A 144,179-nucleotide genomic window follows, 5' to 3' on the forward strand; every position below is an offset into this window, starting at 1 on the left:
ACTCATTTGAATGTAGAGTTCAAAGAATAGCAAGGAGAGATAACAAAGCCTTCCTCAGTGATCAATGCAAAGAAATAGAGGGAAACAACAGAATGGGAAAGACTAGAGATCTCTTCAACAAAATTAGAGATCCAAGGGAACATTTCATGCAAAGATGGGCACAATAAAGGACAGATATGGTATGGACCTAACAGAAGCAGAAGATATTAAGAAGAGGTGGTAAGAATACACAGAAGAACTGTACAAAAAAGATCTTCATGACCAAGATAATCACGATGGTGTGATCACTGACCTAGAGCCAGACATCCTGGAATGCGAAGTCAAGTGGGCCTTAGGAAGCATCACTACAAACAAAGCTAGTGGAGGTGATGGAATTCCAGTTGAGCTATTCCAAATCCTGAAAGATGATGCTGTGAAAGTGCTGCACGTAATATGCCAGCAAATTTGGAAAATTCAGCAGTGGCCACAGGACTGGAAAAGGTCAGTTTTCATTCCAATCCCAAAGAAAGGCAATGCCAAAGAATGCTCAAACTACTGCACAATTGCACTCATCTCACATGCTAGCAAAGTAATACTCAAAATTCTCCAAGCCAGGCTTCAACAGTACATGAACCTGAACTTCCAGATGTTCAAGCTGGATTTAGAAAAGGCAGAGGAACCAGAGATCAAATTGCCAACATCACTGGAAAATTGAAAAAGCAAGAGAGTTCCAGAAAAGCATCTATTTCTGCTTTATTGACTATGCCAAAGCCTTAGATATTCTTTAATATTTCAATTCTTTGATATTCTTTAATAATTCAATTCTTCAATATTCTTTATTGACTATGCCAAAGCCTTTAATATTCAAAGTCTGATATTCAGGGAATATCCGACCACCTGACCTGCCTCCTGAGAAATCTGTATGCAGGTCAGGAAGCAACATTTAGAATTGTACATGGAACAACAGACTGGTTCCAAATCGGGAAAGAAGTACGTCAATGTTGTATATTGTCACCCTGCTCATTTAACTTATATGCAGAGTACATCATGAGAAACGCTGGGGTGGATGAAGCACAAGCTGGAATCAAGATCACCAGGAGATATATCAATAACCTCATATATTCAGATAACACTACCCTTATGGCAAAAAGCAAAGAAGAACTAAAGAGTCTCTTGATGAAAGTTAAAGAGGAGAGTGAAAAATTTGGCTTAAAACTCAACATTCAGAAAATGAAGATCATGGCATCTGGTCCCATCACTTCATGGAAAACAGATGGGGAAACAGTGGAAACAGTGTCAGACTTTATTTTTCTGGGCTCCAAAATCACTGCAGATGGTGACTGCAGCCATGAAATTACAAGATGCTTGCTCCTTGAAAGGAAAGTTATGACCAACCTAGACAGCATATTAAAAAGCAGAGACATTACTTTGCCAACAAAGGTCTGTCTAGTCAAAGGTATGGTTTTTCCAGTAGTCATGTATGAATGTGAGTGTTGGACTATAAAGAAGCTGGGAGCCGAAAAATTGATGCTTTTGAACTGTGGTGTTGGAGAAGACTCTTGAGAATCCCTTGGACTGCAAGGAGATCCAACCAATCCATCCTAAAGTAAATCAGTCCTGAATATTCATTAGAAGGACTGATGCTGAAGATGAAACTCCAATCCTTTGTCACCAGATGCAAAGAACTGACTCATTTGAAAAGATCCTGATACTGGGAAAGATTGAAGGCAGGAGGAGAAGGAGACGACAGAGGATGAGATGGTTGGATCGCATCAATGACTCAATGGACATGAGTTTGAGTAAGATCTGAGAGTTGGTGATGGACAGGGAGGCCTGGTGTGCTGCAGTCCATGGGGTTGCAAAGTGTCGGACTCGACTGAGTGACTGAACTGAACTGACCTGAACAATTCTTGAGCACCTCTCCCTTAAAAGAATTAGGCCTAAATTTGTCTCTGGGTTACTGGTTTTCCTTATTTTATTGAAATCAACCCTTCTCCTTGCCCACCTTGTTTGCAGGGTAGAACACTCAGGAATCTGGAGGTGCTTGCAGTGAAAAGAAAATCAGGCCTTTGCATGTTTATACCAGTCCCTGTATTCACTTGTCTCTGATTTGTGGGTTTTTGCATGATTATGCTACAAGATCATCTTCTGAAAGTGAGGGGAGAAGTGAGAAAGTATGGAACTTAGATGTAATAGAAAACAACTTTTGGTTATAGTCATGACTAATCAGCTTGGATTGAACTTACCCTTCTACTAAAAGTAACTACAAAATCTGGAGAAATTACATAAAACAAGCCTTTGAAGGCACTAGAGAGAAGTCCACAGACATCACTTCAGGGGCTATAATTCCAGGGGAGGGAGGAATAAAAAGAGGAGCTCCACATTTACCTTGAGTGTTTCTCCCCCAGGATGATAATCACTGCGTTGGGGAGTAAGGGGACAGGGAGGTATCTGAGAAAGAACAGCGAGAAGGAAGAATTAAGTCTCAGCAGAAAGCAGTAGTTTCATTGAACTAAGAATATAAGGGATTTGGTGTTTGTGGCTGCCAGAGAAACTGGTGTTTGAGAAAAAATACTGGAGACAGGAGGACCACGGAGAAGTGAGGGTCAAAATGTGATGTAGTTTCTTTTCTAGGCATTTTTCGATTTCCCAGTCATTCATGTGCAAGATGAGATTTCAAGAAGTCTAGCAGACAGAAGAAACTGGGAGTTTAAAGAGCTCAGCAGAGGTCTTAGGAGTCATGGGTTTCAGAATATAGGAATAGAAAGTCAGGGCTCTCTAAGGTGGAGGTGTCCTGAAAACAGTTCAGGTGTGCGATTGAAATCTCAGAATGGTCATGTTCCTGACTAAGGATCACGTCCCAGAAATAAGAGCAAAGCTGTTTTAGACTGTTTTTATTACACCTCAAAATAAATACTCCTTAAATGAGATCAAAGTGATCTGCTTTACTCTATCTTCTGGTAAAAGAAACCTTTCTTTACTACATTATTTTAAAAAATTTTAAAAATATAATGTTCATCATTTGGTAAAAAATGAGGTATGTAAGAAACAGGACAAAAAAAAAAAAAAAAAAAAAAGAAAGAAACAGGACAAATGAGCAAGAACCAAGAGAATAATAAGCAACAGATACGTGTTCACAGGTGACTGAAATTTTAGTCAGTATTAGGATGAACGATTATCTGAAAAAAAAAAACACGTTTTTTTTTAAACCTGAAAATGAGGTAAACACAATTTAAGTCTCTAATTGCTCAAGAACTCTTTTGATTAACATTTTTTACAGTCTAAGAAATTTCTGCAGGGCCTTTTTCATATCTTTGTTTCTAAGACTATATATTACGGGGTTAAGAAGTGGTGTCACAACAGAATAAAACAGAGTCACAATCTTCTGCATTCCACCTTCATGCTCAGATGTTGGACTCCCATACATTACAAGGACTGAGCCATAAAACAGTGAAACCACAGCCAGATGAGACCCACAGGTGGAGAAAGCCTTTTTTCGCCCAGCTGCTGAAGGGACTTTCAATACAGCTCTCAGGACCAGAGCATAAGACCCCATGATGAAGAGAAAAGGAATGATGAGGGGCACAGGACTTAAAGTGGAGAAGACAAGCTCTATCACAGGAGGTTTTTCGCAAGTGAGTGCTAGAAGAGGACCTGGGTCACACAGGAAATGGTCAATGATCCCAGATCCACAGAATGACATTTGGGAGATGATGATGATGGGAATCAAGAACCAGAGGAAACCAAGTACCCAGCAGCTGATTATAAGATTGGCACAGAGACATCCAGTCATGAGAGTAGGGTAGTGTAGAGGCCAGCAGATGGCAAGGTATCGATCAAATGCCATAATAGCCAAGAAAAAGCATTCTGTAGAACCCAAGGAGAAGAAAAAGTAGAACTGGAGAAAGCACCCAGAGAAGGAGATGAGCTTGTTGTCAGAGAGGAAGTTGGCCAACATGTTGGGGACAGTGGAGGTGACATACCAGATCTCCAGGAAGGAGAAGTTGGCGAGCAGGATGTACATGGGGGTGTGGAGTCTCTGATCCCAGCACACAGCACAGATGATAGAACCGTTGCCCATGAGGGTCAGGAGGTAGACAGCAGAGAAGAGCACAAAGAGGAGAATCTGCCCCTCCCTGGGGCAAGGGAAGCCCAGGAGGATGAAGCCAGTGATGGTGCTGGAGGTGTTCGGGGTGTTGGAGATTTTCATGGATCTGGGAGCTGTGAAAGGACCAGCAAATATCAAATGAGTTTGTATAGAGATATCAGGACCCAAATTTATATTTAAATCATCTTGGAAAAGTAAATAAGGATTGATATATTAATAGCTATTTTTTCCCTTGTAAACTGGGTTAACTATTCTCGTTCACATTTTCATCATGGATTCAAGAAAATATTTGATCAGAATTGGTAAACTCTTGAAGGAAAGTGTGGTAGAGGTATTTGAACATTAGACTTTGTTCTTAATAGAGAATCTGTCTGACTATCTATCTATCTACCTACTACCTAGCTACCTACCATCCTACCGCCTATCTAGTTTCTCAGAAAAATAGGGACAGAAAAGAATAATTCTGCTGCGAATAAAGGTCCTTTATGGTTTCTAAAAATGATTGTAAGTCCAGTACTAATTCAGAGGAAGGTAGCTTTTTTGATGTTCAATTAAAAACAGTTGTTACTCATAATGCTTAGGTATTTTTGACCAAGGTTGTTCTGCTGGGGTTCCTGAAATTTCATTTAGGGGTAAGCATCTGTTTAATCTAATAAATGACCTTTCAGATTAAATATTTAAGAACTGTTTTTATTTATTTATTTGTGATGAAACATTTCAGTATAGTATTTCTTCCCTTTCCTTTACCCTCACATCTAATTCATCAGCAATTTCTGTTAGTCTGTCTCTAAAATAAGTCTCATGTCCATTCACCTCTCTCTAATTCAAGCCATCATCTTCTTTTCTTCACTGGACCACTGTGATACTGTCCTAACTGGGTTTCTTGTTTCTCATCCGTGTCTCTCTACAATTTGTGATCCATACCATGGCCAGAATGACTCAAAAAAAAAAAAAAAATCAGATCACACAAATTTCAAATAGCTTCCCAATGTACTTAGGATCAAACAAATTTTCAAACTAGGGTCTTTGAATTGACCCTTATTCATATCTCCAACAGAGAAGGCAATGACACTCCACTCCAGTACTCTTGCCTGGAAAATCCCATGGACGGAGGAGCCTGGTAGGCTGCAGTCCATGGGGTCGCTAAGAGTCGGACATGACTTCACTTTCACTTTTCACTTTCATGCATTGGAGAAGGAAATGGCAACCCACTCCAGTATTCTTGCCTGGAGAATCCCAGGGACGGGGAAGCCTGGTGGGCTGCCGTCTATGGGGTCGCACAGAGTCGGACACGACTGAAGCGACTTAGCAGCAGCAGCAGCAGCATATCTCCAAACTCTCCTCATGATTCTGTTAGTCAAATATACTTTTCCTGTGTCTCTCATGCACACGCATACACACAGAAACACACACTATGTAAGGGAGATATACACACCCTATACTAACATAAACATTGCAAATATAAAACAGGTTTCAACAAACAGTGGGGTAGCAGGATGTATTCCATACCATGTGCTCTACTGATCCTACTGCAAACTGCATGTGTTTGGATTATAATACCTACGCTAGGCAGCATAACAGTAGAGAGGGACTCACTTTGTAATACTCTGCACCAGGGGTCAGCAAATATACATTAGTCTTCTATGGATTTTTATTATTATTATTTTTTTTATTTTCCACATAAACTTTATTTTTTATTTTTTTTTTTTACAATTTTTAAAGACTATTTTACTTTCTTATAGATAGGAATCTTTAAATTCACATATGATTTTGGATTTTTTGTTTGTTTGTTTTTCCCAGTGTGCTAATTTTATCTTTTGTTTTTTAAAATTTTATTTTATTTTTATGGGGAGGGAGGAGGGAGGAGGGTTCAGGAGGGGGAGCACATGTATACCTGTGATGGATTCATTTTGATGTTTGGCAAAACTAATACAATTACGTAAAGTTTAAAAATAAAATAAAATTAAAAAAATTTTTTTATTTTATTTTTAAACTTTACAATATTGTATTAGTTTTGCCAAACATCGAAATGAATCCGCCACAGGTATACTTGTGCTCCCCATCCTGAACCCCCTCCCTCCTCCCTCCCCACACCCTCCCTCTGGGTTGTCCCAGTGCACCAGCCCCAAGCATCCAGTATCGTGCATCGAACCTGGACTGGCGACTCATTTCATACATGATATTATACATGTTTCAATGCCATTCTCCCAAATCTCCCCACCCTCTCCCTCTCCCACAGAGTCCATAAGACTGATCTATACATCAGTGTCTCTTTTGCTGTCTCGTACACAGGGTTATTGTTACCATCTTTCTAAATTCCATGTATATGCGTTAGTATACTGTATTGGTGTTTTTCTTTCTGGCTTACTTCACTCTGTATAATAGGCTCCATTTAAATTAAAAAGTAAAAATTCTTAGCTCACTGGCTATACAAAAGCAGGCCATATTTGACCTGTTGCCATAATTTGCTGAGCCCTGGTCAATACATTTATAGAGACAGGAAAGCAAAGACATTCATTTTACTGTAGAACAATGGAAACTCTTTGGTCCATGGTGTGACCTTATCAGAAATGGAGGAGACCTCTAGAGGGCAGCTGGAATCAGCCTGTTCTACTCTCACAGATTTTTTTGGACCAGTTTAAGTATAAAAATTCAGTTTCCAAAGTCATCAGGATTGTCTTTCTCTTTCTGTTTCTTTACACACACACACACACACACACACACACACGCATGCACTGCTTCCTTCCTCCACACAATACTTCAGTGATATAACATTGGCCTTCTTTCAGTTTCTAGAAGCAGCAGTACTTTCCTGACTAAGTGTCTTTCTTCTTGTTGGCCTTCATGGTCACTCTTGATTCCTACTGCTCAACACACTATGAGGAAGAGGGTATGTACTTTGTAAACGTTTTTTTAAAGAAATGAACAATTGTGAACAATGTAGAGAATATAGACAAATACTGTAGAAATATTTACCAATTACTTCATTTGAGCTTCAGATAGCTTGTGAGATGAAATCTTAGGAAATGAATTATACAGGAACAGGCTCCAAGTGATCTGGGTAATGAGAGTGCTGGCCCAGACTTGAGATGAATCCTTTCAAAGAAGTAATGGAAGCTAATGTTCTGTGTGGAAGACCATGCCCCACCACAAGTGGCTTACTCTCTGTTTCTGGAGATAATTATGGTGCCCCAGGTGTGGCTGTTAAAATAGGAGAGGAGGAAGATGGGAGGAAATTCTAGGGTTCAGCCTCATAACAAAGTAGCTTGTTGGCTCTAGTGGAGTCTTCTATTGTCTATAAACTTTGTTTTCTTAATTTTTAAAATTTTTATTCTCTATTTTTAATTGAAGTATAGTTGATTTACAGTGTTGTGCTAATTTCTGCTGTACAGCAAAGTCACTCAGTTATACACATATATACGTTCTCTTTAATATTCTTTTCCATTATGGTTTATCATAAACCACAATGGATATAGTTCCCTGTGCTACACAATAGGACCTTATTGTTTTTCCGTTGCTTGAAAAATTTGTTCCATTTTGTTTACCCATTCTAAATGTAATAGTTTGTATCTACTAACCCCAAACATCCTGCCCATGCCTCTCTCTCCCTCTTCCCCCTTGGCAACCACAACTCTGTTCTTTGTAGCTTTCTTTTCTTTATATGAGAAAGGAATAGTACTGTATGATTTTTAATTACTTTCATTATAGCATGCTTACTCCTATTCCAAGTATACTGCAAGGACACATGATATCAAGGCTGTGAGATCTATAAGATCTAGAAGTGATATTGTAGTTACATCTATCTCTTACATGAGAAAATCAGTTGGATAGATTTTCACTTCTACAAGAAGGGAAAAGATCCAGGCCAGTTCCCTCTCAGGGCAGTTTTACTTTGAGAGTCTGACAATATGCCCTAGAAAATAAGAAAGATGTGAAAAATGATTCTGTGTGTGCCATTATCATTTCATGCTCAACTTAACCAAATTGACTATGGATGAAAAAAATATTTCTAACAAGATTGTATTGTTTGTTACTTACCCTTAATTAATTTCCTCCTCTGTACAGAGTAGCTGTGGTTTCACCTAGCACAAAGGGGATTCTGGAGCTGTCCAGAGAGGCAGGAAGTGTCCCCTGAATTGGTTGTAGAAAGTGCTGTGGCAGAAAGAGTGGGGATATGCAAATAGTGGTGTCAGAGCTGTGTGATGTACACAGGATATTTGGACTGAGTCATTAACAAAGCCAAACAAGAAAAACTACATACTCACCTGCGTTATATCTTGGAAAGGTTGGGTTAAACTCAATCTTGAATAGTCAGGTCATCAGCTATACTATATAAAATGAAGGAAAGATGTTTCTCTGATATTTTACTTTTTCCTCAGGGCTAGTTTAAGAAGGCACAATGGGGTGGAAGCATTATTGGCCTGTTATTGCAATAGCACATCCATCTATTTCATTTAGTTTGGTCAGGAGATAGCACACCTGTCCCATGCAGTGCAGGGGACCTGAGTTTAATCCCTGGATTGGGAAGATACCCTGGAGAAAGGAGTGTGAGCCCACTCCAGTATTCTTGTCTGGAGAATCTCATGGACAGAGGAGCCTGACAGGGTACAATCCATAGGGTCGCAAAGAGTTAGATACAACTGAGTGCACATGTGCACACGCACACACACACACATACACACACACACACGATATACAAGACCTGGATGAACTTTTTGGCCAATCTGCTTCCCTAGTGGCTCAGAGGTTAAAGCATCTGACCGCAATGCGGGATACCTGGATTCGATCCCTGGGTCAGGAAGATTCCCTGGAGAAGGAAATGGCAACCCACTCCAGTATTCTTGCCTGGAGAATCCCATGGACAGAGGAGCTTGGTGGGCTACAGTCCACGGGGTCGCAGAGTCGGACATGACTGAGCGACTTCACTTTCACCTTCACTTTTTTTCAATATCATATATAACTAAAGCAAAGTAAAGGAACTCATATTTAGAGGGTAGTAGGATGGCGGAGCCTGGTGGGCTACAGTCCATGGGGTCGCGAAGAGTCGGACACGACTGAGCGACTTCACTTTCACTTTTCACTTTCATGCATTGGAGAAGAAAATGGCAACCCACTCCAGTGTTCTTGCTTGGAGAATCCCAGGGACGGAGGAGCCTGGTGGGCTGCCGTCTATGGGGTCGCACAGAGTCGGACACGACTGAAGCGACTTAGCAGCAGCAGCAGCAGCAGCAGTTTTTCTTTTTAATATTTACTTTCCCCTCTAAGAAAATGGACAAAGAGGGCAATCCAGACCTGAAGTTTCTCTGAATGTCTGGTCTTTCTGGAGAGGAAGGTTGGTCGTCTCTACAGAAACCACCAAGAAGTGAAGCAGTAGAAATAAGGTGACAATCTTTCTGTATTTGCTGGAGGATGGAGAGATTCTAAGCAGAGGCTCCAGGGAGTGAGGATCCATGAGGATCAATTTACCACTTTCAGAAGAAGATCTGTGTTAGGAGAATGTTCTTTACTAGTTATTCCCTTCCTCTGGGGCCTACCTTCTCTGGAGACTCTGATCCTTCTATTTTACCTTTGACTCCCAGTAGAGTGGAAAATTTTACTTTTTAAAGCCTCCCAATTCTCAGGGATGGCAAGAGATTTCATCCATGTGTAAGACAACTCGGATTGCCTATCGAGTGTTAAAGGAAAGTCTGTAAATATAACACAGTGTAGTGGCCATGATGTAAGAAACTGTTCCTGGTGAATGCTATCAATTATGAGTTTTGGAAACAGAGCCGCCTTTGATTTTCTAGAAAGAAGAGATAGGTGGGCTGAAGGTATGATGTGACCTCAGCCATAGAGGGCTGTGCAGCTAGTTGCCCCAGGAATCCGTCCCCTTCCAGGGCCTCCCTGGATGTTTTATAGATCTTTCCTTTCTCACTTGTACTTGAGCCCTGTGAGTGTCAAGCAGATGTTTTGAGGTCCACTTGTCAGGTCTGAGAGAGGCCAGAGCAGAACATTCCTTAGCTCTACTCAGGGATTGCATCAGGGAGTTGGATCTAAGCTTCCTCATCTTGATGGAGGTACAGATGTCTTAGCATAATCCACTTCTTGCCCCTTTCTCTCCAATTTGTGAAAGATTTTCATGTCAAAGACTTATCAGGTCATTTCACTTCCTTGTTTGAGTAGCTTTGTTGTTTCCCTCTGTCCACAACATGAGATTCAGAATTGCCAAATAAAAACTTTTGCACTGGAGCCTTAACCTATTGCTATTGTTACCACTCTTGTTGTTAAATTTTTATATTTTTACCTTTTCTCTAGTATTTCCTGTAGAAGTCCTTGTGTCAACAGTCACATCAAATTGCTTAGACACATAGTGGAAGCCCATATATTTTTGTTGGGTGAATAATCTTACTCTCTGAAAAGCAGGCAAGAACCCTCGGCATTGATGACTACTAGTGTGAGAGTTAATCCCTGTAAAGTGAGGATTCCAGGAGATTATTTATTAATGCAGAAATAGAGAGCTAACTCACTAAATGTTCTCTTTGCCTTATTTTTTTAAACCTTTCCTGTCATTTTCCCCCTCAGCTCAGTTTCTCACAAAATTATTTTTAAAATTTTTATTTTATATTGAAACATAGTTGGTTAATGATGTTGTTAGTTCAAGTATACAGCAAAGTGATTCAGTTATACAAATACATATATCTGTTCTTTTAAAAATTCTTTTCCCATATAGGTTATTACAGAATATTGAGTTTCCTGTGCTATATAGTAGGTCCTTGCTGGTTATCTATTTTAAATATAGCAGTGTGTACATGTTAATCCTAAACTCCCTGTCTATCCCTGCCTGCCACCCTTCTGCCCTGGTAATCATAAGTTCATTCTCTAGGTCTGTGAATCTATTTCTGTTTTGTAAATAAGTTCATTTGTATCATTTAAAATTTTTTTCACATATAAGCAATATCATGTGACATTTGTCTATCTCTGTAAGATTTACTTCACTTACTATGATAATCTTAGATTTATCCTTGTTGCTTCAGATGGCATTGGTTCCTTCTTTTTAATGGCTAATATTCCATTGTATATGCATATCATGTCTACTTTATCCACTCATTTGTTGATAGACATTTAGGTTGCTTCCATGTCTTGGCTATTGTAAGCAGCACTTTAATGAACATTGGTGTACATGTATCCTTTTGAGCCATATTTTTCTCAGGATATATGCCCAGGAGTGGAATTACTGGATCATATCAAGATTGCCTGGAGAAATATCAATAACATCAGATATGCAAATGATGCCACCCTTATGGCAGAAAGAGAAGAAGAACTAAAAAGCCTCTTGATGAAAGTGAAAGAGGAGAGTGAAAAAGTTGGCTTAAATCTCAAGATTCAGAAAACGAAGATCATGGCATCTGGTCCCATCACTTCATGGCAAATAGATGGGGAAACAGTGGAAATAGCGTCAGACTTTATTTTTTTGGGCTCCAAAATCACTGCAGATGGTTATTGCAGCCATGAAATTAAAAGACGCTTACTCCTTGGAAGGAAAGTTATGACCACTCTAGAGAGCATATTCAAAAGCAGAGACATTACTTTGCCAACAAGGTCCATCTAGTGAAGGCTATGGTTTTTCCTGTGGTCATGTATGGATGTGAGAGTTGGACTGTGAAGAAAGCTGAGCGCCGAAGAATTGATGCTTTTGAACTGTGGTGTTGGAGAAGACTCTAGAGAGTCCCTTGAACTGCAAGGAGATCCAATCACTCCACCCTAAAGGAGATCAGTCCTGGGTGTTCATTGGAAGGACTGATGTTGAAGCTGAAACTCCAATACTTTGGCCACCTCATGTGCAGAGTTGACTCATAGGAAAATACCCTGATGCGGGGAGGGATTGGGGGCAGGAGGAGAAGGGGACGACAGAGGATGAGATGGCATCACTGACTCAATGGACATGAGTTTGGGTAAACTTTGGGAGTTGGTGATGGACAGGGAGGCCTGGCGTGCTGTGATTCATGGGGTTGGAGAGAGTTGGACACAACTGAGCGAATGAACTGAACTGATGGTAGCTCTATTTTTAGTTTTTAAGGAACCTCTGTATTGTTCTCCGTAATGGCTGTATCAATTTACATTCCACCAACAGTGTAGGAGGGTTCGGTTTCCTCCGTACCTCCTTCAGCATATATTGTTTTTGGATTTTTGGTGGTGGTGGCCTACTGACTGATATGAGGTAACATCTCATCATAGTTTTGATTTAAATTTCTCTAATAGCTAGCAATGTTGAATGTCTTTTCATGTGCTTCTTGGCCTTTTGTGTGTCTTTTTTGTATAGATATCTATCCATTTATGTCCTCTGCCCATTTTTTTTTATTGTTTTTTTTTTCATGATATTGAGCTGCATGAGCAGTTTTTAAATTTTGACGACTAATCCTTTGTTGTTGGCATCATTTGCAAATATTTTCTATTCTGTGAGGTTTTTTTTTTTTTTTAGATTGTTTATGGTTTCTGTTGCTGTGCAAAAGCTTTTGAGTTTAATTGGGTCCCATTAGTTTTTTTTTTGTTTTGTTTTCATTCTCATTACTCTGGGAGATGGTGTGAAAAAGATATTTTGCATTTTATGTCAGAGTTCTGCCTATGTTTTCCTGTAAGAGTTTTATAGTATTTGGTCTTACATTTAGGTCTTTAATCCATTTGAATTTATTTTTCTGTATGTTGTTAAAGAATGTTCTAATTGCATTTTTTTTTACATGTAGCTGTCCAGTTTCCTCAGCACCATTTATTGACGAGAATGTCTTTCCTTCACGATATAGTCATTTGTCCTTTGTCTTAGATTAATGACCATAGGTGTGTGGATTTATTTCTGAGCTTTCTATCCTGTTCCGTTGATCTATATTTCTATTTTTGTACCAGCACCATACTGTCTCGGTTACTGTAGCTTTGTACTCCGGTCTGAGGTCAAGAAGTCAGATTCTTCCAGCTCTGTTATTCTTTCTTAAGATTGCTTTGGCTACTCACAGTCTTTTGTGTTTCCATATAAATTTCAAGAATTTTCTTCCTGTATTAAATGTGAAAAAGCAGGATGGTTTATCAGTACAACATGGTTATTTACCCTTATGATTATGTGCCTGATTGGGAGCTCTGATGTGCTGCTGATGCCCAGCATCACAACAGAGTATCTTACCATGTATCACAAGCCTGGGAAAAGATCATAATTAAAAATTCAAAGTATGGTTTCTACTAAATGAATATTGCTTTCATGCAGTTGTAAAGTTGAAAAATCACAGGTCAAACTATCATTAAGTCATGGGCAGTCAATACTTAATATTGCAGCATTTGACAATAAAGCATAAAATTGGGAAAAAAAACCAAAATAGAAAAAGACCTCCACATTACTACTCAAACATTGCCATTTAAAGTATTTTTATACTTTTTTTGTATTGTTTTCTGAAGACTGGATTTAACTTTTCTGCACATGTTGTATTTACAATATTATACTATACTAATTCACTAAGTTCTTATCAGCTATTTCCCATAAATACTTCCTAATTGTGGCTCAGCAGGAAAGAATCAGCCTGCCAATGCAGGAAAATTCCTTGTAGAAGGAAATGGCAACCCACTCCAGTATTCTTGCCTGGGAAATCCCATGGACAAGGAGCCTGGAGGGCTACAGCCCACGGGCTTGCAAAGAGTTGGACACAACTTAGCGACTAAACAACAACTATACTTATTCACTAAGTTCTTATCAGGCTTTTCCCATAAACTCTTCCTAATAGCTGAATATTATTCAGCTGGAGAGGCACAAGGGCAATTTTCCCCACTTCACTCAATAACATATATATAGGTATATATATAAAACTCTGTTACAACAAATTAATAATGATGAAGAATGTGAGTTTTGGACTCAGAGAGACTTGGTTGAATCTCTGCTTTCTGAGTTGTTATTAGACTGCATTACTGGCAAATTGTTATCTGTTCTCTCCAGGCCTTAGTTTTCTATTCTGTAAAACAGGTGAAATAGCAATGGCTCATATAATGTTATAATGAAGGCTAAAAAAGATAGTGTATATAAAATGCTTAACTTGGAAGCTTACATATGAGAACCTAACATCAGGAGACACTATAGCATAACAGTTTATAGTATGGTTTCTGGAGTCATAGTTCTTTAATTCAACCTGGTTCCAACACTCTTAACTGTTTGGTAAACTTACTTAATCAAGGCTTAGTTACCTCATTTATAAAAAGATACTGATGGTGTACTTGAGGCTGTACAATTCTTTTTTTTTTTTTTTTGGAGTTTAAAATTTTTTTAATTTTTTTATTTTGATAAAGGATGTACATGGGTGTACACGTGTGTGGGGAACACATGTACACCCGAGGCTGTACAATTCTTGAATGGCTAAAGTGGAAGTTCATTTCAGGCACATTGCGAGTTAGCTGAATTTAGTAGAAATGCAGACAATAATTTACTTGATTATCATGATACCTATATAAAGACTTTAATCTTAAATTTCGTCAATGAAAACCTTCTCAGTAAGTATATGAAACTTGTTCTCAGTCATGTCTTTTATGGAATTAGTATTAACCAAAACTCATGAATAGTTCTTCCTATAGAAGCGTCCTGTGGAAGACTGGTTTTATTAATTATATATCTCTAGTCTACTGTAGAAAATGAACATATGCGGTATGCTTAATGTTGTTGTTTAGTCACTAAGTCATGTCTGACTACTTTGTGAGCCCATGGACTGTAGCTCACTAGACTCTTCTCTCCTTGGGATTTCCCAGGTAAGGTAATTGGAGTAGGTTGCCATTTCCTTCCCTAGGGAATCTTTCTGACCCAGGTATCAAACTTGGAGATAATTGCATACTATAAGCCTAAAAATAAAAGCACTTTGTATGGAAACCTATATAATAATGATTTGATTTTTGAAAGATAATGAAAAAATCCTTATATATAATTAAATACGTTTATATAATTAGGATCTTGGAGAATAGTATGAAGCACGCTTATTAGGTCGTTATCACTGTTGATCTAGTAGAGATGGGATGTGTGAAAACTAGATTGTGGGTGAAGTGATGGTAGTAGGGAGTGGGAAGGAAAAAAATAAAGGAGTCTGTCATAAAAACAGCATGTACAATATCCGATTGTATAAAACTTATATGAGTGTGTGTATGTGTATAAAATAATACATGAAAGATTGTTCACTTAAATATTAATGGTGTTTACCTGAGGGTGATGGGTTTAGATAACTTTTAATTTTAAATATTTTAATACTTTTTCTCTTGCTTGATAATTATAATAATAAGCATTTATTATATATTGAGAAAAGATCCAGCTACTTTTTTTCTGGTTCTGGCTATGAGAGCCAAGTCATTTTCTTTTTTTTTCCCCTTCACATCCCATTTTTAAAAGTTGATGTACTGTTGATTTATAATATTAGTTTCAGGTGTACAACATCATGATTGGGTATTTTTAATATAATATGCTCCATGTAAAGTTGTTATAAAATATTGGCTATACTCCTTGTGCTGTACAATGTATTCTTGTAGCTTATTTTATACATAGTAGTTTGTACCTATTAATACCCTACCCCTTCCCTCTCCTCACTGGTAACCACTAGTTTGTTCTCCAAATGCATGAATGTATTTCTGTTTTTTTGCATTCATTCAAAATATTCATTCATTTGTTTTAGTTTTGGGATTCCAGATATATATGATAATACTCAGTATTTGTCTTTCTCTGAGTTATTATGCATAATATCCTCCAGGTCCATCTATGTTGTTATAAATGACAAAATTTCATTCTATTTTTAGCTGAATAGTATTCTATTCTATACACACACACACACACCTTCTATCTTCTTTATTCATTCATCTGTACATCATAAACACTTAGGCTACTACCATATCATGGCTCATGTAAATATTGCTGCCAAGAACATTTGGGTGAATTTATGTTTTTGAATTAGTGTTTTCATTTTCTTCAGATAAACACCCAGGAGTAGAATCGCAAGATCATATGGTAGTTCAATTTTTAGTTTTTGAGACTCCCTCCATACTGTTTTCTATAGTGGCTGCACCAGTTTATACTCCTACCAACAGTGTGCAAATGTTCCCATGTCCTGGCCACCATTGATTATCTTTTGGATATTTATCTTTTGGAACAAGTCCATTACATATCCAGTACTAACTGTTGCTTCTGGACCTGCATACGGGTTTTGCAGGAGGCAGGTCAGGTGGTCTGGTATTCCCATCTCTTTAAGAATTTTCCAGAGTTTGTTGCGATCCACACAGTCAAAGGCTTTGGCGTAGTCAATGAAGCAGAAGTAGGTGTTCTTCTGGAATTCTCTTGCTTTTTCTATGATCCAGTGTATGTTGTCAATTTGATCTCTAGTTCCTCTGCCTTTTCTAAGTCCAGCTTGAACATCTGAAAGTTCTTGATTCATGAACCTGTTGAAGCCTGGCTTGAAGAATTTTGAGCATTACTCTGCTAGCATGTGAAGTGAGTGCAGTTGTGCAGTAGTTTGAACAATGAGTGAAATGTGCAGTAGTTTTATAGTGTAATCTGTAAAAATACTGGATTTCTATGCTGTACATCTGAAACTGATATAAGATTGCAAATCAACTATATACCAATGAAAAAATGGCCTAAATCTGTTCTCTGTGGTTTTGCTTTTTCATATCTTACTGTAAGTAAACTCCCCTTCCCCTCCCCCCAACCCTCGCCTCTGCCCCAAGAATCTGGAGCTGCCTGCATTGAAAAAAAGCAGATCTACTTCCTAGATTTGCATTTGTACCAGTCCCTGTGTTCACTGTTCTTTGTTTTGTAGGTTTTTGCATATTTATGGTATAAGATCATCTTCTGAAACTGAGAATAGTAATGAGAATGTCTGGAATTTAACTATAAAAGACAAGAATCTCTGACTGTGGTCATGACTAAACAGCTTGCATTAAACTAATCATTCTACAAAAAATAACTATAAAACCTTGACAAAATATATAAGAAGAACATTCTAAGGCACTAGAAAGCAGTTAACACAGAAAAGACTTCATGGGATACAATTCCAAGAAGGGAGCAACAAGGAGATGAGTTCCACATTCATCTTGGGGGTTTTCCCCTGAGAAATAGCAGTCAGTAGGGCAGGAAAATGTAGATAGGAAGGCATATGGGAAAGATTGGGGTGAAGGAAGAATACTGTCTCAGCAAAAAGCAGTAGATTCTCCTCAGACTGAACTGAGGAAATAAAGGTTTGGTGCTATGGCCAGTAAGGCACTTGGGGTTTGAGAAACAAATTCTGGAAAAGGAGGACCACAGAGAAGGAAGATCAAAGGGTACTAGAATCTCCTTTCAAGGCATTTTTGATTTCTCAGCCAGCCATTTAGATACAAGATGAGATTTAAAAAAATCTAGCAGAAAGCAGAAATTGGGAGTCTAAAGAGCTGAGCAGATGTTTTAGGAGTCCTGATTTTTCAGGGTACAAAAATAGGAATTCAGGGATTGCTAAGGTGGAGGTATCCTAAAAACAGTCCAGGTTTGCAGCTGAGATCTCAGAAAGGTCATATTCCCGAGTAAGAGTCACATCCCAGAAATAAGAGCAAAAGTGGGTTAGGTTATTTTTACAACATGAATCCTTAAATGGGATCAAACTGATCTGTTTTTACTCTATCTGCTACTTGAGGGAAATTTCACCTTTGTTGCATTACTATATCCATTGTCTTTACAATGTCAAAAATATAATGTGCAGCATTCAATTAAAAATATGGAAGCATATGAAGAAACAGGACAAATGATCAGGAACCAAGAGAAGAAAAAATCAACAGACAACATGCTCACAAGATACTGAAATTTTGGTCAATACTCTAATGAAAAATTTTCTGAATATGTTTTTAAGCTGAAAATAAGTTAAATAGAATATTTATAAAAGTTTGCAAATTAGTAAATAAAAATTTGGGCTCTACTTGCTAAAGAGTCTTTTTGGTTAATAGTTTTATAGTCTCAGAAATTTCTTCAGGGCCTTTTTCATATCTTTGTTCCTAAGACTATAGATTATTGGATTAAGAAGTGGGGTAACAACAGAATAAAACGGAGTCACAGTCATCTGCATTCTAGCACCATGCTCAGATGCTGGGCTCCCATACATGACCACTACTGAACCATAGAACAGTGAAACCACAGTCAGATGAGACCCACAGGTGGAGAAAGCCTTCCTTCGTCCAGCTGTTGAAGGAACTTTCAATACAGCTTTTATGACCAAAGCATAAGACCCCATGATGAAGAGAAAAAGAATGATGAGGGGAATAGGACATAGAGTGGAGAAGACAAGCTCCATCACAGGAGCTTTTTTGCAGGTGAGTGCTAGAAGAGGACCTGGGTCACACAGGAAATGGTCAATGATCCCAGATCCACAGAAAGACATTTGGGAGATGATAATGACGGGAATCAAAAACCAGAGAAAACCAAGTACCCAGCAGCTGATCACAAAATTGGTGCAGAGACGTCCAGTCATGATGGTGGGGTACTGTAGAGGTCGGCAGATGGCAAGGTATCGATCAAATGCCATAATAGCTAAGAAAAAGCATTCTGTAGAACCCAAGGAGAAGAAAAAGTAGAACTGGAGAAAGCACCCAGAGAAGGAGATGAGCTTGTCATCAGAGAGGAAGTTGGCCAACATGTTGGGGACAGTGGAGGTGACATACCAGATTTCCAGGAAGGAGAAGTTTGCGAGCAGGATGTACATGGGAGTGTGGAGTCTCTGATCCCAGCACACAGCACAGATGATAGAACCGTTGCCCATGAGGGTCAGGAGGTAGACAGCAGAGAAGAGCACAAAGAGGAGAATCTGCCCCTCCCTGGGGCAAGGGAAGCCCAGGAGGATGAAGCCAGTGATGGTGCTGGAGGTGTTGGGGGTGTTGGAGATTTTCATGGATCTGGGAGCTGTGAAAGGACCAGCAAATATCAAATGAGTTTGTATAGAGACATGAAGACTCAGATTTATACTTAAATCATCTTGGGAAAGATATAAGGACTTGCATGCCTGAGTGCTAAGTCACTTTAGTCATGTCCAACTCTTTGCAACCCTAGGAACTGTAGCCCACCAGGTTCCTCTGTCCACAGAATTCTCTAGGCAAGAATACTAGGATGGGTTGCCATGCTGTCCTCCAGGTGATCTTCCCAACCCAGGGATCGAACCCACATCTTTTATGTCTCCTGCATTGACCGGCAGGTTCTTTACCACTAATGCCACTTGGGAAGCCCATAAGGACTTATATATCAATAATTTTTTTCTTGAAAGATGAAATATTGGCCTGGGTTTCTTTATTCTCATTTATATTTTCATCCTGGATTCCAGAAAATTTCTGGTCAGAATAGATAAACCCTTCTAGCAAAGTGTTGTAGTGGTATTTGAAGATTATATAGACTTGATAGAGAATATACATATAAGTGTATTACCTTTAGGGCTTCCCAGGTGGCGCTATGGTAAAGAACCCATCTGCCCATGCAGGAGACATAAGAGACAAAGGCTCAATCCTAGGGTCAGGAAGATCCCCTGGTGGAGGGCATGGCAATCCACTCCAGTATTCTTGCCTGGAGAATCTTCATGGATAGAGAAGCCTGGTAGGCTACAGTCCATAGGGTCACAAAGAGTCAGACACGACTGAAGTGACTTAGCATGCATTCATATAACTATTACATTTAATAGAGTCTATCTATCAATCTATCTACCAACCAACCTACTGGTCTATTGTCACAAAAATGGAATGAATTTATTCCACTTTTCAAAGAGTTGACATCATTGCATTTGTGCCCATGAACAGTATGAAAAGGCAAAATGATAGGATACTGAAAGAGAAACTCCCCAGGTCAGTAGGTGCCCAATATGCTACTGGAGATCAGTGGAGAAATAACTCTAGAAAGAATGAAGGGATGGAGCCAGAGCAAAAACAATACCCAGCTGTGGATGTGACTGGTGACAGAAGCAAGGTCTGATGCTATAAAGAGCAATATTGCATAGGAATCTGGAATGTCAGGTCCATGAATCAAGGCAAATTGGAAGTGGTCAAACAAGAGATGGCAAGAGTGAATGTTGACATTCTAGGAATCAGCGAACTGAAATGGATTGGAATGGGTGAATTTAACTCAGATGACCATTATATCTACTACTGTGGGCAGGAATCCCTCAGAAGAAATGGAGTAGCCATCATAGTCAACAAAAGAGTCCGAAATGCAGTACTTGGATGCAATCTCAAAAACGACAGAATGATCTCTATTCATTTCCAAGGCAAACCATTCAATATCACAGTAATCCAAGTCTATGCCCCAACCAGTAACGCTGAAGAAGCTGAAGTTGAAGGGTTTTATGAAGACCTACAAGACCTTTAAAACCAACACACAAAAAAGATGTCCTTTTCATTATAGGGGACTGGAACGCAAAAGTAGGAAGTCAAGAAACACCTGAAGTAACAGGCAAATTTGGCCTTGGAATACGGAATGAAGCAGGGCAAAGACTAATAGAGTTTTGCCAAGAAAATGCACTGGTCATAACAAACACCCTCTTCCAACAACACAAGAGAAGACTGTATACATGGACATCACCAGATGGTCAACACCGAAATCAGATTGATTATATTCTTTGCAGCCAAAGATGGAGAAGCTCTATACAGTCAGCAAAAACAAGACCAGGAGCTGACTGTGGCTCAGACCATGAACTCCTTATTGCCAAATTCAGACTGAAATTGAAGAAAGTAGGGAAAACAACTAGACCATTCAGGTATGACCTAAATCAAATCCCTTATGATTATACAGTGGAAGTGAGAAATAGATTTAAGAGCCTAGATCTGATAGACAGAGTGCCTGATGAGCTATGGAATGAGGTTCGTGACATTGTACAGGAGACAGGGATCAAGACCATCCCCATGGAAAAGAAATGCAAAAAAGCAAAATGGCTGTCTGGGGAGGCCTTACAAATAGCTGTGAAGAGAAGCGAAAAGCAAAGGAGAAAAGGAAAGATATAAACATCTGAATGCAGAGTTCCAAAGAATAGCAAGAAGAGATAAGAAAGCCTTCTTCAGCGATCAATGCAAAGAAATAGAGGAAAACAACAGAATGGGAAAGGCTAGAGATCTCTTCAAGAAAATCAAAGATACCAAAGGAACATTTCATGCAAAGATAGGCTCGATAAAGGACAGAAATGTTATGGACCTAACAGAAGCAGAAGATATTAAGAAGAGATGGCAAGAATACACAGAAGAACTGTACAAAAAGATCTTCACAACCCAGATAATCATGATGGTGTTATCACTGACCTAGAGCCAGACATCCTGGAATGTGAAGTCAAGTGTGCCTTAGAAAGCATCACTACGAACAAAGCTAGTGGAGGTGATGGAATTCCAGTTGAGCTATTTGAAATCCTGAAAGACGATGCTGTGAAAGTGCTGAACTCAATATGCCAGCAAATTTGGAAAACTCAGCAGTGGCCACAGGACTGGAAAAGGTCAGTTTCATTCCAATCCCAAAGAAAGGCAATGCCAAAGAATGCTCAAACTACTGCACAATTGCACTCATCTCACATGCTAGTAAAGTAATGCTTAAAATTCTCCAAGCCAGGCTTCAGCAGTATGTGAACCATGAAATTCCTGATGTTCAAGCTGGTTTTAGAAAAGGCAGAGGAACCAGAGATCAAATTGCCAACATCCGCTGGATCATGAAAAAAGCAAGAGAGTTCCAGAAAAACATCTATTTCTGCTTTATTGACTATGCCAAAGCCTTTGACTGTCTGGATCACAATAAACTGTGGAAAATTCTGAAAGAGATGGGAATAGCAGACCACCTGACCTGCTTCTTGAGAAATTTGTATGCAGGTCAGGAAGCAACAGTTAGAACTGGACATGGAACAACAAACTGGTTCCAAATAGGAAAAGGAGTATGTCAAGGCTGTATATTCTCACCCTACTTATTTAACTTACATGCAGAGTACATCATGAGAAACGCTGGACTGGAAGAAACACAAGCTGGAATCAAGATTGCTGGGAGAAATATCAATAACCTCAGATATGCAGATGACACCACCCTTATGGCAGAAAGTGAAGAGGAACTCAAAAGCCTCTTGATGAAGGTGAAAGTGGAGAATGAAAAAGTTGGCTTAAAGCTCAACATTCAGAAAACGAAGATCATGGTATCTGGTCCTATCACTTCATGGGAAATAGATGGGGAAACAGTGGAAACAGTGTCAGACTTTATTTTTTTGGGCTCCAAAATCACTGCAGATGGTGACTGCAGCCATGAAATTAAAAGACGCTTACTCCTTGGAAGGAAATTTATGACCAACCTAGATAGCATATTCAAAAGCAGAGACATTACTTTGCCAACAATGGTCTGTCTAGTCAAGGCTATGGTTTTTCCTGTGGTCATGTATGGATGTGAGAGTTGGACTGTGAAGAAAGCTGAGTGCCGAAGAATTGATGCTTTTGAACTATGGTGTTGGAGAAGACTCTTGAGAGTCCCTTGGACTGCAAGGAGATCCAACCAGTCCATTCTGAAGGAGATCAGCTCTGGGATTTCTTTGGAAGGACTGATGCTAAAGCTGAAACTCCAGTACTTTGGCCACCTCATGCGAAGAGTTGACTCATTGGAAAAGACTCTGATGCTGGGAGGGATTGGGGGCAGGAGGAGAAGGGGATGACAGAGGATGAGATGGCTGGATGGCATCACTGACTCGATGGACATGAGTTTGAGTGAACTCTGGGAGTTGGTGATGGACAGGGAGGCCTGGTGTGCTGTGATTCATGGGGTCACAAAGAGTCGGACATGACTGAGCGACTGATCTGATCTGATCTGATGTTGCACATTTATACATTATCTTACAGGGTTCTGATTGATATCAAGATCAATGTGCAAGATTATTTAACAAAAGTATTCTCATTTAGAACAACAGAAAAAGACATGTTGCAGATATGCAAACTTTAAAAGCTACTCCTCCTTGAGATGCTCCAAGTAGTTACTGGACAGACCTATGTTGCCATGTAACATAAATTAATGGAACTTTTTGAATTACTTTTTCATGTGACTTTTGAAGCAGTCTTTATTTCAAACTAAATGATTTAAATTATTAATTTCATAATGTTTTACACTAATCATCTGTAATCATCAGATAACAATCGTCAGATCAACTAGGGGAAATTAGCCTTGATTTCTATTGTGTTAAAAAGGCAATTCTAGTCATTCACAGTGGACAAGTGTGTAAGAATTATTAACAGAGCATGTAAAACAGGTCTATACTTACCTGGAACAGAGATATGAAAATTTCCAAGCTACAGTTATTGATATATTTCTATCCCAATGATATGAGCTATGAATATTACTGATAACAGGGAATTCTAAATATTCAAAGAGCAGTGGATTTGTAAGGATTCAAAACTAAAATTTTGCTTATCCTCCAGTAACTACTTGGAGCATCTCAAGGCAGAGTAGCTTTTAAAGTTTGCATATCTGCAACATGTCTTTTTCTGTTGTTCTAAGTGAGAATACTTTTGTTAAATAATCTTGCACATTGATCTTGAAATCAATCAGAACCCTGTAAGATAATGTACAAATGTGCAATATAAAGAAAATCTATGTTCCCTACCCCTTGTTCTATTGTAAATCCATATTTTGCATTTTGAAGTTTGACACAGGGACTCAGGAAGTCTAATAATTTCCTACCAGAAATATTCAATTTCTGAGAAACCTCCAGGATCAGGAGCAAAAGGTGGTGGCAGCAAGGTGTCATCCCTTCTCATGTAAAGGTGTGGCTGCTTACATGATGTGTTGGAGGAGGAATACAATTGTGTTTGTTGGAGGCAGGGGAACAAGGCTGTGGCAGAGATTATAATAGAATAAATATTCTTTAAAAACCCTTTCTGGGTCATTTTAAACAGGATTCCCTAATTCCTATCATATGAGGGATGCTTGAGGCCAATAAAATTCTTGCAGATCTGCCAGATTGTCTTTTAGAGCATATAACTGGACTAGAATGATTTAATGGACTTTATTTGGTGAGGGGGAGAGTGTGTAGGTTCTGGTACCTATACCATGCAATTCCATTTACTATCTTTTTCTCTTCGGCTTTTAAAATCATTTTTCTAGGGGTCCAGTAAATTTCTGAGACCACACATTTATTTTTTTATAAAGGAGAGTTGAAGGAAGACAGCAGAAGAGTATAATATCTGAGTGACTTTTAAGTCATTCTGTACCAGTTTCACTCATGATCAATGACAGTAATCATTTACCCTTTTTTTTTGCTTCTTACCCTGGCTTTTGTAGTGTATTTACAAAGTTATATTAGTCGCATGAGCCCATTGATTAGTAAAGAATAAAATTAGGGATGCCAAGGAATAATTCTGCTATGTGAAAGGTCCTTAATGAGTTCTAAGTATTTTAGAATCTAAAGACAAATCTAGATTTGCCAGCCGGGATTAACCCTAACTTTGCCAGAATCCTTTGCTCCACATTAACACTGCAGGCTGATGCTCATTATGAAATGTCCTAACAAAGTCTGTGTCTGTGCAAAAAAAGAGCATGTCTATAATTCTTGTACTGATTCAGAGGAAAGTATTATGATCAATTAAAAACAATAGTTAAGTATTTTTGACCAGGTTTGCTTTGCTGGTATTCCTGAAATTTCATTTTAGGAGTAAGCATCTGCTCAACAATCATATAATTGACCTCTTCAATTGAATGCTGAATAACTTTTTGGGTGACATTTATGTCAGTGTAGTTTTTCTCCATTATGTAACCCTCACATTGATTCCATCAGAAATCATTGTTAGTTTTTCTCGTGTCTAACACTCTCTTATTTAAGCTATCATCTTTCCTTCCCTGGATCACTGTGATACTGTCCTCACCGGCTTCCTGCTTCACCCTTGCCTCTAGATAGTGTGTTATCCCTGTCATGGCCAGAGTGCTCTTTAAAAAAGAAAGTCAGATCAGTCCCTTTTCTTGTGCACATACTTCAGTTAGCTTCCCAATGCACTGAAAATAAAATCTTCAAACCACACTATTAGATGACCCCTTGTAACATTTCCAACCTCATCTCATGACTGTATTAATCAATCATATACATACTGTATCTCTCAAACACATACATACACACACAGAAACACACTTTCTGTTTTGCAAAGGACTCTGAAGTTTGAATTTAATATAACTCTGATGTGTTATATTAGCACAGTTTCTGACTAACAGAAAGTTAGTCTTCTATTGATTTTTTAATTTAAATTCAAAATATAAGAATTCTTTTTTTTAAATTTTATTTTATTTTTAAACTTTATAATATTGTATTGGTTTTGCCAAATTTCAAAATGAGTCCACCACAGGTATACACGTGTTCCCCATCCTGAACCCCCCTCCCTCCTCCCTCCCCATACCCTCCCTCTGGGTCGTCCCAGTGCACCAGCCCCAAGCATCTAGTACCGTGCATCGAACCTGGACTGGCAACTCGTTTCATACATGATATTATACATGTTTCAATGCCATTCTCCCAAATCTTCCTCTTAGCTCACTGTCTATACAAGAATGGGCAGCAGGCCAGATCTGGACCATTGGCCATCATTTGCTGACTCCTGTTCCATGCATTTTTAAGGATAGGAAAGCAACAATCATCACTATACTGTGGAGCAATAGAAGCTCCTTGGTCCAGCAAGAATCTTATTAGATAGAAAGGGAGGAGACCACTAGAGGCAGCTAGAATCAGCCTAGTCTTCTCAGGTAGCACCTTTGGGCCAGCTTTAGCTTAATTAAAAAGATGAGCTTCCAAAGCCATTTGCCTCTTTCTCTCTCTGTCTCTACACACACACACACACACACACACACACACACACACACACACACATACTCATGCATGCACGGCTTCCCTCTTCCCCACAGTACTTCAGTAATATAACACTGGCCTTCTTTCAGTTTCTAGAAATAGCCAAGTACTTTTCTGACCCAGGGTCTTTGTTCTTGTTGTCCTCCATGGTCATTCGTAATTAGTTCTCAGCACAGTATGAAGAAGATAGTATACATTTGTAATTTTTTTTGCAAGAAATGATTGTCCTCACTGTTACCAACATAGAGAATATAGATAGATAATATGGAGATATCTACCAATTACTTTCTTTGAACTTCAAAGAGGCAGTGAGATGAAGTTTTCGGAAATAAATTATATAAGAAACGGCTCCAAATGATCAGAGACTATGAGAGTATTGGCCCAGAGATGAGAGGAATCCATTCAAAGGAAGTAATGGGAGCTAAGGTTCTGTGTGGAACAACATGTCCCACCCTAGGTGGCTTACTCTGTATTGCTAGAGATAATAATGGTCTCCAGCTGTAGATGTTAAAATAGGAGATAGGGAGGGTAGGATGGAAATCCCAGGTTTAGCATCATCACAGAGTTGCTTAGTGGCTCTAGTGGAGTCTTCTACTGTCTATAAACTTTGGTTTCTTTATGTGAAAAGGGAGTAGGGTTATATAATTTTTAATAACCTTTCATTATAACATGCTTACTCCTACTCCAAGTATACTACAAGTACACATGATATGAAGGTTTTATAGATCTAGAGGTGATAATTTATTTACATTTATGTCTCAGATGAGAAAATCCATTAGTTTGTCACGTTTACATGAGGCAAAAATATCCAGGTGATTCCCTCTAGGGCAATTCTACTTTGAGAGTCTGACAAAGCTGCCCTAGAAAATAAGAAAAGTGTGAAAAGATGATTCTCTGTGTTTCATCACCATTTCATGCTCAATATAACTATAAATTGTCACTGGGTGAAAAAAGATATTTTGAATAAAAACATATTGTTTGTTACTCACCTTTTATTACTTCACTCTTTTGTACAGAAGAGCTGTGGTGTTCATCTGACACAAGGGGAAGCTGGAGCTGTCCAGAGAGGCAGGACAGTTCCCCTCAATTAGTTGCAGAAAGCTCTGTGGCAGAGGGAGTGGGAATATGCATACAGTGGTGTCAAAGTTGTGTTATGTATGTAGGATGTTTGGACTGAGTTTATTAACAAAACCAAGCAAGATAAACTACTCCCTGACCTCCATGCTATCTTGGAAAGGTTGGGTTAAACCCAATCTAGATTTGCCAGATTCTCAGATGTAATATATAAGATGAAGGAAAGATATTTCTCTGAAATTTTGCTTTTCCCCCAGGGCTAGGCCACAAAGGCACAATGGGGTAGAAGCATCATGTCCTGCTCTCACAATAGCACAGCCATCTGCTTCATTTGGTTTGGTCAGGAGATGTCACAGCTGTCCCATTTCTGCAATGCTTTTGAAAACAAGAAAAACTCTCATTTCTGAGAAGTGGTAGGCAGTTACAGCATAATAGAAGAGCAAAGGATTTGGAGTAAGGAGTTGAGGGTATGATATACAACATACAGACTATTTCTAGTTCTTCCAACTGTAAAATGGGTACAGCAGCACTTTCACCAAAGTGCTGAGGACTCTGGATGATAAAACATGTGGAACCTTGGCTAGGGCCTGACACGCTGCAATGCATAGGAAGTTTAGCTGTGTAATGCACAGGTGAAGCGAAGTAAAAGGAAGCCTTACTTAGAGGATAGTAGTTTTCTCATTCTTTTGTATTTATTTCTCCTTTCTTGAACAAGAGGACTATCCAGACCTGAAGTTTCTCCTAGTGTCTGGTCTTCCTGGAGAGGAGAGTTGGTCTTCTCTACAGAAACCATCAAGGGGTGAAGGAGTAGAAACTGGGTGAAGGTCTTTCTGTGGCTTGCTGAAGGATGTGAAAATTATAAGCAGAGACTCCAAGAGTGAGAATTCATGAGGATCTATTTACCACTTCCAGAAGGATCTCTGTGTTAGGAGACTGTTCTTACTACTTATTCCCTTCCTCTGGGACCTGTCTTCTCAGGAGACTGTGGTCCTTCTACCTTTGTCTCCCAGTAGAGTAGAAAACATTACTTTTTCCAGCCCCAAACTTGTCAGTGATGGCATGAGAATTCATCAGTCTTTTGCCAATATGAGCCAACTCAGAGTGCCGTTCAAGGGGAAGTCTATTAAAAAAACAGTGTGGTGGCTGTTACGTGGAAGATGTTCCTGGGCCTCTAGTGAGTGCTGTCAATTATGGGTTTGGGGAACAAAGTCTTCTCTGATTCTCCTGAAGGAAGAGATGGGTTGGAGGTATGATGTGACCTCAGCCATAGAGGGCTGTGCAATTACTCCAGGAATCAATCCCCTTCCAGGACCTCCCTGTTTGTTTTATAGATCTACCCTTTCTCATTTGTGGTTGAGCCCTGTGAGTCTCAAGCAGGTGTCTCAAGCAGGTGTCTTGATGGTTAATTCAGGTCCAAGAGAAGCCAGAACAGAACATTCCTTAGCTCTAGGGTTGCATCATGGAGTTGGATCTAAGGCTTCCTCATCTTGACAGAGGTACAGGTGTTTTAGCACAACCCATTTCTTGTCCCTCTGTCCCATTTGTGAAGGAGTTTCAGGTCAATGACTTATCAGGTCGTTTAACTTCCTTGTTTGAACTGCTTTGATGTTTCCCTCTGTTTACAACATGAGATTTGAAATTGGCAAACAAGGACCATTGCAATTCAGCTGTAACTATTGTTACTCTTGTTGTTAAAGTTAATATATATATATATTTATAACTTTTTATTATATTGAAGTATAACCGATTAAAAGTGTTGTGATAGTTTCAGACGCATAGCAAGGGAATCAAGCTATACATATACCCGTATCCATTCTTCCCCAAAGTCCCTTCCTATCCAGGCTGCCACATAATATTGAGCAGAGTTCCCTGTGCTAAACAGTAGGTCCATATTTTATATTTTTCATTTTTCCCCACTATTTCTTGCAGAAGTCCTTGTGTCACAGTCGGATTAGATTGCTTAGACACACAGTGGAATATCATATATTTCGGTGGGGTGAATAATTTTACCCTCTGAAAAGCAGATAAGAACATTGTGAATTGATGACTACCAGTGGGAGAGTTAAGCCCTGTGGGGTGAGGATCCCAGGAGATTAACTTAATCATGCAGAAGGGAGATAACTTATGAAGTGTTCTCTTTGCTTGCTTGCTTTCTTGCTTTCTTTTTCTTTTTTTTTGGTAGCCTCTCCTGTCATTGTTTCCCCCAGCTCAAAATATTTTCTCATAGAATTTCTGAAGGTGGTATTAGTACACTGTAACAGAGCTCATTGGTTGCTGGTCCGTATTCCCTTTGTATTTTTTCCTCCTTTCCACTTCAGTACAACTGCAAGCTTCTACATTTGTTTTCCTGAGAGTTTTTTCATAACTGGGAAACCTGCTTTGGCTGCTCATTTTTCATTCTTTCAGGCTGGAAGTTAATGACCTCCACACTTTCTGAAAGACAAATTGGAATTGGAGTATCAGTATCCCAGCTCCTTTGGCAAAATATTGGGATAAGTCTGGAATGTCTAATTGCCTACCTTGGGATCCTCCAGAGGGATTAACTGCATTTACGTCCATGGGAGTTGGTTTGACTATTTACCCTTTGTCCGAAGACTTCTCTTCCTTATTTGACTTTTCTCTATCAGTCTTCCCTTCATTACCTTAATGAACTCGGCATTGGAATCTTTGTCTCAGGATTTATTTTGGGGGACACCAATAAATACATAGGGGCTGGTATATTTGGTCTAGCCACCATTTGTGACACTTTTTAGATAATCAAGTTTGTATCCAGTTTCAAACAAATTTAAATATTCTTCCATTAAGCTTTTTAACAACTTAAATATTGGTATTGTCAGGTGGGTGCTGTTCGTTATAATGGTTCCTTTAAGAGTACTATCATCAAACAGATTAATTATAAAAAATGTTTAACTCAGTCACAAAAAGGAATGATGTACTGAAATATGCTACAACTTGGGCTACTTTGGGAACTTTATGCTTAGTAAAAGAAGGCAGTCACAAGAAGTCACATATTGTATGATTCCTTCATATGGGCTGTCCAGAATAGGCAAACCCAGAGAGACAGGGAGCAGGTTAGTGGCTGCCAGGTAATGTGGCGGGGTGAGGAGGGGGGAGTGACTTACTGTAACGGATATGAGGTGTTATTCTGGGGTGATGAAATTACAGAAGTGTGGTGGCTGCACCACACTGTGAATGCACTAAATACCACTAAATTGTATACATTAAGATGGCTGATTGTATGCTATATTAATTTTGCCTCAATTAAAAAAATTAAATCCTTAAATTTAATCTAAAAAAAAAAAAAGTACTATCATCAAAACACCACCTATCTGCAGTCAGGCCTTTTTACTGTGGAAGATGGAGCATGCATGTAGATTTTCCAGGTAAAGGAATAATGGATTCATGTGACAGGTCACCGATTTTTTTCTCTTAATTGGTTATTAGTAATAAGCTTTCTTATAAGAGAAGTTTCAAAAGATAATATTCCACTGAGGACACCGCTTGATTAACATGCCACTTGTGAGCATAATGCTGTTGCCTCTTTTCTTAGAGAGCCCAGAAGATTGCTGTATGACTCAGTGGTGGATGTCTGAAGTATAGATCCATTTTCTTGTAGATCATGTGCAGTAGAGATTACTTCATTCTGTAGCCAAGCCAACTGCTTTCTGATAAGCTTTCAAGTCATGTTGTTACAGACCGTTTTCCTAGAATGTCTGTACCACTGGTTAATTCGATACTATAAACAATTACAGAATGATACCACTACTTTTTTTCATACTCCTGTCTGGTGTCAGGTTACCCGTCATCATTTTCTGGTTTTAAATCCCATTATGGTTGGTCAGAGGAGCCTGGTGGGCTATAGTCCATGGGGTTGCAAAGAGTTGGACACTACTGAGCACACACACATGGTTGGTTTGAGTAAATCTTTTCCTCGTTTTCTTCATTCTCTTTCCTCCTTTCTCCTTCCCTTTCCCTTTCTCTGTTTCCCTCCTTCCCCTGTCTTGTTCTCTTCCTCCCTCCCTGTCCCTCTTTCTCTTTGTCCTCACTGCCTCACTTTCTCCCCTCTTTTCGTGCCTTCTTCCATGCTCCGTGGGCTTCCCTTGTGGCTCAACTGGTAAGGAATCTGCCTGCAATGTGGGAGACCTGGGTTCAATCCCTGGGTTGGGAAGATCCCCTGGAGAAGGGAAAGGCTACCCACTCCAGTATCCTGGCCTAGAGAATTTAATGAACTGTATGGTCCATGATGTGGCAAAGAGTTGGACACGACTGAGAGACTTTCACTTTCCATGCTGTGTGCTTAGTTGTTCAGTGCCCTAATCTTTGTGACCCCATAGGCTGAGGCCCCCAGGCTCCTCTGTCCATGGGGATTCTCCAAGCCAGAATACTGGGGTGGGTTGCCATGCCCTCCTCCAGGGGATCCTCCCAATCCAGAGATCGAACCCAGGTCTCCCTCATTGCAGCCAGGTTCTTTACTGTCTGAGCCACCAGGGAAGCCCAAGAATACTGAAGTGGGTAGCTTATCCCTTCTGCAGGGGATCTTCCTGATCCAGGAATTGAAGCGGGGTCTTCTGCATTGCAGGGGGATTCTTTACCAGCTGAGCTACCAGGGAAGCCCTCCTTCTTCCAGACATACATACATAATATATATTTATACATATTTTCTTCATGCACACATCTGTTGATGGACATGTAAGTTGTTTTCATATCTTAGCTATTGAGAATAGAGCTGCAATGAACATGGTAGTGCAGATGTCTCTTCAAGGTGTGATTTCAATTTCTTTGGATAAGTAGTTAGAAGAGGGGTTCTTGGGTCATATGGTACTTGTGGTTTTAATTCTTTGAGGAAGCTTTGGATTGTCTGTTGATAGCCCTATCTTTCGTTTATCACTTTATCTCCATCCAATGATTAAAAGAAAGTTAATTTATAAATAAACTTAATAAGTAAATAAGCTTAATGAGTAAATGAGCTTAATAAATAAAACACTTCCTCTTTAGATTTATTGAATTGTGAGTTAAAGACTGCCCATAAATCCCTCTGGTGTAACTTCTCCATTCCCTGCCTAAGCAAAAATATAGAATAATCTTGATAAAAATAAATGCAAATTGTTTAGGATTTAACAGTAATTAGAACAGCTTGTGGATTTTAGAAATGTTAGATTTAATTTTACCTTATACATAGAGGAGACTGAGGCTCAGAGGATTTTAATCACTTTTTGCAGTGCACAGCTAGTAAATGACAAAACTAGAATTCAAACCTAGGTCATGGGTGTTTGGGTCCAATGCTCTTTGAGCCTGTGTCAATGAGTTGTTGGGGCAATGATTGCATTCTTGTGTGTTGCCTGGACAGTTCACAACATATTTATCAATATTCAATCCAACCCTCTGTCCTTCTCTGGCTTCTTTTCTCACTTCTGCTTCATTTTCCTACACATAACTGAATGGTATTGGCTTTCTCTTTCTCTGCTAATGACTCGTACCTGAACATCTGCTGCACTATCCCAGCATGGGTGGCTCTGTGTATTCCAGTGTTCTTGTGTTTGCTCATTCGTGTCCTTATGTGCTTAATTCTCAGTTCTCCCTAACAGTATTTATCACTTTCTTTGTGACGTGGACCCACTGATTCCCTGTCCTGTACCCTCATTCCAGTCATAAATTACATATTTCATTCCTTGAGTTCTACATCTAGGAGTTCATTTAAAATGCAGACAATAATCACATCATGATATTGGTTTATTCTGTAGTGAAATCAATCTCAAACCCTGTAATCTCTAACCTACTCAACAATAATCTGGATCTTACAGATCTTTGTGGAATGAGAATTAATTAGAGCTCATGAATTGTCTTTGGATAGCCCTGTAGTTAACGCCACCTTTTTCTGGTGTATGGGATTATAAGCTCTTTTGACAATCCAAATTGATTAATTTTTATTCTTTATAAATCTCTAGCTATTAGTACAAGGAAAAAATGTTCAGTATGTGTAATAAAATTTTAGTAAAGATACTATGAGCACAAAATGAAATGGTAGAGAAAAATATTTGTAACACAATTGACAGATAAAGTGTTAATATCTAAAATAAATTAAAAAATTTTTCTTGAGTAAAATATGAAAAATTAAAAATGGATAAGGATGCTAACAAGCAAAAAGTAGAGAAAATCCACTGGCCAACATCATAAGGAAAAAAATGCTCAACTATCACTAGTAAAAGAAGTGGACTGTCTCTTTTAACCCACCAAACTGGCAACATTTAAAGTAATTGTGTTAGCTCCTAAGGGTGAATGCGTACTTATACTAATAGTGGAAACGTGATTGTGCATAGCCTTGAGTGAAAGCAATCTAACAATATCTAAATATTAAGTGTACTGATCTTTGATCCAAAAATATCAATACATTCCTAGAACTCTATCTTATAAAAATAAAGGTATAAGTAATTTAGAATAAGGGCTTCCCTGGTGGCTCAGATGGTAAAGAACCTGAGCACAACGTGGCAGACCTGGATTGGATCCCTGGGTTGGGAAGATCGCCTGGAGGAGGGCATGGTGACCCACTCCAGTATTCTTGCCTGGAGAATCCCCATGGACAGAGGAGCCTGGGAGACTACAGTCCATGGGGCCACAAAGAGTTGTGTGAATGTGTGTATAAGCATACAATTACATGTGCACTAAGATGTGGAAGGATACACATTAGATTATTCATACTGATTATTTAACTAGAGTGTGAGGTAATTGTGGAGAGAAGTGGGGAAAGAATAAAGGTAACAAGAGAGGAAAAGAACAAGTACATGTACACCCACGTACACCCATGGCTGATCCATGTCAATATACAGCAAAAACCTCTACAGTTTTGTAAAGTAATTAGCATCCAATTAAAATAAATAAATAAATTTTAAAAAATTAAAAAAAAAATGAAGATGCTGCACAGAGAGACAACTTGTCTGTTACGACCATATATGTAAAATTATATGTGTGTATGTGTATAATCATATGTATATAAATCATATGCATTAATGTAAATTATATACTCTCTCTATACTATACATATGCACATAACACATCTAAAGAGATGAATAACTAAAATTTAATGATATGGAACTCTGGACAGTGGAATTTAGGTGACTGAAATATATTTATACTTTACTATTTAAAAAAAGTTTAAAATGCCAAAATGCTGGAGAGGATGTGGAGAAAAGGGAATGCTCTTGCACTGTTGGTGGGAATTTAAATTGATACAGCCACTATGGAAGACAGTATGGAGATTCCTTTAAAAACTAGAAATAAAACCACCATATGACCCAGCAATCCTACTCCTAGGCATATATCCTAAGAAAACCAAAATTGAAAAGGACACATGTATCCCATGTGTAGTAAACAGTGCTGCTCATTGCAGCACTATTAACAACAGCTAGAACATGGAAGCAACCTAGATGTCCACTGACAGATGAATGGATGAAGAAATTGTGGTACATACACACAATGGAATATTACTCAGCCATAAAAAGGAACACATTTGAGTCAGTTCTGATGAGGTGGATGAACTTAGAACCTATTATGCAGAGTGAAGTGAGTCAGAAAGAGAAACACCGTATTCTAACACATATATACAGAATCTAGAAAAATGGTACTGAAGAATTTATTTACAGGAGAGTAGTGGAGAAATAGACATAGGGAATAGACTTATGAACATGGGGAGAGGGGAGGAGAGGGTGAGATGCATGGAAAAAGTTAACATGGAAACTTATATTACCATAAGTAAAATAGATAGCCAATGGGAATTTGCTGTATGGCTCAGGAAACTCAAACAGGGGCTCTGTATTAACCTAGAGGTGAGATGGGGCAGGAGGTGGGAGGGAGGTTCAAAAGGGATAGGATATATGTATACCTATGGCTGATTCATGTTGAGGTTTGACAGAAAACAACAAAATTCCATAAAGAAATTATTCAATTAAAAAATAAATTAAAAAATAAATGTTTAAAATAAACAAGTATTATGTAAATAAGAAAGGAAATCAGGATATTTATTATCAAACAATTACTATGTTACAAATGCATTTGAGATAAAATGCTGAATGTAAGCTGCTGTGCAAAGAGCTGAAGCAATTTTCAGTTTTCTTGCTTCCTACCCTCAGGGAAATCATATAATACACTATTATTATATCATATTTATATAATAAAATAATTATTTTGTCATATAATACAGTTAGAAATCTTTTGCTTGTAGTAGCAAATAAACTGTAAACCATGAGACAGGTTTTCTTTAAGAGGCTCAGAGACCCTTTCTATGAATGTCTATCAGGGACACCCCTGATCTTTACCTTTCCCCTGTAGTCTTTGAGCCATAGTTATCTGTGTGAAATACTTCATTCTCCTGCTCTCTCACCACTTACCTCTCCACTGTTTGCATATACTGTTCCCCAGTTGACCCTGTAACAACAAATCTTCTTCTTGGTCATAGCACATCTCACAGTTTAATTTTTTCTCATCCTAGACTGTCCATGAGGGACTGTCCATGAGGGACTGAAATGTGATTTACTGACTTATCTGATTCATTTCCTAGATATATACTTGATATATTACAAGTATTCACTAAATGCTTTTAATGAACTAGTGAATAATAAGGAATGTAAATATAATAGCCCTGACACTAGACCAATTAACACTTTACATGCATGCTAAGTCGTTTCAGTTGTGTCCGACTCTGCGACCCTGTGAACTGTACCCAGCCCAGTGTTTCTCATGATGTTCTCTGCATATAAGTTAAATCAGCAGGGTGACAATACACAGCCTTGATGTACTCCTTTTCCTATTTGGAACCAGTCTGTTGTTCCATGGCCAGTTCTAACTCTTGCTTCCTGACCTGGATATAGGTTTCTCAAGAGGCGGGTCAGGTCGTCTGGTATTCCCATCTCTTTCAGAATTTTCCACAGTTTATTGTGACCCACACAGTCAAAGGCTTTGGCATAGTCAGTAAAGCAGAAATAGATGTTTTTCTGGAACTCTCTTGCTTTTTCCATGATCCAGCGGATGTTGGCAATTTGATCTCTGTTTCCTCTGCCTTTTCTAAAAGCAGCTTGAACATCTGGAAGTTCACAGTTCATATATTGCTGAAGCCTGGCTTGGAGAATTTTGAGCATTACTTTACTAGCGTGTGAGAAGAGTGCAATTGTGCGGTAGTTTGAGCATTCTTTGGCATTCATCATGAGAAATGCTGGGCTGCAAAAAGCACGAGCTGGAATCAAGATTGCCAGGAGAAATATCAATAACCTCAGATATGCAGATGACACCACCCTTATGACAGAAAGTGAAGAGGAACTCAAAAGCCTCTTGATGAAAGTGAAAGAGGAGAGTGAAAAAGTTGGCTTAAAGCTCAACATTCAGAAAACGAAGATCATGGCATCTGGTCCCATCACTTCATGGGAAATAGATGGGGAAACAGTGGAAACAGTGTCAGACTTTATTTTTCTGGGCTCCAATATCACTGCAGATGGTGATTGCAGCCATGAAATTAAAAGATGCTTACTCCTTGGAAGGAAAGTTATGACCAACCTAGATAGCATATTGAAAAGCAGAGACATTACTTTGCCAACAAAGGTTCATCTAGTCAAGGCTATGGTTTTTCCTGTGGTCATGTATGGATGTGAGAGTTGGACTGTGAAGAAAGCTGAGTGCCGAAGAATTGATGCTTTTGAACTGTGGTGTTGGAGAAGACTCTTGAAAGTCCCTTGGACTGCAAGGAGATCCAACCAGTCCATTCTGAAGGAGATCAGCCTTGGGATTTCTTTGGAAGTAATGATGCTAAAGCTGAAACTCCAATACTTTGGCCACCTCATGTAAAGAGTTGACTCATTGGAAAAGACTGATGCTGGGAGAGATTGGGGGCAGGAGGAGAAGGGGACGACAGAGGATGAGATGGCTGGATGGCATCACTGACTCGATGGACGTGAGTCTGAGTGAACTCTGGGAGTTGGTGATGGACAGAGAGGCCTGGCGTGTTGCAATTCATGGGGTCGCAAAGAGTCAGACTCGACTGAGCAACTGAACTGAACTGAACTGAACTGTACCCACCAGGGACAGATTCCTCTGTCCATGGGATTCTCCAGGCAAGAATACTGGAGTGAGTTGTCATGCCCTCCTCCAGAGGATCTTCCACACCCAGGGATTGAATGCAAGTCTCCCAGGTCTCCTACATTGGCAGGTGGGTTCTTTACCGTTAGTGCCACCTGGTGGAACTAGGTGAACACTTTAAAAAACACTTAAACTTTATTTCCTCCCACACATCTTCAGTTGTTGTTCAGCTGCTCAGTTGTGTCCGACTCTGCGACCCCATGGACTGCAGCACGCCCCGCTTTCCTGTCCATCACCATGTCCTGGAGCTTGCTCAGGCTCATGTCCATTGAGTCAGTGATGCCATCCAACCATCTCATCCTCTGTCATCCCCTTGTCCTCCCGCCTTCAATCCTTCCCAGCATCAGGGTCTTTTCCACTGAGTCAGTTCTTTGCATCAGGTGGCCAAAGTATTGGAGCTTCAGCTGCAGCATCAGTCCTTCCAATGAATATTCAGGATTTATTTCCTTTTGAATTGAATGGTTTGATCTCCGTGCAGTCCAAGGGACTCTCAAGAATCTTCTCCAACACCACAGTTCAAAAGAATCAATTCTTTTTCTCTCAGCCTTCCTTATGGTCCAACTCTCGCTTCCATACATGACAACTAGGAAAACCGTAGCCTTGACTAGATGGATCTTTGTTGGTGAAGTAATGTCTCTGCTTTATAATATGCAGCTAGGTTTGTCATAGATTTTCTTCCAAGGAGAAAGTTTCTTTTAATTTCATGGGCTGCAGTCACCATCTGCAGTGATTTTGGAGCCCCCAAAATAAAGTCTGTCACTATTTCCTTTGTTTCCCTATCTATTTGCCATAAAGTGATGGGACCAGATGCCATGATCTTCTTTTTCTGAATGTTGAGTTTTAAGTAATCTATTTCACTTCTGTCTCACTTTCATCAAGAGGCTCTTTAGCTCTTCTTTGCTTTCTGCCATAAGGGTGGTGTTATCTGCCTATCTGAGGTTATTGATATTTCTCCGGGCAATCTTGATTCCAGCTTGTGCTTCATCCAGCCTGGCATTTTGCATGATGTACTCTGCGCATAAGTTATATAAGCAGGGTGACGATAAACAGCCTTGATGTACTCCTTTCCCAATTTTGAAATTGAAAAACATCTTCAGAGAACAAAATAATTTCCCATATTTTCCTTCCAGAACCTAGAAGGCTGAATGAAATGATGTTTGTGGGTTTTTGGGTCCTGGCTCCTTTGTTTGCATTGGAGACAGCCTGTGCCTTGCCATAGATTCCCCAAAAACCCAGGAATTGTGGGAGACTGTTTCTTAGGCTCCAGTTCTCAGAACACTTACCAGTAGAGCTATCATTATTACCTATAAAATTTTGTTTCAAAGATACCAAAGAGTGAAAATAAGTCTTTTTTCCTTCTCTTGAATTTAAGACATCCTCTTGCCAAATGAAACCATGGTTAGGTTTCTTATTTATCTTATGAAAGATATTCCTTTTTTTTAAACCGTGAGGAAAAATTTATAATCTCATCAGTAAATGACAACTTACATGCTATGCATCATTTATTCACTTAATAACAAATATAAGTTGGAGGTATTTCCATATCTGTATATCTAAAATTCTCTCATTTAAGAAATGCTACATCGTATTCCATTGCATGAATGTCATACATATTGATGCTAAGTCGCTTCAGTCGTGTCCGACTCTGTGCGACCCCATAGACAGCAGCCCATTAGGCTCCTCTCTCCCTGGGATTCTCCAGGCAAGAACACTGGAGTGGGTTGCCATTTCCTTCTCCAATGCATGAAAGGGAAAAGTGAAAGTGAAGTCGCTCAGTCGTGTCCGACTCTTAGCGACCCCATGGACTGCAGCCTACCAGGCTCCTCCGTCCATGGATTTTCCAAGGAAGAGTACTGGAGTAGGGTGCCATTGCCTTCTCCGATACATATTGAAATATGCTTCAATAAATAGGCATTTGAGTGGTTTATAAAAATGCATTTTTCACATATGTATGATTATATCTGTAGATTGAGTATCTAGGAGTGATTGCAATTGCTGGGAATGGGTATGTGAATTTTAAATTTTCTGAAATTGTTTGCAATGTCCTAAGTAGAAGTTGTACCAGTTTAGACTTTTATCAGTAATATATGTTTTCCCTTCTTAGATGAAAGAATATTTGATGGCTGTACATCATTGGCCAAACCCTCCAATACTCTCTTATAGTTTATTATGTATTTCTGTCTTTATGAGTAGAATAAGAAGTATAAAGATTTTTCTAAGCATTTTAATGTTATTACCAGAGCAAATCACTCAAATTTTCAGCTTTTTAATCTGCAGAATGAGGAGGTTGGATAAAGTCTCTGAGTCCTTTCTCCTAAAAATTTTGGGAAAAGTACGAATAGCCATGATGAATAGGTTCAATGATAGGATGAACAATTCTCGAAGTGTTCAGTTCAGTTCAGTCACTCAGTCATGTCTGACTCTTTGCAACCCTATGGACTGCAGCACTCCAGGCCTCCCTATTTATCACCAACTCCCAGAGTTTACTCAGACTCATGTACATTGAGTTGGTACTAGCTATTTACTTAAGACTTTTTAACCTGGAAAAGTATAAAGATAGCCCAGTTGCCCAAAGATTTCTCCTTTTGTTTTTTGACCACGTTTCTTATTTTTGTATTTCCAGAAATTTCTGCAGGGCGTATTTTATATCTTTGTTCCTCAGACTGTAGATCACAGGATTAATGAGTGGGGTTCCCACAGAATAAAATAGAGTCACAAGCTTCTGTATTCCACCATCATGCTTAGATGTTGGGCTCAAATACATGACCATCACTGAACCATAGAAGAGTGAGACCACAGCCAGATGAGACCCACAGGTGGAGAAAGCTTTCCTTTGTCCAGCTGCTGAAGGGACTTTCAATACAGCTCTCAAGACCAGAGCATAGGACCCCATGATGCAGAGGAAAGGAATAAATAAGAGGAGAGAACTTATGATTGCCCAAAAAAATTCCATTACTGAGGTTCTAGCACAGGTGAGTGCTAGAAGAGGACCTGGGTCACACAGGAAATGGTCAATAATCCTGGATCCACAGAAGGACATTTGGGAGATGATGATGATTGGGACTGGGAACCAGAGGAAACCAAGTACCCAACAGCTGATCACAAGATTGGTGCAGAGACGTCCAGTCATGAGAGTGGGGTAGTGTAGAGGCCAGCAGATGGCAAGGTATCGATCAAATGCCATAATAGCCAAGAAAAAGCATTCTGTAGAACCCAAGGAGAAGAAAAAGTAGAACTGGAGAAAGCACCCAGAGAAGGAGATGAGCTTGTTATTGGAGAGGAAGTTGGCCAACATGTTGGGGACAGTGGAGGTGACATACCAGATCTCCAGGAAGGAGAAGTTTGCAAGCAGGATGTACATGGGGGTGTGGAGTCTCTGATCCCAGCACACAGCACAGATGATAGAACCGTTGCCCATGAGGGTCAGGAGGTAGAGAGCAGAGAAGAGCACAAAGAGGAGAATCTGCCCCTCCCTGGGGCAAGGGAAGCCCAGGAGGATGAAGCCAGTGATGGTGCTGGAATTGTTGAAGGTGTTGGAGATTTTCATGGGTCTGTGAGCTGTGAAAGGTCATAATTACTGAATATCCCTGGAATAGCAGAGGAGCTTCATTTTCTTTGTCCCAACATGAAACTGAGATTTATTTACTTATTATTAATTCATTATAATTGAGTGTTTACTTTTAGATACTGGGGATGCAGCAATGAACACAAGAGATTAAAACCCATACCTCATGTAGCTTATCCCAGTAGGAGAATGCAATGTGTAATATATCGAGTTATTGTTCTTCTTGGCAAACACCTTCTTAAGGGCAGGCTGAAGTTATTAGTATGTCAAACAGTAGTGTCACGGTGATGACTGGGGACGTATATGATCTTGCATTTAGAAGGGTTTCTGTAATTTCCTTATGAGTGGAAAACTGCATTTCCTATGTACTCCTTGAGATGTCACCTAATGCAGCTGCTTGTAGGCAGGTACTTTGTTGGATCATGTGATTTTGAAGCAGGAAAACATGTGTGACTTTTGATGTCATTTAAAAATTGACATTCGGCTATCTTCCAACCTAACTTGTTGATTCATTCTCTCTAGTACCATTATCTGACAATTTCATAAGTAAGTTAATCAATTTTCATGGGGAAAATTTCCTGAAAAAATAGCACCAAGAAAGAGGCCATCTAAACAGATTTCTTGAATGATAAAATTAATATATCAATAATATGACCATGTTGAAATAGTTCTGTCTATTCTCTGTGATAAGAATGCAGTGCTGTGCTGGGGAACACAGCACTTTGGAACCCATTCTTCTGGGTCAGAATCAATATTACTTGATTCTCAGGTCAAGGGGTACTCATGTGTTCTTACTGAACCCATGATTCTGTCCATTTCTATCTTACTGTGCATTACCACAGTACCTTGCTGGCTTAAGCTAGAGTGAGATTGGGAAGGGGAGAAGATGACTGCATTATGAGTTCCAGCTGCCATATGCTTTACTCAGCTTGTAAATTTATCTGTCAGCTCATGCGGCTCAATTTCAAAAAACATACAACCCAATCAAAACATGGGGAGAAGACTTAAACAGAAATTTCCAAAGAGGACATGCATATGGCCAACCAACACATGAAAAATGCTCAACATTGCTCACTATTACAGAAATTCAAATCAAAACTATAATGAGGTATCCCCTTACACCAGTCAGAATGATCATCATCAAAAAAGTCTACAAACAATAAATTCTGGAGAAGGTGTGGAGAAAAGGGAACCCTCTTACACTGTTGGTGGGAATGTAAATTGATACAGTCATTATCAAGAACAGTATGGAAATTTCTTAAAAACTAAAATTAGAGCTACCATATGACCCAGCAATCCCTCTCTTGGGCATATACTAGGAGAAAACCATAATTCGAAAAGATACATTGCACCTCAATGCTCATTGCTGCACTATTTACAATAGCCAGGACATGGAAGCAACCTAAATGTCCATTGATGGGTGAATGGATAAAGATGTGGTACAATGGAATATTACTCAGCCATAAAAAGGAACAAAATTGTAGCATTTGCAGACACATGGATGGATCTAAAGACTGTCGCACAGAGTGAAGTAAATCCGAAAGAGAAAAACAAATATCAATTTTATGTGAAATCTAAAAAAATGATACCAACGAACTTATTTGCAAAGCAGAAATAGAGATATAGACATAGAAAACAAATGTATGTATACCAAGGGGGGGAAGGAGGAGTTGGGATGAACTGAGAGATTAAGATTGATATATATACACTAATATGTATAAGCTAGATAACTAATAAGAACCTACCGTATAGCGCAGGGGACTCTACTCAGTGCTCTGTGGTGACCTAAGTGGGAAGGAAATCCAGAAAAGGGGATATATGTATATGTATAGCTGATTCACTTTTCTGAATTAAAACTTCCATTATGTTTTAATAGCACATCTCTCTTTCTACTATCCTTTGTACACATTTCAGCTGTAGTTCTCTTTATTTCTAAAATATGCCTTGAGCCCTGATGCATCTGCTTCTCTCTCTTTCCCCTGCACCTTCCTAGTTCATGTTACCCATACCATTTCTCTAAATTACTGCAAAGGTCTCCCAAATGATTTCTCTGCTTCCTGCCTGTGCTTCTATACAATCAATTCTCTACACAGCAGACAGACTGACCTTTTAAAAGTGTAAATAAGATCATGCAATTTCCTTATGCAAAAACATTCCATAACTCAACCTAGAATAAAATCCAAGCTCCCTTTTATGATACATGGGCCCCTGAATGATCTGGCTTCCACCTATTTTACCATTTTCTTCCCTTCTCCCTTTTCCGATCTGTCTTTTCCTATTCCCCCTTCTTCATTTACACGGGCCTTCTTTGTATCCTGGAATATGCAACTTCTTTACTGACTGGGTTCTTTGCTTTAAATGTTCTCTTTGCCTGGAAATGTATCTGGAGCCCATTTTTCACTTTCCAGCCAATTATTCTGTTCTTCTGAACACCCTATGTAAGTATCTGTCATTCTTTTGTTCATAAATTCCTATTTATTTTCTTCCTCATACTTATCAAAGTCTGAAATTATTAGTATTATTTTTTTTACTTGTGTATCTTTGCCAGCCAAATGAGGGCAAGAATCTTGTCTGTTGGTTTCATTGTTTTATTAAAACTGTGGCACAAAATAGTTTTAATAAACTTTTTTTAACTGTTCTCATTTTCAAAATTATTTTTCTGATTATAAAATTTGGTTATTATTGAAACTTTGGAAAATGTATGCATTATAATGAAGAGAATAAAAGCTTCCTTAACAATATCTATACATAGAAGATATTTTGGAAGAAATATATTCCAAACCTGAAAACAATAGAGTTTTGTTTTCCACAGTGGAGTGGAGTCCTGCTATCCTCACTAACTTCTCTCAGCAGCCAGCCTGGATGATTCCCTGTGAGCACAGTCCTTTGCCTTGCTGGCCTGGACAGGCTACTCCATACAGAAGCACAGCTTCCAAAACTGGACCATCCGAGTCTGAATCCTGCCTCCACCACGTTATAGCCATGGATGCTAGACCAAGTATTAACCTCTCTATGCTTTGGTGTCCTTTTCTGTAAGTTGAAGTGAATACAACTACAGAGGGCATTTTGAAGATTACAGAAAGAATAGTTTTAAAATGCCTAGCAATATATATAGGGTATATATCTCCTATTGTTTAAACTTTTTGAAAAGCCCAAAAGCAGTGTATTTATCCACTACTGATGAGTGGCAGGCAATTATGGTATGCTAGAAATAGTACTGAATTTGGATACAAGAGCCCAGGATTTGAATTCCAACACTTAAACATTGCATTGTCATGGCAAATTCTATAAGCCAGTTATTTTCTGACTCTTAGTTTCCTCAAATGTCAGATGGAGATGATAACACCTTCCCCAGAGGGTTGTTATGAAGACTATTGAATGGAATAATAAACTGACAAGGTGGAAGCAACTTCTCAATATCTGACATATGGTAAATACTAGATGTTTGGGTAAAACTGGCAGAGTTAACAGGAGACTTTTTCCCCCCAGAGATGTAGATTCTCCAGCTTTATTTTAATATTTTTCTCCTCTACGAACTGAATTACCTTCTTTTCTGAAGTAAGAAAGGGATTCTCAACTGAAGCTTCTCAGGTTTTAGCAGATTCTTCTGAGTAGAAGCAGTTGTCTTTGTAGTAACCAGCTGGGAGAGAAGGTGTAAAAAGTGGGTTGGATGGGGCTCAGTGAATGTATGTGCTTTGGGATCCATGGATTATAAGCACACCTTGTCATCCTCCTTGAGGAATCATTTACTGCCTCTAGGAGGATTGTGCCAGGAGACAGGTCTGTGCTAGTTATTCCCTCGTTCTCTCCATTTCTCCTCTGGAGACCGTTGTGCCTTCATTGTTGCTTTTATTTCCCCAGTGATGGAGGAAGTAATATCTTTTCCTTAGTTTTAGTCTCTTAGAGATGGCCAGAGATTCAATCGACAGGTTCGTCAGTTACTCACCAAATCTGTTCAGAATACCTCTCATACGATCAGGGGAAATTCTGTCAAACAAAACCCAGGCCAAGACTGTTCATCTTGCTGGAGTTCTTTGGTTTTCTGATAAGTTGTGGTCAATTGTGGGTGCTGGGGACAGATGCTTGTCTTGCTATCAGACAGAGGAGACTGGTTTTAGGGAGTAACGAAGCTGTGCAATCACTCTTTTCCCCAGACCATCATGGCCTTTTTCTGTAGAAAAAAAATCCTTAGAAATCTTGTGTTGAATCTGATAAGCATTTATCATTTAGAATTCAATAGTTCTTATTTCTATTTATTTGCACTACAAAACAGTTACTTACAGTTTCAAATAAGGAAATTTAATTTTGAATAAAAATTTTTTTCCTAAGAATTGACTTTGCTTTCAAAAGTCTGTTTTAGAGCTTTGAGGTTTTCACCAATTTACTAACACAAAAAGGCTCATTTGATTTTGACAGTGAGACATATGGACACAGAGAGGGTAATAGATGGAAAAGGACACGGAGAGACTGTAAGAAATAGTTTTAAAATTTTAATAATTTGAAATCCGGATGAAGGGCATATAGACTTTCTGTAATTTACTATTATTGCAACTTTTCTGCAAAGCTGAAGTTTTGATTGCTAATAAAAACTATAAAAATAATCATCTTACTTTTATTTATCAAATGTGCCTTTTTTTTTCTGGTTCTCAAGATCTTATTTGGAAGCAGTTAGTCTTTTTAAACATTTGTAAACAAAATACAATTTTTCTTATGATTTAGCTGGGTCCTAAAGAAGATAACAAAAAGAAGAAAAATTGCAAAAATATAGAGAAAGGTTTTAGGGAATTATTTCAGCTGTAGTAACATATTAGCAAGTAAAGGTAATTCTTCTTTTTGCTGCATATCTTTTGTGGCTTATGCCTGACTGAATATACGACTTCCAGAAATCCATCACTGAATATTTACTATGTATGTACCACTCCTCTGGATTGTGAATGACTATGAAAATTGGAAAATTAGAGAAATGCAAAGAACATTAAAACTTGTCCTCATTTATCATGGGAATTTAACATGAATATTTCAGAAGAAAAAATATGAAAAAGATGCCACAGATATTTTATACAATTATTAATGAGTAAGAACTTGGAGCTCTAAAGAACATTGACCTTGGGATAGGAAACAAACTATATCCTAGATATAAAGGTCCATTCGTGATCCAAAACATATTTTGTATGACTCTCTCATTGATGTAAAATGTAAAAGCTTCTTCAGTTTATACTTTGTGACATTTCTTTAGAATTATTTTCCATATCTTCTCAAATATGTTTATATGTGTATACTTAAGTATGCATATATCCCTATTTATAAGTAAACAGGGTTATAAATTGTGATTTGTATTAAATTTTGCAGACCTATTTACTATATTCTAGAAATTCATTTGTACTTATGAGAAATATCAATTTAAATAGTAGTGAAATGTAAACTGTTGCCAGCTCAGTAGGGACATATTAATTCAGAACTAGAAAGTATGCAATATGATTGATAACAGTCTTCAGTTTGAAATGTTGCTAGCATGATTTCACCTCCCTTTATACATTATCAGCTGATGTATCAAAGTTGAGAAACTTCCCCTCTTCTGCATGGTACCAGTGAAACTGACTGATGAGAAGCTGGATGGGCTAACAGGCCTTTTCCCTTCTGTCCAATACTAAGGGCTCACTTTTCAATCTTCAAGTCTGGCTCCCATTCCCTCAGGGTACCTAGTGGCTGTCTCTTAATTTAATTCTGAGAAAATTAAGAAAACACAGTTTTGAAGTTACAAATATTAGTTTTGTTAGAAAAAATAAGGGACATTATGGTTACTGAGGTTTTATATAGATGAGCATCCTTAAGGTATGCTAGTTCTTTTAAACTGGGAAGCTGAGCTAGATTTATCATTATTATTATTTACAAAATAACTTACTGGAGAGTCAAAGTATTCTTAATATATTATTACGTATCTTCCTTGACCTGAAATAGGTTTACATCCTAATAAAATCTTTAAAATGGAAAATATGATAAGTAAATAAATGCTTTAAAATTTTTCAATTTTTTAACTGGAGGAAAATTGGTTTACAATGTTGTGTTGGTTTCTGCAGTACAACAACACAAATCAGCCATAATTATACATATATATCCTCCCTCTTGAGCCTTAAAAATGTGTTTATTACATTACTTACCAAATATCATAGTTTAGCCTAGTTTACCTTAAATGTTCTCAGAACATGTATTAGCTTACTTTTGGGCAAAAGTCATCTGACATAAAGCTTATTTCATAATAAAATTGCTGAATTTTCATAATAAATATTACTGTTGATTTATTGAGTACTGTACAGAAAATGATAAACAGAATGGCTGCATGGGTACTGAGTTGTTTAAGTGTATAGGTGTTTACCCTCATGATCAGGTGACTGACTGGAAGCTGTGGCTCAGAGCTGAACCTAGCATCATGAGAGAGTATCATACTACTTATCAACAGGCCAGAAAAATGTAAAAATTCAAAGTATGGTTTTTACCAAATGTGTATTACTTTCTCACAACTGTAAAGTTGAAAACTGGTTAAATAGTAAGTTGGGGACTATCTGTACTTGGTATTGAAACATTTGAAAATAAAGCATACAATTGGAAACCCCCCCCCCAAAAAAAAAGACCTCCAAAACCTCCATATTACTGCCAAAACATTGCCATTTCAAATATTTTGAAGTGCTTCCCTTTGTATTTTTTTTTCTAAAGACCAGATTTTAATTTTTCTGCACGTGTCATATTGTATTTACAATGCTATACTATATTTATTCATAAACTTTTTATCAACCATTTACCCAAACAATAATAGTTGGATATTATTTCAGCTTTAGAGGCACATGGAGAATTTTTCCTGCTTTTAAACAATATATGTAAGTCTGCTATGACAAATTAATAGTGATGATGAATATGAGTTTGGACTCAGAGAGACCTGGTTGAATCCCTGCTTTCCTAGTTACTATTAGACTGTATTACTGGTAAATTATTACCTATTCTCTCCAGGCCTTAGTTTTCTACTCTGTAAAGCATGTAAAATAGTAATGGCTCATATAATATAATGAGGATTAAAAGAGAGATTGTATACAAAATGCTTAGCTTGGGAGTTCACATATAATAATCTAACATTAAGAGATGCCATAGCATAACAATTTATAGTATGGTTTTTGGAGTCATAGCTGGTTCCAACACTAATCAACTGTTTGGGCAACTTGCTTATTCAATCTAGGCTTTAGTTACCTCATCTATAAAATGAAGATATGAATGGTATGCTTGAGGCTGTACATTACTTGAATGGCTAAAGTGGAAGTTCATTTTAGGCACATTGAGAGTTAGCTAGTGTAGCTATTGTGACTTTTAAAATTACTTCACAACTTTTAAGTCCAACATATAGGACAATTTGCTTTCGAAAACCAAGACCATTTCCTATTCTGGTTGCATCACTTGGTTCTACTTTTTTTCCCCCAGCACAACTGCACAGTTCTACTTTGTCATGGAAAATGATCAGCCCTTGGCCATCTGCCACTCACTGGAATACTTCATTCTCATGAAAGATCTGAGGTAGGTTGATATGTCTTTTTTGGCTCATTGATTTACTTAAGCATGCAAGTGCTATTTTCTTTCTAAGTGATATGGTCTTGTAGGTTGAGTTCCCTGGAAACAAATACTAATAATAAATAACAGTAATATTTTTACTGTGATGGCATCTGAAGACTGACTTTTATATTTTAATACCTATATCCCAATGATGTGCCTCTTTATTTCTATTTGTCTTTTTGGGGGGCCTTTTTTGGTTTATTTATTTTTAATTGAAGGATAATTTCTTCATTTTAATTGCTTTATAGTATTGCTTTGGTTTCTACCAAACATCAACATGAATCAGCCATTTTTCTATCTATATCTGTTTGACGAATTGTGAATTATGATTTATATAATTTGACAGAATTATGATAATTTAGGCTAATAAGCAAAGATATGTCTTTTTAACTTTAGGAGGAAAAAGGGATTCTTGCATCCCAAGAGATGGGGTAAAACCTACCTGCATTATACAAGGATAAAGTACTCTATTTTTTAAAAGGTAAATGCAAATCCATAAGGCTTACTAGGCAAATTTATGAAAGAATTAAGTTCAAACAAGAAGATAACAAATAGAAGTTAATTCTTAGAATGATATTCAGATTGCCTAATATTAAAAATGCAAACTAAGCAACTTTGACGTAGTTCATGCAAAAAAATTTTAATTGCATGTATCCTCATACCAGTGGCATTATTATATTCGTTTTTTGAAGAACTATTTAGAAAAATATAATAAGAACCCTATAACCAGTCTGTCTTTTGATAGATCTAATTTACTCTGAGTAGCATATGCCCAGGAAAATATTTTAAAAGAAAAAATGCTATTTGTATAAAGATATTTCTAGTGAGTGCATTTATTTGAATTTCTAAAATAGCCCAGTAATTGGGAACTGGATAAGTAAATTTTCATGTATTGCTATTGCTTTCATAGACTGTTATATAGCCATTAATAGTATTGATATATGTAAAACTGTATGGGAAATGTTTAAATGAGCCTCGAAAGTGTTAAGTTATTGTATTTACTGATTGTGTAAAAATTGAGGTCTCTACGTTAGAAAGAATCAGTATAAAACATTGTAATTAGAGTGTAACATTAAGAGGCCCTTTTCTATAAAATATTGATGTGTGAAATAAAAAATAAAAGATTAATTGATAAAATGAAAAAAAAAAGAATTATATTACATCTTGAAGCTGTATTTATTTTGATTAAGGATGTTCATTAATATATTAATAAGTTTGGCCAATTATAAGTCATGATGGGTAGTAAATGCCACATGGACATCTATTTGAGGAATACTTCTATTCTGTATATTGTAGTATACTAGTAAATAGATAGTGCTCTGGGAATGGTTATATGCATTTTTCAGAAGTTGCCATGATTTCTTACCTCTCATAATCATGGGTTTTTATCTGTGCCTTCCTTTACCTGCTCCTATAGCAACTTATAATTCCCTTGTTTATAGAACATCTTGCTTCATTTACTACTTGTTCATGAGCCCCAGAAGAGAAGGAAATGTGTCTTATTTACTTCTGTATATGGCTTGTCCCTTCCAGCTCAGTGCCTAACATATTGAATGTGTTTGTTTTAGTGAATAAGTGACTATGGAGGAAGATGATACAGCAATTATTTTTAAAAAGCTGCTTTCACTTTTTCATAGTTTATTACTCTCTTAGGTCTGCAGAAGAGGAAGACATTTCTTACTTTGTTCTGGCTGAATGAAAGAATTTTAGTGAGATGACATGAAGACGTCAGTTTTCTTTTTTTTTATTTTCCTCTGAGAAACAGTATTCTTTTTAGTTTCTCAAAGAATCACAGAATTATGAATAAATGTTACCTTTGTTCCAATTTCATAGTAAAATAGTTTTAAATTTTATTTTTAGATGATAATAATAAATGTTGTTTAAATGTGTGTTTAAATGAAATACATGCATATGGAAAAATTTAAAATGTACAAAGGTTTGTATGTACAGTGAAAATGTTTCCTTCTCTCCCTGTCCCTAGATACCCAATTCTGTTTCCCAAAATCATCACTGTTCTTAGTTTCTTCTTTCAGAGATACACAACATGTTTATGAACATAAATATGTAGATATTTATGTAATCTTTCTTCCTATGAAAGATGGCCCAAGACAGATCTCTTTCATCTCGCTTTTTCTTTAACTTTGAGGGTACTTTTATATCAACATGTACAGATCTTAATTTTTAACAGTTATATAGTATATTCCACCCTCAGTTCAGTTCAGTTCAGTCGCTCATTCGTGTCTGACTCTTTGCGACCCCATGAATCGCAGCACATCAGGCCTCCCTGTCCATCACCAACTCCCGGAGTTCTCTCAGACTCATGTCCATTGAGTCGGTGATGCCATCCAGCCATCTCATCCTGTGTTGTCCCCTTCTCCTCCTGCCCCCAATCTCTCCCAGCATCAGTCTTTTCCAATGAGTCAACTCTTCGCATGAGGTGGCCAAAGTACTGGAGTTTCAGCTTTAGCATCAGTCCTTCCAAAGAAATCCCAGGGCTGATCTCCTTCAGAAGGACTGGTTGGATCTCCTTGCAGTCCAAGGGACTCTCAAGAGTCTTCTCCAATACCACAGTTCAAAAGCATCAATTCTTCAGCCCTCAGCTTTCTTCACAGTCCAACTCTCACATCTATACATGACCATTGGAAAAACCATAGCCTTGACTAGATGGACCTTTGTTGAGGGTATATACAATAATTTATCTAATTAGTCATTAATTAATGGGAATTTGGAATGTTCCAATCTTTTACTAGTAGAAACAGTAGTCAATATTCTTGTACACATGTCATTTTTCTTATTTGTGAATATACTCCTCAGATAAATACCTAAGAGTGGAATTGCTGAGTCAGGGAATGCCTTTTAAATTCTGATAGTTTTTTGGCAAAATGTCCTCCATAGATATTGTACCAATTTATGTTCTACCAGTAAGGGAAGAGATTGCTGTTTTTCTCAACATTATTTTTGATCTTTGTCAATTTTGGGGGAAAAGAGATATATTTATTATAGCTTTCTTTGTACTTCTCTAAATTCTGAACCAAATAGAATTGTATTTTTAGATATTTAAAAGCCTTTCATATGCTATTTACTTTTTTTCATATATTTACCACTTTTATTGTGCTGATGCTATTTTTCATATTGACTTGAAGATATATACAACATTAAAATTGATGTTATCACGATAGATGTTTTAGAAGACAGAAATAAAAGCACTACCAGAAAAGTAAAGAGTTTGTTGGTGTTGGAAGAGTAATAGGAGACAAGTTTTGCCCTAGGATTGTACAATTTGTAAGAGCAAATACAAAAAAAAAAGACATGTAAGTATCCATGCTGAAGATAAAGGAAGAGACTTTCCCCTCTTCCTGTTTTCAGAACACTTAGTTTAGAAAACTTGTACTTGTTTATCTGTCATTGAAATGAATGTAAAATTTAAAAGTTTTATATTTTAAGGGATTTGAACACCTTGCCAGATTTATGACCTAGGAATGTCTTTGTCAAGGACCTGGGAAGTCTCTCTGAAACGTAATAATAAAGATAGAAAGGCCCCAATCTTCCATTTCCTGTGGGAAGATAGGAGCCTAACTTTGGTGGCCTAATTTCCAAGTTGAAAGCTACCTCCTGTTATATAGAAATGTCTTTTCTCCCCTGTGTGAAGCCAATTAGCAAACACAGATGGCCAGTCCAATTACTAGGTGAGTCTAGGATGAATTGATTATGTCTGATAAAATGGTCAAGTCTTTTTGAGGATTAGCTTTTTATCTTGAGAACATGTATATAATGGGTTGTATTTGCTTGACTACAAAAGGATGAAATTTCTTTTGGTCTTTGCCCTTTTTCAGTGGGTTGCCTGAGATGCCCATAGTCTCCTACTTTAATGCTTATTCAATAATCAGTCAGTTCAGTTCTGTTGCTCAGTCATGTCCGACTCTTTGTGACCCCAGGGACTGCAGCACGCCAGGCTTCCCTGTCCATCAGCAATTCCCTGAACTAATTCAAACTCATGTCCATCGAGTCAGTGATGCCTTTCAACCATCTCATCCTCTGTCATCCTCTTCTCATCCTGCCTTCAATCTTTCTTAGCATCAGGGTCTTTTCCAGTGGGTCAGTTCTTCACATCAGGTGGCCAAAGTATTGGAGCTTCAGTCCCGCCAATGAATATTCAGGACTGATTTCCTTTAGGATTGACTGGTTTGATCTCTTTGCAGTCCAAGGGACTCTCAAGCGTCTTCTCCAACACCACAGTTCAAAAGCATCAATTCCTCTGCTCTCAGCTTTCTTTATGGTCCAACTCTCACACCCACAGATAATAAATAATAAAACTGCTTTATTCTCTTCCACCATTGTGGAGAGGTTTTCTAGATTGGCAGGAAATTTATATTTAATTATATTTCCCAGCAAACTAAACTCAGTTTTTCAATCTATGGCTCTATCACTTGCAAAATTGGGGATATGCAGTACATCTTTGAGATGTCTTATAGTTCTATAGTCAGTTAGTCTTCTTTTTAACCAAGAAATTAAAAACAGCTTCTGTCCCCCCAAATATTTTAAATCAAAACCCTTACTTTTATGTTCCTAATAATTTCTTCATAGCATGTTTCATATCTTTGTTTCTCAGACTATATATTACAGGATTAATGAGTGGAGTAACTACAGAATAAAACAAAGTCACTATCTTCTGCATTCCAGCATCATGTTCAGATGTTGGGCTCACATACATGACCATCACTGATCCATAAAAAAGAGAAACCACAGTCAGATGGGACCCACAGGTGGAGAAAGCTTTTCTTCATCCAGCAGATGAAGGGAACTTCAGCACAGCTTGTAGGACCAGAGCATAGGACACCATGGTGAAGAGAAAGGGGATAAATAAGAGGAGAGAACTTAAGGTGGAGCTAGTTAACTCTATTACAGGGACTCTAGTACAAGTGAGGGCCAACAAGGGACCTGGGTCACACAGGAAGTGGTCAATGATCCTGGACCCACAGAATGACATTTGGGAGATGATGATTATGGGAATCAAGAACCAGAGGAAACCAAGTACCCAGCAGCTGATCACAAGATTGGCACAGAGACGTCCAGTCATGAGAGTGGGGTAGTGTAGAGGCCAGCAGATGGCAAGGTATTGATCAAATGCCATAATAGCCAAGAAAAAGCATTCTGTAGAACCCAGGGAGAAGAAAAAGTAGAACTGGAGAAAGCACCCAGAGAAGGAGATGAACTTGTTATCAGAGAGGAAGTTGGCCAACATGTTGGGGACAGTGGAGGTGACATACCAGATCTCCAGGAAGGAGAAGTTTGCAAGCAGGATGTACATGGGGGTGTGGAGTCTCTGATCCCAGCACACAGCACAGATGATAGAACCGCTGCCCATGAGGGTCAGGAGGTAGAGAGCAGAGAAGAGCATAAAGAGGAGAATCTGCCCCTCCCTGGGGCAAGGGAAGCCCAGGAGGATGAAGCCAATGATGGTGCTGGAGGTGTTGGGAGTGTTGGAGATTTTCATGAGTCTGCAAGCTGTGAAAACACCATCACATTATTGAATAATTGTAAAGACAAGTGAGAACCCAGATATGAATTGAAGCCACTCTGGGGAATGAAATAAACATTTATGTATCAATAGTTACTATTTTAGTCTAATTCTGAATTACTGTCCTAGTTTAGTAGTTGGATTATAAAAACCCGGTGTACGAGACAGCAAAAGAGACACTGATGTATAGAACAGTCTTATGGACTCTGTGGGAGAGGGAGAGGGTGGGAAGATTTGGGAGAATGACATTGAAACATGTAAAATATCATGTAAGAAACGAGTTGCCAGTCCAGGTTCGATGCACGATACTGGATGGTTGGGGCTAGTGCACTGGGATGGCCCAGAGGGATGGTATGGGGAGGGAGGAGGGAGGAGGGTTCAGGATGGGGAACACATGTATACCTGTGGCGGATTCATTTTGATATTTGGCAAAACTAATACAATTATGTAAAGTTTAAAAATAAAATAAAATTAAAAAAAAAAGAAATAAACATTTGAAATTTGAAAAAAAAACACACAAGTTAAATGAATATCAGTATATATAGAGATATTTACTTATTGTGAAATGTATGGAAACATGTTCAACATTTAAATCTTTATATATAAAACTCTGCAGTAACTATCACTGAAGTTGAGAAATAGAGGATGACTTGTACCCTAGAATCTCCTGTTATGCTCCATCCCAATAAGAGGATGACTATCCTCTGCCTCTTAGTCCCTCCAATTGTTAACACTCTCCTTTCCTAATAGTAATCACCTCCCTATTTTTCTTTAATAACTAAGTATGCATTCTGAAACATTTTTTTTAAAGTTTTGCTTGTTTTTTATTTTACATAATCGAAATCATAGTATATGTAGTATTTGGATGGCTTATTTTGTTCAACAGTAAGGTTTTTTACATTCATGTTGTTACAATCATCTATAGTGTGTCCATTTATACCCCACTGTACTCTATGAATAAACCACCACTTATTAAACCATTGTACTATAGATGACTATTTTGGCTATTTCTAGTTTGGGGCTGTTAGGAGTAATGGTACTATGAATATAGTTCTCTTTTCCTAGTTCACACATGCATGCATTTCTGTAGGCTAGATCATAAGGGCATGTGTATCTTTACCTTCAGTAGATAAGTTCAACAGTGTTCCATCATTATTGCATTATTTATCACTCCTACTGATAGTGTGTGAAAGCTCAAATTGTCAACATTCTTTTCTAATGGTAAGGTCTCTATTTACCAGAGCCTAATGAATGAGATCGGAGGAGGCAATGGCACCCCACTCCAGTACTCTTGCCTGGAAAAATCCCATGGGTAGAGGAGCCTGGTAGGCTGCAGTCCATGGGGTCGCTAAGAGTCAGACACGACTGAGCGACTTCACTTTCACACATTGGAGAAGGAAATGGTAACCCATTCTTGCCTCGAGAATCCCAGGGACGGGGAGCCTGGTGGGCTACTGTCTATGGGGTCGCACAGACTCGGACACGACTGAAGCGACTTAGCAGCAGCAGCAGCAGGGAGTGAGATATATACTGCATTTTAATGACTTCTCTCTCTTTTATTTTTGTAATATAAGACTGCATAGTTGTCTTCCTGGCAGTATTGCTTTTTTCAGAGTAGGAGCTTATATTAGAAATTTTTTACTTTCAAGGGAAAGTATTCTGGAAACTATAAAGAAAACTGTCTTCAAATTTGGTTTAGGAGAACATTTTAATGCATGTAATTTACAGTCATCTTTAATTTTGAGTCTTGTGCTCAGCCTTATGTTTTAAAGAAATAACCTTCTAAAAGGTTATTTTTGTGTGTGTTAATCACTTTATCATCTCAAAATATTTTCAGCACTTTAAATAGCTTAGTTAATGTTGAAGAACTTACTTTTTCTGGTATAGTCTATTTCATTGTTACATCTCTTCTTTTCCCCTCACATCCAATTCATTAGCAGGATTCTTCTGTTTCTAAAGGATGGCTTGTATCATGCACTCCTTTGTCTTAACTGCTGTCTCTCAAGTTTAAATTACCATCCTTTCTTCCTTAGACTTCTGCAGCAGTGTTCTAACACAGCTCCTTGCTTCTACTTTTACCCTTCTACCCTCCATTTTCTAAGCAGCGACTGAGTACTCCTTGAAAAATGGAAAAACTGATCATGTTACACTTTTAAGTAAAACTTTTCCCTCTCAACAATTCTATGCCAAGAAGTCTTACAGAGCTGTTATAGAAAACAGGAACGTGTTCTAGAAAACAGGAATTGCCATCACCATTTTATGCTCAATCTAACATATTTAATTTGCTTGCATCACTATTCACTTTTTATTACTGAGCTCCTCTGTACAGAAGACTGATGACATTACCTGCCTCAAGTCTGAGCTGAAACTGTCAAAAAAAAATTCCCCAAACCAATCAACCAACCAAACAGCAAAAGACCAATAAGCTCACCCTGTGTCAGTTACAGAGGGCACTGGAACATGGGTGCAATGATGTCTGTGTATTTGTACCCTGACCACTTGGACTGAGTTAATTAACAACAATCGCCTTGTTTTCTTTGTTTACTTGTTAAATTAGTCAGCCCTTGAAAAATTGAGATAGAGTATGTCTGAATGAACCAGGCCATGCCATACACAATACAAAGAAGACATTCACCAATATTTAATTTTCCCTCAAAGCTCAGGACAGTCGAATCTTGGTACCCATTTGTTGGCTCTCTCTCTAGAACCCACCCAGAGATGTTTCATATATGTGTGCTCAGTTGCTCAGTCATGCCCAACTCTTTGTGACCCCATGGACTTCACCCTGCCAGGCTCCTCTGTCCATGGCATTTTCCAGGCAAGAATATTGGAGTGGGTTGCCATTTCCTTCTCCAGGAGATCTTCCCAACCATGACAACTCAATTCACTTCCTTAGTTAGTTTTACAGTTTCAGTGAGGGGCTGTAACATTGGATAATCTGTTTCTGGAAGATACTTAAAAAGTAAGAATAATTTTCCAGAGTGGGATGACTGGTAGGGAGCTGTATATGATAGAAAAATTATTGAATTTAGAATTAAAAACTTTTGTTTACTTGTCATAAGAAATTAATACTTAGCTGTAATAAGCAAATAATTATGCCTTCTTTAAAGGGCTGTTACAAAGATAACTGAATGAGATAAATTCCTGTGGAAGTACTTTGACTATTGTGTGACCAGTAAGAGTTTAAGAAATATTGGTGGTATGTATATGACTGTAATAATTCAAAGACAGCTGTGGGTAAAAATCAGTAGATTATGATTTTTTTTGCTCTTCTAAACACTACATAATCTTATTACCTGGATCAGCAAAGGGAATTCTAAGCTGAAGCTTATCAAAAGTTTATTTTTATTCTCTTAGAAGAGATAGTCTTCTTAACAATAACCAGAGAGGAGGAAAGAGCTGGAAATGGTTGTGGTAAAAATTCTTGAATATGTTTGCTGAGGAATGGAGGGGTTATAAGCAGAGACTGCCAGGAATTAAGTCTTATTTTTCCTGATCCTTGAGGATCCATTTATTGCTGCTAAAGGAAAACAACGTCAAGAGACATCACTATGCTTGTTATTCACTTCCCTTGGGATCTTTCTTAATTTCAGTGTTTTTATTGTCTATGTGGTTGAATGATATCTTTTTCCTTCTTTAAAACTCTTACAGACAGAAGGAAATGCTAACAAATCAATTGATTGCTTGATTAATTAATCAACCAGTATATCTAACTCTAATTCCCCTAAGTGTGCATACCATGTGGCCAATGAAGACTTTAAAACACTTGAAGGGGATAAATGCAGCCCCAGATGTCCATAAATGATTTGACTAGACCTCAAAGTTATTACAAGCTGTTCTGACACTCTGAGCTAGGTCATGCTATTCTGTTATTGGACACATACATGAAACAAAACAAAGCTACTTTATAATTTTGTCTAAGGATAAAAAAACAACATCACTGTGCCAGTAATAAAACACCAAATATCCTCCTCTCTTGGCTAAAATGAGTGTCTACTACTTAAAAAAAAAAGCCAATTACAGCTTTAATCTCCTTCTTCTCTGCCCTCTATATAGATAAGATTTGTTGAGATACCTAGTCTTAGAATTGCCCTTGCATTGACAACATACAATCTGGAGCAGACCATCACTTCCTTAGATCCTCCCTCAAATCAGTCAACCAAAGCACCAATCCTATAATAGATTGTTTTTTAATTGAAGTGTAATTGATTTACAATACTGCTATTAGTTTTAGATGTATAACAAAGTGATTCAGTTATATATACATGTATATATATGTACATGTATATACAGATTTTCCCATTTTTTTCATTATTTTTTTCAGATTTTTTTTCCATTATAAGTTATCATAAGATATTGAATATTGTTCTTTATGCTGTACAGTATCCCCTTTGGTAACCATAAGTTTGTTTTCTATGTCTGTGAAGCTATTTATATTTAATAAGTAATTTTCACTGTGTCATTTTTTAGGTTCCATATATAAATGATATATGGTATTTGTCTTTCTCTTTCTTACTTACTTAGTAGGATGAGGTCTAGATCCATCTATGTTGCTGCAAATGGTATTATTTCATTGTTTTTATGTCTGAGTAATATTCCATTGTATATATGTATCACATCTTTATCCAATCATCTGTCAATGGACATTTAGGTTGTTTCCATTGTCTTGGCTGTTGTAAACAGTGCTGCTATGAATATTGGGCTGCATGTATCTTTCCAAGTTAGGGTTTTCTCCAGATATATGCCCAGGAGTGGGATCATTGAATCATATGGCAACTCTATTTTTAGTTTTTTTAAGGACTTTCCATACTGTTCTCCAGAGTGGCTGCACCAATTTAGATTCTCACCAACAGTGTAGGAGGCTTCCTTTTCCCCCCAACTTCTTCAGCATTTATTGTTTGTAGACTTTTTGATGGTGGCCACTCTGACTAGTGTGAGGTGAAAGTCAGAGTTTTGGATTAAGGCAGATTATCAGAAAGCAAATATTTGGACCTCAGTTCTTAGATCTGGAAAGAATTGCTTCCACTGAGTTATATTTCTATATAATGCCTTTGAATCTTATTAAGATATGCTATAAGAAGCAACTGTGTTAAACTATATGTATATATGTCAGATATTTTGGGGAACCACTGTTCACTATATCTCATTCTCCCTCATATGAATCATCTTGAAAGAAATTATAGAACTAGGAGTCAGTAACTTAGCTTTCCTTGTAAACAGATTTGTTTCTTCTTACAGTTATGGAAATCATATGACAGATAATGTTTCTCCATTCTCTACTTCATTTTTTGAATCAAAGAAACATCTTATAGAGAATCATAACAACACTTGAAAGAACTTCAACACTGAAGATCCTTTTTGATGATTTCCCACTTCATTTTAAAGGGAGCTCATAACACTTTTACAGGCTTGACTTAATGTCAGCATTTATCCTATTATCCACAAACCATCATCCTGTTTTTCCTTTTTAAATTCATATTTTTCTTATTCTTTCTTTCAGTGCACTTTCATACTTCAGATTCTTAAAGAAAAAAAGTTGAATATAGTATAATAAAGGAACATATAAATAAACATGTAAGTAAATAAGTAGTTTCACTATAAGAAGAGCTTATGAAGATATGGATTTTTCTAAGGAGAACTTTTTTAGCCTTCCTCTTAGTATATTGTATTGAGCAGGCTTCCCCAGGAGTTCATATAAAAACTTTTTATTGTTGGCTAGAAGTTTCTAAATGATTTGATGCTGCCTACTTTTCCAGCTAGCAAAATCAACTTTTTTTAAAAATTTTATTTTATTTTTAAACTTTACATAATTGTATTAGTTTTGCCAAATATCAAAATGAATCCATCACAGGTATACATGTGCTCCCCATCCTGAACCCTCCTCCCTCCTCCCTCCCCATACCATCACTCTGGGTCGTGCCAGTGCACTAGCCCCAAGCATCCAGTTATCAAGACAGTATGGTACTGGCACAAAGACAGAAATATAGATCAATGGAACAAAATAGAAAGCCCAGAGATAAATCCACGTACATATGGACACCTTATCTTTGACAAAGGAGGCAAGAATATACAATGGATTAAAGACAATCTCTTTAACAAGTGGTGCTGGGAAAACTGGTCAAACACTTGTAAAAGAATGAAACTGAAACACTTTCTAACACCATGCGCAAAAATAAACTCAAAATGGATTAAAGATCTAAACATAAGACCAGAAACTATAAAACTCCTAGAGGAGAACATAGGCAAAACACTCTCTGACATACATCACAGCAGGATCCTCTATGACCCACCTCCTAGAATATCTGAAATAAAAGCAAAAATAAACAGATGGGACCTAATTAACCTTAAAAGCTTCTGCACATCAAAGGAAACTATATGCAAGGTGAAAAGACAGCCTTCAGAATGGGAGAAAATAATAGCAAATGAAGCAACTGACAAACAACTCATCTCAAAAATATACAAGCAACTCCTACAGCTCAACTCCAGAAAAATAAATGACCCAATCAAAAAATGGGCCAAAGAACTAAATAGACATTTCTCCAAAGAAGACATACAGATGGCTAACAAACACATGAAAAGATGCTCAACATCACTCATTATCAGAGAAATGCAAATCAAGACCACTATGAGGTACCATTTCACACCAGTCAGAATGGCTGCGATCCAAAAGTCTGCAAATAATAAATGTTGGAGAGGGTGTGGAGAAAAGGGAACCCTCTTACACTGTTGGTGGGAATGCAAACTAGTTCAACTTTTATTCATTGAAAATCACAAGCTTCTATCTGTACTTACATGGGAGTTTATTGTCCTAGACCTTTGCATGATATATTATCTGAGTTTGAAATGTCACTTCCTAACAAAGACATTCTCTAACCATTTAGATCTAAACTATGCCTTATCGTACCCCAACAATATCTGTATTCATACTCCCATTTATTCCTTTTTTTGGTGTTTCAAGGATAGCATCTTTCTTTTGGTTGGAACATAGTTGATTTACAATGTTGTGTTACTTTCTGCTGTACATCCCAGTGAATCAGTTATGCATATACATATATACACTCTTTTTTAGACTCTTTTTCTATAAAGTCATTAATTAGTACTGAGTAGACTTCCCAGGGACGGGGGATCCTCGTGGGCTGCCGTCTATGGGGTCGCACAGAGTCGGACACGACTGAAGCGACTTAGCAGCAGTAGCAGCAGCAGAGTTCCCTGTGCTGTACAGTAGGTACTTATTAGGTATCTATTTTATATATTGTAGTGTGTATATATCAATCCCAATCTCTCAATTTATCCCTTCCCCTTTTCCTCCCTGGTAATTCTAGGATTGTAATTGTGTTTCTGTTTTGTAAATAAGTTAATTTGTACCGTTTAAAAAAAATTCCACATACAAGTGGTATCCTATGATATTTGTCTTTCTTTGTCTTACTTACTTCACTCAGTATGACTTCACTCTGGGAACATCTATGTTGCTGCAAATGGCAGTATTTAATTTTTTTTTTATGGCTGAGTAACATTCTATTGTGTATGTCAACCACATCTTCTTTATCCACTCACCCATCAATGGACATTTAGGTGGCTCCATGTCCTGGCTATTGTAAAAGTGCTGTAGTGAATATTGGGGTCGATGTATCTTTTCAAATTATGGTTTTCTCTGGATATATGGCCAGGAGTGGGGTTTTTGGATCATATGATAGCTCTATTTTATTATAAAACTTATAGAGGACCACATAGGCAGAATGTCCTCTGACATAAATCACTTTGACCTACCTACTAGAGTAGTGAAAATAAAAATAAACATATGGGACCTAATTAAACTTAAAAGCTCTGTACAGCAAAGCAAACCATAAACAAAACAAAAAGACAGCCCACAGAATGGGAGAAAATGTCTGCAAATGAAGTGGCCGGCAAGGGATTAATCTCCAAAATATACAAGCAAATCATGTAGCTCAATAACAACTACAACAAAAAACCCAACAAATAACCCAATCAAAAAATGGACAGGAGATGTAAATAGATATTTCTCCAAAGAAGACATACAAATGGCCAAAAAGCACATGGAAAGATGCTCAATATCACTAATTATTAGAGAAATTCAAACAAAAACTACAATGAGGCATCACCTCAATAGATCATAATCCTCGTCATCAAAAAATCTATAAACAATAAATGCTGGAGAGGGTTTGGAGAAAAGGGAACCCTTCTACACTGTTGGTGGGAATGTAAACTGGTACAGCTACTCTGGAGAACAGTATGGAGGTTAATTAAAAAACTAAAAGAGTTCTCATTTATTCTTTTTGTTTTATTGAGATATAATTGATATAAAACATTAATTTCTGGGGTACAACATTATTCAATATATGTAAATATGGTGAAACCATTACTTCAAGAAGTCTAATTGTAGATACTTTCCATTACCACATATAGTCACAAATTTTTCAAACTACTGGAATTAGTAGTTATAACTAATGAGATTTATGTGTTCAGCTTCTTATTATCTATCCCCTTCACTATAATGTAAGCTGCACAAAGACAGGGACTTGATCTTCTGCATTCAAATAGAGATAAATGTTCATTGAATGCCTGAATGAAATGCATCAACCCCAGAGGACAACTTGGCTAATTTATTTATGACCAAATAGTTGAGCCAAATCACCTACACCTGTCTCATATCTCAGATTCACTGGCTTTTACTGTCTGCTTTTACTTCTTTTGAGCTGTGTGCTCAACTCAAACTTCCTTCTCTTGAAACTAACCCCAAAGTACTGATATATTGTCACTACATGATAATCTTTTAAAATGTAGACCTATTTCTAGGTATTTTAATTATTTTTCACAGGTAGGAAAAGGTAAGAAGACTGTAATATATTTCTTATTCTATAAATGGAGGATTTGGGAATAGAGGCAGGAGAAGCTTCCACTGCTGCTGTCATGAGTGTTTTCACCACCTGTACTACTCACCATAATTTGTTTCGCTTTCCCAACCAATTATTGTAAGATTTTTATTTCTCACTATATGTCATGTATTTTTCTTAAAATAGTGGCTCCATAAGGTCAGTGTGTGAACTGGTGCTGGTCTAGGTACAACAGAATCACGTTAAAATGGGAATTTCTGGTGTTAATTTTATATTCTGAATTAGGGGATTTGGAGAAAGACCTGGGAATCTGTTCTTTTAAAGAGTTCTCTAAATAACTATGACATAGTGCTTAAGATCATTATTATTTTTTTGGATATTGATTAAATACAAATTTTGGCTCAATTATGATAAAAACCAAATGTAAGAATATGCACACAATAGAGGAGAATGATCTCAGATAAAGGGAAATTAGTTACTGGCAGTCAGGATAGGAGAAGAGTTTAAAGTTCAGATGCAGGTCATTTAATTCAAGTTACTGTCTATCAAGTCCTGTTTTGAAGGTAAGGTTGGATTTAATCGGTTGTACTATTGTCCATATTGTCTAGGCAGAAGTAGATGAATTTGGGTCTGTATTTCTAGAGACAGTAAGTAGAGATCTACTTTTTAAGTTGGAATAGATTTTTTTGATGGTAATCATCAAAAAACTCTGCAAATAAAAAGTGTTGGAGAGGGTGTGAAGAAAAGGAAACCCTTGTACACTGTTGGTGGGAATGTAAACTGGTACAGGCACTATGGAGAAGAGTGTGAAGGAAAAAATAAATATTATGATCTTGGTCCACTCATGAGCTCTTGTTTGCTTTGGCCAGTTTTTGTAAACATTTGAATTTTTCTCAAGGCAGTCTTCATGTCCTTGTTCCGGAGACTGTAGATCAGTGGGTTTACAAGTGGAGTCACTGCTGAGTACAGCAAGGTTACAATCTTGTGTATCCCAGCTGGATTTCCAGAGGTTGGGCTGATGTACATCATCATGATGGTTCCATAGAACAGAGATACCACAGCCAGGTGGGAACCACAGGTGGAGAAGGCCTTACGTCTGCCAGCGGCTGAAGGGACACGCAACACTGCTCTGAGAACCAGGGTGTAGGACCAAAGGATAAAGAAGAAGGTGATAAAAATAATAAGAGAGCTTAATATAGAACAGGAAAGCTCAATTCCAGGGGCAGGGATGCAGGATAGAGCCAGTAAAGGACCAGGATCACAGACAAAATGGTCAATGGTATTGGGGCCACAAAAGGGGAGTTGTGTGATGAAATAGATAGGGACTGGATAGCAGAGGAAGGCTGTTACCCAGCAGAGGCCCGCCAAGTTCATGCAGAGACGGCTGCTCATGATGGTAGGATAGTGGAGAGGTCGGCAGATGGCCAAGTATCGATCAAAAGCCATGAGGGGCAGTAAGAAGGTCTCAGTAATGCCCATGGAGAAGAAGAAGTAGAACTGGAGGAAGCAGGCAGTGAAAGAGATGGTTTTGGTCTCAGACAAGAAGTTCCTTAACATATTGGGAACAGTGGTGTTGATGTAACACATCTCCAGGAATGAGAAGTTGGCCAACAGAGTGTACATGGGAGTGTGGAGTCTGTGATCCAGCTTCACTGCAAAGACAATGGCCCCATTCCCCATCAGTGTCAGGATGTAGGACACAGAGAAGAGCACAAAGAGGAGGACTTGAACCTCTCTAGAGCAGGGAAAACTCAGGAGTATGAATTCAGTCACCGTGTTGACTCTTGACACATTCATGGCTTCCTAAGAGGTGGAGAGGAAAAAATGACAGTGACAAAGATGCCCTTACTCTCCTTTTAGAAATCTGTGAGTCCCTCAGATTCTATTACTGTATTAAGTAAATAATGTAAATGCACTGTTGAAGACTGTCAAACTTTGAGAATGCTAGATATGTTAAGTCTTTGAATTTTGGATTTTCTCATTTCTCTTTCAGTATTTTCTTATACCCAGCAAAACTCCAAAAAAGCAGTTTGGAGAAGATTAATGACAATACTTGCAAATATAAATAGGTATTTTATATTTGTATCTATAGAATAAGATATGTAGACCCTTAATATTAGACATAGAATTTCGATTCTGTGTTTATTTGGAATTAGAGTCATAATACTAGGCATCACAAGAGGAAGAGAAACGTAACAAATAACACCATGACATTCTGTGCATTTCACTTTTATTCTGGATCAATGTTAGAATTATAAATGTCAGCTTCCTAAGGTGTTCTGATAACCCAGACAAGAAATGTCATGTGCCATTGTTTCTTCAGTGTTCATCACGGTTTTTTAACTCACAAAAATATGGAAAGTCTAGACATCTACATAATAGTCCTTTTACTAGATGTTTTAATACTTTTGTAAAATCTTGTTTTAAGTTGAAACCAGAAAAACTATAGAATATCTGGTATATAACAGACTTGAGATTTTGCCTGAGATGTCAGGATTCTTAGAAAACTTGCTATTCTTCTAGTTTATGGTTAGATGCAGAGGATCATAAATATCAGATACCCATAAGCAGATACCTCTAGGAACCAAGAACAGTGATGGGAGTCATAAGTGCCCTCTGGACATGGATTCCTCTGATTTCTACTCTCTCCTCTTGTCCCCATCCAATTACAGATGTGGAAGGTTAGAGCTGTTTTGGTAAATTGATTAATCATCTTTGTTAAAGCTTCTTTCTCTGACTCTGAGTGTGACTTAGTCTTGAACACTGTGTGACTTCTATGGTGAGAGAAGGAAAAACAAAGCCACTGAAATCACCTGAGATTCTGTTGCCAGTCATTTGGTCTTAATTTATTAATTTATTTTCTGGATCCCCTCTATTATTGAGGGACAGTTATCATTTGTATGAAATGACCCAAGTGACATGATTGAATGATGATACTTATTCAGGAAAATAGAAGTGCAGAATACAAACCTAGAAACCTTCAATAACAGTATTCTAGCTAAGAATATTCATTAATGTATTCATGATAAAATGTAATACTTTCCATAACACATAATGTTATAGCTTTAAGGATGATCTTGATGATTGCAACTAGTGACCAGATAAGAGAAAAAATTTTTCGTATCACACTTCACTGCAAGTTTCCTTTTCAGTCTGTAAATAGATCATATACGGCAGAGCAAAACTGTGAATAATTCTTCTGTAGGAGAAATTGAGAGTTACCCAGAAGCCAAAGTAACCATGAGGAAAGAGAAAACCGCAAGAAATATTTGGTACTGATGTATATGGGGATTCCATTGACTTTGTAAACTATATGGGAGTGAACTCACCAATTTGGACTGTTCAGTCATCATCTTGCTCTTCCTCCTTGCAGAGGTAGTGGACCATCATTTTCCCTGTGGCAGATCCAAACACAGCTAAAAATAGGGAAGGCTTAAGTTTTGTGTTGTTTTTTGATTTTTCTGCCCTGTTCCTCATAGATGCTTTGTCAGTTATTTCCAGATATCACATTGCTAACATCTTTGTTCCCCCAAAGACCTGGTTTTGACTGGGTACATCTAACTCCTGGTTAATAAGAACAGAATTTATACACATCGAAGCTCTTACCTTGTACTTATCTCCCTCATTTCTCTGATTCCCAGACTTCTTAGCTGCAGGGATGAATCTGCTTAAATTAATTTATAAGCCTGAGATTCTATTATTTTCATGCCACACAAAAGAAGGCAGAGCTCAAACGAATATCTAAGAGTTGTCTTATATTACCTCTTCTGAACCCCTCTTCTTGTAGAACTCAAGGGTCTGACTTATCTTCTATTTTTGCTGCAGCAAAAGGCATGTAAGATGGAGAGCATGACTTGTCTTGGCAGCCAACAGCCCAGAGAGCTGGTTAACCTTGCTGGACAGTGATACTGGTTTGGAAAGAAACTGGCGTATTTGCTGAAAAACAGAGACTTACTGAAACCTAGGTTTTATTTCTCCTAAGGGATATAGTCTCCTATGAATTCTAAAACTGAGGATTTATGAGGGAAGATTATTAATCGTATCCCAAATGTTCCCTTCCATTGGGAGTCCTTTATTGGCCTTTGGGACCCTGTTTCTCCAACAGTGGATGATCATCTCATGTTATTTTTAGAGCAGATGTTTATTTTGTCCTTTGGTCTGGTTACCTGATTCATGATGGTGCAAACACTCAGCATCATCAGTTTAGTTAAAGTATGACATTTTTGTTTATCTTTTATTCCTTTACATTAAATTTTATTCATTTTTTGAGTCTGTTTGCAAGTTTTGAACTCTCTTATGTGTTAATATCAGAGTTGCCTTATGGTAGTCCTTTCTTTTTCCTATGGATTCACTCTGGCTTGAAAATATTATTTCATTTTGTTCTTTAGTAAAAGGCTTTCTCTTCTGGGTCAAGCTCTGTGCTTCTAGTCTGATAGTAATAAGTAAAATATCATTTCATGGTGAGCAGGGCCCAGGAAACTGTGGTACAAGTGGTTAAATGCCAAACTTCTAGAAGATTCATCTCCATCTAGTCCTTTAAACTATGTCTCTAAAAGTTGACATGACAGTTGAAACTGTCTTGCTTCTTTTAGAGATGACCTAAACTTCTGAACCCCTTTGTTTTTATTACTTGCATGTGTGTGCATATGCACATAGGTATGTATGAATTTAGATCAGATATTTACTTTTTCCCCCTAATATTGGTTTGGAACAATCTCAAATGAGATGGACTCTTGCTAACAATTTACTAATGACTACATAAAATTTACTGACAAAAAGAGGTTTTTCTAGGGGGGTTATTAGTTTACCTTGCTCATTTTCTCAGCATCATTTCTGTAAGGTAGAAGTGCTTTTGTCTTTTAAATGGCAACATCACTTCTTCCATGATAAAATTGATATCTGAGGATGCATGGTCGTCAAGTTTTTCAGAATGATTTATTTATTGAAATGTTTGTAATCAGGGAAGAAAAATAAAAGGAATCCAGATTGGAAAAGAAAAAGTAAAACCCTCACTGTTTGCAGATGACATGATCCTCTACATAGAAAACCCTAAAGACTCCACCAGAAAATTACTAGAGCTAATCAATGATTATAGTAAAGTTGCAGGGTATAAAATTAACACACAGAAATCCCTTGCATTCCTATACATTAACAATGAGAAAACAGAAAGAGAAATTAAGGAAACAATTCCATTCACCATTGCAACAAAAAGAATAAAGTACTTAGGAATGAATCTATAAAGAAACAAAAGACCTATATATAGAAAACTATAAAACACTGATGACAAATCAAAGATGACACTAATAGATGGAGAAATATACCATGTTCATGGATTGGAAGAATCAATATAGTGAAAATGAGTATAATACCCAAAGCAATCTATAGATTCAATGCAATCCTTATCAAGCTACCAATGGTATTTTTCACAGAACTAGAACAAATAATTTCATAATTTGTATGCAAATACAAAAAACCTCGAATAACCAAAGCAATCTTGAGAAAGAAGAATGGAACTGGAGGAATCAACCTGCCTGACTTCAGACTATAGTACAAAGCTATAGTCATCAAGACAGTATGGTGGTAGCACAAAGATAGAAATATAGATCAGTGAAACAAAATAGAAAGCCCAGAGATAAATGCAAGCACCTATGAACACCTTATCTTCGACAAAGGAGGCAAGACTATACAATTGAGAAAAGACAATCTCTTTAACAAGTGGTGCTGGGAAAACTGGTGAACCACTTGTAAAAGAATGAAACTAGAACACTTTCTAACACCATACACAAAAATAAATTCAAAATGGATTAAAGATCTAAATGTAAGACCAGAAACTATAAAACTCTTAGAGGAAAGTATAGGCAAAACACTCTCTGACATAAATCACAGCAGGATCCTCTATGACCCACTTCCCAGAATACTGGAAATAAAAGCAAAAATAAACAAATGGGACCTAATTAAAATTAAAAGCTACAAGGAAACTATAAGCAAAGTGAAAAGACAGCCTTCAGAACTAGAGAAAATAATAACAAATGAAGCAACTGACAAAGAATTAATCTCCAGAATATAGAAGCAGCACATGTAGCTCAATTCCAGAAAAATAAATGACCCAATCAAAAAATGGGCCAAAAAACTAAACAGACATTTCTCCAAAGAAGACATACAGATGGCTAACAAACACATGAAAAAATGCTCAATATCACTCATTATCAGAGAAATGCAAATCAAAACCACAATGAGGTACCATCTCACGCAGGTCAGAATGGCTGCTATCAGAAAGTCTGCAAACAATAAATGCTGGAGAGAGTGAGGAGAAAAAGGAACCTCTTATACTGTTGGTGGGAATGCAAACTAGTACAGTCACTATGGAGCACAGTGTGGAGATTCCTTAAAAAACTGGAAATAGAACTGCCATACAACCCAGAAATCCCACTGCTGGGCATACACACTGAAGAAACCAGAACTGAAAGAGACTCATGTACCCCAGTGTTCATTGCAGCACTGTTTACAATAGCTAGGACATGGAAGCAACCAGATGTCCACTGGCAGACGAACAGCTAAGAAAGCTGTGGTATGTATACACAATGGAATATCACTCAGCTATTAAAAAGAATGCATTTGAATCAATTTTAATGAGGTGGATGAAACTGGAGCCTATTATACAGAGTGAAGTGAGTCAGAAAGAAAAAAACACCAATACAGTATATTAATGCATATATATGAAATTTAGAAAGATGGTAATGATGACTTTATATGTGAGACAGCAAAACAGACACAGATGTAAAGAACAGACTGTTGGACTCTGTGGGAGAAGGAGAAGGTGAGAATGGGATGATTTGAGAGAATAGCATTGAAAGATGTATATTATCATATGTGAAATAGATCACCAGTCCAGGTTCGATGCATGAGACAGGGTGCTCAGGGCTGGTGCACTGGGATGACCCTGAGCGATGGGGAGGGAGGTGGGAGGGGTTTCAGGATGGGGAACACATGTACAGCCATGGCTGATTCGTGTGAATGTATGGCAAAAACCACTATAATATTGTAAAATAATTAGCCTCCAATTAAAATAAATAAATAAATTTTAAAAATGTTTGGTGTTTGAGAGCACAAAGAATTTTCTGACACTAATTTCTGACAAAATTATGATTAGGAACAAATAATTTATTTAACTATCATAAGATGAAATGTGATGTTTCTGATATTTGAACTGAAATTAAATTACAGAATTTAATCGGAATGGGTTGAGGAACACTTTTGCACTTTAATATGTCTATATCTCTAAATATATAGTAAAGTTCTCCCTCCTGTACAATCATGATCTGACCACTAAGCAAACCAAGCAGACTTCATTAACTACACATAACAGGTGATAGAGATTTCACAGAATTAGTTAAAAAAAAAAAGTCTAATAAATAGCAGAAACATGAGCAACAAAAACCATAACCACAACAACACTTGAAAAGTGGGGGGAATTTGATGTTCAGAGTTTTCACTTTATATTATTTAAAACATTCCATTTCAAATAAAAAAGAGAGACACATGCAAGAAATACAAAGAAATCATATGGCCCATATACAGGAAAAAACAGCAGTGTGGGACTTTGTGGTAAGTCCAATGTGGGACTTACCAGGTAAATAATTTAAATGAGCTTTTATAAACAAACTCAAACAATTAAAGAAACTCATCTAAAGAATTAAAGAAAATTATGAGAATCATATCTCACCAAGTAGAAAACATCAAGAAAGATATGTGAATCATAAAAAATGTCAGATGGAAACTATGTTGAAAAGTACAGTAACTGAAATAAAAATTCAATACAGGGGCTCAACCCTGTATTTGAATTGGCAGAAGCAAGATTCAGCAAACTTGAAAATAGGTTAATTGGAGATTATCCAATCTGAAGAATAGAAGCCAAAGAAATGAATAAAAATGATCAGCTAAAGAAAGCTGTAGGACACCATCAAGCATACCAACATATAATGAGAATCCAAGAAGTAGAAAAGAGATAAAAAGATGGTGAAGGAATCTTTGAAGAAATAATGGGTAAATACATGAGAGAGTTAATTCTTAGGTAGGTTGATAAAGAGTCCAGGACCCTCAAGGAGGAAGGGGTCTAGGGACCTGGAGGAGGAGAGTGGGGTATGGAGCTCTCAAGGAGGAGAGAAGTGAAAACTTTTTTTTTTTTTCCTACATTCTTTCTTTTAGTCACATAAAATTTTTCTTTTTTTTTCAGTTCAGTTCAGCTCAGTCACTCAGTCGTGTCTGACTCATTGTGACCCATGAACCGCGGCATGCCAGGCCTCCCTGTGAATCACTAACTCCCGGAGTCCACCCAAACCCATGTCCATTGAGTTGGTGATGCCATCCAACCATCTTCTGTTGTCCCCTTCTCCTTCTGCACCCAATCCATCCAGCATCAGGGTCTTTTCAAATGAGCCAGCTCTTTGCATCAGGTGGCCAAAGTACTGGAGCTTCAGCTTCAGCATCAGTCCTTCCAGTGAACACCTAGGACTGATCTTCTTTAGGATGGACTGGTTGGATCACCTTGCAGTCCAAGGGACTCTCAAGAGTCTGCTCCAACACCACAGTTCAAAAGCATCAGTTCTTCTGTGCTCAGCTTTCTTTATAGTTCAACTCTCACATCCATACATGACCACTAGAAAAACCATAGCCTTGACTAGATGGGCCTTTGTTGACAAAGTAATGTCTCTGCTTTTTAATATGCTGTCTAGGTTGGTCATAGCTTTTCTTCCAAGGAGCAACCATCTTTTAATTTCATGGCTGCAATCACCATCTGCAGTGATTTTGGAGCCCAGAAAAATAAAGTCAGCCACTGTTTCCCCAATTATTTGCCATGATATGCAGATGACATCACCATTATGGCAGAAAGTGAAGAGGAACTAAAAAGCCTCTTTATGAGAGTGATAAAGGAGAGTGAAAAAGGAGAGTGAAAAAGTTGGCTTAAAACTCAACATTCAGAAAACTAAGATCATGGCATCTGGACCCATCATTTCATGGGAAATAGATGGGGAAACAGTGGAAACAGTGTCAGACTTTATTTTTTTGACCTCTAAAATCACTGCAGATGGTGATTGCAGCCATGAAATTAAGACACTTACTCCTTGGAAGGAAAGTTATGACCACCCTAGATAGCATATTAAAAAGCAGAGATATTACTTTACCAACAAAGGTCCATCTAGTCAAGGTTATGTTTTTTTCTGTGGTCATGTATGGTTGAGAGAGTTGGACTGTGAAGAAGGCTGAGCACCAAAGAATTGATGCTTTTGAACTGTGGTGTTGGAGAAGACTCTTGAGAGTCCCTTGGACTGCAAGGAGATCCAACCAGTCCATCCTAAAGGAGATCAGTCCTGGGTGTTCATTGGAAGGACTGATGCTGAGACTGAAACTTCAATACTTTAGCCACCTCATGCAAAGAGTTGACTCATTGGAAAAGATCCTGATGCTGGGATGGAGTGGGGGCAGGAGGGAAAGGGGATGACAGAGGATGAGATGGCTGGATGGCATCATCAACTCGATGCACATGAGTTTGGGTGAACTTCGTGAGTTGATGATGGACAGGGAGGCCTGTCATGCTGCGATTCATGGGGTCGCAAAGAGTTGACATGACTGAGCGACAGAACTGAACTGAATTTATGGGACAGGATGCCATGATTTTAGTTTTCTGAATGTTGAGCCTTAAGCCAACTTCTTTACCCTGCTCTTTCACCGTCATCAAGAGGCTCTTTAGTTCCTCTTCACTTTCTGCCATAAGAGTGGTGTCATCTGCCTATCTGAGGTTATTGATATTTCTCCTGGCAATCTTGATTCCAACTTGTGCTTCCTCCAGCCCAGCGTTTCTCATGATGTACTCTGCATATACATTAAATAAGCAGGGTGACAATATACAGCCTTGATGTACTCGTTTCCCGATTTGGAACCAGTCTGTTCTTCCATGTCCATTTCTAACTGTTTCTTCCTGACCTGCATACAGGTTTCTCAAGAGGCAGGTCAGGTGGTCTGGTATTCCCATCTCTTTCAGAATTTTCCACAGTTTATTGTGATCCACACAGTCAAAGGCTTTGGCATAGTCAATAAAGCAGAAATAGATGTTTTTTTGGAACTCTCTTGCTTTTTCAGTGATCCTGCAGATGTTGGCAATTTGATCTCTGTTTCCTTTGCCTTTTCTAAAACCAGCTTGAACATCAGGAAGTTCACGGTTCATGTATTGCTGAAGCCTGGCTTGGAGGATTTTAAGCATCACTTTACTAGCGTGTGCTGCTGCTGCTAAGTCGCTTCAGTCGTGTCCAACTCTGTGCGACCCCATAGACAGCAGCCCATCAGGCTCCCCCGTCCCTGGGATTCTCCAAGCAAGAACACTGGAGTGGGTTTCCATTTCCTTCTTCAATGTATGAAAGTGAAGAGTGAAAGTGAAGTCACTCAGTCGTCTCCACCTCTTAGCGACCCCATGGACTGCAGCCTACCAGGCTCCTCTGTCCATGGGATTTTCCAGGCAGGAGTACTGGAGTGGGGTGCCATTGCCTTCTCCATTACTAGCATGTGAGATGATAGCAATTGTGTGATAGTTAGAGCATTCTTTGGCATTGTCTTTCTTTGGGATTGGAATGAAAACTGACCTTTTCCAGTCCTGTGGCCACTACTGAGTTTTTCAAATTTGCTGGCATATTGAATGCAGCACTTTCACAGCATCATCTTCCAGGATTTGAAATAGCTCATCTGGAATTCCATCACCTCCACTAGCTTTGTTCATAGTGATGCTTCCTAAGGCCCACTTGACTTCACATTCCAGGATGTCTGGCTCTAGGTGAGTGATCACACCATTGTGATTATGTGGGTCGTGAAGATCTTTTTTCTTCACGAATACACCGTTCTTCTGTGTATTCTTGCCACCTCTTCTTAATATCTTATGCTTCTGTTAGGTCCCTACCATTTCTGTCCTTTATTGAGCCCATCTTTGCATGAAATGTTCCCTTGGTATCTCTAATTTTCTTGCAGAGATCTCTAGTCTTTCCCATTCTGTTGTTTTCCTCTATTTCTTTGCATTGATCACTGAGGAAGGCTTTCTTATCTCTCCTTGCTATTCTTTGAAACTCTGCATTCAAATGGGTATATCTTTCCTTTTCTCCTTTGCTTTTCGCTTCTCTGCTTTTCACAGCTATTTGTAAGGCCTTCTCAGTCAACCATTTTGCTTTTTTGCATTTCTTTTTCTTAGGGGTGGTCTTGATTCCTGTCTCCTCTACGATGCCACAAACCTCTGTCCATAGTTCATAAGTCACACTGTCTATCAGATCTAGTCCCTTAAATCTATTTCTCACTTCCACTGTATAGTCATAAGGGATTTGATTTAGGTCATACCTGAGTGGTCTAGTGGTTTTCTCCACTTTCTTCAATTACAGTCTGAATTTGGCAATAAGGAGTTCATGATCCAAGCCACAGTCAGCTCCCAGTCTTGTTTTTGCTGACTGTTGAGTTTCTCCATCTTTGGCTGCAAAGAATATAATCAGTCTGATTTTGGTGTTGATCATCTGGTGATGTCCATGTGTAGAGTCTTCTCTTGTGTTGTTGGAAGAGGGTGTTTGCTTTGACCAGCGCATTGTCTTGGCAGAATTCTGTTAGCCTTTGCCCTGCTTCATTCTGTACTCCAAGGCCAAATTTGCCTATTACTCCAGGTGTTTCTTGACTTCCTACTTTAGCATTCCAGTCCCCTATAATGAAAAGGACATCTTTTTTGGGTGTTAGTTATAGAAGGTCTTGTAGGTCTTCATAGAACTGTTAATCTTCAGCTTTAGCATTATTGGTCGGGGCATAGACTTGGATTACTGTGATATTGAATGGCTTGCCTTGGAAACGAACAGAGATCATATTGTCATTTTTGAGATTTCATCCAAGTACTGCATTTCGGACTCTTTTGTTGACTATGATGGCTACTCCATTTCTTCTAAGGGATTCCTGCCCACAGTAGTAGATATAATGGTCATCTGAGTTAAATTCACCCATTCCAGTCCATTTCAGTTCGCTGATTCCTAGAATGTCGACATTCACTCTTGCCATCTCCTGTTTGACCACTTTCAATTTGCCTTGATTCATGGACCTATCATTCCATGTTCCTATGCAATATTGCTCTTTACAGCATCAAACCTTGCATCTGTCACCAATCTCATCCACAAATGGGTGTTGTTTTTGCTTTGGCTCCATCCCTTCACTCTTTCTGGAGTTATTTCTCCACTGATCTCCAGTAGCATATTGGGCACCTACTGACCTGGGGAGTTAATCTTTCAGTGTCTTATCTTTTTGCCTTTTCATACTGTTCATGTGGTTCTCAAGGCAAGAATACTGAAATGGTTTACCATTCCCTTCTCCAGTGGACCACATTCTGTCAGACCTCTCCCCAATGACCTGTCCATCTTGGGTGGCCCCACACAGTATGGCTTAGTTTCACTGAGTTAGACAAGGCTGTGGTCCATGTGATAAGAGGAAGGCTGTATATTGTCACCCCGCTTATTTAACTTCTATGCAGAGTACATCATGAGAAACACTGGGCTGGAAGAAGCACAAGCTGGAATCAAGATTGCCAGGAGAAATATCAATAACCTCAGATATGCAGAGGACACCACCCTTATGGCAGAAAGTGAAGAGGAACTAAAAAGCCTCTTGATGAAAGTGAAAGAGGAGAGTGAAAAAATTGGCTTAAAGCTCAACATTCAGAAAACGAAGATCATGGCATCTGGTCCCATCACTTCATGGGAAATAGATGGGGAAACAGTGGAAACAGTGTCAGACTTTATTTTTTTGACCTCCAAAATCACTGCAGTTGGTGACTGCAGCCATGAAATTAAAAGACGCTTATTCCTTGGAAGGAAAGTTATGACCAACCTAGATAGCATATTGAAAAGCAGAGACATTACTTTGCCAACAAAGGTCCGTCTAGTCAAGGCTATGGTTTTTCCTGTGGTCATGTATGAATGTGAGAGTTGGACTGTGAAGAAAGCTGAGCGCCAAAGAATTGATGCTTTTGAACTGTGTTGTTGGAGAAGACTCTTGAGAGTCCCTTGGACTGCAGCGAGATCCAACCAGTCCATTCTGAAGGAGATCAGCCCTGGGATTTCTTTGGAGGGAATGATGCTGAAGCTGAAATTCCAGTACTTTGGCCACCTCATGCGAAGAGTTGACTCATTGGAAAAGATTCTGATGCTGGGAGGGATTGGGGGCAGGAGGAGAAGGGGACGACAGAGGATGAGATGCCTGGATGGTATCACTGACTCGATGGACGTAAGTCTGAGTGAACTCTGGGAGTTGGTGATGGACAGGGAGGCCTCGCGTGCTGTGATTCATGGGGTCGCAAAGAGTCAGACACAACTGAGCGACTGAACTGAACTGATGTGATCAGATTAGCTAGTTGTCTGTGAATGTGGCTTTTTCTTTAAGCCCTGAGCTAATGGCTCAAGGGTATTTTTTTCTCTAAGTTCTGTACAAATGATTATATAACAACAATGTATCTTGCTTGAGGACATCTTTCTCCCTAACAGGGACCTTCTAACTAATCCTGTTTTCTTATGTGGGAGTGGGTCTGGTAAGACCTTCCTACTGTTAGTTTTTTTTTTTTCTTTCTTTTCTTTTTTTCTACTGTTCGTTCTAATCTTGTTATTTTAAGATGTATGTTGTTGGAATGGGTCAGGTAAAGGTATATAAGGCCTTGGTAAGACTATCTATTTGGGGCTCTCTTCATCTCCCTCCTGATGTCTATGTCAGAAGTTTTCTGTGTCCTTTCTTACTGTAATAAAACCTTTGCCACACAAAAGCTTTGAGTAATCAAGCCTGGTCCCTGATCCTGAAGTTAAATTTTCTTCTTCAGAGATCACGAATCTTTCCACTGTAAACTATCATATACACAAATTTGATGACATTAATCAACACATCCAAGAAGCTTAATAAATAACAATATCTCCTCCCATACCTGTTAGCATTTAATTTTTATATTTAATTTCTATGTGTGCCTGCTCAAGTACTTTTAAAAGTCAAACTACATCTATATTAATAAAAAATATTGGCTTGTAGTTTTCTTTTTTTTGTAGTGTTTTTATATGGTTTTGGTGTCAGGGTAATGATGGCCTCATAGGATGAATTTGGGAATGTTAGCTCCTCTTCAATTTTTTTTAGAATAGTTTGAAAGGATAGATATTAGTTCTTCTTTTTAAGTTTTGTAGAATTCCCCAGTGAATCCCTCTGGTCTTGGATTGTTGCTTGCTGGGAAGTTTTTTTTTTTTTCTTTTAACAAATTCAATTTGACTTGTGATCAGTCTGTTCAAATTGTCTGTTTCTTTTTCACTCAGTCTTGTCAGGCTGTGTTTCTAGAAATTTGTCCATTTTCCCCAGGTTTTATATAATTTTTAGCATATAACTGTTCATAGCATTATCTTATGATTTTTTTGTTTCTCTGTGGCATTTGTTGTTATATCTTCTCCTTCATTTCTTATCTTGTTCAGGGCCTCTCTTTTTTCTTCTTGGTGAGCCTGGATAAAGGTTTATAAATTTTGCTTATTAAAAAAAAAAATTCTATGTTTCATTGATATTTTCTATTTTAAAATCTATTTTATTTATTTCCTCTCTGATCTTTATTATTCCCTTCATTCTGCTGACTTTGGGCTTTATGTTCTTTTTTTTCTAATTCTTTTAGGTGGTAGCTTAGATTGTTTACTTGATATTTTTCTTGTTTCTTGAGGAAGGCCTATATTGCTATAAACCCTTTTAGAACTGCTTTTGATATAGCCCATTAATTTTGGAAAGTTGTGTTTCCATTTTCACTTGTCTTGAGGGATTTTCTGATTTCCTCTTTGATTTCAACATTATCCCATTCAATTTTTAGTAGCATTTTGCTTAGGCTACATGTGTTTGTTCTTTTCTGATTTTTCTCCTTGTAGTTAATTTCTAGGTTCATACTGCTGTGGTCAGAAGAAAAAGCTTGATAAAATTCCTATCTTCCTATATTTGTTGAAGATTATTTTGTAACCTAGTATGTGATCTATTCTAGAGAATATTCCATGTGCATTTGAAAAGAATGTGCATTTTGCTGTTTTGGGATGTATTGTTCTGCAGACATTAATTAAGTCCAACTGGCCTGTTGTGTCATTTAAGACCCCTTATTAATTTCTATCTGGAATATCTGTCTATTGATGTCAGTGGGGTGTTAAAGTCCCCTATACTATTATTGTACTATTGTCCATTTCTTCTTTTCTGTCTGTTAGTATTTGATTTATATATTTAGGCACTATTGTACTGGGTATGTATATGTAGCAAGTGTAATATCCTCTTCTTATATTGACCCCTTTATCATTATACTTTTCTTTTTAACATTTTTTTAAACTTAACTTTTAAAAATTGAAGTGTAGGTGACTTACAATGCTGTGCCAATCTCTGCTGTACAGCAAAGTGACTCAGTTATACACAAACAGGATTTTTAACTATTCTTTTTCATTATGGTTTATCCATTATGGTTTATATTGAAGATAGTTCCCTGTGTTACACAGTAAGACCTTATTTTTTATCCATTCTATATATAACAAGTTTATACTTGTTAATTCCAAGTTCTTCCCTCCCTCACCTCTTTCCTCCTTGACAAATACAAATGTATTCTCTATGTCTGTCAGTCTGTTTCTGCTTTGTTAAGTTCATTTTTGCCATATTTTAGATTCCACATATAAGTGATATCATATAGCATTTGTCTTTCTCTTTCTGAATTCTTCACCTAGTATGATAATTTCTAGCTCTATCCATGTTGTTGCAAGTGGTATATAAAGCCCTGCTTTGTCTTTTGTTATAGCCTTCCTTTTAAAGTTTATTTCGTCTGATACAAGTATTGTTACTCTTGCCTTCTCTTCTTTTCTATTTGCATGAAATTTTTTCTTTTCTTTTTTTTTATTATTTTTTAAAATTTTGTTTTATTTTTAAACTTTATAATATTGTAATGGTTTTGCCAAATATTGAAATGAATCCACCACAGATATATATGTGTTCCCCATCCTGAACCCTTCTCCCTCCTCCCTCCCCATACCATCCCTCTGGGTCGTCCCAGTGCACCAGCCCCAAGCATCCAGTATCGTGCATCGAACCTGGACTGGCAACTCGTTTCTTACATGATATTTTACATGTTTCAATGCCATTCACCCAAATCTTCCCACCCTCTCCCTCTCCCACAGAGTCCATAAAACTGTTCTATACGTGAGTGTCTCTTATGCTGTCTCGTATACAGGGTTATCGTTACCATCTTTCTAAATTCCATATATATGCGTTAGTATACTGTATTGGTGTTTTTCTTTCTGGCTTACTTCACTCTGTATAATAGGCTCCAGTTTCATCCACCTCATTAGAACTGATTCAAATGTATTCTTTTTAATGGCTGAGTAATACTCCATTGTGTATATATACCATAGCTTTCTTATCCATTCATCTGCTGATGGACATCTAGGTTGCTTCCATGTCCTGGCTATTATAAACAGTGCTGTGATGAACATTGGGGTACACGTGTCTCTTTCAATTCTGGTTTCCTCAGGGTGTATGCCCAGCAGTGGGATTGCTGGGTCATAAGGCAGTTCTATTTCCAGGTTTTTAAGGAATCTCCACACTGTTCTCCATAGTGGCTGTACTAGTTTGCATTCCCACCAACAGTGTAAGAGGGTTCCCTTTTCTCCATACCCTCTCCAGCATTTATTGCTTGTAGACTTTTGGATCACAGCCATTCTGACTGGCGTGAAATGGTACCTCATAGTGGTTTTGATTTGCATTTCTTTGATAATGAGTGATGTTGAGCATCTTTTCATGTGTTTGTTAGCCCTCTGTATGTCTTCTTTGGAGAAATGTCTATTTAGTTCTTTGGCCCATTTTTTGATTGGGTCATTTATTTTTCTGGAATTGAGCTGTAGGAGTTGCTTGTATATTTTTGAGATGAGTTGTTTGTCAGTTGCTTCATTTGTTATTATATTCTCCCATTCTGAAGGCTGCCTTTTCACCTTGCTTATAGTTTCCTTTGTTGTGCAGAAGCTTTTAAGTTTAATTAGGTCCCATTTGTTTAGTTTTGCTTTTATTTCCAATATTCTGGGAGGTGGGTCATAGAGGATCCCGCTGTGATGTATGTCGGAGAGTGTTTTGCCTATGTTATCCTCTAGGAGTTTTATAGTTTCTGGTCTTATGTTGAGATCTTTAATCCATTTTGAGTTTGTTTTTGTGTATGGTGTTAGAAAGTGTTCTAGTTTCATTCTTTTACAAGTGGTAGACCAGATTTCCCAGCACCACTTGTTAAAGAGATTGTCTTTAATCCATTGTATATTCTTGCCTCCTTTGTCAAAGATAAGGTGTCCATATGTGTGTGGATTTACCTCTGGGCTTTCTATTTTGTTCCATTGATCCATATTTCTGTCTCTGTGCCAGTACCATACTGTCTTGATGACTGTGGCTTTGTAGTAGAGCCTGAAGTCAGGTAGGTTGATTCCTCCAATTCCGTTCTTCTTTCTCAAGATTGCTTTGGCTATTCAAGGTTTTTTTGTATTTCCATACAAATTGTCAAATTATTTGTTCTAGCTCTGTGAAGAATACTGTTGGTAGCTTGATAGGGATTGCATTGAATCTATAAATTGCTTTGGGTAGTATACTCATTTTCACTATATTGATTCTTCCAATCCATGAACATGGTATATTTCTCCATCTATTAGTGTCCTCTTTGATTTCTTTCACCAGTGTTTTATAGTTTTCTATATATAGGTCTTTAGTTTCTTTAGGTAGATATATTCCTAAGTACTTTATTCTTTCCGTTGCAATGGTCAATGGAATTGTTTCCTTAATTTCTCTTTCTGTTTTCTCATTATTAGTGTATAGGAATGCAAGGGATTTCTGGGTGTTGATTTTATATCCTGCAACTTTACTATAATCATTGATTAGTTCTAGTAATTTTCTGGTGGAGTCTTTAGGGTTTTCTATGTAGAGGATCATGTCATCTGCAAATAGTGAGAGTTTCACTTCTTCTTTTCCAATTTGGATTCCTTTTATTTCTTTTTGTGCTCTGATTGCTGTGGCCAAAACTTCCAAAACTATATTGAATAGTAATGGTGAAAATGGGCACCCTTGTTTTGTTTCTGACTTTAGAGGAAATGCTTTCAATTTTTCACCATTGAGGATAATGTTTGCTATGGGTTTGTCATATATAGCTTTTATTATGTTGAGGTATGTTCCTTCTATTCCTGCTTTCTGGAGAGTTTTTATCATAAATGGATGTTGAATTTTGTCAAAGGCTTTCTCTGCATCTATTGAGATAATCATATGGTTTTTATTTTTCATTTTGTTAATGTGGTGTATTACATTGATTGATTTGCGGATATTGAAGAATCCTTACATCCCTGGGTTAAAGCCCACTTGGTCATGGTGTATGATCTTTTTAATGTGTTGTTGGATTCTGATTGCTAGAATTTTGTTAAGGATTTTTGCATCTATGTTCATCAGGGATATTGGCCTGTAGTTTTCTTTTTTTGTGGGATCTTTGTCAGGTTTTGGTATTAGGGTGATGGTGGCCTCATAGAATGAGTTTGGAAGTTTACCTTCCTCTGCAATTTTCTGGAAGAGTTTGAGCAGGATAGGTGTTAGCTCTTCTCTAAATTTTTGGTAGAATTCAGCTGTGAAGCCGTCTGGACCTGGGCTTTTGTTTGGTGGAAGATTTTTGATTACATTTTCAATTTCTGTGCTTATGATGGGTCTGTTAAGATTTTCTATTTCTTCCTGGTCGAGTTTTGGAAAGTTGTACTTTTCTAAGAATTTGTCCATTTCTTCCACATGGTCCATTTTATTGGCATATAATTGTTGATAGTAGTCTCTTATGATCCTTTGTATTTCTGTGTTGTCTGTTGTGATCTCTCCATTTTCATTTCTAATTTTATTGATTTGATTTTTCTCCCTTTGTTTCTTGATGAGTCTGGCTAATGGTTTGTCAATTTTATTTATCCTTTCAAAGAACCAGCTTTTGGCTTTGTTGATTTTTTCTATGGTCTCTTTTGTTTCTTTTGCATTTATTTCTGCCCTAATTTTTAAGATTTCTTTCCTTCTACTAACCCTGGGGTTCTTCATCTCTTCCTTTTCTAGTTACTTTAGGTGTAGAGTTAGGTTATTTATTTGACTTTTTTCTTGTTTCTTGAGGTATGCCTGTATTGCTATGAACTTTCCCCTTAGGACTGCTTTTACTGTGTCCCACAGGTTTTGGGTTGTTGTGTTTTCATTTTCATTCGTTTCCATGCAAATTTTGATTTCTTTTTTGATTTCTTCTGTGATTTGTTGGTTATTCAGCAGTGTGTTGTTCAGCCTCCATATGTTGGAATTTTTAATAGTTTTTCTCCTGTAATTGAGATCTAATCTTACTGCATTGTGGTCAGAAAAGATGCTTGGAATGATTTCCAATTTTTTGAATTTATCAAGGCTAGATTTATGGCCCAGGATGTGATCTATCCTGGAGAAGGTTCCATGTGCGCTTGAGAAAAAGGTGAAATTCATTAATTTGGGTTGAAATGTCCTATAGATATCAATTAGGTCTAACTGGTGTATTGTATCGTTTAAAGTTTGTGTTTCCTTGTTAATTTTCTGTTTAGTTGATCTATTCATAGGTGTGAGTGGGGTATTAAAGTCTCCCACTCTTATTGTGTTATTGTTAATTTCTCCTTTCATACTTGTTAGCATTTGTCTTACATATTGCAGTGCTCCCATGTTGGGTGCATATATATTTATAATTGTTATATCTTCTCCTTGGATTGATCCTTTGATTATTATGTAGTGACTGTCTTTGTCTCTTTTCACAGCCTTTGTTTTAAAGTCTATTTTATCTGATATGAGTATTGCAACTGCTGCTTTCTTTTGGTCCCTATTTGCATGGAAAATCTTTTTCCAGCCCTTCACTTTCAGTCTGGATGTGTCCCCTGTTTTGAGGTGGGTCTCTTGTAGACAACATATGTAGGGGTCTTGTTTTTGTATCCATTCAGCCAGTCTTTGTCTTTTGGTTGGGGCATTCAACCCATTTACGTTTAAGGTAAATTATTGATAATTATGATCCCATTGCCATTTACTTTATTGTTTTGGGTTCAAATTTATACACCGTTTTTGTGTTTGCTGTCTAGAGAATATCCTTTAGTATTTGTTGGAGAGCTGGTTTGGTGGTGCTGAATTCTCTCAGCTTTTGCTTGTCTGAAAAGCTTTTGATTTCTCCTTCATATTTGAATGAGATCCTTGCTGGGTACAATAATCTGAGCTGTAGGTTATTTTCTTTCATCACTTTAAGTATGTCTTGCCATTCCCTCCTGGCTTGAAGAGTTTCTATTGAAAGATCAGCTGTTATCCTTATGGGAATTCCCTTGTGTGTCATTTGTTGTTTTTCTCTTGCTGCTTTTAATATTTGTTCTTTGTGTTTGAGTTTTGTTAATTTGATTAATATGTGTCTTGGGGTGTTTTGCCTTGGATTTATCCTGTTTTGGACTCTCTGGGTTTCTTGGACTTGAGTGATTATTTCCTTCCCCATTTTAGGGAAGTTTTCAACTATTATCTCCTCAAGTATTTTCTCATGGTCCTTCTTTTTGTCTTCTTCTTCTGAGACCCCTATGATTCAAATGTTGTAGCCTTTAATATTGTCCTGGAGGTCTCTGAGATTGTCCTCATTTCTTTTAATTCGTTTTTCTTTTTTCCTCTCTGATTCATTTATTTCTACCATTCTATCTTCTAACTCACTAATCCTATCTTCTGCCTCTGTTATTCTACTATTTGTTGCCTCCAGAGTGTTTTTGATTTCACTTATTGCATTATTCATTATATATTGACTCTTTTTTATTTCTTCTAGGTCCTTGTTAAACCTTTCTTGCATCTTCTCAGTCCTTGTCTCCAGGCTATTTATCTGTGATTCCATTTTGATTTCAAGATTTTGGATCAATTTCACTGTCATTATTCAGAATTCTTTATCAGGTAGATTCCCTATCTCTTCCTCTTTTGTTTGGTTTGGTGGGCATTTATCCTGTTCCTTTATCTGCTGGCTATTCCTCTGTCTCTTCATCTTGTTTAAGTTGCTGAGTTTGGGGTGTCCTTTCTGTATTCTGGCAGTTTGTGGAGTTCTCTTTATTGTGGCGTTTCCTCACTGTTTGTGGGTTTGTACAGGTGGCTTGTCAAGGTTTCTTGGTTAGGGAAGCTTGTGTCAGTGTTCTAGTGGGTGGAGGTGTATTTCTTCTCTCTGGAGTGCAATGAAGTGTCCAGTAATGAGTTATGAGATGTCTATGGTTTGGGGGTGACTTTGGGCAGCCTGTATCTTGGAGCTCAGGGCTGTGTTCCTGTGTTGCTGAAGAATTTGCTTGGTATGTCTTGCCCTGGAACTTGTTGGCCCTTGTGTGGTGCTTGGTTTCAGTGTATGTATGGAGGCATTTGATGAGCTCCTGTCAATTAATGTTCCCTGGAGTCAGGAATTCCCTGGAGTCAGGGTTTGGACTTAAGACTCCTGCTTCCAGTTATTGGTCTTATTTTTACAGTATTTCAAAACTTCTCCTTCTATACAGCACCATTGATAAAATATCTACATTAAAGATGAAAAGTTTCTCCACCGTGAGGGTCACCCAGAGAGGTTCACAGTGTTACATGTAGAAGAGAAGAGGGAGGAGGGAGTTAAAGGTGACCCAAATGAGATGAGGTGGAATCAATAGAGGAGAGAGTGGGCTAGCCAGTAATCACTTCCTTATGTGCACTCCACAACTGGGCCGCTCAGAGATGTTCACGGAGTTATACAGAGAAGAGAAGAAGGAGGAAGGAGACAGAGGTGGCCAGGAGGATAAAAGTGGGGAATGAAAAGGAGGGAGACAGATTCAGCCAGTAGTCAGTTCCCTAAGTATTCTCCACTGTCTGGAACACACAGAAATTCACAGAGTTGAGTAGAGTAGAGAGTGGTTAGGGAGGAAACACAGGCGATCTGGTGGAGAAAAAGGAGAGTCCAAAGGGAGAGAGAGCAGTCAAGCCAGTAATCTCGCTCCCTAGTGAAAAATGGGTACTGAAGATTGGGGTCTTAAAGGTACAAAATTGGTAACAAATACATAAAAGCAAAAGTTAAAAATCTAGAGTAGAGTTTGGAATTTCAAAAATACAATGTTAAAATAAAGAAGAAGAAAAAGAAAGAAAGAAAAACAAAACAAAACAAAACAAAAACAAAGTCAAAAAAATTATAAAGAAAATATAGGTACAAAATTGATAACAAATACCAAAAAGCATAAATTAAAAATCTAGAGTAGAGTTTGGAATTTCAGATATACAATGTTATATAAAAGAAGAAGAGAAAGAAAGAGAGACAGAGAGAAAAAAAGTCACAAACATTATAAAAAATATATATATAGGTACAAAATTGATAACAAATACCAAAAAGCTGAAATTAAAAATCTAGAGTAGAGACTGGAATTTCAAAAATACAATGTTAAGGAAAAGAAGAAGAAGAAAAAAAAACAAGGTCACAAAAATTATAAAATATATATATACGAAGTTTGCTTTAAAAAAAATAGGGTCTTTTTTTTTCTGCAAAGTAATAGTAGGTTATAAAAGTGAAAATTAAAGGAATAATAGAGGACTTAAAATTTTTTTAAAAAATAAAAAAATAAAGAAAGAATGATCGTAAAAATATTAAAAATATATCTAGGACTTTCTCTGGTTTTGCTGTGGATGTTGTGGGTTCAGTTCATTTTTGGCTAGTTCCTTGGTTCGACTTATATTTTTCAAGATGTATAGGCCTCTTCCTATGTATTCGGTACTAACCCCAGGGTTTTAATCTATTGCCTGTAGCTTCCAAGGCGGTTCCCTCTGTTATAGCTTCTTCTGTTTGCTGGTCTCTTCAGTGTCTGGTTTCCGCCCTGACACAAAGGGGACAGTGGTGGACACTTTTTTTTTTTTTTTTTAGACTCACTTGTTCAGTCGCGCTGTGGGGAGGGAGGGATGCTGCAAACAACACTGGTGTGTGCTCGCAGTGCCTCAGCCACACTGGGTCTGTCCCCACTCATGGTGCATGTAGCCTCCCTGCCCACACCGCTCAGGCTCTAGGTTGCTCTGCTGGGAACCATCTGTGGCCGGCCCTGGGTTGCCTGCACCTCCTAGGTCCAAGCTGTTCAGGTTCAGGCACTCGGGTAGTCCTCAGAGGCGCAGACTCGGTTGGGCCTGCGTTTTGTGCCCTTCCCAGGTCCGAGGAGCTCAGGTGACGAGGTGTTTGGCGAGCGCGATTGCTGTGACTTATCGCCTCCCTGCCGCTCAGTTATCTAGGTGTACAACTGGCGCACCTTCTCAGGCAGATGTTGACCGTCCAGACCCCCAAGAAGTTTTAGTTAGCAAAGAAGCCTGCTTACAGTTCTGTAGATAATGTCTATCTAGGCTGCGATTGCCCCCTTCCTGCTCTGGCTGCCTGTCACCAGAGGGGGATGGTCTGCAGCTGGCTATCTCTGTTCAGTCCTTTGTTCCGTGCGCGGGCCTGGCGGTGTCTAAGGTTAGGGCTGGCTTTTCGCGTGGTAGATATCCCACAGTCTGGTTTGCTAGCCCAAATTATTTCGCTCAGATAGCGCTCAGGGTATTCAGGCCAGATCCTTACTCTAAGCGATGCAGCCCGCGCCAGGCCTCCCTGTCCAGCCCCCGCTTGCTAGTGGCGTGTGCAGGCGTCTGCGCTGCTTCTCCGCTGGGGGAGTTACTGTTGGGCTCGTAATCTGTGGGTTTTAATTGTTTATTTATTTTTCCTCCCTGTTATGTTGCCCTCTGTGCTTCCAAGGCTTGGCACAGATTTGGCAGTGAGAAGGTTTCCTGGTGTTTGGAAACTTCTCTCTTTTTAAGACTCCCTTCCCGGGACAGAACTCCATCCCTCCCTCTTTTGTCTCTTTTTTTGTCTTTTATATTTTTTCCTACCTCCTTTCGAAGACTTGGGTTGCTTTTCTGGGTGCCTGATGTCCTCTGCCGGCATTCAGAAGTTGTTCTGTGGAATTTACTTGGCGTCTAAATGTTCTTTGAATGAATTTGTGGGGGAGAAAGTGTTTTTCCCGTCCTACTCCTCTGCCATCTTAGCTCCTCCCCCCGAAATTTTTTCTTATTCCTTCCCTTTCATTCTGTGAGTGTCTTTGGCCCTGAACTGAGTCTCTTATAAGCAGCATATTGAAGGGTCTTGTTTTGTTCCAATCAGCCACTCAATGTCTTTAATCAGAGTATCAAACCAAATGCAACAATGTGTAAAGAGGATCATGCACCATGGTCAAGTTGGGTTTATTCACAAAAGGTTACAGAGATGGTTCAACATATGCAAATCAATGTGATAAAACACATTAACAAAAGGAAGGATAAAAATCACATGATTATCTCAAAAGACACATAAAAACATTGACAAAATTCAGCATCCATTCATGATAAAAACTCTTATCAAAGTGGCTATATATCTCAACATAATAAAGGCCATTTATGACAAACCCACAGCTATATAATATCCAATGGTGAAAAGCTGAGCCTTCTTGCTAAATTCAGGAAAAGACAAGAATGCCCTCTTTCATCACTTCTGTTTGATAATATTGGAAGTCCTAGCTACAGTAAAAAGACAAGAAAAAGAAATAAAACAATATTGTAAAGTAATTAGCCTCCAATTAAAAATAAATAAATAAATTAATTAAAAAAAGAAAAGAAGTAAAACATCCAAATTGGAAATGAAGATATAAAAATGTAACTATTTGTAGATGACATGATACTCCATAAAGAACCCTAAAGACTCTACCCAAAAACTTACAGCTGATAAATGATTTCAGTAAGGTTGCAGGATATAATACACAGGAATCTATTGAATTTCTATATACTAAAAATGAACTATCAGGAATAGAAAGTACAAAACAATCCCATTTAAAATTGCATCAACACTCCCCCCAAACACTAGGAATATATTTAATCAAGGAGATAAAAGGCCTATACTCTGAAAACTGTAAAACATTAGTGAAGGAAACTGAAGATAATACAAATAAATGGAAAGATATCCCATGCTCTTGGATTGGAAGAATTAATACTGTTAAAATGGCCATACTACCCAAATCAATCTACAGATTTAATGCAACTCATATTAAAATACTCATGACATTTTTCATAGAAGTAAAACAAATAATCATAAAATTCATATGGTGCCACAAAAGACCTTGAATTGCCAAAGCAATCTTGAGAAAAAAGAACAAACCTGGAGGTATAACCCTCCCAGACTTCAGTCTATACTATAAAGCTACAGTAATCAAAGTGGTATATTATTGGCAGCATAAAAATAGACACATAGATCAACAGAACAGACCATAAAGCCCCAAAATAAACCTGCACACCAACTGTTAATTAACCTATGACAAAGGAAGCAAGAATATACAATGGACTGTCTGTTTAACAAGTGGTGCTGTTAAACAGCCACCTATAAAAGCGGGAGATTAGAACATTCTCTCATACAATATGCAAAAATAAACTAAAAATAGTTAAAATCTAAAAGCAAGAATGGAAGCCATAAAACTCAAGGAAGAGAACATAGGCAGAATGCTGATGTAAATTGTAGCAGTATTTTCCTGGATCAATCTTTTAAGGCAGAAGAAATAAAAGCAAAAATAAACAAACAGGGGGGTGGGGGAATGGTACTCTGAGGACAGGAAAGAAATATTGCTAACCTGGGTCACTCCAAAGGCCAGTACAATGCCAGAATAGTTTTTCATATTCTTTTTTTTTTCTATGCATTTTTTTGTTGTTGGTTTAGTCATTAAGTCACGTCTGACTCTTGTGACACCATGGACTGTAGTCTGCTAGACTTCTTTGTCCATGGGATTCTCTAGGCAAGAATACTGGAGTGGGTTCCCATCTCCTTCTCCAGGGGATCTTCCTGACCCAGGAATCAAACCCGGGTCTCCTGCATTGCACCAGATTCTTTACTGACTGAGCTATGAGGGAAGCCCCTTTTCTATGCATAATTTCTTCAAAAAAGCATGTACAAATCATTCAAAAGAGATTGCCCTATCTTGGATATAAACAGTTTTTTTTGGCAAAGCAGTGATTATTATATTTGGGTTATAACATGTCTTATTAAAGGTATAACCCTCCCAGACTTCAGTATATACTACCAAGCTACAGTAATCAAAGCAGCATATTATTGGCAGAAGAATAGATACATAGATTAATGGAACAAAATAGAAGACCCAGAAATAAACCCACACACCTTGGTCAATTAACCTATGACAAAGGAGGCAAGAATATACAGTGGATAAAAAAACTGGTTGTTCAACAAATGGTGCTGGTAAAACTGGACAGCCACCTATAAAAGAGTGATTCAGTTTGATTGATTTGCATTAAAGTGGCTTTTGAAAAGAAAAGGGGTGTGTATGTGTGTGGTCTCACTCTGTGTTATCACAGAATTTTGTTGTTGTTGTTATTTAGACACTAAGTCATGTCCAACTCTTGTGACTCCATGGACTGTAGCCATGCTCCTTTGTCCATGGGATTTTCCAGGCAAAAATGGAGTGGGTTGCCCTTTCCTTCTCCAGGGGATCTTCTGAACTCAGAGACTGAACCTGTGTCTCCTGCATTGGCAGGTGAATTCTTTACCACTGAGCCACCTCGGAAGCCCATTAAAGAATTTAGAAATTCCTAAATTTGAGGGTTCTTAACCCTCTCTGTATATTACAGTATCCCAGGGGACTTTTCAAAATACCTGTGCCTTGGTCCTAATACCCCTATTTCAGAGTCAATTAGTTGAGAACCACTGCTCGATTGGAGGTAGATGTCAATAGAAAGTGTTACATGTGGTTGTGATTATTGTGAGCCTTTTCAGAGATCAATGATTTTCCAACTTTAATTTGCATAGTCCCAGTTTTAGGACGGAGAAGGCGATGGCACCCCACTCCAGTACTCTTGCCTGGAAAATCCCATGGATGGAGGGGCCTGGTAGGCTGCAGTCCATGGGGTCGCGAAGAGTCGGACATGACTGAGAGACTTCACTTTCACTTTTCACTTTCATGCACTGGAGAAGGAAATGGCAGCCCACTCCAGTGTTCTTGCCTGGAGAATCCCAGGGACGGGGGAACCTGGTGGGCTGCCATTTATGGGGTCACGCAGAGTTGGACACGACTGAAGCAACTTAGCAGTAGCAGTAGTAGCAGTTTTAGGAACCTCCTACAACTTTCTTCAAAGCATCTTTCATTTCTTTATTCCGGAGGCTATAGATCATGGGGTTGAAGAAGGGGGTGAAAACTGAGTAGAACAAAGTTGTGAACTTCTGCATGCCCTCTGCTTGTCCTGACCCTGGACTCACATATGTCATCATGACAGAACCATAGAATAGAAATACAACAACCATATGTGAGGAGCAGGTGGAGAAGGCCTTCTTCCGGCCAGCCACCGAGGACACCTGCATTACAACCCTCAGCACCAGGGTGTAGGATCCAGCAATGTAGAAAAAGGTGGCAAAGATAAGGAGGGAGCTCATGGTACCACATATGAGAACAGTCCCTGGGACTGGGACACATGCTGAAGCCAGGGCCAACAGAGGACCCAGGTCACACAGAAAGTCATCAATCACATTTGGGCCACAAAACGGTAGCTGAGTAACGAGTACCACTGGGATCAGAAACCAGAGGAAACCGTACACCCAGCAAAAGATGACCAGGCTGCTACAGAACTTAGTAGTCATGACGGTGGGGTAGTGCAGAGGGCGGCAGATTGCCAGGAAACGGTCATAGGCCATGATGGAGAGAAATAAGCATTCCGTTGTGCCCAATGAGAAGAAGAAGTACAACTGGAGGAGACACCAAGCAAAAGAGATGGTTTTGGTTTGGGAGAAGAAGTTGGCCAGCATATTGGGCACATCAGAGTTGACATAGCAGATCTCCAGGAAGGAGAAGTTGGCCAGAAGAATGTACATTGGGGTGTGGAGCCGGCGGTCCCAGCGCACTGCACACATGATGGCCATATTTCCAAGGAGGGTCAGGATGTAAGTTATAAAGAATATGGAAAAGAGGAAGATCTCTATTTCCCAGCGGCAAGGGAAGCCCAAGAGGATGAACTCACTCACAACGTGGGAGATATTACTGACCTTTGACATCATCATTCTGTCCATTCTGTGAGGATTGGAGCAGAAATTACATTTACAGAGAGAATTACGTCTCCTGGTTCCTCTTCAGGAGATGAGCACATTTTCCTGAGGGTAAGGCAGGGGACTAGACCAATAGTTTCTATTTTTGATTGGACAGTCCAACAATACAGTTGTTGAGTGTACTCTTCTATATATCTGACTATTTGCTTTTAAACTATCAACAAACCACTGTCAATAAATATAGTACATATTGGTAAAGATTTTGAAAAAAAAGTTTTCTTAGAATTAAAATAAAAATAGAATTTCAGATATTTTCTTTCTGCATCTCTCATTGGGTTGCTTGATGCACTGAACTTTAGAGAACATTGGTCTAGACAGTACAGATGGGTGTCTGCATGCGTGCTAAGTCGCTTCAGTCGTGTCTGACTCCTTGCGACCCCATGGACTGCAGCCCACCAGGCTCCCCCATCCATGGGATTCTCCAGGCAAGAACATTGGAGTGGGTTGCCATTTTCTTCTCCGGATGGGTGTCTGGCTAAGGCTAAATTAATGTATAAACTTTGACATGGGCAATTTAATTGTAAAAAACTAGAATTGACAGATTTACTGAATAAAAGGGTAATATCAACTAAGTGCCTTAAAGGAGAGAATGTGAGGCTTTACCCCTCATACGTGTGGCTGACACAGAGCACAGTGGTCTTATAATCTCTTTTGCTCTAGGAACTCATGCAGGCTTAAATTCTTTGGCTTTTTTGGGCAGTAACTTTATACTTTTGACTTTTATTGAATTTTCATTCAATAAAGTGCCTAGAGTTTTATTCATAGAACTTAAAACAAGCGTGGCCCCATTTAGTGCTTGTGTCATTGAGTTTTTGAAGTGAGGGAGGTTAATTACTAAATTTTACCAAGTGTTTCATTGAATGAGATCCTAAGACTTTCAAATATTAACTTCCATTTGTATTTTTATTCCCTGTGAATTTGATAAAATTTCTCATGATTTTTCACCTATGTGTTTGGTTAGAATATGTAGAACATTAAAAATTGCCTTTTTAGAGAACTTTAAACTTTTTCTAGGTTAACACATATTATTCTCAACAATTGGGGATAGATGGCTAAGCTATAAACAGATAAACAGCACAAAAATGGTGAAAATGACTTTATATCTGAAAAACTTTCTGGCATACATTAATAAACAAAGGGCTTATTGAAAATTTTAAAAGTAGCTTTTAAAACTGATGCCCTTGTTCAATTTCAGTTTTTAAAACATTTTCTTTCTTTCTTTAGCATTCTTCAGAGACACCAATAGTGATTTTGAAATCACATCTGTAAATTCTTTCTGTACCCAGGGATATAATTTGCTTAGGTCTGAAAATATAAGTTTATTTAAAATTATTAAGTGCTATTTTACTTTATTTTCTTGTCAATTCTCTTTTATACATTTTTCTTCTTTCTTTTGAAAGGAGATCAATCCTTAGAGCTGTCCATATGCTAATTTAGATTGATTGTCCTTGCTGTTTTCTCTCCAGAGGGCAGAAGATAGCCTAGTCTTTTTCTTTCATCTCATAAACTTGCAAGCAAGGAGACCACGATGCTATCAGCTGGTATGGAAAGGTGTTCTCATTTAGGTTTTAGCCCAGTGAAAAGCTCACTAAATTTCTCAGAGAAAAACATTCCTTGTTTTTAATCACTTTATTTCACTTGTTTCTCTGTCTCTCTCTCTGTTTCTTTCTCTCTCTTCATTTCTTTTTTTCTTAGAATTACTTCTAAGATGACTTGAAATTTTTGTTGCTGGAAAATTTAAGAACTGTCTACAATACTGTCTTATATAGTTTCAGTATGTGGATAATAAAGGAAAATATTTCTTAACATATTTTTATTAAAACATTTTAAAATAATAGTATTAACTTTTTGATTGCTATCCATCATGAACCTTAGTTCATTTTCTATCACCTGCCACTTTGTTACCATAAACTGAATATTTATATGCTAGTTACAATCTTTTCAGGCTTAGCTCCTAAATTTAGCTTTATAAGCTCATCACTAAACTAAAGAATTTAAAGAATTCAATAAAAGTTTGCTTAGTGTCTACTGCATTCTTGAATACTAAGCAAGGGGTGTTTTGGAACATATATTTATATTCCTTCATGATGAAATATTATTTTCAGTAAAATTAAGAGGCACTTTAAGTCAATATAAGTTTCAGTGTAAATTGTGGTAGTTAAATCTATAACTCCACATTTCCAGATAAAGGTCACTAATTTAAATATGAATACATAGTTTTGATTTTTCAAATTAACAAAAATGAATAATCATGATACCAGAGTTGATAAAGGTGCAATGAAATGACACTTAGAAAAACTGTTGGAGGGTATATTAACTTGTACATTTTTTTTTCTGGCTGGCAATTTAGAAATACTCAGAGCTTTTAAAGCATTTATACCCATTAAATAAGAATTAGAGGTGTAGAAAAAATTCATACAGTGCATAAGAATTTTTAGGAATCATGTTAAAATACAGATTCTGACTCAGAAGGAGTGGATGAGGTTTGGGATTCTAAATTTCTAATAAGCAATAAGATAATGTTAATTCTTTGAGTAGTAAAAGTTTATGAAGTCCTCCATACTTTAGAGAGTTCTTTGTGTAGCAAGAGTTTATGTAGTTTCTTTATATATACTTCTTTAGAAAAAGTAAATAATATTGAGGAATATAAAAATTCCTGGAAAAAATGAAATTAATAGTGGCAAGTTTTTCAAGATCAGTGATAGGCTGCATACTTTTCTTCTTTATACATGTGTATGTTTCTTAAAATTTCTATAAATAACATATATTACTTTTATAAACTGAAAAGATAAACATTAAAAAATATTATTCTTGAAGGCACGTTTCTGGATCTTCCATTTTCCCTAACCAAAATTTGTAACCTTTGCTTTTTCTGGAATGTTACAAGTTGCTAGGAAGCCCGTTATTTATGTCATATGTGACTTACCATGCAGGATATCATTTCTCACTCACTTGCTACTTGGATTTAAAGTCAATGAAGTAAGTCTCTGTGCCAGGGTTGAGGAGAATGGGAAGATTCCCAGAGGGGCACCCTAAAGGCTGTATTTTACTTATAAGTGGCCAACGCCATTTCATAAACCTAGGACATGGATTAGAAGTTAAGTTTAAAAAAATCAAATGCAACATCATGAGAAATGATAGCCATTAGCTTCTGGAGAGAATTCATGTTATTAGTCTTTTCCCATTGGAAGGAAGCATACCTTATTCTCAATCAATTACCTTGAGAAAGAAAAAAAAACAGGAAAATGATACCATTTTCCATTTTGGGTTTTAATTTTTTTCAGTAAATTTTAAGGAGAATATTGTAATTTAGAATAAAAGTCAAAAAAATCATGATGATATTAGACAGGATTAAATAAAGGCAATACACTTATTTTTCTTTTCTTTTGCCTTTACAGTTGATAAAATTTGAATGTAATGATTTCTCTTTCAACTAGACAGGTAGAAAGATACTTTCTCAAACTCACATTTCCACCGTCAAAATATAACACGTATTTTTCTCTGTCCCGTGTTCATGAATATGCCCTTTGTTGAAGGAGTTGATTCAGGCACTTACTGGAATAGGAAACAGTGTCTGCAGATAAGCCTTTCCTCTGCTCTTCATTTCCCTTGGATCTCAGAGTTCTCTCCCTTGTGCTTTCACTTTCAGAGCATCTGGGGAAATATTTTTCTGTTTTTGGAAGTTGAAAAAGATGTGTTTCCCCTGCTCCCCATCCAGTAGTAGTAAGAATGAAAGCTTGAATTCTCCACTTGTCCCCAGTGAAACTGTTGCTGGGCAAAAGCCAGTTTCCCTAAAGGGACTCTTGCTGAGATTCCCTCAGCTGGATGGTCAATACCCCAGGGACTCATCTTTTGTTAAGGTTATTTCAAACATCCGATACTCTTTTTCTCATAATGGACCAATGATTCCACTCTATCAGTTGATGCTATGCATTTGCCATATAATTTTGAGTTTCTTTCTCTGATTAAAGGGACAGTTATTTTTTTTTAACTTATTTTTAAGTTCATTGTATGGGTTCAAAAGCCTATCCATGCCTGTAGCTACCCTTGTACTTTGGCATACAAATATAGCAGTTAATATTTACTGAAAACTTGTTACATGTCAGGCAGTAAGATGAGTAAATTTATGAGTAATTTCATTTAATCCCCTCCCAATCTTATATGTTAGATATACTATTATTTTTACTTATGGGGAAGCTATTGAAGCTTATGTTAATTAAATAATTTGTAACATTTAATAAATAGGAATGATAATATCGGAATTCAGTTCTCTCTGAGAGTGAAGCCTGAGTTCTTAAATAGTAAACTATTTACCTTCCATCTTACCCGTCAAAGATGGAAAACAATTGCTATTGATATCTTATACTAGATACTGTGACAAATTCTTATATTTAACTTATTTTATTTAATCCTTACAACACCCTGTGTGCTGGGTATCACTGTTGGCAATTTTTAAAAGTTCTGATTATCAAGTTAACTTGTATTTAAACAAAAATTTGGAAGAGTCAGAAAAATTGAGGGAGCTAAAAAATTACTCACAGTTTTTTCAAGCACACATAATTCAAGTAAAAACTTGGCATATTTCCTCTGGTCTTTTTTGTTGTAAAAATTCATACATATAAGGTCATACAGCATTTACAACTTCGTATTCTGCTTACATTTATAGACTGCATTTTCCCATGTAACTAAAACTCTCTTAAATACTATTCAAGCTGCATAATAGTGAGTATTGTTTTAATATCATTTCCCTAGGGTTTTTAGGCTATTTACAATTTTCTGATCTTAAAATAATGCAATAAAAATCACTGGGCTTAAATTTTTGTTTTAAAACATTTCCCTAGAGTAGACTACTTGAAAGAAAATGACTATGTCAAAGAAATATATATATATCCTTCAGATATATTCTCAGAAGTAGACTTGCTAGATTAGATGGTAGTTCTACTTTTAACTTTTTGAGTAACCTCCATACTGTTTTCCATAATGGCTATACCAATTTACAATCTTACCAAGAGTGGACAAAGGTCCCTTTTTCTACATCCTTGATAAGCAATTGTTATCCCTTGTCTTTTTTGATGCTAGCCATTCTAACAGGTGTGAGGTGATATCTCCTTGTGGTTTTGATTTATATTTCTCTATGATTAGTGATTTTGAGTAACTTTTCATGTACCTGTTGGCCATTCATAAATCTTTGGGAAAATGCCTATTCAGGTTCTTTGTCCAGGTTTTAATTGGATTATTTGTTTTTTCCACTTGAGTTCATGAGTTCTTTATACATTCTGGATATTAACCCCTTATGGAGACCCCAGTTCAATTCCTGGGTCAGCAAGATCCGCTGGAGAAGGGATAAGCTATCCACTCCAGTATTCTTGGGCTTCCCTTGTGGCTCAGCTGGTAAAGAATCCACCTGCATTGCAGAAGACCTGGGTTGGGACGATCCCCTGGAGAAGGGAAAGGCTACCCACTCCAGTATTCTGCCCTGGAGAATTCCATGGACTGTATAGTCCATGGGGTAGCAAAGAGTTGGACAAGACTGAGCGACTTTCACTTACTTCACTATCAGATATATAGTTTGCAATTATTTTTTCCCATTCCATACGTTGTCTTTTCATTTTGTTGATTGGTTCTTTTGTTGTGCAGAAACTTTAAGTTTGATATCATACGTCATGTTTATCTTTGATTTTGTTGCTTATACTTTAGGTGTCATAGCCGAAAAATCATTGCCAAGATCCATGTCAAGAAGTTTTGTTTTCTTCTAGGGGTTTTATGGTTTCAGGACTTATGTTTAAATCTTCAATCCATTTTTAGTTAATCTTTATGATTAATGTAGGATAGGGGTCTAGTTTCGTTCTTTTATATGTGACTATCTCTGCAGATGGTGATTGCAGCCATGAAATTAAAAGACACTTACTCCTTGGAAGGAAAGTTATGACCAACCTAGATAGCATATTCAAAAGCAGAGACATTACTTTGCCAACAAAGGTCCGTCTAGTCAAGGCTATAGTTTTTCCAGTAGTCATGTATGGATGTGAGAGTTGGACTGTGAAGAAAGCTGAGCGCTGAAGAATTGATGCTTTTGAACTGTGGTGTTGGAGAAGACTCTTGAGAGTGCCTTGGACTGCAAGGAGATCCAACCAGCCCATTCTGAAGGAGATCAGCCCTGGGTGTTCTTTGGAAGGAATAATGCTAAGGCTGAAACTCCAGTACTTTGGCCACCTTATGCGAAGAGTTGACTCATTGGAAAAGACTCTGATGCTGGGAGGGATTGGGGGCAGGAGGAGAAGGGGACGACAGAGGATGAGATGGCTGGATGGCATCACTGACTCGATGGACGTGAGTCTGAGTGAACTCCGGGAGTTGGTGATGGACAGGGAGACCTGGTGTGCTGCGATTTATGGGGTCTCAAAGAGTCAGACACGACTGAGTGACTGAACTGAACTGATCCAATTTTCTCAAGATTTTTATTGAAGAGATTGCCTTTTTTCCACTGAGCATTCTTGACTCCCTTGTCAAATATTAGTTAATTGTATATGTATGGATTTATTTCTGGACTCTCCATGCTGTTCCGTTGGTCTGTTTGTTTTTAATGCCAATATTATACTATTTTGATTACTATAGCTTTGCAATATAGTTTCAAATCAGGAAGTTTGATGCTTCCAGCTGTGTTCTTCCTTCTTAAGATGCTTTGGTGCCTTTTGTGGTTCCATACAAGTTTTAGGATTGACTTTTCTATTTCTGTGAAAAGTACCATTGAAATTTTGAGAGATTTCATTGAGTTTGCAAATTGGCTGCCCAAGTGGCTCAGTGGTAAAGAACCTACCTGCCAAAGCAGAAGAAGCAGAAGATGCAGGTTTGATCTCTGTGTCAGGAAGATCCCCTGGAGAAGGAAATGGCAGCCCATTCCAGTATTCTTGTCTGGATGATCCCATGGACAGGGGAGCCTATGGTCCATGGGATTGCAAAGAGTCAGACATGACTGAACACACATGCCTTGGTTGAATAGATTGCTTTGGTGAGTATGAACATTTTAACAATATTACTTCTTCTGATCCATGAACATGGACCCATGGAATATTTTTCCATTTACTTGTGCCTTCTTCAATTTCTTTCATCATTATCTTGTATTGACATCAGTCTTTATTATGAAGCCAAAAATAATTGAACAGCTGTGGTACCATGATATTTTTTTACCCTAAAAATCAACAACCAGATGCCAGTCACCAAAAGATCAGAAAAAGGAAGAAAGAAGAAGTGGTGCTGGTTATGGAATATGTGACCCCTTTCCATTGTTCATGTATTTATAATTTATCTGTTCTGATAACAGTTAAAAAACAAGCTACTTTCAAGTTTGTGATGCTCACAGGGAAATTGGTCTGACCAAACTGTATCCATTCTCATTTAAAGCAGTTGTTCTCAGAAAAACTTTACTATGGATAAACTGAAGCTTTTTAGGATCAGAATATGCCTCAACAAGTCTGACATGTCACAGGAATATGCTTCCAGGAAGTAAGAGATTGTGCATCCGAATTGCTTCCTTTTCAAGACTCATTTAAATTTGTGTACCCTAGAGGGCAATCAGGACATCTCCCAGTGTTTCTTTTTTGTGAGTCCTCAGGAGAAAATAAACACATTAAGGGGAGGGGAGACAAAGGAGATGGATTTTCCTTAAATAGCAATTCTGTCAGAGCCAGAAGTGATAGAGTGCTAGAAATGTATGCTTTCTTCTGCAGACAGGACCCTTGAATTCTAGTGGGGGTTGGACATACCTCATCAGAGTGAGTGTGAATGAATCCCTCCTTTTATTCTGTCTTCCACAAAATAGACAGATATTATTTATGTATTAAATGAATGAATAGATGTCTCGAGGTGGTCAGTTAATTGAGAATTTCAGTGCGTGGCATTTTATGTGTGCAAGGTGGCCAGATGGGGCAAGACCCTAGGGTTTTTTCTTTGATAAAATTACCATGAAAATGAGCATTACTCTTTGAAATAATCCCAACATAGAGGGAAATCCATTATGGAAAAAATTTTCAAATGTCTCAACTTCAGGTTTTATTGTCTTCAGTTCAGTTCAGTTCAGTTAGGTCGCTCAGTTGTGTCGGACTCTTTGCAACCCCGTGAATCGCAGCACGCCAGGCCTCCCTGTCCATCATCAACTCCCAGAGTTCACTCAAACTCACGTGCTTCGAGTTGGTGATGCCATCCAGCCATCTCATCCTCTGTCGTCCCCTTATCCTCCTGCCCCCAATCCCTCCCAGCATCAGAGTCTTTTCCAATGAGTCAACTCTTTGCATGAGGTGGCCAAGGTACTGGAGTTTCAGCTTTAGTATTCTTTCCAAAGAAATCCCAGGGCTGATCTCCTTCAGAATGGACTGGTTGGATCTCCTTGCAGTCCAAGGGACTCTCAAGAGTCTTCTCCAACACCACAGTTCAAAAGCATCAATTCTTCGGTGCTCAGCTTTCTTCACAGTCCAACTCTCACATCCATACATGACCACTGGAAAAACCATAGCTGTGACTAGATGGACCTTTGTTGGCAAAGTAATGTCTCTGCTTTTCAATATGCTCTCTAGGTTGGTCATAACTTTCTTTCCAAGGAGTAAGCATCTTTTAATTTCATGGCTGCAGTCACCATCTGCAATGATTTTGGAGCCCATGAAAATTCCTAAACCAGTTTTAATCATTTGCATTATGAATAACTCAGCCATCCTTGAAAGGTCTCATAATTTAATATCTCTCCTGGTTGTATAATTATTCTCCTAGTAGTAGAATTTTCACATGATTACTTTCTATGTCATAGATCCCCTCCAAATTCATTCCATCATTCCAAGTGCTTCCCATCCTTTTGAAATCACTTTGCTGTTTTTACTTGTAATCATATCTGGGCCACAGTCACCTCAGTGACCAGTACTGTATTATTGTAGTGCCATGTCCTGTCTATTGTCACCTTTATTAAAAGTGCTCATTCAAGTGAACGCTGAAAAAGATGAAAAGTTTGATGTTGGAGGAGAGGAGGGTGGTCCATGTTACTAGCTCTTATTCATTCTAGATTGGGAAAGGGAGGCAAGACAAGAGGGAATGAAGGAAGTATCCTATAGCAGGCAGAGGAGGGAACAGACCTCCTGAATACTCTGTACTTCTTTAGCTAGCAATCAATTTGGGTTAGATTGATTATGGACTTTGGAATTATGCAAACCAGGGTCCAAATCTTATCTCTCCCATTTCCTTCTCTATGACATGGGAAAGTATCAAGTATCTTTAAAACCTGGATTATTTGAAGCTATTCTCTGGGTGAAAAAAAGCTTTATCAATCCAGACTAGAGGGATACAACTCCAGTTGTATGCTCCTAGCTTTAACATATGCAAGGCAGTAAAGGATAAAGCTGTGCCTGGACTTGTAAACTTTAACTAAAATGGAAATTTTCCTCATAGTGGTTTTCTTCAGGCAACCCATAAATGTCTATTTAACAAATCTGTAGCTGAACCGCTTTGTGGAAGGTACTAAAAGAAGAATAGAGACCAACAGTTTGTGGATCAGAGAAATAGTAGCATTGTATAGATAATTATCAAAAGAGGTTTAATTCAAAAGGTAAGGAATTATTAAAGTGATTATTTCGGTGAGCAAATTTCATGCGCTAATTGGGAATTTGAGTATATTTTTATTGAGAGATTCACTCTGAGTTATATATGATGCAATTTTAAGACATTTTTTCCATTATAAGTTAACACCATAGAAGTGCATTGAACTCATATCATTCGTGAGATTGAATACTCAGAGATAAGAATGTGTATGGAGGGTATATTTTAGGTTCAAACAGATACTTTTAAAGGAAGAATCAGATCACTTGGCTCATGTTTTGCTTATGGTAACTAGGGCGATAAGTGGGGCTCACACTAAACATTTACTTTATTCTATGCTAGGTGCTTTAAGAATACGTTACATTTAATGTTTCATTAATTTCCATGGTAGATATTGCTACTCTGATTTTTAAAAATTTATTTATTTTTAATTGGAGGATAATTGCATTTCAATATCGTGCTAGTTTCTCCCATGTATCAACATGAATCAGCCATAGGGGACATATGTCCCCTCCCTCCTGAAATTTCCTCCCACCTCCCACCCCATCCCACCCCCTCTAGGTTGTCACAGAGCACCAGGTTTGAGCCCCCTGTGTCATACAACAAATTCCCACTGGCTATCTGTTTTACATATGGTAATGACATGTTTCAGTGCTACTCTCTCAATTTGTCCTACCATCTCCTTCACCCCTTGTGCTCACAAGTCTGTTCTCTATGTCTGTGTCTCCATTGCTGCCCTGAAAATAGGTTCATCAGTACCATCTTTCTAATTCCAAATACATCCATTAATATACGATATTTGCTTTATGATTTACTTCACTCTGTATAATAGGCTCTAGGTTCATCCACTTCATTAGAATTGACTCAAATGCAGTTTATGGCTAACAGTCCATTGTCTATATAGGATTAATCTCCAAAATATACAAAGTAGCTCATGCAGTTCAATACCAGAAAAACAAACAACCCAATCAAAAAGATAGCAGAAGACCTAAACAGACATTTCTCCAAAGAAGATATACAGATGGCTAATAAACATATGAAAAGATGTTCAACATCACTTATTATTAGAGAAATGCACATGGAAACTATAATGAGGTATCACCTCACAGCAGTCAGTTTGGCCATCATTAAAAAATCTACAAACAATAAATCCTGGAGAGAGTGTGGAGAAAAGGGAACTCTCTTACATTGTTAATGGGAGTGTAAATTGATAGATGGAGAACAGTATGGAGATTCTTTAAATAACTAGGAATAAAACTACCATAAGACCCAACAATCCCACCACTGAGCACATACTCTGAGGAAACCGCAACTGAAAAAGACACATGTACCCAGGTGTTCATTGCAGCCCTATTTACAATAGGACATGGAACCAACCTAGATGTTACTCTGATTTTGCAGATGCAGAAATTGAAGCAGAGAGAGAGAAAGAGAGAGTCACTTGTCCTGGGTTATAAATACTGTTTTTAAAAGATCCAGGACTTCATTATAGCCCTCTTGAATTCTGACTCTTTATTCTTTTTTAAAAATTAAATTGTGATAAAACTTATATTGCATTCTTAAACAGTCACTTTGCCTTTGCACTTCAGAGGCATTAAAATGTCGAGTCCTTCCTTTATTTGTTTATTTTTTTAACTTAATCCTATATATTTAAAATGAAAATTGAGGGAAAATAATATAAATTAATAAGGAAAGAAAACTAAATGGATTGAAAATCTACTCTAAGAGCTAAAGTATATGATATGATATGATTTTTAAAAATAGTAAACTAGTAAGCTTTGCAAGTGGGACTGAAAGGGTATAGCAAATGTGAATGAAAGGCACTCCACAGAGGATAATTGGAATTAAATTAAAACAATTTAAATATGTTAAAGCACATGTTATATTCCTTAATTTAGACTGCGAATTGTTGAATTAGTCTCCAGTTATTCATGAGCTCTCTTTCATTTTATATCCTTGTGTTTCCCTGGTAGCTCCGTTGGTAAAGAAACTGTCTGCAGGGGGGAGGAGCCAAGATGGCGGAGGAGTAGGACGGGGAGAACACTTTCTCCCCCACAAATTCATCAAAAGAGCATTTAAACGTCGAGTAAATTCCACAAAACAACTTCTGAATGCCGGCAGAGGACATCAGGCACCCAGAAAAGCAACCCAACTCTTCGAAAGGAGGTAGGAAAAAATATTAAAAACAAAAAAAAAGAGACAAAAGAGGGAGGGACGGAGTTCCGTCCCGGGAAGGGAATCTTAAAAAGAGAGAAGTTTCCAAACATCAGGAAACCTTCTCACTGCCGAATCTGTGCCGAGCTTTGGAAGCACAGAGGGCAACATAACAGGGAGAAAAAATAAATAAACAATTTAAAACTCGCAGATTGCGAGCCCTACAGTAACTCCCCCAGCAGAGAAGCAGCGCAGACGCCTGCATCCGCCATTAGCAAACCGGGGCTGGGCAGGGAAGCGCGGCGTGGGCTGCATCGCTGAGAGTAAGAATCTGGCCTGAATACCCTGAGCGCTATCTGAGCGAAATAATTTGGGCTAGCAAACCAGACTGTGGGATACCTACCACGCGAAAAGCCAGCCCTAACCTAAGACCGCCAGGCCCGCGCACGAAACAAAGGACTGAACAGAGATAGCCGGCTGCAGACCTTCCCCCTCCGGTGACAGGCAGCCAGAGCCGGAAGGGGGCAATCGCAGCCCCAGAGAGACATTATCTATAAAATTGTAAGCAGGCTTCTTTGCTAACTAAAACTTCTTGGGGGTCTGGACGGTCAACATCTGCCTGAGAAGGTGCTCCGGTTTTACATCCAGATAACCGAGTGGCGGGGAGGCGATAAGTCGCAGCATTGGCGCTCGCCTGGGAAGAGCAAATTGGCGCTCGGACCTGGGAAGGGCACAAAACGCAGGCCCAACTGAGTCTGCGCCTCTGAGGACTACCCGAGTGCCTGAACCTGAGCGGCTTGGACCTGGGAGGTGCATGCAGCCCAGGGCCAGCCTCGGATTGTTCCCGGCGGAACAACCTAGAGTCCGAGCAGTGTGGACAGGGAGGCTACACGTGCCGTGAGCGGGGGCAGACCCAGGGTGGCTGAGGCACTGCGAGCCCACGCCAGTGTTATTTGTTTGCAGCATCCCTCCCTCCCTCCCCACAGCGCGACTGAACAAGTAAGCCTAAAAAAAAAAAAAAAAAAGTGTCCTCCACCGTGCCCTTTGAGTCAGGGCGGAAACCAGATACTGAAGAGACTAGCAAACAGAAGAAGATATAACAGAGGGAAGCGCCTTGGAAGCTACAGGCAATAGATCAAAACCCTGTGGTTACTACGGACTACATAGGAAGGGGCCTATTGATCTTGAGAAATATAAATCTGACCAAGGAACTAGCCAAAAATGAACTGAACCCACAACACCCACAAAAAAACCCAAAAAAGTCCTAGATATAATTTTATTATTTTTACGATCATTCTTTCTTTTTTTTTTAATTAAAAAAAAAATTTTTAAGTCCTCTATTGTTCCTTTAATTTTCACTTTTATAACCTATTACTTTGCAAAAAAAAAAAAAAGACCCTATTTTTTTCTTCTTCAGCAAACTTCATATATATATATTTTATAATTTTTTGACCTTGGTTTTTTTTTTTTTTTTGTCTTTGTTTTTTTCTTCTTTTCTTTAACACTGTATTTTTGAAATTCCAAACTCTACTCTAGATTTTTAATTTTCGCTTTTTGGTATATGTTATCAATTTTGTACCTATAGTTTTTTTTTTATATAATTTCTGTGACTTTTTTTTTTTCTTCTTCTCTGTTTCTTTCTCTTCTTCTTTTATATAACATTGTATATCTGAAATTCCAAACTTTACTCTAGATTTTTAATTTATGCTTTTTGGTATTTGATATCAATTTTGTACCTGTATTTTCTTTATAATTTTTGTGACATTGTTCGTATTTGTTTGTTTGTTTTCTCTCTTTATTTTTCTTCTTCTTTTTTTTTTTTTTTTAACATTGTATTTTTGAAATTCCAAACTCTACTCTAGATTTTTAATTTTTGCTTTCTGGTATTAGTTATCAATTTTGTACCTGTACTTTCTTTATAATTTTCGCGACCTTGTTTGTTTTTGTTTGTTCGTTTTTTCTCTCTTTCTTTTCCTTCTTCTTTTCTTTAACATCGTATTTTTGAAATTCCAAACTCTACTCTAGATTTTTAATTTTCGCTTTCTGGTATTAGTTATCAATTTTGTACCTGTACTTTCTTTATAATTTTCGCGACCTTGTTTGTTTTTGTTTGTTCGTTCTTTCTCTCTTTCTTTTCCTTCTTCTTTTCTTTAACGTCGTATTTTTGAAATTCCAAACTCTACTCTAGATTTTTAATTTTTGCTTTTATGTATTTGTTACCAATTTTGTACCTTTAAGGACCCAATCTTCAGGACCCATTTTTCACTAGGGAGTGAGATTACTGGCTTGACTGCTCTCTCTCCCTTTGGACCCTCCTTTTTCTCCACCAGGTCGCCTGTGTCTCCTCCCTAACCCCTCTCTACTCTACCCAACTCTGTGAATTTCTGTGTGTTCCAGACGGTGGAGAACACTTAGGGAACTGATTACTGGCTGGATCTGTCTCCCTCCTTTTCATTCCCCCCTTTTATCCTTCTGGCCACCTCTGTTACCTTCCTCCTTCTTCTCTTCTCTGTATAACCCCGTGAACATCTCTGAGTGGTCCAGTTGTGGAGTGCACATAAGGAAGTGACTACTGGCTAGCCCACTCTCTCCACTATTGATTCACCTCATCTCATTTGGGTCACCTCTAACTCCCTCCTCCCTCTTCTCTTCTCCATGTAACCCTGTGAACCTCTCTGAGTGACCCTCACTGTAGAGAAACTTATCATCTTTAATGTAGATGTTTTATCAATGGTGTTGTATAGAAGGAGAAGTTTTGAAACTACTGTAAAAATAAGACCAACAATCGGAAGCAGGAGACTTAAGTCCAAACCCTGACTCCAGGGAACTCCTGACTCCAAGGAACATTCATTGACAGGAGCTCATCAAATGCCTCCATACCGACACTGAAACCAAGCACCACACAAGGGCAAATAAGTTCCAGGGCAAGACATACCAAGCAAATTCTCCAGCAACAAAGGAACACAGCCCTGAGCTTCAAGATACAGGCTGCCCAAAGTCACCCCAAAACTATAGACATCTCATAACTCATTACTGGACATTTCATTGCACTCCAGAGAGAAGAAATACAGCTCCACCCACCAGAACACCGACACAAGCTTCCCTAACCAGGAAACCTTGACAAGCCACCTGTACAAACCCACACACAGTGAGGAAACGCCACAATAAAGAGAACTCCACAAACTGCCAGAATACAGAAAGGACACCCCAAACTCAGCAATTTAAACAAGATGAAGAGACAGAGGAATACTCAGCAGATAAAGGAACAGGATAAATGCCCACCAAACCAAACAAAAGAGGAAGAGATAGGGAATCTACCTGATAAAGAATTCCGAATAATGATAGTGAAATTGATCCAAAATCTTGAAACTAAAATGGAATCACAGATAAATAGCCTGGAGACAAGGATTGAGAAGATGCAAGAAAGGTTTAACAAGGACCTAGAAGAAATAAAAAAGAGTCAGTATATAATGAATAATGCAATAAGTGAAATTAAAAACACTCTGGAGGCAACAAATAGTAGAATAACAGAGGCAGAAGACAGGATTAGTGAATTAGAAGATAGAATGGTAGAAATAAATGAATCAGAGAGGATAAAAGAAAAACGAATTAAAAGAAATGAGGACAATCTCAGAGACCTCCAGGACAATATTAAACGCTACAACATTCGAATCATAGGGGTTCCAGAAGAAGAAGACAAAAAGAAAGACCATGAGAAAATACTTGAGGAGATAATAGTGGAAAACTTCCCTAAACTGGGGAAGGAAATAATCACCCAAGTCCAAGAAACCCAGAGAGTCCCAAACAGGATAAACCCAAGGAGAAACACCCCAAGACACATATTAATCAAATTAACAAAGATCAAACACAAATATTAAAAGCAGCAAGGGAAAAACAACAAATAACACACAAGGGAATTCCCATAAGGATAACAGCTGATCTTTCAATAGAAACTCTTCAAGCCAGGAGGGAATGGCAAGACATACTTAAAATGATGAAAGAAAATAACCTACAGCCCAGATTATTGTACCCAGCAAGGATCTCATTCAAGTATGAAGGAGAAATCAAAAGCTTTTCAGACAAGCAAAAGCTGAGAGAATTCTGCACCACCAAACCAGCTCTCCAACAAATACTAAAGGATATTCTCTAGACAGCAAACACAAAAACGGTGTATAAACTCGAACCCAAAACAATAAAGTAAATGGCAACGGGAACATACTTATCAGTAATTACCTTAAATGTAAATGGGTTGAATGCCCCAACCAAAAGACAAAGACTGGCTGAATGGATACAAAAACAAGACCCCTACATATGTTGTCTACAAGAGACCCACCTCAAAACAGGGGACACATACAGACTGAAAGTGAAGGGCTGGAAAAAGATTTTCCATGCAAATAGGGACCAAAAGAAAGCAGGAGTAGCAATACTCATATCAGATAAAATAGACTTTAAAACAAAGGCTGTGAAAAGAGACAAAGAAGGTCACTACATAATGATCAAAGGATCAATCCAAGAAGAAGATATAACAATTATAAATATATATGCACCCAACACGGGAGCACCACAGTACGTAAGACAAATGCTAACAAGTATGAAAGGAGAAATTAACAATAACACAATAATAGTGGGAGACTTTAATACCCCACTTACACCTATGGATAGATCAACTAAACAGAAAATTAACAAGGAAACACAAACTTTAAACGATACAATAGACCAGTTAGACCTAATTGATATCTATAGGTCATTTCATCCCAAAACAATGAATTTCACCTTTTTCTCAAGCGCACATGGAACCTTCTCCAGGATAGATCACATGCTGGGCCATAAAGCTAGCCTTGGTAAATTCAAAAAAATAGAAATCATTCCAAGCATTTTTTCTGACCACAATGCAGTAAGATTAGATCTCAATTACAGGAGAAAAACTATTAAAAATTCCAACATATGGAGGCTGAACAGCACGCTGCTGAATAACCAACAAATCACAGAAGAAATCAAAAAAGAAATCAAAATTTGCATAGAAACGAATGAAAATGAAAACACAACAACCCAAAACCTGTGGGACACGGTAAAAGCAGTCCTAAGGGGAAAGTTCATAGCAATACAGGCACACCTCAAGAAACAAGAAAAAAGTCAAATAAATAACCTAACTCTACACCTAAAGCAACTAGAAAAGGAAGAAATGAAGAACCCCAGGGTTAGTAGAAGGAAAGAAATCTTAAAAATTAGAGCAGAAATATCAACGGATTAACAGGAAAGCCAGTAATGGTGAAGCTTAAATGGGGAATGGAGTACAAGGGCTACCTGGTATCTGTAGATGGCTATATGAACATGCAGCTTGCAAACACAGAAGAATACATAGATGGAGCATTGTCTGGACATCTGGGTGAAGTTTTAATAAGGTGTAATAATGTCCTTTATATCAGGGGTGTTGAAGAAGAAGAAGAAGATGGGGAAATGAGAGAATAGCATCTTTGGGGGGGAATTTTTTATATATATTTGTATACAATAAAAATCTGTTTGGTTTTCACAAAAAAAAAAAAAAAGAAACTGTCTGCAATGCGGGAGACCTAGGTTTGATCCCTGGGTTGGGAAGATCCCCTGGAGGAGGGCATGGCAATTCACTCCAGTGTTCTTGCCTGGAGAATCCCTAAGGACAGAGGAGCCTGTCAGGCTGCAGTCTATGGGGTTGCAAAGAGTTGGACATAACTGAGCGATTAAGCACAGTGCAGCCTCTAACTCAGTAGTGTAACCTCCATATTTTGCTTTCTTTGTTGTGAATTCATAGCTTCTGATGGAGAGGGCAATGGCACCCTACTCCAGTACTCTTGCCTGGAAAATCCCATGGGCGGAGGAGCCTGGTAGGCTGCAGTCCATGGGGTCGCTAAGAGTCGGACACGACTGAGCGACTTCACTTTCACGCATTGGAGAAGGCAGTGGCGACCGACTCCAGTGTTCTTGCCTGGAGAATCCCAGGGACGGGGGAGCCTGGTGGGATGCCGTCTATGGGGTCTCACAGAGTCGGACACGACTGAAGCGACTTAGCAGCAGCAGCATAGCTTCTGAAAAACCTCTAGGTTCAAACTTTTCTGGCTATTAATCTCATATAAGTGAAAGTGAAAGTTTCTCAGTTGTGTCCGACTGTTTGTAACCCCATGGAATTCTCCAGGCCAGAATATTGGAGTGGATAGCCTAAACCTTCTCCAGAGGATCTTCTTGACTCAGGAATCGAATAGGGGTCTCCTGCATTACAGGCAGATTCTTTACCAACTGAGCTATCATGGAAGTCCATACCCATGTAACATAACAGTAATTCTTAAAGCAAGGTGTATTTTTCACATTGGAATCAACTGGGAATATAAGTTTTTAAAAAATGGAAACATAAATAAATTAGTGTGTTTATTTAGAGGTATGCATTATTATCGTGATCTACCAAGAGTCTATAGTAATGTAGTTAAATAGGGAGGAGAGCTTATGGACCTTGTGATGACGATCAAAATGATGGAGTAGGCCGTGAGATAATTCAAGTCCAGCTTAATGGTGTGACTACATTTCTGAAGCTTATTAGTGCTACTTGAGTTAAACAAAGGTGGCTTGTTAAGGTGTTTAATGATTCCTTTTTATCTCTCTTTTTCTTACAGGCTAAAATTGGAAGAAACTGTTCTAGAAGAACTATTTAAAGTGAAGTAATATTTAAAGTAAATTATCAATGGTGTTATTCTGTCTTATGTCAATGCTATTTTGAGAAAAATTCTTCATATTGACTAAATACTGATATTCCAGTTTATTCTCTACTTATAATGCCACTTACTTCCAATGAGAAATTGAGGCAAGAAAAACTGAATAAAGTAGACTCTTAATATGCACTTCTGATTATGTCTGCGCACATTATAGGTTAGAGGAAAATGCATGTTTTGCATAACAAGAGTGTCACTGCAAACTTTCATGAATTTATCCTGCTGGGTTTCCTGTGTAGCCAAGAAATAGAGATTCTCCTTTTTGTTTTCTTCTCCATCATTTACATCTTGACCTTGTTGGGCAACAGTGCTATTATCTGTGCTGTGTGGTGGGACCAGCAACTCCACACTCCCATGTATATTTTATTGGCCAACTTCTCATTCCTGGAGATCTGCTACATCAATTCCAATGTGCCCAGCATGTTGTTCAACTTCCTATCCAAGACCAAGACGATCTCCTATCATGGCTGTATCCTACAGTTCTACATCTTCCTCTCTCTTTGTGCCACAGAACTCTTCTTCCTGGCCCTCATGGCATTTGACAGATATGTTGCCATCTGCCGCCCATTGCACTACCCAACCATAATGACCAGGAAAGTCTGTGGAACCCTTGTGTCTGCTTCCTGGGTGGGTGGATTCTTATGGTTAGTCACACCTGCTGCCCTTATCTCCCAAGTTCCATTCTGTGGTTCAAATGTCATTGATCACTACCTCTGTGATCTTGGGGCAATGCTGGCCATATCATGTGTCCCTGTCCCCAAGACAGCTCTGACTTGTAGCACGTTCAGTGCTGTGATAACATTCATCACTTTGTTCTACATTCTTGTGTCCTACACTCTGGTACTTCGAGCTGTGATTCAGGTTCCCAAAGGTCCAAGTAGGAGAAAAGCCTTCTCCACATGTACCTCCCACCTGATAGTTGTGTTCCTATTTTACGGCTCAGTCACAGTGATGTATGTAAGCCCAGGGGTAGCCAGTCAGCCTGGGCTGCAGAAGTTCTTGACCAAGTTGTACTCAATTGCAACTCCACTTTTAAATCCTCTGATCTACAGCCTCAGGAATAAGGAGATGAAGGTTGCTCTGAAGAAAATTATGTGTAAACTTTAGAAATAACTCCTGAATGGGAGACACTTTGGTGAGCTAAAGTTCCTTTTGAGGACTGTTGTAAAGAGTCAAGGAAAATTATACTTAAAAGTAATAAATGTTACTAGATCTTAAATAAATATTTCCAGAGGAGAATTTCTTAAAATTCTGTCTTCTCTATTATTTACTGATTGAGTGACTAGTTATTTAAGTTGATATTTATCTGTTTTCCTAATTTTAACTAGAGATGACCAAGTTAAATCCATCATAGAGTGTTTGAGATTGAGTGAGTTAATATATGAAAACATTTGTAACAGTGCCTGGCACTCAATACGTATTTTATTACAATGTTGGTAATATATTATTATCAATAAAAATTGTACCAAAATTTATCATTTCTTATTGTTGCCAAGTACGAATTTCAGCAGTTTCTTTTCTCCCAATCATACTTTATTATCAAAGTATGATTGATATACAGTTTTATATTCATTTTAGCTATATAAAATAGTAATTCAATATTTTTATAGATAATGCTCAATTTACAGTTATTATAAAATAATGACTATAGTCCCCTATGTTGTGCAATGTGTCTTTGTAGCTTATTTATTTAATACATAATAGTTGGTATGTCTTAATCTCCTTTTGTGTCTGTCTCCCCTTCCTTCTCTCTACTGGTAACCACTAGTTTGTTCTCTGTATCTCTGAGTCTGTTTCTGTTTTGTTATATTTATTTGCTTGTTTTGAGATTCCACATACAGGTGATAACATACGGTATTTGTCTCTCTCTGTCTGACTTATTATACTGAGCATAATACCCCTCAGTCCATCCATGTTGTAGCAAATGGCAGGATTTCATTATTTTTTATGGTTGAGTAATATTCCATTAGGGAATCCCAGGTGGCTCAGTGCTAAAGGATCTTCCTGGCAATGCAGGAGATGTAGGAGATGCAGATTGAGTATCTGGGTCAGGATAATCTCCTGGAGGAAGAAATGGCAACCTACTCCAATATTCTTGACTGGAGAATCCTACGGACAGAGGAGCTTGGTGGGCTACAGTCCATAGGGTTGCAAAGAGTCAGACATGATTGACTGAACACGCAGCATGCACACATTTTATGTATATGTATACATAGAATACTCGTCTTCTTTATCCATTCATCTGTTGATAGACACTAAGGTTGCTTCTACATCTTGGCTATTGAAAAAATGCTGCTATGAACATTGGGTTGTGTATATATTTTCTAATTAGCATTTTCTTTTTCATCAAATATATACCAAGGAATGGAATTGCTGGATGATATGGTAGTTCTACTTTTAGTTCAAAGTGTTTTCCAAAGTGGTTGCACCAATTTACATTCCCACCAACAGCGGGCAAAGGTTTTTTTTGTCTATATGTTCACCAACATTTGGTGTTTCTAGACTTAGGTGTGAGATGTCTCATTTTGTTTTTGATTTGCCTTTCTCTGATGATTAGTGGCGTTGAGTTTCTTTTCATCTGCTTGTTGGCCACCTATATATCATCTTGGAAAAACATCTATTCAGGTCTTCTGTCCATTTTTAATCAGGTTGATATATTTTAAGGTTGAGTTGTATGAGCTGTTTATATATTTTGGATTTTAATGGTTTTGTTGGTCGTATCATTTGCAAATATTTTCTCTGGCTCAGTAGGTTGTGTTTATCTTTTGTTGATGGTTTCCTTTGCTATACAAAAGTTTTATGTTTAATTAGGTCCTATTTATTTATTTTTGCTTTTGTTTCCTTTGCTGTAAGTTACAGATCCCCAAAAGATGCTTCTATGATTTGTGATAAGAGTGTTCTTCCTGTGTTTTCTTCTATGAATTTTATGGTTCTTATCTTTTAAATTATAATTCTCTTATTTTATATAAAGAAAAATGCCTATTTAAACCAGGTTTTGGACTTCAAAAGAGGTCTGCATAAGTACAAATCAAGAGGAGAATTTTTTGGCTATACTCCCCTACATTTCCTTGTCTTATGAAAATCATAATAATTATCTGTTGGACAAAATTGAGGAGGACTGTCTTCTGGTTCTGCCTCAGCAAGAAACTTTCACTCCAAATTTTTAAAAGAATAATTTTTGGGGGTTTTATGTGGATCAGTGGCTACCCAGGTGGCACTAGTGGTAAAGAACCTGCCTGCCAACGCAGGATATGTAAGAGACAAAGGTTCAGTCTCTGGGTTGGGAAGATACCTTAGAGAAGGAAATGGCAACTCACTACCATATACTTGCTAGAGAATCCCATGGAGAGAGGAGCCTAGCATGCTACAGTCCATAGACTTGCACAGTATTGGACATGACTGAAGTGATTAAGAGCCCATATGGACCAAACGAGAGATCATTTAAAAATATTTGTAAAGTGTTTGATCATACCAAAGTATGATCAAAAGATGAAAGCAGTGCTCATCAATGGATGAATGAATGAAAAAAATGTGATATACATACAGTGTGATATTTATTCAACCTAATAAAGAGTGGAAATTCTGAAACATGCTGAAACATGGATGGACCAGTCACAAAATGACAAATACTGTATGATTCCATTTATATAAGTTTCCTGGAGTAGTCAAATTGATAGAGACAGAAAGTAGAATGGTGGTCACCACTAGCTTGGGGTAGGGAAATGGGGAATTATTGTGTAATGAATATAGGGTTTCAGTTTTGGAAGAAAAAATTATAGATTGAATGGTGGTAGTGGTTGCTCAACAATGTGAATGTATTTAATGCCACAGAACTGTACACTTAAAAAATTCATTGTAATGTCACATTATGTGTATCTTACCATAGTTAAAAATAACTTAAAAATGCAAGGCATACTACCAGTGTCAATTTTTCTGTATTTTATTATTATTGTTTCACATTTCCATGTACACTTTTTCTGGCAGTCTCTGCAGCTGTAACCTTGTCTGGGTGTGCATTTTATTTTCATCCATGATGTTGCTGTTACAACTTTTTCTCAGTAGTAAAAGCTACAAAGGGTAGGATGCATGCCTGCATGCTAAGTTGCCTCAGTCATGTCCACCAGGCTCCTCTGTCCATGGGATTCTCCAGGCAAGAATGCTAGAGTGGGTTACCATGCCCTCCTCCACAGGATCTTCCTGATCCAGGGACTGAACCCATTTTTTGATGTCTCCTGCATTGGCAGGAGGGTTCTTTACCACTAGTTCCACCTGGGAAGCCCGAAGGGTAGGCTATTCCCCTTGAAATCATGACTACTTCTCCACTCCCCAACTCCAACTGTGCTCTGTCCTCCAAGGTGCCCTTTTGTCATCAAAGAGCAAAACAAAAGGGCACCTTGGAGGACAGAGCAAGGAAGTCTCTCCTCTTCTTCCAAATGTAGATTTCCACCTCAGGAATTTCTTTCACCCTTTGTGCCCATAATTGTTAGAAACTGCACTATCTGACCAGGAATAACTTTAAAGAAAGGAATAATTTTGGATATGAGGTAGATGTGTAAGGTCAAGTCCACTTGAGATGTGCAAACCCTTGACACCTGAAGGAATTTTCTCTGAGGCTGCCCAGTGTTACCCACTCTTCAGGTATACCAGGCAGAGCCTGTGCTGAATCTCAGAAATACTTCCTACCTGAGCCAACTGGATTCAGCCTCCTCCACTGTTAGCCACAGTTCTGATGTGTATGAGTTCAAGGAGGAAGAGAGCACCTCCTCTGTTTCTATTCTCAGGACATATAAGGCTAAAGCACAGCTGTCCAATAGAAATAGGTGGGCCACACATGCAAGTGACATGTATAGGGTACATTTTTCTAGTTACCACATTAAAAAGAAATAGTAAATTTACTTTTAATAATCTATTAGCCTAAAACATCATTTCAACATGTAGTCAATATAAAATTATTAGCCAGATAGCTTGCATTCATTTTTTTCATCCTGCAAACTGGGGTGAATTTTATATATATTAACAGCATATTTCAGCTTGGATTCACATTTTGGGTGCTCAGTAGCCACATGTAGCTATATGTAGCTAGTGATTACCATATTAGACAGTGTAGCTCTTGGCTTCCTGTGTCCTCCTTTGTAATGAGAGTGAGTGAAGTGTAGTAAATTAAGATTAGGAGATTAGGAGCTTTCATAAGTAACTTTAGATAAATGACTTACTGTGTTTTCTTTACTCTCCCTTCCTCTTCCTCTGAAGGGAGGCTGAAATTCAAAGCATAGCTTTTAGAGAAGAGAGAGGGATAAAAACCTTGAAGTGGCAAAAGAGACAAGCAGGGCTGCCAGTGAAGTCAGGTCAGGGCCACTTTGAGAAAAATAGCACAGTGGAATTGTATTGATGTTTCCCACACTGATGGTTGTAGAAAGGGGTTGGTAGGGAGGGGGAAGAGGGTAACTTATTAGGAGATGACAGAGTTTGCAGCCCCCTCTTTAGTGTTGCTGATGGTGGTATATAGACCAGAGGATATGCCTTTTTATACAAAGAACTACGAGGCCTGAAAGGGCTTCTTAAACTTTTAATTGTGTTCTAAGTAGTACATTTGACATTGATGATGCATAGGTGAATATGATAGAATCCTTGTTCTGGAGGAACTCTTGACTTATGGGGCCACAGATGTGTTAACAATTCCAAAAAAAAAAACCAAAAAAACCAATTGCTGAGAGAGAGGAATGCATAAGGCGCCAGAGCACAGAGCAGTGTTGGACTAAGAGTACAGGTTTGGGGTGTGTAGGTGGGAAGTGCCAGAGAAGTGTTCTCAGAGAAGCTGATATTTCAGGTGAGTGTTGAATGACAGGTTGGAAGTTTTCTAGATAGAAGTGAGGGAATGATGGTGGTTGGTGATGTTACAAACAGTAAAAGGAGCATGTAGAACATTCCTAATATATGACTGAATGCACAGTGAGTGTGGAGCTCCTCAAAGGAGATGAACTTAAACATGCAGGAACTTAGATATGCTAAAGATGTTGATCCCATAGGTGGGAAGGAAATATATAGGGATGGAAAGCAAGGAAGAGATGACAAGATTTTCATTTTAGAAAATCTGGCATCTTTAAATTTAGGTGTTGTTCTGTTTAATGCCATAATACAGCTCCTTCTCTCACCAAGTATGTCGTAAGCTATCAGATTAGCTTTAAGGAGAAGATGAATTCAAATTAATTTCATTATCCCAATCGCTTGAGAATTTCACAATTACCCTTAAAAATACTGCTGATGTCTCAGAGTGTTACAGAGTCAAGTTAGTAACAGATCCAGTGAGTTCTGAAGGATCATATATCTCTCATGTGTGCACATTGAAATAGCATGAGAACTGCCTTGGTTCTATAATGGCTTGTGAATAGTTAATACAGTTCCCCAGGTCTTTATTTGGTGGGATCACTAGCTCTGTGTTCTTGAGGATCTAGAATGTTTGAAAGGTAGCCATTGGGTCACCTTGGATGAAAAGATAGACAAGGGCATGTTCCTGTTCTCTCAGTTGACGCTGACATATATCATCACACTGGAGGCACGAAATAGTGTTGCTGCTGCTGCTGCTGCTGCTAAGTCGCTTCAGTCGTGTCCGACTCTGTGCGACCCCATAGACGGCAGCCCACCAGGCTTCCCTGTCCCTGGGATTCTCCAAGGAAGAACACTGAAGTGGGTTGCCACTCTACACTTTATATTTATAAAGTCTGGCTTGAAGAACTAGGTTAGCAGCACAGTACACAGCTTTGGTGCTAAGAACAGAGGGAAAGGTAACATTAATGAAGAAAGTTGTGGAACTTTTTGGAGGGAAATGTGACCAAAATTTAAAATATATTCACTGTATGACTCAAAATTTTTGTTTTTCAGGATTTGTCCTTCATATACAGTTTCCTTAATTTCTCCCTGTTATTTTAAATTAGAAAGTTGAATGGAATTATTCTGTACATATATACACTATGATATAGTTGTTGACTTAAAAAATATAGCCAAAACCTGAAAGTAGAGAGTTATTTTATTTGGTGGGAACATTTAGGACTCAGGCTCAGGAGACAGGCAGGAGGGGAACAAAGGGAGCAGGCAGTTTGAAAGCATTCTATGTATGGGAAGATGCAAGCCCCTGGGCTCACTGAATTCATTCCTTTCACAGGCACCTCACCTACGCCTTCCTTGTTCACCTTGCTTCTTGCATTTCCCCTGCCCCCCAACCCCCCTACCCCCACCTCAGCAATCATTGTAAGGGTGGCAGCATTTGCTGGATTACAGTTTTGGGAGCCCTTATTCACAGGGAGGCCTGGCGTGCTGCAGTCCATGGAGTCACAGAGTCAGACACGACTGAGTGACTAAACTGAACTGATTCACATTTTGAGGCCAGAAATTGCTGATGCATGTGACATTTCTTGTTTATTAACAGGGAAGGAGATATTTTCATTTCACATAGTCAGCCATGGATTGTTTTCTTTATATATTTATCAAAATATTTGATATAGTCAGTCACCTTTTTGTTCTCCAAACAAAGTTCTTTTCTAGTGGGTCACTTGAAAGGTGATCATTTACTACTCATTTAAATCCCAAATGGATATTCCTACTCCACAGGAGATTGTTCTTCATGTGATGATTCTGGAACTTAGGTTTTTCCATCTTGGGCTCTGTCATCTTCAAAACTCAGCTTCTTGGGTCAACATGCTCAATTACATCAGAGATCATCAAGGACTGTGCATGGGTAAGGCCTGAAGTATTGCACATCAGCTTTAAATACATCACAACAAGTAGAACTCAGTCATATGAGCACACCTAGGCTGCAAGGAAGGCTTAGGAAAAAAACCTGAGTTGAAGAAGAGGAAATGGATTTGTTGCAGTCATACAATTAATGTCTCACATTCTTGGTTGACCAATACCTATCTTGTTTGATCTATATGTGGAAATAAGGAGTTTTGTAAGGAATAGAGACAGCTCTGTGGAATAGGCTTGTGTGTGTGTGTGTGTGTGTGTGTGTGTGTGTGTGTATGTGTGTAATTTCCTCACTTCTGTCTCATCACAACAAAAATTTGAAACGATGGACCAGCATTACAGCCCTCAGATAGACCAGCATTACAGCCCTCAGATAGACCGTGTCACAGCTCTTGGACAGATCAGTGTTACAGCTCAGTTTTATTTAGAAAATAAAGGAAAATACATCCTCGAGGCGTAAGCGTATGCCTACCCAAAAGACATGAAGAGAAGAGAGAGAGACCCCCAGTCCTTTGGCTCCTCTTTTTATATGATTTTCTCCTCCCCCTGGGCCTGCCCTATGTAAATTGAGCTAGCCAGGAGTGCTGTTTTTTTACCTGAGGTCCTCACTCTGGTCCTTGGACCTTCCTTTGTTTGGGGGCCTTTCCCTTCTTTGTCTTTTAACCACCACCCTTCTGGACTCCTTTTTCCTATTTTAACTACCTAACAGGCTCATTTTGGATTTAATGGATGAGATCTTTAAATTGCATTTGGACCACAGGAATGGGAAACTCTAGGTCTCACAAAGCTTGAAGGTAATGGTACATATCATGTCAAACAAACTTTGTTAGCTAAGAAGTAATTTATAAAGTTAGGAGACACAACTCTTGAGGGAGCAATAATGTGCGAGCCTAGAATATTTGTGTGTATGTGTTTGCATGTGAGTCTATATATAAGTGTGTGCACATGCATGTGGTTTTTGTCTCCAATCTGATCATCACTGAAGATGAAACATCCTTGAGTCTGTATGATGCATATTAATTGCTTCCATTGCTCCTGGGGTTGAGATCTCCAGAGACAGGTTTCAGAGTCTGGAAGGAATAAATAATGAGAAATGGAGAGATTTGTGGCATATTCTATTCCCTGAATAAAACCTGAAAGGAATCTTTGTGAAGAAAGGTACCTAAAGGTGTTTTACAAAGGAGTTGACACCTTAGACTCCTGGGAAGCATTAGGATAAATGTATATGGGCATATGGAACAGTCACTTATTTCCTATGTCTTGATGTCCATTTCATTTTATATGTTATTATGAAAAAGGAGCATAAATTTTCATGATTGCTTTCATTTACAAATACTGTTCCTATTACAAAAATCTTAATAGACACGGAATTAGCAACATTTTTTTTTGTCAAGTTGTCATTTTGTTTTTTACAAGTTGTCTTCAAAAGAACTGTATTTTTAGCAGACAGGAAAATGGAAACTTTTTTCTTGATGACTTGGGCAATAATTTAGATGAGTCTCTTGTTTTCTGTTCTCTTTCACACAGATGACAACATAGCAAATCAACACCCAGTTTGTGTGGCTGGTGAGAGAAGAAAACTTTGTAAGTAGAAGCTAATTTATTTACTGAAATATGCAGATTCAAAAGAGTCAAAAGAAAATGGGACAGGGGAATCAAGTAGGATTCTTTACAGTCTGAGCCACCAGGGAAGCCCTCTGAGACATACCCAAAGGGAAAAACAGGAGTGACTGTTCAGTGTGTTGATCTATGGGAACTGAAGGGCCTTTGCTGCTGCTGCTGCTGCTACTAAGTCGCTTCAGTCGTGTCTGATTCTGTGCGACCCCATAGATGGCAGCCCCCCAGGCTTCTCCGTCCCTGGGATTCTCCAGGCAAGAACACTGGAGTGGGTTGCCATTTCCTTCTCCAATGCATGAAAGTGGAAAGTGAAAGTGAAGTGGCTCAGTTGTGTCTGACTCTTAGCGACCCCATGGACTGCAGCCCACCAGGCTCCTCCATCCATGGGATTTTCCGGGCAACAGTACTGGAGTGGGGTGCCAGAAGGGCCCTTAAAATGTGTCTATTGTGAGGGTGGCTGTTTGCTCTGAGGCATCCCAGGTGAGAGGACAATTGGAAGACAGCTAAAGAATATTACTGTGGAAAGTGAAAAGTAAGATATCTCTTTTCTGTCTTCTTCCTGTGCTCCTTGAGCAGTATTTAATTATCTCTGCTTATTTTAAAGACCAGGAGATTAGGTTTCTACCACTGCCCATCTCTTGAAACCAACCCTGGTATCTTTTTGCACATTTATTACCCAAGGTCAGGTTCTTCACGCTTTCTCCTTGGATTATCAAAACAGCTTTCTAATAATTTCTTGTTAATTTCATCAGCCTATAATTGTCTGGTGAATTGTCTTGCAAATGCAGCTTCCATAAACTTCTACTAGCCCAGCTCCAGATTTCCACTGACTAGCAAATTAAGCCTGAACAAGTCAGATTGGCAGTGAGTCCTCTGCTATGAGGCCCTATCTTTGTACCTAATATCTGTCTATACCTTTACAGATATTCTAACTTCCACTCTCTTGGATTGTTCTGTAAACATAATTTCTTGTATTCAAATCTTTTCATATTATATGCTATTGATATTCTGCCTCCATCATTGCTCTTGGAAATGTGTGTTTTGCCAAGGTCCATCACCCTCTCAAAAGCCTTTCCTTATGTTTTTTTTTTTTTTCAACTGAGTATAATTGTCATGTCTCACATGATGCAGAAACCAGTACTTGAGAAACTGAACGCCACACTTGGAGAGTTGGAGAACTCATGTTTATTATGCTGGTGGGCCCAGAGGAGTTAACACTCCAGGCTCTGAGCCCCAAACAAAGGGGTTACAGAATTTTTGTATACTGACAGGCCTGATTATGTTGATTTACAGGCTTGCAGGGGCTCGATGATTGCAAAGAACAGGACAAGGGTGAGTGAGATAAGCTCCAGTTCCTAGTATTGTGAGTCCCCACTTTCTGAGATTGAAGTGATCTAGACTTTGCAAGGAGCAAGCTGAGTTACAGAGGCAGAAGAAGCAGGAAGTCATATAAAATTTTAACTTTTCCCTTCTTTCCCCGCTCTTGATGCTTCTATCACTCATTGAAGAAATCATCATCTCATGTTTTGTAGGACATTCAGAGCTCCCCGTCATTTAGGGGTCTATATTGAGCTATTACCATTTGTAACTTTATGGATTCAATTTGAGAGGTTATGAACTAGGTAATAGCATTGAGAATACAAGGGCCAAACAAGAGCACCACAAACAGTATGAAGAGAGGACCTGTTAAAGCAAGAAGCCATGATGCCCAGCTCCAGATCTTATTCCAATTACTCCAGGAATTAGTTAGTTTCTCTCTCCTCTTTATGATTTGTTCCCTTAGCTGTTGGGCCATGTCCCTGACTATTTCTGATTGGTTTACATAAAAGCAGCATTCTTCATTCAAAAAGAGGAAGAGTCCTTCCTTTTCAACTGTCAGTAGGTCTCAGTTTAGTTCAGTTCAGTTCAGTTGCTCAGTCGTGTCCGACTCTCTGCAACCCCATGAATCGCAGCACGCCAGGCCTCCCTGTCCATCACCATCGCCCAGAGTTCACTCAAACTCAAGTCCATAGAGTTGGTGATGCCATCAAGCCATCTCATCCTCTGTCACCCCCTTCTCCTCCTGCTCCCAATCCCTCCAAGCATCAGAGTCTTTTCCAATAAGTCAACTCTTCACATGAGGTGGCCAAAGTATTGGAGTTTCAGCTTTAGCATCATTCCTTCCAAAGAACACCCAGGGCTGATCTCCTTTAGAATGGACTGGTTGGATCTCCTTGCAGTCCAAGGGACTCTCAAGAGTCTTCTCCAACACTACAGTTCAAAAGCATCAGTTCTTCGGTGTTCAGCTTTCTTCACAGTCCAACTCTCACATCCATACATGACCACTGGAAAAATGCTAGCCTTGACTAGATGGACCTTTGTTGGCAAAGTAATGTCTCTGCTTTTCAATATGCTATCTAGATTGGTTATAACTTTTCTTCCAAGGACTATCCCTCTCGTATTCTGTAAAACCACCTCAGCCAGGGAATCTAGTTGGTCCTGTCATGAAGAGTACAGCAATAATACCAATTAGGGATAGAGGCTAGGGTTTACAATGAAAATCTATTGATATTTTGATAGCTGGATCCTCAAGCTTCTTCCGTGTGTTGACTGGCCAGCTGCTGGAGTGTGGCTGGAGTAAGGCTGAAGAATCCTCAAGCTTCTACTGTGCATTGAGTCGTCAGCTTCCCGAGTCATCAGAGAAGGGCTCAGCGTCCTTCGTGGGTGAGGGCCGTTGTCTTTGGAACCAGACCTTTAGAAGGTTTTTGGGGTGCTGAACTGCTTTCCAGGTGTCCTCATCACAGGAAGTAGCTGTCTTCTTAACTCTGGTGTGGTGGATCCAAGGGATGACACCTATAACTTTAACAGCAGTAGGGGTTACCAGGATGACCGTGTAAGGGCCTGTCCAAACTGGCTGAAGTGTTTTTTTTTTCCTAATCTTTCTCATACCTCATCTCCTGGCTGATAGGATGAACCCAACTGTGCAAAGGAATGCATGTCCTTTCTATGGTTTCTCGGGCGATATGGCAGAAGACTTTTCCAGGGCCTGGAGGTGTCAGGACACCTCGGTTCAGCTAGTTGCTGGTGGTCTCCCTTGAGCTTTTTATCACTGGAGGTGGTCTCCCATATAAGATCTCAAAGTGAGAATAGCATGAGGACCTTGAGGTACATTTACAGAGGGAGATGAGAGTTCACAGGATGATAAGGCAGCTTGTTCTAGCATTGTCGGATGGCTTAAAGCTCAACACTCAGAAAACGAAGATCATGGCATCTGGTCCCACCACTTCATGGGAAATAGATGGGGAAACAGTGGAAACAGTATCAGACTTTATTTTTTTGGGCTCCAAAATCACTGCAGATGGTGACTGCAGCCATGAAATTAAAAGATGCTTACTCCTTGGAAGGAAAGTTATGACCAATCTAGATAGCATGTTCAAAAGCAGAGACATTACTTTGCCAACAAAGGTTCGTCTAGTCAAGGCTATGGTTTTTCCTGTGGTCATGTATGGATCTGAGAGTTGGACTGTGAAGAAGGCTGAGCACCAAAGAATTGATGCTTTTGAACTGTGGTGTTGGAGAAGACTCCTGAGAGTCCCTTGGACTGCAAGGAGATCCAACCAGTCCATTCTGAAGGAGATCAGCCCTGATTTCTTTGGAAGGAATGATGCTAAAGCTGAAACTCCAGTACTCTGGCCACCTGATGTGAAGAGTTGACTCATTGGAAAAGACTCTGATGCTGGGAGGGATTGGGGGCAGGAGGAGAAGGGGACAACAGAGGATGAGATGGCTGGACGGCATCACTGACCTGATGGACGTGAGTCTGAGTGAACTCCGGGAGTTGGTGATGGACTGGGAGGCCTGGCCTGCTGCGATTCATGGGGTCGCAAAGAGTCAGACACAACTGAGCGACTGATCTGATCTGATCTGATCCATTTTTAGTTTCCTGATTTAGGAGCAGACTATTGCCATGTTTTAAGGACATCAAGATAGCAAAATCTAATTGTGATGGGTTTTTTTTTTTTTTTTGTAGAAGCAGAATGATCTTTGTCTACATGTACCATAATCTTAAATATGTTTATTTACTTTACCAAAGTAACAAAAAGATTTTGAAAACAAATATAAATCACTTAAAGGCAAAGAAATTCATAATCTGTTATCAAAAGCTGCATTCTAAGAAAATTTTGTTCTCTAAACAGAGAGAAGACCAAATTCCAGTCTGGTACCAGCTTACTGTTAATAACAAAATTTGTTTATCTGCTTAATCTTAGAAAGTCTTTTCCATAAATTTTGAAGAACTAGCAGTATTCTTCTAAAAGCATGAGAGTAAAACCATAGAAGGCATGTTTAAAATCTGATTCTGTTGCAATTGACAAAGAAACCTGGTCATAACACTTTCATACGATAACTAGAATTATAATTGACTATATTTTAGCAAGGCATATCATATCTATATGAATTTCACATAATTTTAGGATATCTATATTAGTAACGTCAACCATACAGTATAACCTGAAAAGATTTATCACCTCTTCAACAGTATTTCTCATGTAATTTAACATGTTCAGTGAACCCAGGTAGCTTAATAGCTCTTTGGGATGTCTCAGGGGCCCTCTGAAGTATCCCAAAGTTAGCTAGAAGTCAAGTTATTTAGGAAGTTTTGTTGATAAATATCAAGAGGATTTATAACACTCAGTCAGGTAGGATCCTATAAGTCACTGTGAAGTAATATTTACTTAGCCAAAGGTAACAAAAGATTTCAAAGGTAAATATAGAACAGATCAATTAAGAGGTAAAGAAACTTAAATCTAGTATTAAAAGCAGTTCAACATCTGAAGAAAGTATGTCCTCTTAACAGAGAGAAAGGCTGAATTCAAGTTTTGCACCACCTTAAACTCATTTAGGTAAACTTAATTAAATTTATTTTAAACTTAGTCCTAACCATGCACAAAACTTTTTTTCAGGGTCCACTTTCTACCACCTTTTTTATCACTTTCTGTAACAGCCACCTGTTAAGTCAGACATACTTTCTCTTCCCTTTACAAAATATAATTTTATTTTTATACCTTCTTTATTAAAAACATATATCCTACTTTCCTTATTATATTAGCAAACAGCCATTAATACTAGATATTTAATACTGAATATTTCCCAGTTCACATGAATCTGAAATTTATTTAGATTAATTTTTCTTGTATTTAGAATTGCTTGATTTGTAAGTGCTTACTTTTCTTTAGGCCAATTAAATTAGAACTCATTTACAACTTCAACAATACTATCAGAAAAAAATACACTGAAATAAACATAAATTCAGACAGACAGAGATTTTATAGTTTTCTGTTTGAGATAGAACTATCTCTTTGACCCCCTTTTTTTTTTTTTTCTTTGTTTGAAGTTCTAATTTGCTCAAGGCTGAGGTCTCAGGCAAAGTTGGCTGTATATTTCAAGGACATGGAAAGTGTTAACTTCAAGCTTTTTCCTAGGCAGGCCTTTTAACAAGCTAGTTGTTTTTAATTGCATATGCAAAAAGAATTGGTTTTGCAGTTTCCAAAAAGAAAAATTTCTCTCACTCTGTTCAATCAGCAATCACGCACTCATAATCATTCAGAGGTTATCACAGTGCCTTCCTTCTCCTGCTGCTGCTGCTGCTGCTAAGTTGCTTCAGTCGTGTCTGACTCTGTGCGACCCCATAGACGGCAGCCCACCAGGCTCCCCGTCCCTGGGATTCTCCAGGCAAGAGCACTGGAGTAGGTTGCCATTTCCTTCTCCAATGCATGAAAGTGAAAGGTGAAAGTGAAGTCCCTCAGTCGTGTCCGACTCCTAGTGACCCAATGGACTGCAGCCTACCAGGCCCCTCCATGGGATTTTCCAGGCAAGAGTACTGGAGTGGGTTGCCATTGCCTTCTCCTCCTTCTCCTGAATCCCCAGGTTTCCTTAACTGTTGCTCCCTTCCTGGGAGCTCCAAGGAGGTTATGCCACAATGCATCCCTTCTCCAGAGTCCCCAGTTCTCCCTATCTGATACTCCCTTCCTGGGAGCTCCAAGGATTTGATCAGTCTCCTCTTTTACCAGTTGAGGTAGGACCTGACTGGGGACTGGCCCCGGCGCCTTACCTAATCCTGTGGCCATTCCTGGTGAGTTGGTCCGTACCTCCAATGAGTCCAGTCAGGGCTTGGCCATCCAGAGAGTCGGAACATCGGTCCGAAAGAGAACCTGGAATACTGTCAGGTGGCACATCTCCTCGTTCGTCTTGGGGTTCCTTTGCTCCAGCCTGGCCAAACCACCAGTCCTGTGGCTCAAGGGGCCGTTGTGGTTGGAATCTTGCTGAGGTCTCCAGAAATGATGCAGAAACCCAGTGCTCAAGAAACCAAGCACCACACTTGGAGAGTTGGAGAACTCAGGTTTATTATGCCGGTGGGCCCAGAGGAGTTAACACTCCAAGCTCTGAGCCTTAAGCAAAAGGGTTATAGAGCTTTTACACATGGACAGACATGATTAAGCGGGTTTGTGGGTTTGTGGGGGCTGGATGATTGCAAATAGCAGGACAAGGGTGAGTGAGGTAACCTCCAGTTCCTAGTATTGTGAGTCTCCACTTTCTGAGACCTATGTGATCCAGATTTTTCAAGGAGCAAGCTGAGTTACAGAGGCAGAAGGAGCAGGAGAGTATGTAAAATTTTAACTTTTCCTCTTCAACATGACAACAAAAACTTTCTTATGTCACATCACACTGTTAACTGTGTCAGTGGCAGCACTACAACATAGGTGGAGGGCTGCTAACATCTAGTCCGTATTCCATATTAGCTCCCCATGAAACTACCATAAATAAACACACAATCTAAGCAAAAACAGTTTCCTTGCTGTGCAGATGAGGTTCCAAGGTAAATTCCCTTGCTGTTGTAGTGCGTGCATGCCCAGTTGTGTGAGACTCTGTGACCTCATGGACTGTAGCCTGCCAGGCTCCTCTGACCATAGGATTTTTCAGGCAAGAATACTGGAATAGGTTGCCATTTCCTCCTGCAGGGGATCTTCCCCACCCAGGGATTGAACGTGCATCTCCTGTGTCTTCTGCATTGGCAGGAGGATTCTTTACCCACTAAGCCACCTGGAAATTCCCTTAGACCTCTTCTACTCAGATTCAAACTCCCTCTATATAGAAATTCTCCCTAATGTATTGTTTGAAGTTGTTTTGAGCATAAGATGTTTGACATAATCCGAAGACCAGGGACTCTGCTTTTTTGTTCATTGTCTTTACCTACCTCCTAGAACAGTGCCTGGCAATAGTATGTGTAAAATAAAAGCTTATTAAATAAACAAGGAGGAAAAGGAGAAAAAGAGGAAAGAAAAATTCACTTTCCAGAGGGAAGACAGAAATTTAAAAAACCCAAATTATGGAAAAAAAAATCTCTTCATCAGGAATTGGAAAAAATATAGATATTTCTGTGTTTCTCATTGTCTCTGTCACTTCCACAGTTCAGATGAATGAGGACCTTGGAGACTAATACCTCTGGGTCTGTGAGTGAGTTCATTCTCTTGGGCTTCCCCTGCCCCAGGGAGATCCAGATCCTCCTCTTTGTGCTCTTCTCCACCATCTATTTCCTGATCCTCATGGGGAACGCAGCCATCATCTGTGCTGTGTGGTCAAGCTGGAAGCTCCATACACCCATGTACATCCTCCTGGCCAACTTCTCCTTCCTGGAGATCTGCTATGTCAGTTCCGATGTGCCCAAAATGCTGGCCAACATCATCTCCCAGACCAAGAGCATCTCCTACGCTGGCTGCCTGCTCCAGTTCTACTTCTTCTTCTCCATGTGTGCAGCTGAGTCTTTATTTCTGTCAGTGATGTCTTTTGATCGATTTCTTGCCGTTTGTAGACCTTTGCATTATCCTATCATTATGACCCATCGCCTGTGTGTGTTGTTAGTGGTCTTCTGCTGGGTAGGTGGCTTTCTCTGGTTATTGACCCCTTTGATTCTAATATCTCAAGTGCCCTTCTGTGGTCCAAACACTGTTGACCATTTTCTCTGTGATCTGGCACCTTTGCTGGCACTGTCCTGTGCTCCAGTATCTGGAATTAGGCTGATTTGTGGTATCGTGAGCTCTCTAATCATCTTCCTCACCTTACTGTACATTCTTGGCACTTACTTTTATGTCCTCAGTGTGGTGCTACAGATGTCCTCAGGCTCAGGAAGGCAGAAAGCTTTCTCTACTTGTGCCTCCCACCTTGCTGTGATATCCCTCTTCTACGGCTCAGTCATGGTGATGTATGTTAGCCCAGGTTCTGGCGAATATCCAGGGATACAGAAATTTGTGACCTTGTTCTATGCTTTGGCAACCCCTTTCTTTAATCCCCTGATCTACAACTTCAGGAACAAAGATATGGAAGAAGCACTAAAAAAAATTTTGAGTGTTTTACTGAAGGAAATCTTTAAAGGCTCCAAAAGTCGAATTTAACATAATGCATAATTCATGTTTAGGAGGATGCAAGATCATGAGATGAATGAGATTATGTTTTTTTTCCTTTAATTTTATTTTCATATATTGGGAAGATGACTGAAAAATCCATTAGATCCGTGATTTAAGTCTTAGGAAGTTATTATTCATGGTCCAGATATTTTGTACCTTAAATATAGTTGTTTTGAACAATTTAATAATATTTTCACATATTTCTCTTTTGGTATACATTACATTTTGCTGACTTATCTCAACGTCCTCAAATTCTGCCTTCATCAAACCAGTTCTTTTTTTCAGTTCAGTTCAGTTCAGTTCAGTCGCTCAGTCATGTCCGACTCTTTGTGATCCCATGAATCGCAGCATGCCAGGCCTCCCTGTCTATCACCAACTCCCGGAGTTCACTCAGACTCACGTCCATTGAGTCAGTGATGCCATCCAGCCATCTCATCCTCTGTCGTCCCCTTCTCCTCCTGCCCCCAATCCCTCCTAGCATCAGAGTCTTTTCCAATGAGTCAACTCTTCGCATGAGGTGGCCAAAGTACTGGAGTTTCAGCTTTAGCATCATTCCTTCCAAAGAAATCCCAGGGCTGATCTCCTTCAGAATGGACTGGTTGGATCTCCTTGCAGTCCAAGGGACTCTCAGGTCTTCTCCAACACCACAGTTCAAAAGCATCAATTCTTTGGCACTCAGCTTTCTTCACAGTCCAACTCTCACATCCATATGTGACCACTGGTAAAACCATAGCCTTGACTAGACAGACCTTTGTTGGCAAAGTAATGTCTCTGCTTTTTAATATGCAAACTGTTATTTTTTTAGAGCATAGCAAATGTTAATATATTGCAATCCTATGATTATTTAGCCAGTAATCCTTCAGATAACCAGATTACCAGATTTTTAAACAAAATCCTCAATATCAGAGAAAATTTACCACAATTTCTTTTGTATATCCCATTATTCTAAGTATTGTTTTGGGCACCAACAATGGTCCTCAGTAAGATTATGTTGTCTTGATTGACTCTCCACATTTTGCCAGTACTATCACTTTAGGAGGCAGGTCCTCGTCTTCTATATGCAGATATGTGAAGATTAGTTCATATTCAGTGTAAGCCAAAGAGTTGTAGACTTTGTGGGATCACTACAATCCAGCCCAAAGGTGCACTTATTTTCTTTTTTTAAAATTTATTTTAAGTGGAGGTTAATTACTTTACAATATTGTGGTGGTTTTTGCTATACATTGACATGAATCAGCCATGAGTGTAATGTGTTCCCCATCCTGAACCCCCTCCCACCTCCCTCCCCATCTTATCCCTCAGGGTCATCCCAGTGCACCAGCCCTGAGCACCCTGTCTCATGCATCAAACCTGGACTGGTGATCTATTTCACATATGATAAAATATGTGTTTCAATGCTATTCTCTCAAATCATCCCACCCTCGCCTTCTCCCAGAGTCTAAAAGACTGTTCCTTACATCTGTGTTTCTTTTGCTGTCTCATACACAGGGTTATCATGACCATGTTTCTAAATTCCATATATATGCATTAGTATACTATATTGGTGTTTTTATTTCTGACTTCATTCTGTATAATAGGCTCCAGTTTCATCCACCTCATTAGAACTGATTCAAATGCATTCTTTTTAATAGCTGAGTAATATTCCATTATGTATATGTATCACAGCTTTCTTATCCATTCATCTGCTGATGGACATCTAGGTTGCTTCCATGTCCTGGCTATTGTAAACAGTGCTGCGATGAACACTGGGGTACATGAGTCTCTTTCAATTCTGGTTTCCTTGGTGTGTATGCCCAGCAGTGGGATTGCTGGGTCATATGGCAGTTCTATTTCCAGTTTTTTAAGGAATCTCCACACTGTTCTCCATAGTGGCTGTACTAGTTTGCATTCCCATCAACAGTGTAAGAGGGTTCCTTTTTCTCTGCACCCTCTCCAGCATTTATTGTTTGTAGACTTTTTGATAGCAGCCATTCTGACTGGCGTGAAATGGTACCTCATTGAGGTTTTGATTTGCATTTCTCTGATAATGAGTGATGTTGAGCATCTTTTCATGTGTTTGTTAGCCATCTGTGTGTCTTCTTTGGAGAAATGTCTGTTTAGTTCTTTGGCCCATTTTTTGATTGGGTCACTTATTTTTCTGGAATTGAGCTGCAGGAGTTGCTTGTATATTTTTGAGTTTAATTCTTTGTCATTTGCTTCGTTTGATGTTATTTTCTCCCATTCTGAAGGCTGTCTTTTCATCTTGCTTATAGCTTCCTTTGTTGCACAAAAGCTTTTAAGTTTAATTAGGTCCCATTTGTTCATTTTTGCTTTTATTTCCATGACTCTGGGAGGTGGGTCATAGAAAATTCTGCTATGATTTGCATTAGAGAGTGTTTTGCCTATGTTTTCCTCTAGGAATTTTATAGTTTCTGGTCTTACATTTGGATCTTTAATCCATTTTGAGTTTATTTTTGTGTATGGTGTTAGAAAGTGTTCTAGTTTCATTCTTTTACAAGTGGTTGACCAGTTTTCCCAGCACCACTTGTTAAAGAGATTGTCTTTTCTCCATTGTATATTTTTGCCTCCTTTGTCAAAGATAAGGTGTCCATAGGCGCGTGGATTTATCTCTGGGCTTTCTATTTTGTTCCATTGATCTATGTTTCTGTCTTTGAGGTGCACTTATTTTCATGTAGTTCTCTATAAAATTCTTGGAGTCCCTCAGAGGTAATTTCTAGTCTTCTAATTTCTTGTTTTCTAAAATAGGAACTTAATTTATGATATTGCACTTCATGAGGAAACCTTAGGCTAAAATTTTGTTATGGAATAGCTTCAGCACTAACTTTGATTTCAAGCTTAGTCAAACATCAGAAAACTCCTGCTGGATATTTTTGCATGAAGATGGATTTCAAATTTAGATGTCTAATCCTAAAATTTTAATCTTTTAAATTAGCTATAGTCATACTTATTTGTCAATGGCTCCTCAGAGCTATAGCTTGAACTTAAAGTCTTGACATTTAGTTTTTTTGAAATTGAAGTATAATTTTGTTACAATGTTGTGTTAGTTTCTGCTGTATAGGAAAGTGCATCAGCTGAGTGTATACATATATCCCCTTCCTCTTGGATCTCACAAAATTAAATAGTGTGATATTTACCAAGAATAACTGTAGACCAGTAGAGTATAATATATGACTTAAATATGTCTGATTATTAAAGAGATTTTAATATAAAATATAAATGTTTCTCATTTTGGTGAGAAAGTTCTGAAAAAAATCTTACAATCAACTAGGAATCTAGTTCTAGTTTTCTGTGAGTGTTGTTTTTCAAAAGGCACCTCTAATTTAACCATCTTAACCCTAGGAATATATAAATACAGTCAGCCCTCTGTATTTGTAGTTTCTGAATCTGTGGATTCAAGGAACTGGGGATCAAAAATACTAAAAAAAAAAAAAAAAAGAGCCAGAAATTTCCAAAAAGAAAAACTTGAATTTGTTGTGTACAAGCAACTATTTTCATAACATATACATTGTGTTTATAACTACTTACATAACATCTACATTGTATTAGGTATTATAAGTAAACTAGAGATGGGTCCAAGTATACAGGTTGTGCTTAGGTTACATGCAAATACTATGCCATTTTATATAAGGAAATTGAACATTCTCAGGTTTTAGTATCTGTTGGGGTTCCTGATAGTCTTTCTCTTTCCTAATTTTCTCACAAATACAAATAAGAGTAAAGACATCACCTTAGGAGAGGATGAGTGAGTGGAGTACTTTGAGAATGCAGGGAGATATATACTTGGAACATAAATAATCTTTGCCGGTATTAAGAAGAAAGTAGAATTGACAAGCCTGACAACTTATCTCAAAAAAAAGAGCTGACAATTTCTGTCCACTGCCCTATTTAATAAGTAGAAATCTTGCTCATGATTTTTACATGTCTCATATTTAAATTGTTCTCGTACTCAAAAGTTGGGCTTTTCTGCTGGCTCAGCAGTAAAGAATCTGCCTGCAATGCAGAAGACACAAGAAATGTGGATTCAGTCCCTGAGTTGGGAAGATTCCCTGCAGTAGGACATGACAACCAGCTTCAGTATTCATGCTGAGAAAAGCCCATGTACAGAGAAGCCTGGCAGGTTACAGTCCATGGGGGCATAAAGTCTCAGACACAACTGGAGTGACTGAGCACAGCACATACACAAAATTTAGATTTAATTAGCAGTATCCAAATTTTCAGTGAAGGTGATTGCTTCCATGGGAAAACCTGGAATTAAAAATGTAATGATTTATGCATGTATGTATATATACCAGAAGAATCTACTTTATTGTGTCATGACAGAATAAGACTAACCTATAAAAGAATTACATACATTAGCCAGAATTTCTCATATTATGTCAAGATAATGACTAAAGTAGTTTCACTGAAATAAAATATAAAAATATGCACTTAAAAATGGATGAATAAATATCCAAGTGGAGATTTATAAGTAGACAATTTTATATGCAAGTCCATAAGTATGAGTTGAGGTTGCAAGTGGAGGTAAAAACCTAAGAAGTATCAACATATGAAAGGCATTTTAAGCTATTAGATTCTTTGAGATCTGTCTAAACCAATGCTGAGATACAATGTGAACCACAAACAATGCATATGCAGTTTTTAATATTCTAACAGCCACATAAACAATAAGTGAAATTAATTTTGATAATATATTTTAAGTCAATTTATCCCAAAGAGTATCATTTAAGTTTATAATCAACTTAAACATTATTAATGAAACATTTACATTCTTTTATTATACTAAGTCTTCAAAACTGGTGTGTGATTTTACAATTATTACATTCTTCATTAGGACTAGTCACATTTCAAGTGGTCCATAGCCACATGTGGGTCATGGCTGTTGTACTGGACACTGTAGGTATACATAGAGAAATCTGAGGTCTAATTAAGGAGCTCAAAAAGTTGTTGAGGTTAAACAAGTAAGTGAATCGTCATTTTTCAGAATACAGTTTCTTTGCTTAGAAAGAATAATTATCCTCTTATTTCACTGGTGTTCCTATTTGAAATCCCGATTTTGGTGGCACAAAAACCCACTGAGTACACTGTATTTTGGAAGTAGTTCTCTCACACATCCATGTACCACCTCCTTGAACAAAGTCTTTCCTGAAGAACTGTATCTTCAGCTTCATTGCCCTAATTTGTTCCAAACTGACAGAAGACTCTGCAAGAGCTGGATGAAAGTCCTCTCTTAGACATTGCTTTTTAGGGGAAAATCGGAAGTGATAGGGGAGTCAGTCATTTGTAGAGTAATACTTAGGTATAATCCAATTTATTGTTCTTGCTGTTCAGTCTCTCAGTCATGCCCAACTCTTTGCGACCTCATAGACTGCAGCATGCCAGGCTTCCCTGTCCATCACCAACTCCCAGAGCTTGCTCAGAGTCATGTCCATTGAGTCAGTGATGCCATCCAACCATCTCATCCTCTGTCACCCCCTTTTCCTGCCTTCAATCTTTCCCAGCATCAGGGACTTTCCCAATGAGTTGGGAAAGAGCCAAAGAGTTGGCTCTTCGCATCAGGTGGCCAAAGTATTGGAGTTTCTACTTCAGCATCAGTCCTTCCAATGAATATTCCAATTTATATATTTATTCAAAACCCATATTTTATATGTAAATGCACAGAAAAAATCTGGATGTATACCCACTAAACCGAACATATTCCTGTGGAGAGAAGTAGGTGTGTAGAGGTGTGGAACTATGAGGATTTTCATTATTTTGTTCTGTTTTGTTTTTTATGATGAAAATTGTTAACTATAAAATATATCATTTGTATAAATTTTTAGAATATAGAGAAAGTGGAATATAATTCATTCCAATGTAGCTAAATAAGCCCTGGTTATTGAAAATTCTATGTATCTAACATTTAGGGCAAAACCAAAGATATTTAATTTCATATATGAATATCTTTTTCAGACACCATGAAAACCTAGATATAAGGGAATATCTTAACTATTTAGTTAATTGTGGCCCATTAACCTTCAGGCTAAAATTTTTTGACTCAAAGTGAAAGAGTAAATGAAGAATCTTCTTTATCCATTCCTTGCCAGTTCTAAGAAAGGCTTGTGCACAGCCTTAAATCTCACTGCAGTTAATAGAGACTTTCTCAGATGATGGACAATTTCCTTCCCTTTAGTTGAACTCTGTCTCTCAGAACTCCAGAGTGTAGTAATAACTTATAAACTTCATATTAAGTTCTAACAGCACTCATTGTGAGATAGACAAGCCCTCAACTACCCACAGTGAAGTTTATTTCCTCTTACTCATCCTGCTGTGAGTTCCCTGCTGTTACATAGGTGGATTATTTAGCTAAGTCCTACCCTGTGGAACTTCTAAAGGGAACATAACCCAGGCATATCATAGGGGAGTTGAAATGAATGTGTTGTTATAGTTGGTATTTTTCTTTTGTTTTTGTTGCCTAGTATCTCAGTAGAGACTTGGAGCTCTTTGTATCTTTGTATGACTGGAGTTTTTATTTATAGGTATTAGCTCCCCCAGCTCCCAGCCTCTGTTGCAGCTATAGTAGAGAGATGTACTCTTGGTTCCACCAAGCAGGTACAACTACCCCAGATTTTGAGTCAGGATAGTGACACAGGAAGGAGAAATGGGATGGTAGGGGATAGCAATGTTGAAATATTGGGGAGAAAATAGCACTGAAGCAGTTAGCACACTTATTGCAGGAAAGACAAATCCCTAGTGCAGAATTGGCAGGATCTTAGTGCACTAACTGCAGGAGGATTCTTTACCATCTGAGGCATACTCAGATGGCAGCGCTGTGACATCTGGTGGCCCATGGCAGTAGGAATGGCTGTAGTGATAGTGATTTTTCCTCAGACCAGTTCCACGGGATGGTTTGCACATTCATCTTTGATTCTGAGCTTCAGCTCTGATTCTTTCACTTTCACTGATTCTGTGACATTTCTGATATCCCATCAATAAATCTTCCCCATTGTCATGCTTAATCAGCCAAAGTCAGCTTCTGTTGTATGCAAGTAAGAAACCTGTTATAATTACATCATAGTAGACTTGTCGTAGGAAGGTGCAGTCTCAGTCATCTGCAGAGAGCAAGAAGAAACTAACCCTTCTGGATTGGTTGGTTGCCTGGAATTCTCCTCTGATTTTACGGTGATCCAGCAGCCTCACTACTTAGCATATTCTATTACAGAAAATATTCCCCAAAGTCAGAATAACTTGGAAGAGGGCTTTAAAGCCCTCTTTACTTGTTGTGTGCAAGTAAGAACCCTGTTTTCTACGTAAAAACAGAAAACATGAATTGAGGTCTGTATAAAAAAATCTGGTTTGGATTGCACATTGTCAGTCAAATCATAAGCTTTTTCTTCACTATATAGGAGAAAATTTACAAACTAACCCCTCCCCCAGAAAAAGAAATTTTGTGCTACAGTTTAAAATATGATACATATTGTTGAACACATGAAACTTGCATAATGTTATAAACCAATGTTGCCTCAATAAAGTTTTTAATTAAAAAAATAAAATATGAACATTTCAGAGTACAGGCAGATGATCAGGTCAAGCCAAAAAATTTATATTAAGTGCTGACTGCCTTGAAGTAGCTTATATTTAATTGGCAGAATCTGTTTTCTGGTTTCTCATGCTTGTTTTCTGTTAACAGTAAATGTTCCTCTTCTTAAAGCTTGGAAGGTGCAGAAACTCAGTTTTGAGTAAGGAATACTTAATGATTTGGCACATGTGTGCTTGTCTTTGTACTCTCTTCAAAGTTGGACCAAGAATTTTCCTTAAGAAGAAACCTTATAAATTCCTATTTTAATTTGCTACATACTGTGTATAGCTCATCAGTGCTCGGTATTAAGGAAAACACAAGTGAAAAACACTACTGTTTCAGTGACAGATATTGAGTCCTTGATCTTATAAATTAAGCAATTGGCTTTTTTCATGAGCATAGTAAGTTGGTGATATTTCTCATTATAGACAACCTTATAATTGGAAAAAAAATAGTTGATAAATTTAAAGTGCATAAAACAGTATTAGGATAAAAGCCAAGATACAAGTTGGAAACATGAGCCTTAGTTTTGTATATACCAACTTGATTACATTAGTTTTAGGACTACAAAAAAATCTTTAAAACATAGAAATTGTATTAATACACTGGTAAATAAAAACTCTATGAAATTTTGCTGCAATAGACCTTTGGAACTGTGGGTATTTTCTTTTGAGATAGGATGAGAGTTTTTTGGTGTGTGTAATGAATCATACTTTTATGAGATAAGAAGTCAAATACTCAGACATGACCAGAAAATAGTTTTTTTAAATGAGAGAAATTCTGAATTCTTGAGAGAATAATGATGCAAAAATGTATATCATTTCTCTGTATTTTTAGAAATTTCTGATGCACAGAGGACTTTCTTCAATGCATCTTTCATATCTTTGTTCCGGAGGCTGTAGATCAGAGGATTAAAGAATGGGGTTGCCATGCAGTAAAACAGGGTCACAAATTTCTGTGTCCCAGGATGGCTCCTGGAGCCTGGACTCACATACATCACCATAACTGAGCCATAGAACAAGGAAACCACCAAGAAATGGGAGGCACATGTAGAAAAAGCTTTGTTCCTGCCTGAGCCAGCTGGGACCCGAAGTACAGCTCGCAAAACTAAGGTATAGGACCCAAGAATGTAGAGGAAGGTGATGAAAATGATAAGCGAGCTTACAGTGGCACAAGTTAGAGTAGTTTTGGGCACAGGGGCACAGGACAGTGCCAGCAATGGTCCCAGGTCACAGAAAAAATGGTCAATGACATTAGGGCCACAGAAAGGCACCCGAGACATAAGAACTGCAGGCATCAGTATTGATAAAAAGCCACCTGCCCAGCAGAAAACCACTAATCGGGCACAGAGTTGATAAGTCATGATGGTGGGGTAATGCAGAGGTCGACAGATGGCAAGGAACCGATCAAAGGACATCGCAGATAGAAAGTAGCCCTCAGCCGCACACATGGAGAAGAAGAAGTAGAACTGGAGCAGGCAGCCAGCGTAGGAGATGCTCTTGGTCTGGGAGATGATGTTGGCCAGCATTTTGGGCACATCGGAACTGACATAGCAGATCTCCAGGAAGGAGAAGTTGGCCAGGAGGATGTACATGGGTGTATGGAGCTTCCGGCTTGACCAAACGGCACAGATGATGGCTGCGTTCCCAAGGAAGGTCAGCAGGTAGATGAGGGAGAACATGACACAGAGGAGGATCTGGATCTCCCTGCGGGAGGGGAAGCCCAGGAGAATGAACTCACTCACAGACCCAGAGCTATTACTGGCTTCTGAGATGTGCATTCTTCTGATCTATGAAGGGAATGATCATTATATTAGCCATTTCTTTCTCTTAAAAGGTCATTTTTTATCTTCTGACTTCTATTTACTCCTTTAATGCACTTTTGTGAAAGGGCTCCATATGGTTCTGAATTTAACTCATTTCCCAATGATCTAGCTTAGTCCAATGAGAGCAGAGTTCTGAGAACCCAAGTCAATATGTTACTATATGCTCCTACAGCCCTCACTGTAAGTCTCCATTTTTTTCAGAGTATAAATTTCATTGACATTGTGTAGCATAGAGTCCAGATTGTTTTCTATGTTTGCATTTACCTTAATTCTTCTTTGATGTAAAGTTTCATAAGATACACCCTCATGCTGCTGCTGCTGCTAAGTCACTTCAGTCGTGTCTGACTCTGTGTGACCCCATAGACGGCAGCCACCAGGCTCCCCCATCCCTGGGATTCTCCAGGCAAGAACACGGGAGTGGGTTGCCATTTCCTTCTCCAATGCATGAAAGTGAAAAGTGAAAGTGAAGTCACTCAGTCGTGTCCGACTCCTAGCAACCCTATGGACTGCAGCCTACCAGGCCCCTCCATCCATGGGATTTTCCAGGCAAGAGTACTGGAGTGGGTTGCCATTGCCTTCTCCGATACACCCTCATACATACATCTAGTTTCTTTTCTCCTTGTTGGAAAGAAATTTTTATTTAGAATTTTGGAAAATTCTAAGAAAAATCAAAGTTCAAATTAATATTGTAACAGATGGTAACTAGAGTTATTGTGGTGATCATTTTGTAGTGTATAAAAATGCTGAATCATGATCCTGTACACCTAAAACATATAATATTGCAAGTCAATTTGACTTCAATTTAAAAAAAATGGCCTAGCAATATTCATAGCAGAAAAGTGGAATTCAAGCCTTGTCTTCAACAAAACAAAGAAAATCATTTTATATGAATAAGAGGTAAAAGATGAATGAAGAAATATTAAAGCTTGTCATGTTGTAAAACAATTATAAATTACTATGAAGTTGAACTAAGTCAGTACAAAAAGAGTACCTTACTGTGTTGTCAGTTAACAATTTTTTAGGATATCTGTCCTCGATGGCTCTGTTAACTGAAGCAGGGTGATGAAGACATTGCCACAAATCCCATTTTAGACAGTATCTATTAGTTTCTTAGAGCTGGTGTTTAACTTCTACTTGCTGAGCCAACAGCTAAAATGATACAGAGAAAAAAGGACTTTTGTTGGCTTCTTTCTTTTATTAGGAGATCCTGGCTCTCAAATAGAAAAATAGCAAGAGACAGATGGAGAAAACTTGTCTCTTAGCTCAGATGGCTGCAAAAGTATATTGTGCATGTACTTCAGCTTTTACTCCTTGACCCAGATTCCTATTTATGGTAAAGAAGAGTTTTAACAAGGCTACTAACTAAAGCTGGAAATCACCATTTTTGACCTGCCCTGTGTCCTAATTTTTGGCACTTTTTATGAAAGTGAAAGTCACTCAGTCATGTCCAACTCTTTGTGACCCCATGGACTATAACATCCATGGAATTCTCCAGGCCAGAATACTGTAATGGGTAGCCTTTCCCTTCTCCAGGGGATTCTTCCCAACCCAGGGATTGAACCCAGGTTTCCAGCATTGCAGATGGATTCTTTACCAGCTGAGCCACAAGGAAAGCCCAAGAATACTGGAGGGGGTAGCCTATCCCTTCCTCAGCGGATCTTCCTGACCCAATAATCGAACTGGGGTCTCCTGCATTGCAGGCGGATTCTTTACCAACTGAGCTATCAGGGAAGCTCTCTGACTTGAAGCAATTTCTGAACATTAAAAAAAAAAATTGACTTCTAAGGCAGTAAGCATAACAGCAAATGCTGTTATGTATGAAGCATTTATTGTGACCATCACTTAACATTCATTATCTCAATAAATTCTACTCCGTCTCCTTTCCAGTTCTAGAGCCTTAAGAAAAAACACCTTCATATTTCTAAATGTAGCGTTGAATTTTATTGTCACTCTGAGCATGTTGATTCTAAAATCCAACTTTTTTCCCTACACAGAAGTCAGCTATATATATTAGCTGTGTTTCCTTAATGTATTTTATTCAATTTGTTCATCTGCCACTTGCCTATATCAAATTTCCACTTGTGCATGTGGAGGACTAGCCTCAGGAAAGCTGTGCTAGTGACTGAGGCTATTTACTATAGAAAAAGATTATTTACATATTTCTCACAGTCTCTCTCTATAGTATACATCAGGTATATCATTAAGATGGTGAGGCAGGTATCTTCCAAACTAGCAGCTTCCATCAAATGCCAAAGGGAGATCAAGTATAAAAAGAGTTTTGTGTTCATTCAGAAAGACCAACAGATGGATGAGTTGAAATGAACTATAAGCTATACATCCCAGGTGGTGGGCTCATTGGAGAAGACTTTGACTGGAAATTCAGTGATTGGAAGGGATGATATGATGCTTCAAATCAGAACTATGCTATGCTATGCTATGCTATGCTAAGTCACTTCAGTCGTGTCTGACTCTGTGTGACCCCATAGACGGCAGCCTACCAGGCTCCCCTGTCCCTGGGATTCTCCAGGCAAGAACACTGGAGTGGGTTGCCATTTCCTTCTCCAATGCATGAAAGTGAAAAGTGAAAGTGAAGTCACTCAGTCATGTCCGAATCTTAGCGACCCCATGACTGCAGCCTACCAGGCTCCTCCGTCCATGGGATTTTCCAGGCAAGAGTACTGGAGTGGGGTGCCATTGCCTTCTCCATCAAATCAGAACTAGACAACCTAAATTTTCAATATTTGATATTTAGCTAAAATATGTATAGTAACAGCCATCACACTTTTTATTGTGACCATAATTTTACTTATACAGTTGAACTGGCTATGGTGGGTAAGATTGTGTGTAATCAGGGCAAAGAAACTTCATAAAGAAAGAAAAATAGTGGAAGGAAGGTGCATTGCAGGGGTGTTATATTTGAATGGGAATTCCCCCTTCACTCGTGGTCAGAATCAGTGTAAACCCACCTCAAAATTAAGGTAAGAATAAGAGTATGTGAGGAGTCTTTGATGTTTTAACAGTGGCTCTTGAATGAGCAGACGTTAATCAGAATTCGAAGTAAGAAAAAGGAAAATGTCATCAAAGAAAAAGAGAAAGAAACAACAGATTTCCTTTCAAATTTTTATCTATAATACAACTTGGTAGTCTCATGAATGTCTTCCTTCCTTTCCTAATTAAAAACTCCTCTGTTCCTGCCTCACCGTTCTAAGTTCAATTCACCCAGGGCCCTTCTCTCCCTGCCTTGGGTCACTGTGGATTCTACCTGAGACTACATGCTGATTTTTCCTTTCACTGAAAATACAGGAATTTGTCAATCTTAATTACCCTTAATGAAAATAAATATCGATTACTTACAAAAGTTTTATCTCCTTTGAAGTGATATGAAGCTCATTAGCTTCTATCATTTCTTTATCTGAAAAATAATGCAAAGCAGAGAAGTGTCAGCTCAAAATTTCCTGATGGGATTTTTGAACAATTGTATGCTGGATAGATGTGATTCTACCAGGAAGAATGATTTTGTAAAAAATTATATATTATTTGATCTATTACCTTGTTTATAATATGAAATATATTTATAAATAAAAATCCAAAGGAACATTCACAGCCCTCCTTCTGTAGCAATAATACACACAGTGGACATTGCAGCAGGCAGTTGAGGGGCTACCACTTGTGCCCTCTTAAAGATCCTAGATGAAGAATTTGGGGGGTCCTGGCAACACTCTGCCACACTTTGAGCCTCACAAAGGATTCTCTTTAGCTGCAAAAAAAGAATAAAATGCCAAGAAACTCTCCGTTTTAATATGTATACCTTTCTGGTCACACACTGTCCCTAGAGGCCATCCCTCAGGAGCAGCAGGGACAATCAGAGCACATCATTCAATCCCCAAGTGTGTTTCACTTTCAGTGTTGAGCTCAGAGCTGAAAAGGCCTTCCTGAGTCCATCTGTGAGACTGTCACCTAGTAATGGCCCCTCTAGTTTGCTGCTCTTCTGACACCCACAGACAGGCTCTGGATTTAAAGCCAGCTCCATATTGGATATCACCAGTTGCTTTAAGGCTCCTAGAGCTCCCTTGTTAGCATATGTGTTTCTTCAAACGATGTTGAAAGTTCACTTTAACAAATTCCCAAATCCTGAGTATCTTCTTGTGGGAGCATGTTCAGTCGCTCAGTGGTGTCTGACTCTTTGTGACCCTGTGGACTATAGCCTGCCAGTCTCCTCTGTCTGTGGGATTTTCCCAGCAAGAATACTGGAGTGGGTTGCTATGTCCTCTTCCAGGGGATGTTTTCGACCCAGGGATGGAACCTGTGTCTTGCATCTCCTGCATTGGCAGGCAGATTCTTTACCGCTGAGCCACTGAGGAAGCCCAAGAATCTTTCCCATGACCCACTAAAGTAACCTCCCTGCCTATCTTTATCAGTCTATACAGCAGTGTTAAAAGTTGGTCTGCATTCCATGAGTAGACTCCCGGTGGCAGGGACTGATTCACACTGGAACTGTCCAGTAGCTTTCAATCCTCATGAGTATAAGAAAACCTAGGGTCTCACTTAACATTCAGAGCCTCCTATCATACCCTCAACCTCAAGGATTTTATGTTTTCTTAGGTTTAAATTGTCTTCTCCTGTCTCAATGGATATAAACACTCTACCTGGTTTTTTTTATTATGTTTAGGTGATAGTGTTTAGTACCTGCTATTTACTGATTACTATGCCAGCAGATTTCATGTGCATTACCTAATATACATGCATGCATGCTCAGTCAATAAGTCATATCCGACTTTGTGACCCTCATGGACTGTACCTGGCCGGGTTCCTCTATCCATGGAATTCCCCAGGCAAGAATACTGGAGTGGATTGTCATTTCCTCCTCTGGGGTATCTTCCCAACCCAGGAATTGAACCTGGGTCTCCTGCATTGCAGGCGGATTCTTTACCACTGAGCTTGTAATGCTCATTAAACTCTTGAATACTGCCTCATCCTTTTAAAATGATTGAACAGAAGCCCACAGAGGGTAAGAGTTTATATTTGGCTCTAACTCAACTTGGTTTATCTTTTTCTACAAATAGGGTGCCTAGAGTGAAAAATTATATCTAATCCGCCCATGGCTTCTATCTGTTATTCTTTCCTGGTCATTGTTATGCCTTTCTATTCCTCTGGGAAAATTCTATTAATCTTGTTATTTTGGCTTCTTGTCTTCCTCAACTAGTTTTACTTCAAACACTATATTTGAGAAGGTTGTTCAGAATCTGGTTTATGGCTTAACATCTTATTTTATCTTGATACAACAAATTTCTCTGAAAAATGATTGCTAGTGTGAACAAAGATTTGTTTAAAATAGTTATTGCCCATAAGCAGCTTTCAAGGTAATGAGCTACTTTGGCAAAAGTTCCAGCAAAAATCCCATTCAAGGGTAGAACTTTAATTCTTTTTTATTCTTTACTGTGTAAGTAGACACAGAGTAGTCTTGACAATGAGGTGCATTTGAGTTCTTGGTAATACTATTCTTGCCTGAAAACTCCCATGGACAGAGGAGCCTAGCAGGCTATAATCCAAAGTGTTGCAAAGAGTTGAACACAACTGAGTATGAACACGCAATGCCTCCTAGCAAGGCAGGAGTCAGACCAGATTCAGATGTTACTTCTGTTAGACTCTCTATTCCTTGTGCTAGACTTCATCTTTCTTCCCCAAGCTTTAGTTATTTTAGCACAGAGATACCAGGTGTCCAAAACCAGCCAGAAGGTCTCTAATCCAAGCTGACAAAGGCAGCAATATTGGAAGTAGCCCAACACTGTGTTTGATGTTCACTAGTTCCAGCAGAAAGCAACCTGGGGAAAAATAATTCTGAGTTAGTAGTAACCAGGTCCTTTTACTGTAGCCCTGCTTCCTGTTGCTTCTTCTAGTAATGACTTAAGGTCACTCTAATTTTCCATTTTGGAAGCACCAGTGATGTATCTGCAAGTCATAGACCCACTGATACTTTCACATTGTGTTTGCAGACTCATCTTTAATCTCCCTCAATGACTTGCTTATAAAAACTTCTTTTCATTCTTTGTTGCTTTGATGATGAGTCTAACCTTTTAAAATATTTTGTTATTGATAATATTTTTTGTTAGTAGTTCGTTAGCATGTAACCTTCCAAATCAGTTCTTTCCCTTTTTAACTTCAGAAATACCTCAGAAACCAGTCTTCTCGGATATGTCAATTGCCCCAAGAAAGAAAGCCATCCTGAAAAAAATTGAATTTTTCTAGATGTTTCAGTTTCAGACAAATCTCTCAAATGTGAGTTTGACCTCATATGTTTTTCTGTCACTCTTCATGATTATTACATTTGCTCAAATCATTCTACGATTTGCTTTCTCTGTGTTTTCTTCCTAGAATTGGTGCCATGGCAACCAAGCCTCTGTGATGTTGACAATGAGTTCACTGCAGCTCTTGTTCCTCTTGATCTGTCCATGGGTAGCAGAGCTTATATGGTGAAGCTCTGGGGGTATGAAAACTGTGTCCAGTTTGGATAATCCAGGACATTCTAAACTTTAGTCAAATAGGACATTTTTCTGCTGAAGAGAAATTGTCCTTTGGGCCTGAAAATCATGGCTTAAGATGGGAATACCCAAGGAAAATGAGGTGCTGATTGTTTCTGGATTCAAACTCTGGGAAAAAATCAGCACTGTGCTTGAATGTCATTGTCAGGAAGTGGTGTATCCTGGCAAATTGTACCGTGCCAGGCACTCTTTGTTCCAGGCAGGATATTGTGGAAGATATGGCAGCTAAGCCCCAAGGGCTATGTTGAACCAGTTTCAGCTTTGGGCAATATAGCCCAGGATGCCAGGTCTCTCTCTTTGCACAGCCTTCCCCAGGCCATACATAAAGACTCTTAGTGTTGCTGTGTTCCTTGTGAATTTAGGCAGAAGAGAGAAGTGGCCAAATACATATACTTATCACTTTATACTTGACTTTAGATTGATGATATCCAAACTGTTGGAAATGAGATAGGTAGTGCTTAATTTCACCATTCTGCTTCTTTTGTTCTCACTAAACATGCCCTGTACATTGAATAACGAATTTTCAAATGAAAGCGAATTTAACTAATTTAATTCTGAGAATTTTCTGGTCTTTTGAGAGTCTCCCATGCAACTTTGATATGACTGTTAATCTCAGACAAGAGGTGGCATCCCTGACTCAGAAGAAGTTGGGCAGAAATAGAATTTTAATAGGCCTGGAAGCAGGCACCTGGCAGTGGCTCAAAGACACCCGATTACATGAAAAATGCCTGTTACACCCATAACTTTCCTCGCTCCCTCCACTGCTCCATACACATTCACACTGTCTTTAGAGCACTATTCGATGATCTTTTTTTTTTTTTCCTCTCCTCTTGGTTTCTCCCCAAATGCTGATTGATTTAATCACTACTAGGAACATAATCATTTTATGGTTACAGCGTAATATAAGTAGTTCTCTCCTGTTGGACATTTAGATTGCTTTGCAATTTTTTTCTATTACAAACTGTTCTGTGATGATGTTCTCTTACAGTGAATTAATATAAGTGGATTAGCTGATCAAAATGTATGTATAATTTTAAGGCTTTTATTTGCCATATTGCCAGATTGCTTTCTAAAAGTGTTGTCCTAACTTACAGTCTAACCAGCAGATAGTGAGAATGCTCATTTTCCTCACATTTGAAACACATACACACATACAGCTTATTATAATTCTGTATAAAAATTACCATTATGAATATTTTAA

The 144,179-nt window shown here is 38.4% G+C and overlaps 8 protein-coding genes, 1 long non-coding RNA gene and 1 pseudogene across 10 annotated transcripts; 2 read left to right on the forward strand and 8 right to left on the reverse strand.

Annotated features, from left to right (window-relative positions):
- Window positions 1-3,173: 3,173 nt before the first annotated feature.
- On the reverse strand, window positions 3,174-4,531 carry LOC133255977 (olfactory receptor 11G2-like). Its single transcript, XM_061430634.1, has one exon. It carries the CDS (start codon window positions 4,187-4,189, stop codon window positions 3,254-3,256), a length of 936 nt encoding a protein of 311 aa, XP_061286618.1. The 5' UTR covers window positions 4,190-4,531; the 3' UTR covers window positions 3,174-3,253.
- A 13,511-nt stretch (window positions 4,532-18,042) lies between these two features.
- LOC133255358 (olfactory receptor 11G2-like) lies at window positions 18,043-21,622 on the reverse strand. The gene is made up of 2 exons (XM_061429822.1): window positions 21,359-21,622; window positions 18,043-18,946 (listed from the first exon to the last, which is right to left on the reverse strand). The coding sequence occupies exons 1-2, from the start codon at window positions 21,406-21,408 to the stop codon at window positions 18,043-18,045; spliced, it is 954 nt and encodes a 317-aa protein (XP_061285806.1). The 5' UTR covers window positions 21,409-21,622.
- Window positions 21,623-39,697: 18,075 nt separating this feature from the next.
- On the reverse strand, window positions 39,698-41,170 carry LOC133255359 (olfactory receptor 11G2-like). Its single transcript, XM_061429823.1, has 2 exons — window positions 41,154-41,170; window positions 39,698-40,607 (listed from the first exon to the last, which is right to left on the reverse strand). Exons 1-2 carry the CDS (start codon window positions 41,168-41,170, stop codon window positions 39,698-39,700), a joined length of 927 nt encoding a protein of 308 aa, XP_061285807.1.
- An 11,638-nt stretch (window positions 41,171-52,808) lies between these two features.
- Window positions 52,809-53,785, reverse strand: LOC133255360 (olfactory receptor 11G2-like; annotated as a pseudogene).
- Window positions 53,786-63,352: 9,567 nt separating this feature from the next.
- On the reverse strand, window positions 63,353-64,491 carry LOC133255364 (olfactory receptor 11H6-like). The gene has a single exon (XM_061429824.1). The coding sequence runs from the start codon at window positions 64,415-64,417 to the stop codon at window positions 63,446-63,448; it is 972 nt and encodes a 323-aa protein (XP_061285808.1). The 5' UTR covers window positions 64,418-64,491; the 3' UTR covers window positions 63,353-63,445.
- Window positions 64,492-89,807: 25,316 nt separating this feature from the next.
- Window positions 89,808-90,752, reverse strand: LOC133255365 (olfactory receptor 11H6-like). Its single transcript, XM_061429825.1, has one exon. The coding sequence runs from the start codon at window positions 90,750-90,752 to the stop codon at window positions 89,808-89,810; it is 945 nt and encodes a 314-aa protein (XP_061285809.1).
- An 18,599-nt stretch (window positions 90,753-109,351) lies between these two features.
- Window positions 109,352-115,109, forward strand: LOC133255979 (olfactory receptor 11G2-like). Of its 2 annotated transcripts, XM_061430635.1 has the most exons (2): window positions 109,352-110,358; window positions 115,013-115,109. In XM_061430635.1, exons 1-2 carry the CDS (start codon window positions 109,433-109,435, stop codon window positions 115,044-115,046), a joined length of 960 nt encoding a protein of 319 aa, XP_061286619.1. In that variant the 5' UTR covers window positions 109,352-109,432; the 3' UTR covers window positions 115,047-115,109. The 2 variants fall into 2 exon arrangements, with proteins under 2 accessions (XP_061286619.1, XP_061286620.1); XM_061430636.1 differs by lacking the exon at window positions 115,013-115,109 and having other exon boundaries at window positions 109,352-110,371.
- Window positions 115,110-126,047: 10,938 nt separating this feature from the next.
- LOC133255185 (olfactory receptor 11G2-like) lies at window positions 126,048-127,047 on the forward strand. Its single transcript, XM_061429736.1, has one exon. The coding sequence runs from the start codon at window positions 126,076-126,078 to the stop codon at window positions 127,045-127,047; it is 972 nt and encodes a 323-aa protein (XP_061285720.1). The 5' UTR covers window positions 126,048-126,075.
- An 8,384-nt stretch (window positions 127,048-135,431) lies between these two features.
- LOC133255186 (olfactory receptor 11H6-like) lies at window positions 135,432-137,018 on the reverse strand. The gene has a single exon (XM_061429737.1). It carries the CDS (start codon window positions 136,392-136,394, stop codon window positions 135,432-135,434), a length of 963 nt encoding a protein of 320 aa, XP_061285721.1. The 5' UTR covers window positions 136,395-137,018.
- Window positions 137,019-137,373: 355 nt separating this feature from the next.
- LOC133255980 (uncharacterized) lies at window positions 137,374-142,799 on the reverse strand. Its single transcript, XR_009739070.1, has 3 exons — window positions 142,609-142,799; window positions 139,794-139,851; window positions 137,374-137,588 (listed from the first exon to the last, which is right to left on the reverse strand). It is a non-coding gene; the product is annotated as an uncharacterized LOC133255980 (long non-coding RNA).
- Window positions 142,800-144,179: the final 1,380 nt, after the last annotated feature.

This window comes from Bos javanicus, chromosome 10 (assembly GCF_032452875.1).
Source record: "Bos javanicus breed banteng chromosome 10, ARS-OSU_banteng_1.0, whole genome shotgun sequence".
NCBI lineage: Eukaryota > Metazoa > Chordata > Mammalia > Artiodactyla > Bovidae > Bos > Bos javanicus.

Bases quoted from the DNA above. Each gene is read 5' to 3' on its own strand.
- LOC133255977 (XM_061430634.1), bottom strand. From the start codon at position 4,189: ATGAAAATCTCCAACACCCCGAACACCTCCAGCACCATCACTGGCTTC.
- LOC133255358 (XM_061429822.1), bottom strand. From the start codon at position 21,408: ATGCTTTCTAAGGCACACTTGACTTCACATTCCAGGATGTCTGGCTCT. The intron at 18,947-21,358 runs GTCAGTGATAAC...CAACACCTCCAG, and splicing joins TCCAGGATGTCTGGCTCTAG to CACCATCACTGGCTTCATCC.
- LOC133255364 (XM_061429824.1), bottom strand. From the start codon at position 64,417: ATGAATGTGTCAAGAGTCAACACGGTGACTGAATTCATACTCCTGAGT.
- LOC133255365 (XM_061429825.1), bottom strand. From the start codon at position 90,752: ATGATGATGTCAAAGGTCAGTAATATCTCCCACGTTGTGAGTGAGTTC.
- LOC133255979 (XM_061430635.1), top strand. From the start codon at position 109,433: ATGCATGTTTTGCATAACAAGAGTGTCACTGCAAACTTTCATGAATTT. The intron at 110,359-115,012 runs GTGTAAACTTTA...AGCACAGAGCAG, and splicing joins GTTGCTCTGAAGAAAATTAT to TGTTGGACTAAGAGTACAGG.
- LOC133255185 (XM_061429736.1), top strand. From the start codon at position 126,076: ATGAGGACCTTGGAGACTAATACCTCTGGGTCTGTGAGTGAGTTCATT.
- LOC133255186 (XM_061429737.1), bottom strand. From the start codon at position 136,394: ATGCACATCTCAGAAGCCAGTAATAGCTCTGGGTCTGTGAGTGAGTTC.